At 34.5% G+C, this 127694-nt stretch overlaps 6 protein-coding genes across 7 annotated transcripts; 2 read left to right on the top strand and 4 right to left on the bottom strand.

Annotated features, from left to right (window-relative positions):
• Positions 1–22359: 22359 nt before the first annotated feature.
• On the bottom strand, positions 22360–29309 carry LOC117692422 (uncharacterized). The gene is made up of 10 exons (XM_066077856.1): positions 29229–29309; positions 28948–29049; positions 28689–28787; positions 27897–28024; positions 27432–27477; positions 27100–27150; positions 24488–24694; positions 23661–23811; positions 22870–22880; positions 22360–22548 (listed from the first exon to the last, which is right to left on the bottom strand). The coding sequence occupies exons 1-10, from the start codon at positions 29307–29309 to the stop codon at positions 22360–22362; spliced, it is 1065 nt and encodes a 354-aa protein (XP_065933928.1).
• A 2026-nt stretch (positions 29310–31335) lies between these two features.
• Positions 31336–35683, bottom strand: LOC105343455 (SRR1-like protein). The gene is made up of 8 exons (XM_066077855.1): positions 35544–35683; positions 35302–35342; positions 33684–33772; positions 33376–33477; positions 33111–33209; positions 32616–32767; positions 32145–32190; positions 31336–31657 (listed from the first exon to the last, which is right to left on the bottom strand). The coding sequence occupies exons 1-8, from the start codon at positions 35681–35683 to the stop codon at positions 31475–31477; spliced, it is 852 nt and encodes a 283-aa protein (XP_065933927.1). The 3' UTR covers positions 31336–31474.
• A 16193-nt stretch (positions 35684–51876) lies between these two features.
• On the top strand, positions 51877–57951 carry LOC105343720 (kelch domain-containing protein 4). Its single transcript, XM_011451191.4, has 12 exons — positions 51877–52060; positions 52797–52888; positions 53313–53391; positions 53741–53839; positions 54231–54367; positions 54681–54773; positions 55104–55330; positions 55490–55635; positions 56003–56094; positions 56373–56865; positions 56972–57038; positions 57424–57951. Exons 1-12 carry the CDS (start codon positions 51950–51952, stop codon positions 57639–57641), a joined length of 1854 nt encoding a protein of 617 aa, XP_011449493.4. The 5' UTR covers positions 51877–51949; the 3' UTR covers positions 57642–57951.
• Positions 57546–96780, bottom strand: LOC105343719 (A disintegrin and metalloproteinase with thrombospondin motifs 16). 2 transcript variants are annotated; one of them, XM_020073512.3, is made up of 25 exons: positions 96560–96780; positions 93904–94034; positions 73132–73183; positions 69623–69933; positions 67871–68030; positions 67445–67632; positions 67259–67342; positions 66787–66946; positions 66463–66568; positions 65928–66065; positions 65368–65521; positions 65137–65235; positions 64734–64882; positions 64253–64316; positions 64054–64165; positions 63803–63933; positions 63591–63714; positions 62826–63070; positions 62526–62655; positions 62261–62387; positions 61697–61904; positions 61019–61210; positions 60711–60911; positions 60154–60298; positions 57546–59974 (listed from the first exon to the last, which is right to left on the bottom strand). In XM_020073512.3, exons 3-25 carry the CDS (start codon positions 73169–73171, stop codon positions 59862–59864), a joined length of 3381 nt encoding a protein of 1126 aa, XP_019929071.3. In that variant the 5' UTR covers positions 73172–73183; positions 93904–94034; positions 96560–96780; the 3' UTR covers positions 57546–59861. The 2 variants fall into 2 exon arrangements, with proteins under 2 accessions (XP_019929071.3, XP_011449490.3); XM_011451188.4 differs by lacking the exons at positions 93904–94034; positions 96560–96780 and adding an exon at positions 88500–89322.
• A 4429-nt stretch (positions 96781–101209) lies between these two features.
• Positions 101210–114407, bottom strand: LOC105343718 (RNA cytosine-C(5)-methyltransferase NSUN2). The gene is made up of 21 exons (XM_011451187.4): positions 114246–114407; positions 112597–112650; positions 110830–110924; positions 110643–110744; positions 110436–110541; positions 110274–110345; positions 109974–110058; positions 109642–109775; positions 108301–108431; positions 107798–107928; positions 106848–106921; positions 106420–106544; positions 104800–104906; positions 104568–104703; positions 104190–104288; positions 103922–104057; positions 103717–103797; positions 103155–103293; positions 102987–103026; positions 102542–102669; positions 101210–101896 (listed from the first exon to the last, which is right to left on the bottom strand). Exons 1-21 carry the CDS (start codon positions 114288–114290, stop codon positions 101646–101648), a joined length of 2271 nt encoding a protein of 756 aa, XP_011449489.3. The 5' UTR covers positions 114291–114407; the 3' UTR covers positions 101210–101645.
• A 187-nt stretch (positions 114408–114594) lies between these two features.
• On the top strand, positions 114595–121716 carry LOC105343716 (uncharacterized). Its single transcript, XM_011451185.4, has 8 exons — positions 114595–114730; positions 114845–115472; positions 115621–115791; positions 116047–117186; positions 117733–117930; positions 118112–118184; positions 118851–119053; positions 119227–121716. The coding sequence occupies exons 2-8, from the start codon at positions 114854–114856 to the stop codon at positions 120975–120977; spliced, it is 4155 nt and encodes a 1384-aa protein (XP_011449487.4). The 5' UTR covers positions 114595–114730; positions 114845–114853; the 3' UTR covers positions 120978–121716.
• Positions 121717–127694: the final 5978 nt, after the last annotated feature.

The following is a 127694-nucleotide window of genomic DNA, read 5'->3' as shown; positions in this document are numbered from 1 at the left end:
TTTTACCAAACACCAGAACTTGCACCTTGGTAAATATTTCGGTGAAGTTCGGTGTAAAATTACCTAGATTCTAGTTCACCGGCTACACCTTTTGAAATAATTTAGGTGCAATCGGAGAAATCTTCACTAAAATAATAAAGGGGGGGGGGGGGGTGTTGCTATTTAAATATATTAGCAAACACCCTATAATTTCACCGTCACCGACTGGTGTTTAATATTGTATTGTTTATTAGTCAACAGCTGTACAGCTCATAGACATATACAATTAATATACACATGTTATAATACATATACTGGTCACTTGAAAAAGGCAAGTTTATACATGAAGTTTTCTGATTACAAAAGCATTCTTAATATATTTACCTAAATTGCACATGCAAATCCTTTACATTTTGTGTTGACAATAATAGAATCAATTTAAAGACAGAGGGTTTAATATAATAAAACTTCTTAAGGAATTTTTCTGTTAAGTTACAGTAATAGGGACATTTCAATATAAAATGATATTCATCTTCTATATCTAAAGTACATAGAGGACATAAACGTCTTTGTAATGGAACATTGTTATATCTACCAGTTTCGATGGTAAGACAATGGGATGATAATCTTAATTTACATATAAGTTTCTTATATTGTAAAGGAATTCTTTTTGTTAGATATGACTGCAAGGTACAATGATCAACTAAATATCTATAGATTGTACATTTGGAAGAGGCATTTATGTCAGCTAGTAAAGACTGTTTAAAATTATCAAAAATACGTTGCTTGGCGATCGTTAAAATAATTTCTGGCTTTTCAAAAAATTGGTTTTCCCATAAGTTCATTAGCCCAATACTTGTTAACATGTTCTTGATCTCTGCAGCCCAGTTTTTACATTTGTTTTTACCTAAAGTTTCATTATACATATTAACATAACATGAATTCAAAATGCAATTTCTTGATGATAAAAGTTTCATCCAGTATCTTAAAATACGTATTTTTCTGATACATTGCAGAGGCATTCTGCCCAATTCACAATAAATAACTGCATTAGATGTGCCCCTTTTAACATTAAGTATGTTTTTACAATAATTAAGATGAATTTTTTCTATATCTGGGGCAGAATGAAAGCCCCAGACTTCACAACCGTAGTAAGCAATGCTTCCTACATAAGTGTCAAAAAGGGACAAAAGCGTAGTAAAATTAAGACTCATATTACAACATTTCCTTTTCAGTGCAAAAAGCGCCTTCATACATTGTAATGACAATTGTTTTTGCGTAACATGAAATTTGCCATTGTAATTCAACAAAAGTCCTAGATAACAAAAACTGTTCACTACTTCAATTTGTTCACACTTATAAAACCACACATCTTCTGTTCGCAAAATTCCCCCATTTCTAAAAACCATTATTTTTGTTTTGTTTACATTAACCGTTAACGACCATTTCTCTGTATAATTTTCTGAAGTATTCAACATTGACTGTAAGTCAGCAGCAGACTGAGCAAAAATAACCATGTCGTCTGCGTACATCAGTAAAAATAAGGATAGCTCTTGTAATTCAATTGGAGTATTTCCATTGCTTAAAAATTCCATTTCGCAATCATTGACATAAAGGGAAAAAAGGAGAGGGGAAATTATATCCCCTTGTAAAACCCCAAGATTATTCACAAAAAAATCTGATAACTTACCATCTAATAAAACACAAGACTTAATATTATTATAAAGTGAACGTAAAATCTTCAGAGGTTTACCTCTGATTCCATACATTGAAATTTTATTCCACATTTTAACCCTATCCACTGTGTCAAAGGCACGCTTGAAATCTACGAAGCCGCAATACAATCTACATTTTTTCGAGAGATATTTGTTCACAATTGTTTGTAATGCAAAGATGGCATCAACAGTACTATGAAATGGTCTAAACCCGAACTGTGCGTCTGTAATAACATCATTTCTCTCGGCCCATGACATAAATCTCTTATTCAAAATTGAAGTAAAAAGTTTTGTCATACAACTAATTAAACTAATTCCTCTATAATTGGCAGGATCAGTTGTCCCACCCTTTTTATATATTGGTACAATGAAAGACTCACACAGTATATGTGGAAAATGACCTGTTGTAAACATAGCATTAAAAATTGTGTGTACAAAAGGTACCAAAATATCCTTGAATTCAATGAAATATTCATTAATTATACCATCCAGTCCATGACTTTTACCTGGTTTTAAAGTCTTTATAGCATCTTCAATTTCATTTAAAGATATGTCACTTTCTAATTCTTCAAAAATTACCTCTTTTTCAACTACGACCATGTCATTTCCCACGGCTGTATAATCAATACAAGAAAGGGATTTGAAATGATTGTGTAAATCTACAAGTGAAACATTTACTTTGTTAACTTTTCTCCTACTAAATTTCGAAAAAATACTTTAGGATTAGATTTCCTTATTGTTTCTAATAAATTGCCCTCTTCATTAAGATATTTTCTCTTGATTCTTCGTTCCAATATTTTATATTGCCTTTTACTTGATTTTAATAATTCATGATTTTCTAAAGATTTACTTTTGTTAAAGTCAGCTAGCGCTTTACGATAAATATCATATAATCGCTTACATTCAGCAGTAAACCATGGTCGGTCATGTCTAGGTTCAACATTATCTATTTGTCTACTACTCTTATTGACATGACGAGGACTGGGCACCTTATGAAAGTCAGACATCAGAAAAGACAATTCATTTACAAAAGTTTTGACACCGTTTTCTAACCCTGTATTACTAGATAAATCATTCTGTACTAAACATTCCTCTAATCTATACACATTTTGCTGCAGTGACAATTTACTCTCATTTACTAAATCTTCCTTCCAGCGATATCTTACGTGATCATGACTACTGAATGAATTCCCTTCTGACTGATTCAATGCTATGTTTATACCCGTTCTTAGTTCGATGTGCAATGGTGCGTGATCAGAATAAGTGTTAAAATTACAAACTATGAACTTATAAAAGTAACTAAATATGTCAGGTGTGCTCAATACATAATCAATAACACTACATCTATTGGCACCACAATATGTAAAATCGTTAGCCATATTATCTACATGTCTGCCATTTAGAATTCGTAACCCACTTTCAATACACATCTGAATCAACTTAAGCCCATATGTCTGGACACACACGGTCACTTAATATATCGTCCTCCGTGTAATTACAGATAGGTGATATAAAATCAGAGATGTGTTCATGTACATTATCACATTCAATATAATCATTTAACACCGAGCACCTACTATTCAAGTCTCCGACAATAATTACTTTACCTTTCTCGGAGTATTTAGCAATTTGATTCTCTAATTCATAAAAAATATCACAGTTTATTGCTTGAAAAATGAGGATTTATCCGGCGGAATATAGATACAACATATGTATAAACATTCATTAGACTCTATTACATCACCGTTAATCTTTAGCCAGCAAATTGTGTCGAAAATAACATCAGTTATTGTAATATGTTTCCGAAACTCATCCCTTATACATAAGGCCATCCCACCTCCTTGTTTAGATCTAGAAAGTGATCTTGGTATAAAGTTTACCAGAGATCTCGGTGAAATAGTTGGTGTCACTTGGTAAATCCCTAAGAAAACCCAATTAATTAATTCATTACCAAATATCCACACGCTCGCCTTAATTGTTCCTCCGACATCTTCAAAACCAACAAGACTACAGAAAATTTACCCCCTTTTATACCAGGCCAACCCGCAATGACAGATACAAATGGACAATTAATAGAGATGCTCCTCGCAAACTCCCCCCTCCCAGACAAACCCCTGCTGTGATTCAAGAAGTTGGGCAGCACTGAAAACAATTTAACAACAAACACAAAGCACTATTTACATAGCAATTCACTACTGCAGAAGTCATTTATTAACTTTAAACTACAATATTTCATAATATACAAAAAGTTACAATGTAATTAAATCATATTGATTATGTTCTTAAAATTTATAACACTACACTACTTCAATCTTCAAATTAACGTTTACAATTGGTCAACAACAAAAAACGCAAGAATATACGTAGGCTAAATGAAATTCTATACTTTTTTAAGAAATCAACAAAAGGTACGTGATGAAAATGTTTATTATGGCATTGCAACTGCGCTAGAATCAGCTTTGTAGATTTTGAAAGGACGCAACATTTAAGTTCTCAGTGACGGTTACTCTACACAGGCACTTGTTTCCGCGATGAATATTATTATATATTATAGTATTAAAAACACTATGGGGTCAAGTTCATCGTAGAAACAAGTGCCCGTGTTTTTATAATTGTATACCTATCTATCCAAATAAACCATGTAAAATGAAATAAATGTATATATGTTGAAAATCGATGTTTTCAAGAATATAAATAATATGTATCTACAATGTATATATCGAGAAAACTGCATGAAATATGAAATTGGACATGATCCGACAAGTGGTACGCTAATAAGAAAATGCTACAAAGTTGAAAAAAAAAATATTAAAAAAATTTAATATAAAATAAACACCGTTTCATACAAATTAAAGATATAGACAGGCAGGTAGCATGGGGGGGGGGGGGGGGGCTGCTAATGATTTCTATTCTCTCTTGGTTTTAACAAATTAAAACAATAGTTCAAATACTCCCCCCCCCCCCCCCCAATACACACACACTTTTACGTGCATGATAATTCATGACTGAGCAAGTTCCATACTATACATGCAATTGCTTTTCTGTTGGTATTGAAGATGCAAGGACTGGTTATGAATCCTTATACTAAAAAAATCAATATTAAATTACAGGATACAATCTTTTCTTTGTTCACAGCTACATGTAGAAAGGGGCGGGTTGGGGGAGGGCTATCGCCGTTCTGTGAGGATTCAATCTAAAGGTATAAAGGTAAATCCATGTGTTGTATTGAATGCACGTTCCCTTGTTTGTTTGAAATAAATAAATAATCAAATAAAACATAAAACAGTTTTGGGTTTGGTAGAGATCAATAGATTGGTTCATCTTCCATGTAAGTAGGAGGTCATGAAACCAAAAAAGGGGGAGAGGGAGCTGGTGGGTAGCCTCCGTTTATTGTTTACAGTTGGCAAATATACCTAATCCAAATAAAACCCTTTAAAAGTAATCTCCCACACCTCAACTTTTTATGTAACTTTTTAGTTACTCAGGTGACCTATTGCCATTGGTCTTCGTCCGTCGTTTGTTAACAATTTTACATTTTTAACTTCTTCTTGAATTGTTACGACTTTTGGTGTGAAACATCTCTATGGAAAGAGAAATCTAAATTGTGAAATCCATGGCTCTATCACCCTACGTCTAGCATTGCGCTGACGTAAGTCTATAATTCCTATTTTTATAATTGAAGTATGGCAGTTCTACTGTCATGTTGTAAATTTTGAATTTACCGGGTGGCAGTAAATACAAAATTTACAAGTTGTCATGTTGTAAATTTTGTATTTACTGCCACCCGGTATATTCAAAATTTACAACATGACACTACAAACAAAATTAATAGTTCTAAGAAACTCCTATTCGATAACGCACTATGGTTTACCATGAAAGCACAGAGCAGAGCTCGCTTTATTATTCCGTGTAGTAAAATATGTCAATTGTGGTTGAAAAGACGTATTGCGAATAACTATTAAATCGACCTGTAGAGGAGATGGATTTCCCGGAAAAATCACTTTTGAAAATCAAAGTTTTTTTTGTTATTTTCTATCGTACATATTTCTAAATCATTCGAATTTGCATTTTGAATCTATCATATTTCTCTTGCAATTTTATTATTAATCTTTATATTTGGCTAAAACAGCATTCTCTCAGTAAAATGGCATATTTCTACATGGTTTTTAGCCTAGGTATCCTTCAGGACCGGCATGCCCCTAAAAAGTCTTAGATATTTTGATAAGTTTTGTTCAAAGGAAAAAATTAAGATAGATTTTATTCTAAGGGCACCTCGGCCCTGGGGTTGAATTTTGCAAAAAACGGACAAAAAATTCGGAAACTGATTTCTATCACAGTGGTCTATATTTACATCACTAAGGGTAACTTCTGGATAGATCTGTAGGTTAAACCGCTGGTTATGTAAAACTACTGTCACACCAGTGCTGCGTCCTCACGGCGATCCCGCTGCGTCCTTAAACAGGCACGTAGCATCGGGGGGGGGGGGGGGAGGGGCCTGCCCCCCCCCCCCCCCCGCCACCACTTTTTCTCGCAGCAACTAATTTTTTATAATTTACAAACAAAAAATTGAATTATCAAGATTTTTTGGATGAGTCTGCCCCCCCCCCCCCACTTTCAAAAACGATGCTACGTGCCTGTCAAATAATGTAAAACGCCAGGGTAAACGTAGTAGAGTCTCCTACAGCGCCGTAACAACGCAACGGCATCTTCGTTCGTCGCGAGGGATCGCCTTGAACATTTCAGAACGCCATGCGACGGCGCGCACTTTGAACATGCACAAAGTAGGCGCCCTGACTCGGCGTTCTGATAAACACGCCGTAGAAGTGGAGTGAGGTCACCGTGACAGCGCCGTAAGATCTCCAACAGCGCTAACAACGAGATCTCCATTGGCGCGCTAAAGGAACGTAGTTAATCGCAGTGTGGACGCAGTGATAAGTCAATCGCGCTTGCACAGAGACCTTTCGAGGTCCTTTGGGATCTCACTGCGTCTCTATCGCGATCTCACTGCGCATCCACAGCGTTTGAACAAGTCGTTTTTCATTTTGCTGCGTTCACACAGCGACCCGAAAGAGCTGTTGCTGCGTTCATTGCGCTCATTGACGTTTCTTCTGCGTTTATTAGCGTTTGTACCGCGCTCTAGTGCGTTGTCTTCCAGACCACGAAAACTTGAACAATGGCTGTTGTACAATAGCAAGCGATGTAGTAATTATCAAATTGGATGTGGATGACTATGTAAAAGGTAAAATTTGCTAATATTCCAGGACCTATCAAAGGAAGTATATGGAATTCATGCCATTTGGTTCTGATGTTTTCACATCTTTTCTATGTTTTCTAACAACTAATAACGGATCTTTTTTGTAGACCTGACTACTTGGAGCTTTGTTCAAGTCCGTCACAAATTAATTAGAAGTAGTTACGTTTCAATTACAATGTACCTATTCATCAATTCAATTCAATTCAATTTATTCTCTCAAACCATTATCATACAATGGCGGATCCAGCGCCGGCGCGCCGGGCGCGCGCCCCCCCGTTTGAATTTTTTTTTTTTTTTTTTTTGTGGATGATTTTTTTCTAATCATATAAAGTCATGCTTTACTTTAATATTAAATTCAATTTGTAAAATGAAAAATACAAAGATTTATAATTTGTAGGCATATTCATGTAGAAGTGTTATTTCATTCGATATAGTTTAGTAATTAAAAAAAATAGGAACGGCTCAACTTGTGTACGAGTGAACTTCTTGTGTAAGACTCGGTTTATGTAGTACATAATATTCACAGAATAATTACTCTTCTATTACTTATTTCTGTGTCGAGTGCTACTGTTGAACGAGGAAACTCGGCAATAAAACGTATTAAATCGTCCCAGAGAAGTACTATGGGACAGGACCGGTTAAACGCCCTTACTCTTCTCCAAATTCACAGAGATATTCCCCTAGACTACAAGAAAATTGTCGACATCTTCATTAACAAAAACCCAAGAAGAATGGTGTCTAACAATCCATTTAAATAAAACAGCTATAATTGTGTACGATATTTTGAAGTATTTCTTGTTTTTATTTATTTTAATTATTTACGACCGACAAACTCATTGGTGCAAATTTTCTCCTGGACAATTATGACAAATAACAATATTATTGAGTAAAATTGCAAAAGCCTACAAAATGAACAAAATTTAGTTAAAAGTCTTATCCCAGATACAATGAAATAAATACTTCTTATTTGTAAGAGCTCAATTGAAACTTTCTGCAGCTTTTGTTACTTCAAAATTAAATGTCTCATAACATTTTGGTAACATTTCTAGTGACTAAAATGACGGGAAAATAAGTAAAAATTGGCCCTCCAGACAACATGATTTTGCCTTTCAAAATATCTAGATTTCAGGAGCTTCCGGGGGCTTCGCCCCTTGGACCCCCACCAGGGCTTCGCCCTGGACCCACGGGGACCTTAAGGCGGCCCCAGACCCCCTGCCTTTAACTGCGCCCCCCCGTTTTCAAATTCCTGGATCCGCCACTGGGTACAATAACATATTTACATTAAATTGTGATGTCAAGGGTCTAATAAATTATATATAAATCAAAACAAAACAATTTTTTTTAAATCATTTTTCATAGTTACTAGTTGTAAATTCTTGTTTGTTTCCCATACAATTGTACAAATTAACATTACCTACAAAGAAGTAAAGAACGTCTTGTGCACGCAGTCAGCGCGCAGAACGTTATGAGCGCGCGGTGGATACTCAGCGAGAACGTGGTCAATCGCCAAGTAGAACTGTGTGGAAACGCAGTTACACGTCGTGGGAGCTCCGTAAGAACGCCTCTATCGCCCTCAGGACGCCGTGACATCTCCACTTGTAAAATCTCAAATAAAATTGTACATTTTTTCTAAATTTTCCTTGCGATCCTACGGAGATTCCATGAATTTTTAAACGCCGTGAACAGGCCGTGGGAACGCAACTTGGTGTGACATTTACAGGGCCTTTACACAGGATGTTTTCTGTGCCCTGGTTCAATTCCATCTGTGGTCATACTTTTATCGGTCTGTATAAACACCTTCGTATTTTAATTCATTTTTTATGTAATAGTAAGATGATACGATCTTCATGACGAAGATTTCTCTTCATGTGATCTTACTGTCTTCGAACAGAACCCAAGCAAATCAAATCAAAGATCTGAAGAAAATACAACGGAAACAAATACAGGTAACTGTGATTAACAAGAGGCCCAGGGGCCACATCGCTCACCTGAGCAACAATTGCCTTAATTCTGATCAAATTAGCATTACAGTTTCAAAATATCTTGACAACTAGGTACTGTAGATCTTGCTAAAAAAATTGAAAATCTGCCAATTTTTATCCACCTCTTTCTTTTGGTAAATATCAAGCCCCTTTTGTTGTTGTACCTGTAAGAAGATTTTTCTCTATTCCTATATACCCCCCCCCCCCCATTTTGTGGCCCCACTTTTCTCTAGGGTATCATGGTTTCATCAAACTTATATCTGCATAACCTGTGCTTTCACACTAAGTACTAAGTTTTGGACCGAAAAACTTTCCCAGAATATTTTTAAAGATTTTCTCAATATATTCCTATGTAAAAATTCAAACCGCCATCACGGACCCGCCCTACCACTAGGGACTGTGATTTTAAATTTACAATACCCGAGGATGCCTCTACACAAGTTAAAGCTTTTCTGGCCAAATGGTCTTTAAAAAGAAGATTTTTAAAGATTTTCTCTATATATTCCTATGTAAAAATTCATCCCCCACTGTGGCCTCACCATACCACTGGACTATTATTTTAAAAAACTTGAATCTATACAATTTGGAAATGCTTCCACTCAGATTTGGGTTTTCCTGACCTAATAGTTTTGAGAAGAAGATTTTTTAGAGATTTTCTCTATGTATAAAAATGTATCCCCCATTGTGGCCCCGCCCTACCCCCAGGGACCATGATTTGAACAAACTTGAATCTACATTATCTGAGGATGGTTACCAGCCAATTTGAGCTTTCTTGGTCAAATAGTTTTTTAAAAGAAGATTTTTAAAGATTTTCTCTATATATTCCTATGTAAAACTTGATCCCCCAATTGTTGCCCCACCCTATCCCCGGGGACCATGATTTGAACAAAATTGAATTTACATTATCTGAGGGTGCTTCCTGGCCTAATTGAGCTTTTCTGGCCTAATAGTTTTTGAGAAGAAGATTTTTAAAGATTTTCTCTCTACATAAAAATGTATTCCCCATTGTGGCCCCGCCCTACCCCCAGGGACCATGATTTGAACAAACTTGAATCTACATTATCTGAGGATGGTTACCTGCCAATTTGAGCTTTCTTGGTCAAATAGTTTTTGAGAAGAAGATTTTTAAAGATTTTTTCTATATATTCCTATGTAAAACTTGATCCCCCAATTGTTGCCCCACCCTATCCCCGGGGACCATGATTTGAACAAAATTGAATCTACATTATCTGAGGGTGCTTCCTGGCCTAATTGAGCTTTTCTGGCCTAATAGTTTTTGAGAAGAAGATTTTTAAAGATTTTCTCTCTATATAAAAATGTATCCCCCATTGTGGCCCCTCCCTACCCCCGGGGACCATGATTTGAACAAACTTGAATCTACATTATCTGAGGATGGTTACCTGCCAATTTGAGCTTTCTTGGTCAAATAGTTTTTGAGAAGAAGATTTTTAAAGATTTTCTCTATATATTCCTATGTAAAACTTGATCCCCCAATTGTTGCCCCACCCTACCCCCAGGGACCATGATTTGAACAAACTTGAATCTACAATACCTGAGGATGCTTCCACTCAAATTTGAGCTTTCTTGGTCAAATAGTTTTTTAGAAGAAGATTTTTAAAGATTTTCTCTATACATTCCTATGTAAAACTTGATCCCCCAATTGTGGCCCCACCCTACCCCTGGGGACCATGATTTGAACAAACTTGAATCTACACTATCTGAGGATGCTTCCACTCAAATTTGTGCTTTCCTGGCCCAACAGTTTTTGAGAGGAAGATTTTTTAAGATTTTCTCTATATATTCCTATGTAAAACTTGATCCCCCAATTGTGGCCCCACCCTACCCCCGGGGACCATGATTTGAACAAATTTGAAACTACACTACCTGTGGATGCTCTCATTTTAATTTGAGCTTTTCTGGCCCATTAGGTTATGAGAAGAAGATTTTTAAAGATTTTCTCTATATATTCCTATGTAAAACTTGATCCCCCAATTGTGGCCCCTCCCTACCCCCAGGGACCATGATTTGAACAAACTTAAATCTACACTACCTGAGAATGCCTCCACACAAGTTTTAGCTTTTCAGGCCGAATAGTTTTTCAGAAGAAGATTTTTGAAAAATACCAACAAATTTTCAATAATTCTCAATTATCTCCCCTTTAAAGAGGGCCTGGCCCTTCATTTGAACAAACTTGAATCCCCTTCACCTAGTGGTGCTTTGTACCAAATTTGGTTGAAATCTGCCCAGTGGTTCTTGGGAAGAAGATGAAAATGTGAAAAGTTAACGACGACAACGACGACGACAACGACAACGACAACGACAGACAACGGACAAATTGTGATCAGAAAAGCTCACTTGAGCCTTTGGCTCAGGTGAGCTAAAAACCATCCTGCCACTGGTGGTGCCCCAGGTCTTAGGAAAAACCGCAAATGGCTGAATCTGATAATAAACAAATCATCTATAATAAATCTGTGTTTAGTTGGAAAATATTTGATTGATGCATCAAACTCATTTAAGCATTAAAATAATATATCATGGGTACAGGCTTCTATATCCATGGTAAAAATACAATAACTAAATCATTTTGATAACCAAATGGTTCACACAAAGGTGTTTAATAAGTTGGACAATTACATTTGATTAACACATGTTTTTCAATCAACTTAAGAAACTCGAACTCCAATTCAATACTCTATGTAGCAGTTGCCTGTAATTACGGTCTTACGTCAAATGTCATGACTGTTTTTGGATGAAAATGACGTTAGTTTGGCACATATTTCGAATTTTGTCAGTTTATGTTTTTAAAGAAATTTTTAAGCACGTTCCATTGCACGGTATTTTATTTTTAACTTGTACCTCTTTCTTTCCATGTTGTTCGCTTTATATACATGCTTTATATTAACCAATGAGTTATTCTTCGAAAGGGAATTCTCGATAAAAAGGACTAAACGACAATACATGTATCCAAGATCTTTAAATTGACAATATCTTGGTTAATGAGCTGCAATTTTCATGCTGAATTTTTTTTTAACGAAAAATGTTATTTTCTACTTAGATGACAAAGATATCATGGTTTTTAAAGTTCTGTTAGCCATATTTTATTTGAAAAGCCGTAAAGAAGCCTTAAATGAAGCAAAATTGAATTATTGTCGTCCTGTACAAAATATTCCTTAGAAGAGAAATCTTTCATCTGACGAAAATAAATGATTCTTTCAAACCTTTTTTATCATAAGAGTTTAACTGACATGCAGACTTATCATACTAACAGGTTTTTGCAGCAAAATAAAATTCTAAAAAATACAGCTCATATTGCTTTAACTTACGTCAAAATAAGAACGATTTTGACTGGACCAAAATTGAATCAGTTTGTGTAATATCGGATCAATATTAAAAGATCTAATTCAGTGAATATTTAAGGCCACACCAATTTATTTTCGTGTTTGTCAGAGCCACACTCTCATATTGAAGCAAAACTATACAAATAATATTTCAAATTTTCTGCATCTAGAAAATTCTGTTCTATTCTGCTCTATTTTTTGTATTTTGAATTGTTTTAATTTACAAAGCAGAAAAAGTAAAAAACATATAATCCACCGCATAAAAGTATTCATATGCTGACTGAAAGTTTTGTCTACATAAAATAATAATTAGATTATCTAATCTCTCACCCATTACTACTTTTTACATCAGATGTGTGACAAACAAGAAATTAGATTGTATTTTATTGTTTAAAATACATGCATATACTTGGCAATTAATATACGTTTATATACAGTCATATAAATAGGTTAAAAATGGGAAAATAGGCAAGTTTAATATACATGGAGTATTCTGATAACAAAAGCATTCATGATATATTTACTTAAATTGCACAAATTTTTTACATTTTGTGTTGACAATAGTTGTATTAATTTAAAGACAGAGGGATTAATATAGTAAAACTTCGTAAGTTTTTTTTTTTTTTGGTGTGGCCTACAGTCTAAATCTAAAATCTTTAACACACACATTTTTGATAAAACCAACTCATTCATAATTAAGTCACCTATTTTTCTTATTCTATTGGTACAATCAAGTTGAATTAAACATTAAGTTAAAAAAAATTAATTTGGTTGCAAGTAATTATTTTGTTTTTTGGCAAATGATGTCCAGATTTTTAATCTCTATTGGGAAGAAAGAAACCCAAAATTTTACATGTACGGGTAGTTTTATTGAGTTTGTGTGTCTACATGTTTATTTTTATGATTTTTGTATAAATTCCAAATCATCTTCATCATATGAAGGTGCGGAACAATCTTCCCAGAATTCCACTGGTATTTTTGAAAGTTTGTCTTTCGGAAACACTTGGAGAACTGTGTCATTAAAAACATCCTAATACTGGAAGTTCCCGGGGAAAACCACCTCCTCTTTGAATGTCTGAATCTGAAATAAACAAATCAAACTAATAAATTTGTTTTTATTTGGAATAGTGCATCAAGCCCAATTAATTTGCATAATCAGGTTTCAAATATCTCCAGATACATAAAAAACAGACTTGACATTCAATATTCTTGGAAAAATAGAATAATGTTGGTGCATCAAGCTCACGTACGCATTTATTTATTAAGTTTTTTAAACTTTAAAATTTAATAAACATCGCACTTGACATTCAATACTAGTGTCCCTTGCAAAACAACTATCATAGTAAAAACAATTAACTTACATTCATTACCAAAGGTGCACACCTTTTTAATGTACATGTACTACTAGGAAAACTGAAAGAAAAGATTTTCATATCATTTATCTCTAAAATATGAATCTGAAATAAAGGCAATACATTTGTAATTAAAATATCCCCCCCCCTCCCAACCCAACCCAACCCAAAAGAAATTAAAGAATTAGAAGTAGTTTATATGATCAGAAACAGTTTAGAAGGGTCAATATCATTTGAGACTGAAGTACAGTGAAACGTTGTTATATCGAACTAGACAGGGTTGTTAAAAAAAACTTCAAAAAAGCTGTGTATTCAAGATATTTTCTGCAAAAAATAATAATAAGATTATTTAATCGCTCGTTTATATGCATATAAATGGGTCAAAAATGGGAAAATAGGCCAGTTTTATATGCATGGAGTTTTCCGATAACAAAAGCATTCATGATATATTTACCTATATTGCACAAATCTTTTACATAAATTTGTGTTGACTATAGTTGAATTAATTTAAGACAATGGGATTAATATAGTAAAACTTCATAAGTTAATTTTGTGTGGCATAAAGTCAAAATCTTTAACACACACATTTTTTTATAAAACCAACTCATTTACAATTAAGTGAATTATTTTTCTTATTTTATCGGTACCATCAATTTGAATTAAACATTAAGTTAAAAAAAAATTAATTTGGTTGCATGTAATCATTTTTTTTTGGCCTAATGATGTCCAAATTTTTAATCTCTATTGGGAAAAAAGAAACCCAAAATTTTACATGTACCGGTAGTTTCATTGAGTTTGTGTGTCTACATGTTTATTTTTATGATATGGGTATACATTCCAAATCATCTTCATCATAAGTAGGTGTGGAACAATCTTCCCAGAATTCGACTGCTATTTTCGAAAAGTTGTCTTTCGGAAACACATGGATAACATCCTGATACTGGAAGTTCCCAGGAAAAACCACCTCCTCTGTGAATGTCTGAATCTGAAATAAACAAATCAAACTAATAAATTTGTTTTTATTTGGAATGGTGCATCAAGCCCAATTAATTTGCATAATCAGGTTTCAAATATCTACAGATACATAAAAAACAGACTTGACATTCAATATTCTTGGAAAAATAGAATAATATTGGTGCATCAAGCTCACGTACGCATTTATTTATTAAGTTTTTTAAACTTTAAAATTTAATAAACATCGCACTTGACATTCAATACTAGGGTCTTTTGCAAAACAACTATCATAGTGAATACAAATAACTTACATTCATTACCAAAGGTGCACACTTTTTAATGTACATGTACTACTAGGCAAACTGAAAGAAAAGATTTTCATATCATTTATCTCTAATATGAATGTGAAATAAAGGCAATACATTTGTAATTAAAATACCCCCCCCCCCCCCTCACCCAACCCAAAAGAAATTAAAGAATTATAAGTAGTTCATATGATCAGAAACAGTTTAGAAGGGTCAATATCATTTGAGACTCAAGTACAGTGAAACGTTGTTATCTCGAACTAGACAGGGTTGTTAAAAAAAAAACTTCAAAAAAGCTGTGTATTCAAGATATTGAGGGTAAATTATTTCAAAATTAAGTGGTTAGGACTTACAAATCACTTTGACATATCCACTGTATTTGAGATATCAGGGTTCGAGATTAATCAAAGTTCGACTGTATGTAGAAATTTCCTTATATTTGTAGTATGTTTACAAACTGACTTCTGAACCATGTTTGTGAAGTTGTTTCCTATGATGACAACGTGACACAGTCTATCTGGACTCCAGTTAGCAAACAACAGGTTGTTGTACAGACTTTTCCCACAGTGAGGCATGTAGAACAGTGTTGGCCTCTCGCAGCATCTCTTGGCTTCCTGTTAAGGGAGCAAGTTAGTCCCTTGACATACCCAACAGTTTACAACATGTGAATGTCCTGTACCATGAAACTGGAAATTTAAGGCTTGAATTGTATATCAAAATGAATATATAACACCATTATATTTTACAAGTATTATAAAATTACACTGCATGCGCGGATCCAAAATTCAGATTTATTTAAATTTGCATTATAATATGACCAAAAATATGCTTTGGACTCCCGCCCCCCACCTCCCTTCCGGAAAACTCAAATGACCGTTGGACTCCCCCCCCCCCCCCTCCTGGATCCGCACATGTTCTGGTACATGTGCTCCTTCCTCTTACATAATGTACATTCTTCTGATTGACATACTATTGTTTAACATCATATGGACCTTAAATCTTTAAATAATATATCACTATAGGTAATGTATTAGACCCCTCATAAAAATAAAATGAGCTGCCTTAAGAGAATCAAAGTACTGAAAGAACTGGAAAGTGGTTAGCAAGCTTGTTTGGAATGCATGTAAATGCATGAATCTGCATATAAATTTCATATTAAGAAATAATCTTTTGTAAAAGAGAAAAAAAGGGAACAATTACATTAAAAGAAGATTGAGTTTTAGTAGTCTAAATTCTTCATACATGTCCAAGACCAACTTTGTTGTTGATATCGACGATATCAACAACAAAATGACAATATCGACATCGATATCGAATTTTGAAAAATGCTAGACCAATTATGATGACGATTATGATGTCGATATCGATGATATCGCACACAACTTGATGATATCGACATCGATATCGACACACACTGATGAAGTTGCAAAATCAATTATATTATCGAAACGACGATATCGTACATAAAATGACGATATCGACATCGATATCGACACTAATAAAATTCGAGATGGACTAATTAAGTATAGGTGATAATGTACACAAAATGTACACAAAATGTCTGTACCCTAATCAATAACGATCTCTATAACTGCATTAAAACAAATCAAACAATATCAATAAAAATTACAATATCAACCTCGATATTGGCTTTTATGAATTCCTTTGAATCCATCGGTAATAAAAATTCAATCAATATCAAAAATAATGAGAAGAACGTCCAGATATTGGTATCTAAGGATTGTAAAATGATATACATTGTTAGTACCGTTTTTTTCCGACGATTATTCGGTATTTTTTCTCTGAAGCAGAGCACCCAAATTATCATCTAAATCGACTTCTCTAAGGCTTGAGGTCAGAAAATTGTTAAAAATAGCATTAAAAAACTTGGTTTTAATCATCTTGAGTTGGCTGTGTCGTTGGAAATTAACTTGTTGAATTCATTGTTCATCTCTATTAATTATCGTTTTCACTCAATTGTTAACACTCATACATAATAATAACGATAATGTAAAAAAAAGGGTATATGTCTTTAATCAATTAAAAGTTTTTTTCCGTTCCGTTTTTATAAACACATCGTCACATGGTTCCATAAATCACTAGTGGGAAGATATTGAATCAGTTTAATATCGGATCAATATTAAGAGACCTAATTAAGTGAATATTTAAGGCCACACCAATTTATTTTTGTGTTTGTCAGACCCACACACTCATATTTAAGCAAAACTATACAAATAATAGTTCAAATTTTCTGCATCTGGAAAATTCTGTTCTATTCTGCTCTATTTTTGTATTTTGAATTGTTTTAATTTACAAATCAGAAAAAGTAGAAAACATATATTCCACCCCTTAGAAGTATTCATGCGCTGACTGAAAGTTTTGGCTACAAAAAATAATAATCAGATTATTTAATTGCTCGTTTATATGCATATATATGGGTCAAAAATGGGAAAATAGGCCAGTTTTATATGCATGGAATTTTCTGATAACAAAAGCATTCTTAATATATTTACCTAAATTGCACAAATCTTTTACATAAATTTGTGTTGACTATAGTTGAATTAATTTAAGACTATGGGATTAATATAGTAAAACTTCGTAAGGTTTTTTTTGTGTGGCCTAAAGTCTAAATCTAAAATCTTTAACACACACATTTTTGATAAAACCAACTCATTCACAATTAAGTCAACTATTTTTCTTATTCTATCGGTACAATCAAGTTGAATTAAACATTAAGTTAAATAAAAATTAATTTGGTTGCAGGGAATCATTTTTTTTTTGTTTTTTGGCAAATGATGTCCAGATTTTTAATCTCTATTGGGAAAAAAGAAACCCAAAATTTTACAGGTAGTTTTATTGAGTTTGTGTGTCTACATGTTTATTTTTCAGATTTAGGTTTAATTTCCAAATCATCTTCATCATAAGTAGGTGAGGAACAATCTTCCCAGAATTCCACTGCTTTTTTCGAAAGTTTGTCTTTCGGAAAATCATGGATAACTGTGTCATTAAAAACAACCTGATACTGGAAGTTCCCAGGAAAAACCACCTCCTCTGTGAATGTCTGAATCTGAAATAAACAAATCAAACTAATAAATTTGTTTTTATTTGGAATAGTGCATCAAGCCCAATTAATTTGCATAATCAGGTTTCAAATATCTCCAGATACATAAAAAACAGACTTGACATTCAATATTCTTGGAAAAATAGAATAATGTTGGTGCATCAAGCTCACGTACGCATTTATTTATTAAGTTTTTTAAACTTTAAAATTTAATAAACATCGCACTTGACATTCAATACTAGTGTCCCTTGCAAAACAACTATCATAGTAAAAACAATTAACTTACATTCATTACCAAAGGTGCACACCTTTTTAATGTACATGTACTACTAGGAAAACTGAAAGAAAAGATTTTCATATCATTTATCTCTAAAATATGAATCTGAAATAAAGGCAATACATTTGTAATTAAAATATCCCCCCCCTCCCAACCCAACCCAACCCAAAAGAAATTAAAGAATTAGAAGTAGTTTATATGATCAGAAACAGTTTAGAAGGGTCAATATCATTTGAGACTGAAGTACAGTGAAACGTTGTTATATCGAACTAGACATGGTTGTTAAAAAAAACTTCAAAAAAGCTGTGTATTCAAGATATTTTCTGCAAAAAATAATAATAAGATTATTTAATCGCTCGTTTATATGCATATAAATGGGTCAAAAATGGGAAAATAGGCCAGTTTTATATGCATGGAGTTTTCCGATAACAAAAGCATTCATGATATATTTACCTATATTGCACAAATCTTTTACATAAATTTGTGTTGACTATAGTTGAATTAATTTAAGACAATGGGATTAATATAGTAAAACTTCATAAGTTAATTTTGTGTGGCATAAAGTCAAAATCTTTAACACACACATTTTTTTATAAAACCAACTCATTTACAATTAAGTGAATTATTTTTCTTATTCTATCGGTACCATCAATTTGAATTAAACATTAAGTTAAAAAAAAATTAATTTGGTTGCATGTAATCATTTTTTTTTTTTTTTTTGGCCTAATGATGTCCAAATTTTTAATCTTTATTGGGAAAAAAGAAACCCAAAATTTTACATGTACCGGTAGTTTCATTGAGTTTGTGTGTCTACATGTTTATTTTTATGATATGGGTATACATTCCAAATCATCTTCATCATAAGTAGGTGTGGAACAATCTTCCCAGAATTCGACTGCTATTTTCGAAAAGTTGTCTTTCGGAAACACATGGATAACATCCTGATACTGGAAGTTCCCAGGAAAAACCACCTCCTCTGTGAATGTCTGAATCTGAAATAAACAAATCAAACTAATAAATTTGTTTTTATTTGGAATGGTGCATCAAGCCCAATTAATTTGCATAATCAGGTTTCAAATATCTACAGATACATAAAAAACAGACTTGACATTCAATATTCTTGGAAAAATAGAATAATATTGGTGCATCAAGCTCACGTACGCATTTATTTATTAAGTTTTTTAAACTTTAAAATTTAATAAACATCGCACTTGACATTCAATACTAGGGTCTTTTGCAAAACAACTATCATAGTGAATACAAATAACTTACATTCATTACCAAAGGTGCACACTTTTTAATGTACATGTACTACTAGGCAAACTGAAAGAAAAGATTTTCATATCATTTATCTCTAATATGAATGTGAAATAAAGGCAATACATTTGTAATTAAAATACCCCCCCCCCCCTCACCCAACCCAAAAGAAATTAAAGAATTATAAGTAGTTCATATGATCAGAAACAGTTTAGAAGGGTCAATATCATTTGATACTCAAGTACAGTGAAACGTTGTTATCTCGAACTAGACAGGGTTGTTAAAAAAAAAACTTCAAAAAAGCTGTGTATTCAAGATATTGAGGGTAAATTATTTCAAAATTAAGTGGTTAGGACTTACAAATCACTTTGACATATCCACTGTATTTGAGATATCAGGGTTCGAGATTAATCAAAGTTCGACTGTATGTAGAAATTTCCTTATATTTGTAGTATGTTTACAAACTGACTTCTGAACCATGTTTGTGAAGTTGTTTCCTATGATGACAACGTGACACAGTCTATCTGGACTCCAGTTAGCAAACAACAGGTTGTTGTACAGACTTTTCCCACAGTGAGGCATGTAGAACAGTGTTGGCCTCTCGCAGCATCTCTTGGCTTCCTGTTAAGGGAGCAAGTTAGTCCCTTGACATACCCAACAGTTTACAACATGTGAATGTCCTGTACCATGAAACTGGAAATTTAAGGCTTGAATTGTATATCAAAATGAATATATAACACCATTATATTTTACAAGTATTATAAAATTACACTGCATGCGCGGATCCAAAATTCAGATTTATTTAAATTTGCATTATAATATGACCAAAAATATGCTTTGGACTCCCGCCCCCCACCTCCCTTCCGGAAAACTCAAATGACCGTTGGACTCCCCCCCCCCCCCCTCCTGGATCCGCACATGTTCTGGTACATGTGCTCCTTCCTCTTACATAATGTACATTCTTCTGATTGACATACTATTGTTTAACATCATATGGACCTTAAATCTTTAAATAATATATCACTATAGGTAATGTATTAGACCCCTCATAAAAATAAAATGAGCTGCCTTAAGAGAATCAAAGTACTGAAAGAACTGGAAAGTGGTTAGCAAGCTTGTTTGGAATGCATGTAAATGCATGAATCTGCATATAAATTTCATATTAAGAAATAATCTTTTGTAAAAGAGAAAAAAAGGGAACAATTACATTAAAAGAAGATTGAGTTTTAGTAGTCTAAATTCTTCATACATGTCCAAGACCAACTTTGTTGTTGATATCGACGATATCAACAACAAAATGACAATATCGACATCGATATCGAATTTTGAAAAATGCTAGACCAATTATGATGACGATTATGATGTCGATATCGATGATATCGCACACAACTTGATGATATCGACATCGATATCGACACACACTGATGAAGTTGCAAAATCAATTATATTATCGAAACGACGATATCGTACATAAAATGACGATATCGACATCGATATCGACACTAATAAAATTCGAGATGGACTAATTAAGTATAGGTGATAATGTACACAAAATGTACACAAAATGTCTGTACCCTAATCAATAACGATCTCTATAACTGCATTAAAACAAATCAAACAATATCAATAAAAATTACAATATCAACCTCGATATTGGCTTTTATGAATTCCTTTGAATCCATCGGTAATAAAAATTCAATCAATATCAAAAATAATGAGAAGAACGTCCAGATATTGGTATCTAAGGATTGTAAAATGATATACATTGTTAGTACCGTTTTTTTCCGACGATTATTCGGTATTTTTTCTCTGAAGCAGAGCACCCAAATTATCATCTAAATCGACTTCTCTAAGGCTTGAGGTCAGAAAATTGTTAAAAATAGCATTAAAAAACTTGGTTTTAATCATCTTGAGTTGGCTGTGTCGTTGGAAATTAACTTGTTGAATTCATTGTTCATCTCTATTAATTATCGTTTTCACTCAATTGTTAACACTCATACATAATAATAACGATAATGTAAAAAAAAGGGTATATGTCTTTAATCAATTAAAAGTTTTTTTCCGTTCCGTTTTTATAAACACATCGTCACATGGTTCCATAAATCACTAGTGGGAAGATATTGAATCAGTTTAATATCGGATCAATATTAAGAGACCTAATTAAGTGAATATTTAAGGCCACACCAATTTATTTTTGTGTTTGTCAGACCCACACACTCATATTTAAGCAAAACTATACAAATAATAGTTCAAATTTTCTGCATCTGGAAAATTCTGTTCTATTCTGCTCTATTTTTGTATTTTGAATTGTTTTAATTTACAAATCAGAAAAAGTAGAAAACATATATTCCACCCCTTAGAAGTATTCATGCGCTGACTGAAAGTTTTGGCTACAAAAAATAATAATCAGATTATTTAATTGCTCGTTTATATGCATATATATGGGTCAAAAATGGGAAAATAGGCCAGTTTTATATGCATGGAATTTTCTGATAACAAAAGCATTCTTAATATATTTACCTAAATTGCACAAATCTTTTACATAAATTTGTGTTGACTATAGTTGAATTAATTTAAGACTATGGGATTAATATAGTAAAACTTCGTAAGGTTTTTTTTGTGTGGCCTAAAGTCTAAATCTAAAATCTTTAACACACACATTTTTGATAAAACCAACTCATTCACAATTAAGTCAACTATTTTTCTTATTCTATCGGTACAATCAAGTTGAATTAAACATTAAGTTAAATAAAAATTAATTTGGTTGCAGGGAATCATTTTTTTTTTGTTTTTTGGCAAATGATGTCCAGATTTTTAATCTCTATTGGGAAAAAAGAAACCCAAAATTTTACAGGTAGTTTTATTGAGTTTGTGTGTCTACATGTTTATTTTTCAGATTTAGGTTTAATTTCCAAATCATCTTCATCATAAGTAGGTGAGGAACAATCTTCCCAGAATTCCACTGCTTTTTTCGAAAGTTTGTCTTTCGGAAAATCATGGATAACTGTGTCATTAAAAACAACCTGATACTGGAAGTTCCCAGGAAAAACCACCTCCTCTGTGAATGTCTGAATCTGAAATAAACAAATCAAACTAATAAATTTGTTTTTATTTGGAATAGTGCATCAAGCCCAATTAATTTGCATAATCAGGTTTCAAATATCTCCAGATACATAAAAAACAGACTTGACATTCAATATTCTTGGAAAAATAGAATAATGTTGGTGCATCAAGCTCACGTACGCATTTATTTATTAAGTTTTTTAAACTTTAAAATTTAATAAACATCGCACTTGACATTCAATACTAGTGTCCCTTGCAAAACAACTATCATAGTAAAAACAATTAACTTACATTCATTACCAAAGGTGCACACCTTTTTAATGTACATGTACTACTAGGAAAACTGAAAGAAAAGATTTTCATATCATTTATCTCTAAAATATGAATCTGAAATAAAGGCAATACATTTGTAATTAAAATATCCCCCCCCCCTCCCAACCCAACCCAACCCAAAAGAAATTAAAGAATTAGAAGTAGTTTATATGATCAGAAACAGTTTAGAAGGGTCAATATCATTTGAGACTGAAGTACAGTGAAACGTTGTTATATCGAACTAGACAGGGTTGTTAAAAAAAACTTCAAAAAAGCTGTGTATTCAAGATATTTTCTGCAAAAAATAATAATAAGATTATTTAATCGCTCGTTTATATGCATATAAATGGGTCAAAAATGGGAAAATAGGCCAGTTTTATATGCATGGAGTTTTCCGATAACAAAAGCATTCATGATATATTTACCTATATTGCACAAATCTTTTACATAAATTTGTGTTGACTATAGTTGAATTAATTTAAGACAATGGGATTAATATAGTAAAACTTCATAAGTTAATTTTGTGTGGCATAAAGTCAAAATCTTTAACACACACATTTTTTTATAAAACCAACTCATTTACAATTAAGTGAATTATTTTTCTTATTCTATCGGTACCATCAATTTGAATTAAACATTAAGTTAAAAAAAAATTAATTTGGTTGCATGTAATCATTTTTTTTTTTTTTTGGCCTAATGATGTCCAAATTTTTAATCTCTATTGGGAAAAAAGAAACCCAAAATTTTACATGTACCGGTAGTTTCATTGAGTTTGTGTGTCTACATGTTTATTTTTATGATATGGGTATACATTCCAAATCATCTTCATCATAAGTAGGTGTGGAACAATCTTCCCAGAATTCGACTGCTATTTTCGAAAAGTTGTCTTTCGGAAACACATGGATAACATCCTGATACTGGAAGTTCCCAGGAAAAACCACCTCCTCTGTGAATGTCTGAATCTGAAATAAACAAATCAAACTAATAAATTTGTTTTTATTTGGAATGGTGCATCAAGCCCAATTAATTTGCATAATCAGGTTTCAAATATCTACAGATACATAAAAAACAGACTTGACATTCAATATTCTTGGAAAAATAGAATAATATTGGTGCATCAAGCTCACGTACGCATTTATTTATTAAGTTTTTTAAACTTTAAAATTTAATAAACATCGCACTTGACATTCAATACTAGGGTCTTTTGCAAAACAACTATCATAGTGAATACAAATAACTTACATTCATTACCAAAGGTGCACACTTTTTAATGTACATGTACTACTAGGCAAACTGAAAGAAAAGATTTTCATATCATTTATCTCTAATATGAATGTGAAATAAAGGCAATACATTTGTAATTAAAATACCCCCCCCCTCACCCAACCCAAAAGAAATTAAAGAATTATAAGTAGTTCATATGATCAGAAACAGTTTAGAAGGGTCAATATCATTTGATACTCAAGTACAGTGAAACGTTGTTATCTCGAACTAGACAGGGTTGTTAAAAAAAAAACTTCAAAAAAGCTGTGTATTCAAGATATTGAGGGTAAATTATTTCAAAATTAAGTGGTTAGGACTTACAAATCACTTTGACATATCCACTGTATTTGAGATATCAGGGTTCGAGATTAATCAAAGTTCGACTGTATGTAGAAATTTCCTTATATTTGTAGTATGTTTACAAACTGACTTCTGAACCATGTTTGTGAAGTTGTTTCCTATGATGACAACGTGACACAGTCTATCTGGACTCCAGTTAGCAAACAACAGGTTGTTGTACAGGCTTTTCCCACAGTGAGGCATGTAGAACAGTGTTGGCCTCTCGCAGCATCTCTTGGCTTCCTGTTAAGGGAGCAAGTTAGTCCCTTGACATACCCAACAGTTTACAACATGTGAATGTCCTGTACCATGAAACTGGAAATTTAAGGCTTGAATTGTATATCAAAATGAATATGTAACACCATTATATTTTACAAGTATTATAAAATTACACTGCATGCGCGGATCCAAAATTCAGATTTATTTAAATTTACATTATAATATGACCAAAAATATGCTTTGGACTCCCGCCCCCCCCCCCCCACCTCCCTTCCGGAAAACTCAAATGACCGTTGGACTCCCCCCCCCCCCTCCTGGATCCGCACATGTTCTGGTACATGTGCTCCTTCCTCTTACATAATGTACATTCTTCTGATTGACATACTATTGTTTAACATCATATGGACCTTAAATCTTTAAATAATATATCACTATAGGTAATGTATTAGACCCCTCATAAAAATAAAATGAGCTGCCTTAAGAGAATCAAAGTACTGAAAGAACTGGAAAGTGGTTAGCAAGCTTGTTTGGAATGCATGTAAATGCATGAATCTGCATATAAATTTCATATTAAGAAATAATCTTTTGTAAAAGAGAAAAAAAGGGAACAATTACATTAAAAGAAGATTGAGTTTTAGTAGTCTAAATTCTTCATACATGTCCAAGACCAACTTTGTTGTTGATATCGACGATATCAACAACAAAATGACAATATCGACATCGATATCGAATTTTGAAAAATGCTAGACCAATTATGATGACGATTATGATGTCGATATCGATGATATCGCACACAACTTGATGATATCGACATCGATATCGACACACACTGATGAAGTTGCAAAATCAATTATATTATCGAAACGACGATATCGTACATAAAATGACGATATCGACATCGATATCGACACTAATAAATTTCGAGATGGACTAATTAAGTATAGGTGATAATGTACACAAAATGTACACAAAATGTCTGTACCCTAATCAATAACGATCTCTATAACTGCATTAAAACAAATCAAACAATATCAATAAAAATTACAATATCAACCTCGATATTGGCTTTTATGAATTCCTTTGAATCCATCGGTAATAAAAATTCAATCAATATCAAAAATAATGAGAAGAACGTCCAGATATTGGTATCTAAGGATTGTAAAATGATATACATTGTTAGTACCGTATTTTTCCGACGATTATTCGGTATTTTTTCTCTGAAGCAGAGCACCCAAATTAGCATCTAAATCGACTTCTCTAAGGCTTGAGGTCAGAAAATTGTTAAAAATAGCATTAAAAAACTTGGTTTTAATCATCTTGAGTTGGCTGTGTCGTTGGAAATTAACTTGTTGAATTCATTGTTCATCTCTATTAATTATCGTTTTCACTCAATTGTTAACACTCATACATAATAATAACGATCATGTAAAAAAGGGTATATGTCTTTAATCAATTAAAAGTTTTTTTCCGTTCCGTTTTTATAAACACATCGTCACATGGTTCCATAAATCACTAGTGGGAAGATATTGAATCAGTTTAATATCGGATCAATATTAAGAGACCTAATTAAGTGAATATTTAAGGCCACGCCAATTTATTTTATTGCTTGTCAGACCCACACACTCATATTTAAGCAAAACTATACAAATAATAGTTCAAATTTTCTGCATCTGGAAAATTCTGTTCTATTCTTCTCTATTTTTGTATTTTGAATTATTTTAATTTACAAATCAGAAAAAGTAGAAAACATATATTCCACCCCTTAAAAGTATTCATGCGCTGACTGAAAGTTTTGTCTACAAAAAATAATAATCAGATTATTTAATCGCTCGTTTATATGCATATAAATGGGTCAAAAATGGGAAAATAGGCTAGTTTTATATGCATGGAGTTTTCTGATAACAAAAGCATTCTTAATATGTTTACCTAAATTGCACAAATCTTTTACATAAATTTGTGTTGACTATAGTTGATTTAATTTAAGACTATGGGATGAATATAGTAAAACTTCGTAAGGTTTTTTTTGTGTGGCCTAAAGTCTAAATCTAAAATCTTTAACACACACATTTTTGATAAAACCAACTCATTCAAAATTAAGTCAACTATTTTTCTTATTCTATCGGTACCATCAAGTTGAATTAAACATTAAGTTAAAAAAAAATTAATTTGGTTGCAGGGAATCATTTTTATTTTTTTTTTTGGCAAATGATGTCCAGATTTTTAATCTCTATTGGGAAAAAAGAAACCCAAAATTTTACATGTAGTTTTATTGAGTTTGTGTGTCTACATGTTTATTTTTCAGATTTAGGTATAATTTCCAAATCATCTTCATCATAAGTAGGTGAGGAACAATCTTCCCAGAATTCCACTGCTTTTTTCGAAAGTTTGTCTTTCGGAAAATCATGGATAACTGTGTCATTAAAAACAACCTGATACTGGAAGTTCCCAGGAAAAACCACCTCCTTTGTGAATGTCTGAATCTGAAATAAACAAATCAAACTAATAAAATTTGTTTTTAGTTGTGATGGTGCATCAAGCTCATTTAATTTGCATAATCAGGTTTCAAATATCTACAGATACATACAAAACAGACTTGACATTCAATATTCTTGGAAAAATAGAATAATATTGGTGCATCAAGCTCACGTACGCATTTATTTTTTAAGTTTTTAACTTTTAAAAATTTAATAGACATCACAATTGACATTCAATACTAGTGTCCTTCGCAAAACAACTATCATAGTTAATACAAATAACTTACATTCATTACCAAAGGTGCACACCTTTTAAATGTACTACTGGGCAAACTGAAAGAAAAGATTTTCATATCATTTACCTCTAAAATATGAATCTGAAATAAAGGCAATACATTTGTTATTAAAATACCCCCCACCCCAAACCAACCCAACCTAAAAGAAATAAAATTATTATAAGTAGTTCATATGATCAGAAACAGTTTAGAAGGGTCAATATCATTTGAGACTGAAGTACAGTAAAACTTTGTTATCTCGAACTAGACAGGGCTGTTTAGACAGGGCTGTTAAAAAAACTTCAAAAAAGCTGTGTATTCAAGATATTGAGGGTAAAATACTTCAAAATTAAGTGGTAAGGACTTACAAATCACTTCGACATATCAATTGTATTTGAGATATCAGGGTTCGAGATCAATCAAAGTTCGACTGTATGTAGAAATTTCCTTATATTTGTAGTATGTTTATAAACTGACTTTCCTATGATGACAACGTGACACAGTCTATCAGGACTCCAGTTAGCAAACAGCAGGTTGTTGTACAGGCTTTTCCCACAGTGAGGCATGTAGAACAGTGTCGGCCTCTCGCAGCATCTCTTGGCTTCCTGTTAAGGGAGCAAGTTAGTCCCTTGACATATCCAACAGTTTACAACATGTGAATGTCCTGTACCATGAAACTGGAAATTTAAGGCTTGAATTGTATATCAAAATGAATATATAACACCATTATATTTTACAAGTATTATAAAATTACACTGCATGCACGGATCCAAAATTCAGATTTATTTTAATTTACAAATAAAATGACCAAAAATATGCTTTGGACTCCCACCCCCACCTCGCTTCCGGAAAACTCAAATGACTGTTGGAACCCCCCCCCCCTCCTGGATCCGCGCATGTTCTGGTACATGTGCTCCTTCCTCTTACATAACGTACATTCTTCTGATTGACATACTATTGTTTAACATCACATGGACCTTAAATCTTTATCAAAGCTGGGCACTGAATTGTTCCCATTAACACTAAGTGTATCTCTAAAATAGGCCTCTCGATTCTATCCCCATCTTTTTAAAATGAAAACTTCCATCCGCTCCCCAGTTTTGATATGTCACATGGACTTTCACGCTTACCAGGTCTACGTCCATGCGACGTAACAAATACGGGGAACAGATGGAAGTTCTAATCCTAATTAGATTACATTCTATCCTTGTCTAACTCTCATGAGTCAATGTATTCTAAACATTGACATTAGGTTTACGAGTCCCCTACCTCATTTTCTTTCAAAACTTGAAATCCAAAACTTGTCAATACATCTTTTTCTACAGAAAGGAACTTAGGATCATAGAGCAGTAGACTGTTTGGTGGAACCTACAATACAAAGCTTTTTATTACCAAAGTTTCAAAAATTGAAATGTAAAACAATACCGTCATTTTATGTTTGAGCAGTGAAAAAAAATTATTTATTTGAATCGTCCAGTAATTAAAAACCTCAGACTGACTTCGTTGTTAATAAATTACATGTACGTACCTGTAAGTCATCTCTCACTGCAACAAGCAGTGCTAGCTGATACCTAGCGACCAAGCACTCTGCAAAATTTCCAAGACCGTAAGAGACTATTTCATCTGGAACCTATTTCAAGATAAAATCAAATACCTTGAATTTGCAACTTAATTGCTTCACGCATGTTTATACCTATATTGATTGGGATTAAGTATTAAACATTCTTTAAAATAACACTTGCCTCAAATGAATCATAAATTTGAACTTGTAATACCTATCTGTTCAAACAGTTATCAGTATATACTTACCACATATTGTATTTGATTCTTTGGTTGACTCTCTGTTGTCTCCTCATGATGAATACAAGTAACTTTATTCAAACACTCCATTAAAACTGATTTTTTTAAATAGGCATTAATATTTCAAAAAATTATGTTTCCCTCTTGGCATTGTATGAGACCCTTTCATCAAAATATAATGCATTGCCTTAAGAGAATCAAAGTACTGATAGAACTGGAAAGTGGTTAGCAAGCTTGTTTGGAATGCATGTAATTGCATATACTGCATATAAATTTCATATTAAGAAATAATTTTTTGTAAAGGAAAATAAAGTGTACAATTACATTAAAAGAAGATTGAGTTTTAGTAGTCTAAATTCTTCATACATGTCCAAGACCAACTTTGTTGTTGATATCGACGATATCAAAAACAAAATGACAATATCGACATCGATATCGAATTTTGAAAAATGCTAGACCAATTATGATGACGATTATGATGTCGATATCGATGATATCGCACACAACTTGATGATATCGACATCGATATCGACACACACTGATGAAGTTGCAAAATCAATTATATTATCGAAATCGACGATATCGTATATAAAATGACGATATCGACATCGATATCGACACTAATAAATTTCGAGACAGACTAATTATGTATAGGTAATATTGTACACAAAATGTCGGTACCCTAATCAATAGCGATCTCTATAACTGCATTAAAACAAATTAAACAATATCAATAAAAATTACAATATCAACCTCGATATTGACTCTTATGAATTCCTTTGAATCCATCGGTAATAAAAATTTAATCAATATCAAAAATAATGAGAAGAACGTCCAAATACTGGTATCTAAGGATTGTAAAATGATATACATTGTAAGTACCGTATTTTTTCGACGATTAGTCGGTATTTTTTCTCTGAAGCAGAGCACCCAAATTATCATCTAAATCGACTTCTCTAAGGCTTGAGGTCAGAAAATTGTTAAAAATAGCATTAAAAAAATTGGTTTTAATCATCTTGAGTTGGCTGTGTCGTTGGAAATTAATTTGTTGAATTCATTGTTCATCTTTATTAATTATCGTTTTTGCTCAATTGTTAACACTTATACATAATAATAACGGTAATTTAAAAAAATGGTACATGTCTTTAATCAATTAAAAGTTTTTTTCCGTTCCGTTTTTATAAATACATCGTCACATGGTTCCATATATCACTAGTGGGAAGATAACATGGCGCAGTAAAATTAACACAAAATTTGAATGGAAAAAATTATTGCAGTAAGTCCAGGGAATGTTTTTAATTTTAATTATGTTAAGACGACAACACATGTAACTAAGATCTTTCAATTGACACCATCTTGGTTAAACGTTAACTTACGTCAAAATAACAACGATTTTTACTGGACCAAAATTGAATCAGTTTAATATCGGATCAATATTAAAAGATCTAATTCAGTGAATATTTAAGGCCACACCAATTTATTTTTGTGTTTGTCAGACCAACACACTTTATCCAAATAATATTTCAAATTTTCTGCACCTAGAAAATTCTGTTCTATTCTGCTCTATTTTTTGTATTTTTAATTGTTTTAATTTACAAATCAGAAAGAGTAGAAAACATATAATCCACCGCTTAGAAGTATTCATGACTAAAAGTTTTGTCTACAAAAAGTAATAATTAGATTATCTAATCGCTCACCTATTAGTTCTTTTTACATCAGATGTGTGACAAACAAGAAATTAGATTGTATTTTATTGTTTAAAATACATGCATATACATAGCAATAAATATGCGTTTATATACATATAAATGGGTCAAAATGGGAAAATAGGCAAGTTTTATATACATGGAGTTTTCCGATAACAAAAGCATTCATGATATATTTACCTAAATTGCACAAATCTTTTACGTTTTGGGTTGACAATATTTGAATTAATTTAAAGACAGAGGGATTACATTGTAAAACTTCGTAAGGTTTTTTTCGGTGTGGCCTAAAGTCTAAATCTAAAATCTTTAACACACACATTTTTGATAAAACTAACTCTTTCACAATTAAGTCAACTATTTTTCTTATTCTATTGGTACCATTAAGTTGAATTAAACATTAAGTTAAAAAAAATTAATTTGGTTGCATGTAATCATTTTCATTTTTTTTTTTTTGGCAAATGATGTCCAGATTTTTAATCTCTGTTGGGAAAAAGAAACCCATAATTTTACATGTAGTTTTATTGAGTTTGTGTGTCTACATGTTTATTTTTAAGATTTGGGTATAAATTCCAAATCATCTTCATCATACGTAGGTGTGGAACAATCTTCCCAAAATTCCACTGCTGTTTTTGAAAGGTTGTCTTTCGGAAACACATGGATAACTGTGTCATTAAAAACGTCCTGATACTGGAAGTTCCCAGGAAAAACCACCTCCTCTGTGAATGGCTGAATCTGAAATCAACAAATCAAACTAATAAATTTGTTTTTAGTTGGGATGGTGCATCAAGCTCATTTAATTTGCATAATCAGTCTTTAAATAACTACAGACACATACAAAACAGACTTGACATTCAATATTCTTGGAAAAATAGAATAATATTATTTCATCAAGCTCACGTACACATTTATTTATCAGGTTTTTAAACTTTTAATAAATACTACACTTGACATTCAATACTAGTGTCCTTTGTAAAGCAATTAGATCCATTTTAACAAGACCTTGGACTTTCGTTAAAAATGACACGGTTTCAAGCGAAATATGCACCGATTGTGTAGTCTTAGCTTAAAAGCCAGACAAATCTTGTTGATTTCAAAGTGCCATGGCTGAGTGGCCAGCAATGAAATAGACAGGCCTACGTCACATTGCTGTTTGACACAACTACCCAAAGTCCATGCTCTTGTTAAAATGGTTCTATCATAGTAAATACAATTAACTTACATTCATTACCAAAGGTGCACACCTTTTTAATGTACTACTAGGCAAACTGAAAGAAAAGATTTTCATATCATTTATCTCTAAAATATGAATCTGAAATAAAGGCAATACAATTGTTGCAACGACGTCAAATTTGTAATTAAAATACCCTCCCTCAAAACCCCCCAAAATTAAAGAATTATAAGTAGTTCATATGATCAGAAACAGTTTAGAAGGGTCAATATCATTTGAGACTGAAGTACATGTACAGTGAAACTTTGTTATCTCGAACTAGATAGGGCTGTTTAAAAAACTTTGAGAAAGCTGTGTATTCAAGATATTGAGGGTAAATTTCTTCAAAATTAAGTGGTTGGGACTTACAAATCATCACTTCGACATATCCATTGTAGCTGAGATATCGCAGGGTTCGAGATTAATCAAAGTTCAACTGTACATAGAAATTTCCTTATATTTGTAGATTGTTTAAAAACTGACTTCTGGACCATGTTTGTGAAGCTGTTTCCTATGATGACAACATGACACAGTCTATCAGGACTCCAGTTGGCAAACAGCAGGTTGTTGTACAGGCTTTTCCCACAGTGAGGCATGTAGAACAGTGTTGGCCTCTCGCAGCATCTCTTGGCTTCCTGTTAAGGGAGCAAGTTAGTCCAAGGAAATTACACTCTTGACATGCCCAACAATTTACAACATGTGCATGTCCTGTACCATGAAATTGGAAATTTAAGGCTTGAATTGTATACATTTATCAATATGAATATATAACACGATCATATTTACAATTATCATAAAATTTTACCAATACTCCTTCCTCTTACATAAAGTACATTCTTCAGATTGACCTATTATTGTTTTACATTACATGGACCTTAAATATTTATCAAAGCTGGGCACTGAATTATGCCCATTAACACTTAATGTATCTCTAAAATAGACCTCTCCATTAAAGTTTATGGCTAATGAGTCCCTTACCTCATTTTCTTTCAAAACTTGAAATCCAAAACTTGTCAATACATCTTTTTCTACAGAAAGGAACTTAGGATCATAGAGCAGTACATTGTTTGGTGGAACCTACAATGATCAAAGCTTTTTTAAATTACCAAAGTTTCAGAAATTGAAATGTAAAAACAATACTGTCATTTAATGTTTGAGCAGTGAAAAAAATTGTTTATTTGTATCATATAATAATTTATTAACCTATGACTGACTTTGTTGTTTATGAGCTACATGTACGTACCTGTAAGTCATCTCTCAATGCAACAAGCAGTGCTAGCTGATACCTAGCAATCAAGCACTCTGCAAAATTTCCAAGTCCGTAAGAGACTATTTCATCTGGAACCTAGTTTCAAGATAAAAAAAAAAATCTTCAATTTGATACTTATATAATTGCTTCACACATGTTTATACCTATATTGATAAGGATTAAGTATTTAACATTCTTTAACATAACACTTTCAGCATAGTTAGCATATACATTGTATTGCCTTAAATGAATCATTAATTTGAACTTGTAAATACACATACTTTCCAACAGAATATACATACTACATATTGTATTTGATCCTTTGGCTGACTCTCAGTTGTCTCCTCATGATGAATACAAGGAACTTTATTCAAACACTCTTTTAATTTTGCTGCAATGATAATTATATAAGCAAAATTACATATTCTGAGTAATTGAAACTGATTTTTAAATAAAAATTTATTTTTCAAAAAATTATGTTTCACTCTGGGCATTGTATGAGACCCCTTCATCCAAATAAAATGCATTGCCTTAAGAGAATCAAAGTACTGAAAGAACTGGAAAGTGGTTAGCAAGCTTGTTTGGAATGCATGTATTCGAATATACTGCATATAAATAAAAAAAAAAGTGTACAATTACATTCAATGAAGATCAAGTTTTAGTGTTCTAAATTCTTTGATACATCAGGGTATATCCCTCTAACTATTTTTAGAATCGGTAGGACAACAAAGAAGTGCCTTTAAGCAAAATAGTCCCTATACTTGCAGAGTGTATATACATTTATTGGGACATTTCAAATCAGAATGCTTGACACATGTCAGAAAAGAGGATTTGCAATTTTTAAAACAAGTGTCAAAATTGAATTATCATTTGAAGAAAAGAATTGAAATTGTTTGATGTACACCCTTTCCAAAACTGAGAAATTCCCTACTTTTACTTTCATTTTCAGAGTTTTTCAATACAGACGCATTTTGCCGGAAAACGAATCTGACTTCAAACCACGAAATTTTAACCGGAAAGAGACAATTTGATGAGCTTTCATTCAAGAGGTCCCTCGTTGCTGAACGAAAATTAGGGCCGGAGCTATGAACCATAACGTTAACATTACCGCCTATGGAAAATGCATTAGTGGACTATACCCATCATAGGTAGCACTTTAATGAAGTTTGCGGGTTGTGCAATAGTTTTGGTTACATGACGTAAAGCATTTAGCATACATGTCTACCCCTCAATAAAATTAGTATCACATTCATGATAATACTATAGTCTGTCCCAAGATAATTATATATTTTCGTCACATTTTACGATATCATAGGAAAACAAACATTCCTTTCAATAGTGTCAATTTTAAGTACAATTGAAATTAATGAAAGGGGGAAATTCCAAGATTTCTTCGGTGACACATCATCTGTTAATTCACAGGAACGAAAAGAGTTAACTTTCTCATGGAGATTCATCAGATGGGAAATGTTATTAACATCTTTTCTCCATTCAAAAGTACTCAGTACATCTCGTGCAATTTTTCAACATTATCATTCGGAATACTTTCATGCCATTTGCGATGCAAAATCCCTGTAGACTTTTTCATGTTTTTATTTTCAGCCTTTATTTAAACCTGACATATGCTAGACGGGGCGTTTTAAAATAGAAATCTTGGGAATTTTCATATTTTTGAATGAACATTGCATGAACATCATTTGAACCCTGAGGTAATTATGAATATTGAATAAAATAAGAAAATGCACTGCATAAATATCTTAGAACAGCTAGTGTTTAAGCTTTATAATTAGAAACAAGTGATTGTTCATCACATTTGTGAATTATTAATTTTTCATACCTTGTTTGTATACAAAATAATTTTTTTATTGAAAATATCAAGAATAACCTATATATTGTATGCTATGGTCAGAAATGATATACCTTTAAAATCAGTATAAAAGTCTGTGCAAGTTATTGAGTCTCTGAAAATTGAAAGAAGAACATAATAAAATACAATGTACATAAATGTACTTGAACGTGTACAATCAGCACAATTACTTACACATATATTTCTGACAATTTTTATCTAAAGAATAAAAGATAATACTGTGTGTCAAATATATTAACACGATTAACTCAGTGCAGAGCAAATTCGAAATATAAATAAAGGAAATTCGAGTTACCTAGCGAGGTTTACTTTTCTTCGTAAATTTGTTTCAGAAATATTATCTGAGACCAATGTTGTGTTCACCAAAATATCCGGTGCTCCAGTACTCTTTCTTTTCCCTTTCTTCTTTCGTGAAACAACTTGGAAGCCATTCATACCAAAGTCAAGCTACTCAGCAATAAGCTACCCAGCAATAACGAAATTTGTTTACATTTATCGACTATATAATCTAAATTTTCCGATCCCGATTGAAAAAAGTAATCATATACAGGGCGCCTAGCGCCCAAACTAGGACTTGTGACACCCAGGTGACACCGGATTCTTGGGGGCACGGGTGTCCCCCCGGGATCCCCGGTCCCAAAACGGGCAATATTAACACCGATTTCTGGCGCCAGGGCGCTGAGTAGACCCTATCATACTGCTAAATAGGGAGTCTAAACTGAGCGCCTAGCGCCCAAACTAGGACTTGTGACACCCAGGTGACACCGGATTCTTGGGGGCACGGGTGTCCCCCCGGGATCCCCGGTCCCAAAACGGGCAATATTAACACCGATTTCTGGCGCCAGGGCGCTGAGTAGACCCTATCATACTGCTAAATAGGGAGTCTAAACTGAGCGCCTAGCGCCCAAACTAGGACTTGTGACACCCAGGTGACACCGGATTCTTGGGGGCACGGGTGTCCCCCCGGGATCCCCGGTCCCAAAACGGGCAATATTAACACCGATTTCTGGCGCCAGGGCGCTGAGTAGACCCTATCATACTGCTAAATAGGGAGTCTAAACTGAGCGCCTAGCGCCCAAACTAGGACTTGTGACACCCAGGTGACACCGGATTCTTGGGGGCACGGGTGTCCCCCCGGGATCCCCGGTCCCAAAACGGGCAATATTAACACCGATTTCTGGCGCCAGGGCGCTGAGTAGACCCTATCATACTGCTAAATAGGGAGTCTAAACTGAGCGCCTAGCGCCCAAACTAGGACTTGTGACACCCAGGTGACACCGGATTCTTGGGGGCACGGGTGTCCCCCCGGGATCCCCGGTCCCAAAACGGGCAATATTAACACCGATTTCTGGCGCCAGGGCGCTGAGTAGACCCTATCATACTGCTAAATAGGGAGTCTAAACTGAGCGCCTAGCGCCCAAACTAGGACTTGTGACACCCAGGTGACACCGGATTCTTGGGGGCACGGGTGTCCCCCCGGGATCCCCGGTCCCAAAACGGGCAATATTAACACCGATTTCTGGCGCCAGGGCGCTGAGTAGACCCTATCATACTGCTAAATAGGGAGTCTAAACTGAGCGCCTAGCGCCCAAACTAGGACTTGTGACACCCAGGTGACACCGGATTCTTGGGGGCACGGGTGTCCCCCCGGGATCCCCGGTCCCAAAACGGGCAATATTAACACCGATTTCTGGCGCCAGGGCGCTGAGTAGACCCTATCATACTGCTAAATAGGGAGTCTAAACTGAGCGCCTAGCGCCCAAACTAGGACTTGTGACACCCAGGTGACACCGGATTCTTGGGGGCACGGGTGTCCCCCCGGGATCCCCGGTCCCAAAACGGGCAATATTAACACCGATTTCTGGCGCCAGGGCGCTGAGTAGACCCTATCATACTGCTAAATAGGGAGTCTAAACTGAGCGCCTAGCGCCCAAACTAGGACTTGTGACACCCAGGTGACACCGGATTCTTGGGGGCACGGGTGTCCCCCCGGGATCCCCGGTCCCAAAACGGGCAATATTAACACCGATTTCTGGCGCCAGGGCGCTGAGTAGACCCTATCATACTGCTAAATAGGGAGTCTAAACTGAGCGCCTAGCGCCCAAACTAGGACTTGTGACACCCAGGTGACACCGGATTCTTGGGGGCACGGGTGTCCCCCCGGGATCCCCGGTCCCAAAACGGGCAATATTAACACCGATTTCTGGCGCCAGGGCGCTGAGTAGACCCTATCATACTGCTAAATAGGGAGTCTAAACTGAGCGCCTAGCGCCCAAACTAGGACTTGTGACACCCAGGTGACACCGGATTCTTGGGGGCACGGGTGTCCCCCCGGGATCCCCGGTCCCAAAACGGGCAATATTAACACCGATTTCTGGCGCCAGGGCGCTGAGTAGACCCTATCATACTGCTAAATAGGGAGTCTAAACTGAGCGCCTAGCGCCCAAACTAGGACTTGTGACACCCAGGTGACACCGGATTCTTGGGGGCACGGGTGTCCCCCCGGGATCCCCGGTCCCAAAACGGGCAATATTAACACCGATTTCTGGCGCCAGGGCGCTGAGTAGACCCTATCATACTGCTAAATAGGGAGTCTAAACTGAGCGCCTAGCGCCCAAACTAGGACTTGTGACACCCAGGTGACACCGGATTCTTGGGGGCACGGGTGTCCCCCCGGGATCCCCGGTCCCAAAACGGGCAATATTAACACCGATTTCTGGCGCCAGGGCGCTGAGTAGACCCTATCATACTGCTAAATAGGGAGTCTAAACTGAGCGCCTAGCGCCCAAACTAGGACTTGTGACACCCAGGTGACACCGGATTCTTGGGGGCACGGGTGTCCCCCCGGGATCCCCGGTCCCAAAACGGGCAATATTAACACCGATTTCTGGCGCCAGGGCGCTGAGTAGACCCTATCATACTGCTAAATAGGGAGTCTAAACTGAGCGCCTAGCGCCCAAACTAGGACTTGTGACACCCAGGTGACACCGGATTCTTGGGGGCACGGGTGTCCCCCCGGGATCCCCGGTCCCAAAACGGGCAATATTAACACCGATTTCTGGCGCCAGGGCGCTGAGTAGACCCTATCATACTGCTAAATAGGGAGTCTAAACTGAGCGCCTAGCGCCCAAACTAGGACTTGTGACACCCAGGTGACACCGGATTCTTGGGGGCACGGGTGTCCCCCCGGGATCCCCGGTCCCAAAACGGGCAATATTAACACCGATTTCTGGCGCCAGGGCGCTGAGTAGACCCTATCATACTGCTAAATAGGGAGTCTAAACTGAGCGCCTAGCGCCCAAACTAGGACTTGTGACACCCAGGTGACACCGGATTCTTGGGGGCACGGGTGTCCCCCCGGGATCCCCGGTCCCAAAACGGGCAATATTAACACCGATTTCTGGCGCCAGGGCGCTGAGTAGACCCTATCATACTGCTAAATAGGGAGTCTAAACTGAGCGCCTAGCGCCCAAACTAGGACTTGTGACACCCAGGTGACACCGGATTCTTGGGGGCACGGGTGTCCCCCCGGGATCCCCGGTCCCAAAACGGGCAATATTAACACCGATTTCTGGCGCCAGGGCGCTGAGTAGACCCTATCATACTGCTAAATAGGGAGTCTAAACTGAGCGCCTAGCGCCCAAACTAGGACTTGTGACACCCAGGTGACACCGGATTCTTGGGGGCACGGGTGTCCCCCCGGGATCCCCGGTCCCAAAACGGGCAATATTAACACCGATTTCTGGCGCCAGGGCGCTGAGTAGACCCTATCATACTGCTAAATAGGGAGTCTAAACTGAGCGCCTAGCGCCCAAACTAGGACTTGTGACACCCAGGTGACACCGGATTCTTGGGGGCACGGGTGTCCCCCCGGGATCCCCGGTCCCAAAACGGGCAATATTAACACCGATTTCTGGCGCCAGGGCGCTGAGTAGACCCTATCATACTGCTAAATAGGGAGTCTAAACTGAGCGCCTAGCGCCCAAACTAGGACTTGTGACACCCAGGTGACACCGGATTCTTGGGGGCACGGGTGTCCCCCCGGGATCCCCGGTCCCAAAACGGGCAATATTAACACCGATTTCTGGCGCCAGGGCGCTGAGTAGACCCTATCATACTGCTAAATAGGGAGTCTAAACTGAGCGCCTAGCGCCCAAACTAGGACTTGTGACACCCAGGTGACACCGGATTCTTGGGGGCACGGGTGTCCCCCCGGGATCCCCGGTCCCAAAACGGGCAATATTAACACCGATTTCTGGCGCCAGGGCGCTGAGTAGACCCTATCATACTGCTAAATAGGGAGTCTAAACTGAGCGCCTAGCGCCCAAACTAGGACTTGTGACACCCAGGTGACACCGGATTCTTGGGGGCACGGGTGTCCCCCCGGGATCCCCGGTCCCAAAACGGGCAATATTAACACCGATTTCTGGCGCCAGGGCGCTGAGTAGACCCTATCATACTGCTAAATAGGGAGTCTAAACTAGGCGTGAGATTAATATAGTCCTTCTGATTTGTTACGATAGGTTCATAATTATTTCGTTTTATATTTAATGAAAGATATTTTGATATATAGAATTAATGATATTTTGTGAATTTTGTTATTTGATTGCATAGATTTGTGTTTTTCATTTTAACGGACTATTTTGTTGTCCTACCGATTCTATTTTTAGATCGGGGTTTTCCTGCTTCTGACGGTGATGCATTGCATTTTTAATTGAATGTTTCGTGATCATTTTGGAGACCTTTAATATATATTTTGTTATTTTTTAGATGGTTAAATTTTAATGCACTTATTCATTTTCAAGACAAATATTAATGAATCAAAATAACAAATTAATCGAAAGGTTTTATTTTAATTAAATTAATTTTTCCCAAATAAATAAGTAAAATGGTTTAATTCTATTGTTAATACTGTAAATTGATTTAAATGATACGATTTATTTTAGCGTGTTAAGTAGTGTAATTTTTTTTAGAATTTACTTGCACAGTGGATATCAAAATTTTTCAATCCAAAAGACAAGAATATTATACCCGGGATTTAATTTTAACAGCTTGAATTTCTTTCTTATCTCTGATGACCTGCGTCCATTGAAAATCTTGTTGAGAATTGACCCCAATTACAAAGGTTTGAACTGTCTTTGAACTGGAACTTGTTTTACGTAATAAAAATAAATAAACATATAATTAAAACTCTCAGACACTTTTTCGTGGTTATGTCAAAGGGATGTCTGACATTCTGAAGCACTTAATATAACAATTTCATTGACGAAATTTTTCAAACTCTGAAAACTCTACAAGAAGGGACTGCACATAATACCTACCCTTACGCATGTAATCATCTGTTTGCTTGAGAAAAACTTATTTAATAAATTAAATTGAAGAAAAATTGCATGATCGTCAAACTGTACTACAATTAAGTTGCTTCATGTTTATATTCTTTAATGCATAATTTTTAATTTTTATTTATAGAAAAAACCGGGTATTTTTTCAATCTTGTTCATCATACATGTTTATAGTATATACATGTAACATGTAAACGTTTTATATAGTACTTTAAACTACCAAAAAATACCGATTTATAAGATGAATATTGATAGTTACATGTACTATACATGTAGCATTGTAAAGGAATGAGTGTGCATGAAAGTGTACATGCAGCTTGTTTCAAAACTAATGTATACGAAATCCGTTTATTTTGCTGTAAATTTACTCAGATGAATATCATAATGACAATTTTTAAATATACAGTTTATTGGGTGTAAGAACACAATTCACAATATCAAATACAACAGTTAATTTTGTATTTACACACATCAGAAAAATGTACAATAATTCTGAGAGTTTCCATTCACTGGGTACGTGTTAATATAAAATAAAAATAAAAATAATGAAGTATTGTAAATTTTGTATTTACACACTTGGTCAATTATAAGAAAGGGGATATTCCTTGACAGAATCGTACATTTAGTTCATGTAACCATATAAACCAATAGAAGAATTGTTTTTATTAAGAGGGTTCGATGGTCGTGGCCATTTTTAGACTGTTTTGATCTCCTTTGGAGGAAGAACTCTATATAATATAGGGAAATACTCAAATTTAAAAGGATGCATGCATGAATTTTTCTAAATTATTATTTATAGCTAGTAGATAAATCATATTTTAAAATCTTTGGAAGATCTGAGGGTTATTTTGTTGACCATCTAAAGATATATGTTTAAAAAAATTAAAAATCACTAAACATAGCGAAAAAGAAAGCACTCAACCGTAACTATACCTTAGTTTAAGCACGCTTTGTTTGAATACAAGAATCATTAACTCTGTGTTACCTGAAACAAGTGCCACGTAAAAACATAGGTAATCACAGATTACAAAGCAAAGAGTTGAGACATCACCCTTCTATGAGACCACCTTCATCATATTAAATGAAAATCATACTTTACGATCTTGGATATTCATGGATTCTGTTTTGACACAATATCATATATCATGTGTTAAAAAATTGTATGATAATCAAACGTTCATATGTTAATCAATACAATAATATAAAATTAAATATTGCATCCTATCATATTTACAATATATATCATATAATACAATAAAATACCGAAATAAACAATGATAAGATATGATATTGTAACGTATGATATGATATTGTATTGTGTTATACATTATTGTATTTGATCAAATAATACAATATATATAGGATCTCTCATGATTTGCGATGGTATATGATTTTTATCCAACGAGTTGTGTGTGATAGAAAACACACAACGAGTTGGATAAAAATCATATACCATCGCAAATCATGAGAGATTCTTTTTATCACATGTTTTACCAAGTATTTTGTTAATCCCAACTTTTTCTGTAAAAATTGTGATTGTGAGCCGGACAACGCATTATTTACAACACGTCAACAACGTTACGCATGGAAAAAAAGTTCCTTGAAGTTTAACAAACAGACATTCATTTTCGAACATTCTTTTATGAATTCATGACAAATAACTGAAACAACATTAAATGTTTCAAATTTATATCTCAACGCCCCTCAATTAAAGTAATTATTTACTTTTTCATTCTACGTCAATCAACCGTCTAAACCTACGTAATGATTAACTATGACGTCACGTGGCGTAAGAACACACAGTGGAATATCAACATCCCATGAGTGATATCCACCGTATATTGAGATAAACATGTGATAACATAATATATAATACAATATAGTATTATATTACAATATCATATTACATAATACATAAAAACATTGAACCATATGATACTATATTGTATAATATAGTATGATATTGTATGATACTGTATCATTTTTGATACATAATACGATATTGTATCATATGATGCAATATAATTTGATACAACATTGTAACATATCAAATGATACAATATTATGTGATAAGTAAAATATTATACAATACAATATTATATTATACCTGTTGTATCATATGATACAATAATATATATTACAATATGATATAATACAATTTCATGTGATATGATAATATATCCTATTTATAAACCGATATCATATTAAACAATATCGTATGATACGATATAATATAATATTACAAAATCATACAATACAATTTCATGTGATATAATTCTACATTACAGAAACCAATATCATATTATACAATATCGTATGATACAATATTATAGAATATACAATATTGTATCATAGGATACAATATTATATTTTGTAATATCTTATGTAATAGTATCATGTGATAAAATAACAAATTAATAATACAATATAATATTATACAATATTGCATCATAATATACAATACTAGACATAACAATATCATGATACAATATCATATAATAAAATATCAAAAAAATTGATACAATATCACATCGTATCATATAACTTTTTATAATATAACATATGATACTATATTGTATCATATTAAAAAAATATTGTTTCATATAATATACTATATTATAGGAATCATGTTATATCATTTATCAACAAACAAATCTATCTATTTAGCAGGTTTGAGTGAGGTAGGATATTTCTTTAGCATCTTTGATAATTGAGATCAGGCTTTGCATCTGAAGCAATCTCGTTTCATTTATTATATAGTTAAATCAACTATGCAAGCTATCATCTATAAAACATGTGACCTGTTCAAAAAAACTAAACCTCATCCAGCATCCGAAATCTATGGCTCAGATTCAGCATTCAAGCCTGTCAGGTGCATCAGTATCATAAGACGCATCATCCATGCACATTTGGTGATGTTCGGACCAGAAATAAGTAAGAGATCATCATCAGAGGGCACTACCAATTAAAACCTTAACCTCCTCCAGCATCCGCAACCTATGGCTCAGATTCAGCATCCATGCCTGTCAGGTGCATCTGTATCATAAGACACACCATCCATCCAAGTTTGGTGAAGTTAGGACCTGTAATAACTAAGATATATTTTTTAGCATCCTTGATAATCGAGATCAAGCTCTGCATCTGAAACTACCTCTGCAATTCATTCATATTACAGTTTAATCAACTATGCAAGTTTGAAATAGTACTGTCATCTATTAAACATGTGACCTGTTCCAAAAAACTTAACCTTATCCAGCATCCGAAACCTATGGCTCAGACTCAGCATTCAAGCCTGTCGGGTGCATCAGTATCATAAGACGCACCATTCATGGAAGTCTGGTGAAGTTAGGACAAGTAATAACTTAGATATAATCATCAGAGGGCACCTGTTTCAAAAACTTTAACCAGGTCTTAAAACCTTAACTTCCTCCAGCATCCGAAACCTATAGCTCAGATTCAGCATTCAAGCCTGTCAGGAGCATCAGTATCATAAGACGAACCATCCACGCCAGTTTGATGAAGTTAGGACCAGGAGTAACTAAGATATAATCATTAGAGGGCACCTGCTAAAAATACTTTAACCAGCTCTAAAAACCTACACCTCCTCAAGCATCTGAAAACTATAGCTCAGATTCAGCACTCAAGCCTGCCTGGTGCATCAGTATTATAAGACACACCATCCATACAAGTTTAGTGAAGTTAGGACCTGTAATAACTTAGATTTTGCTATCAAGGGGCACCTGCAACAAAAACTTTAACCTGCTCCAAAAACCTTAACCTCCTCCAGCATCCGAAACCTATAGCTCAGATTCAGCACTCAAGCCTGTCTGGTGCATCAGTATTATAAGACACACCATCCATGCAAGTTTGGTGAAGTACAGACCAGCAGTAACTTAGATATTGGTATCAAAGGGCACCTGCAACAAAAACTTTAACCTGGTCCAACAACCTTAACCTCCTCCAGCATCTGAAATTTAGAACTCAGATTCAGCATCCAAGTCTTTCAAGTCCATAAGTAGGTCCAGATGCATCATCTATGCAAGTTTGGCGAAGATAGGACAAGTAATAGCTTAGATACAGGACCTGCAACAAAAACTTTAACCAGGTCCGGACGCCGACACCGACGCCGAGGGTAAAGCATAAGCTCCCCTTGACTTCGTCTCGGTGAGCTAAAAAATCATGCCCTGCAAAAATTTTGCGTTTGCCTTTCCAGAAAGGGCATCTATAGGAAATTGTACAATTGTGGGAGAAGTGCTGCAAAGTAGATGCAATTAATTCTTTACAAAAAGAACGTGTGCATTGGTGACATTTTATGCAAAAAATGCAGTAGGTAGGTTTATAGATTAGAGAAAAATGTAGATGGGTCAGTTAGACAATTGACAACAATTGCTAGTTCTATAAATGAATAACTGACAATATTCTATCATTCGATCCTGTTCAAGCTGTAGGGCTTTATTTCAGTATCGACACAATGACATAATTACCTAAATTAAGTTCTATGTGTTCCATGATGAGTTGTTCAAGTTTCAGCATATCCTATAAAATCAAAGTACTGAGAGTACTTAAAGACGGGGTCTTGAAAGTTTAAATTTGTAATTGTCCTGTATTTCCTCGAATAAGCTTCCAAAATTTATGAGTTTGAATTAGTTGTTACAATATATGTTAATTCGGGTTTTTTGCAATTGTCTGATACTTTGTCTAAATTTTGCTCAATCCCGGCCTTCATAATTGTAGAAAATTGACACAATGTAATATATTATGTAAAATAAGACCCCAAGGAAATTTTTTAAAAATTACTACTAACCGGGAAAATCAAACAACTATATCAAAGTAGAAAATTTTAATCATTAAAAATCATACTCCGAAAATCAGAGACATACATAACAGAGATTGTCAACTCCGCCATTAGCGTGTAAATGTTACGGGACCAACATTACTTTGAGAACTACAAGTGCAACAGCAATCTTGTATAAGTCATTAAATTTGAACCTGATAGTGAACATGAAACTGTAAATATTTTAAGCATGTTTTATTTATGAAATATTTACAAAAACTCTTTATTTAGTTTTACTTTTTTACAACTTATTGACTTTTCACAAAGTAATGGTAATGCATTACTTTACTCATGTAATGGTAATGTAATGCATTACTTCAAGAATATTAAGTAATGGTAATGGTAATTTAATGCCCTAATTTATGAAGTAATGGTAATGTAATGCATTATTTTACAATGTAATTCACCCCAAGCCTGATTCCAACTAAGCAGGAAAACATGAACATTAACATTTAACTTGGTTCTTCAGTCGATAAGATTGTATATATTATATGATGTATAAGTCTTCCAAAATGTATAATCTATTATAGATTTTGCTTACAATGCATTGTTTAAAATTTAAATTCAGTTTAATCATCTAAGGAGCCAGCGAACGAGAAGGCAAATTCAGACTTGTTTTTATTTTCTTTGTACAAAATTCCTTTAGAGACGAACAGCAGTCATACCGCAAGTAAACTGGAAACCAATGAAACACCTATTTAATTTGTGAAACATCTATGTTTAACCCATCCCGATTTTAACTTCGGCTTGCGCATGAAGTTTGGTAGTATTAAGGTGAAAGATTGTCAAAATAAAATTCACAACTTTTCAAAAATGGCACATTGCGTTTGGGAACTTTAATTTTGATTCCACCATCAACCTCTTCTATTGATCAATGAGCTCGTACACCAACTGAATCGTCAACGGCGCTGTGCATTCAGTTACGTAACTCATTCCACATTTGAACCCGAGCAAGAATATTTGATCAATAAAACTATTTGTTTATATTCTAAATAGAATTTTGTTTATACACAGAGGACTTAAAAAGATTTAATGCATGTTTTATAATACATATTTACTGAAATGCGTAAAAACTTTTTGCACTATTTTCGTACGCGTAGACTCAATTCATGTGTTCTACGCGTGCCTTCCGGTTTGAGACTTCGGCTGACAGTAAACCAATAGACGGGGTCACGTCACCCCGTCTAAAAACCCAATAAATCGACAAAACGAAAATCATTATGTACTGATGAATACAGGTATATGCATCCTGGGGGTGTTATACATTGATTTTAATCTTTACTGGGTTTCCATTAACAATTTTTATAAAAATTGAACCAAAAAGTGAAGGCGAAACCCTCCTATGGGGACAACTACTTTATAGTACCCCCCCCCCCCCCAGGAGAAAAGGCTACTACGGTATATAGCAGGTTTTCCATGATATAGCAGGTTTTCCAGGGGGGGGGGGCTACTATGGGGAGAAACTGCTCTACAACACCGGTTTCAAGAATCAAAATTCCACGCTGCAGGTCTGTTTTCAACGGACTAGGGTCTTTATTCAACACCTTTTGTCTCAATATTTAACGTTGAAAAATAATTATCGGGTCAATTTTGAACTTGTGTCAAAGCTTTTCTTATGCCCCTTTTAACAAATCCTGGATTGTCCCTGACATATTATGTGTTCTTAGTACAAAGTTAAAAAATGCTGGATAATTTAAAAACAAGAAACAAAGAAGATGGGGGGAACAAGATTGCGCAAATGCCTATTTGGTTTTGTCGTAAAAAAAAATTCAAATTATTTTTTTTTCCAACCAAATATAGTAGATGATGTTATATTACAAGTTTACAAAGGCACAATCTCTAACTATATTCAGTTTTGAATATTTTAACAAACGATAAAAAAAATTCTAAAGTTTTGTTGGTACATGTACATGTATCGAACCCACAACCTAAAAACCTTAGCTCTATAATGTTACCTAATGTCTGGTGCTCTAACCACTGAGCCATTTCAATCACAACAAACTTCATTGTTAAATGCTAAATGCAATTTCAACCACGAATTTACGGACTTGTGGTATGTCTTTAAATCGTTCAATTGTCGGGATATAAAATGACATTTTTAAAGTAAAGTGGGTCATCTCTCCACGTTTTTGTTGATTGATTGAAATCGGTTTGATTTCCTTTAAACCTTATATCGACTATATGACAAAAATATGTAGCCTAGATCCACTCTATAAAAGAAAAGGCATTGAAGTTCTAAAAATGACACTTTTTGGAGGTTTTGACACGCATACGCCAGTTTAAATCAACCTATTCTAAATATTTAACACATTTAAAGGTAATAAATCGATGTTGTGGTAAATACATATTGTTTTCAATAATTTATACAAAATTTATGATATTTTATCATATTTTAATTTAAAGTTATATGTGGCGTATTTGGAGTAAAATTTTTGACATGAGTTTTAGTAAAAATATACATCATGTTTCTTATAATTAGACGTTTCACAAACTCTAGGCCCGTAAAACATGTTCTTTCTTAAGTTGTTTGTCTCTAAACTTTGCTACACGTCTGGTGAATATTAATGTGATCGGCCATTTGTAACGCCACTGCGCATGAGTGCGGGAAAACCTAGTATTGAAAACACGATGGAAGAACAGTTTGTTTACAAATTAGAATCACGTTTTTTATGTCTTAAATTAGATAATTCTTATATCAGATGATACCCGAAGCATTATTATTCCGTAATTCATTAATGTAGAACGATATAAATTGCTAATTGTGTTTAATAAAGATGAAACACTATTTTAGCATCAACGACACGGTAAAATGAGTGAATACAGTACCCCCTCTCCTGAGGGATGCATGTACTGAGAGTGTTTATTTATTCTTTATTCAAAAATTTCTCTAAACGAAAATCCACTTGTGGACTGGTTCATAACTTATAAAGTAAAGACATGGAACAGATGGAGCACGTACGAACCTGACTAGCAAAACCCCTACAACATGATAAAAACTTATGTTATTTCGGATTTAATTCCTATTCCATCAATCTACATGGTCTCCGATGACAATCTTCCCTTTGTTCATATCCTTGTTAGTCTGTCTCTTTGTTTTTTCTTGGCCAAATCTGTCAAACTTAACGGTATTACGGGTATACCTATATTTCTCGTCGTCGCCATTGTTGTTGTGATAGACAGAGCGTGGTATCACGTGGTTTATTCAAATGCTGTATTTACATGTATTGTGGACGCGAAAATAGTAAAAAAAATTCTTTTGTTAATTTCTATATCTTTTTAACCTGATTGATATAAACTGCGTAATTTATTGTGAAGATGTATCTTTATATAACATATTGAAATAAATCAATCAATCAAATATTTCTGAGCATGAAAAAATACGCCACATATACCTTTAAAAGTATCTTATTTATCCCAATATAGGCAGTTTACACGCCTTATATACCCATCTTCTTTGACACAAGCGTCAAAAAATTGCCACAAACCAGTTATTCCTCTAATGAACATATATTTGAAATGAAAAATGTCAAGTTTTTGCATTATATGACAATATTCACTCACAGACTTATTGACAAAGATGTGTACATCGATATCAGCATAAACACATCCGTATATCATCATACGTGCATAAAAGATTATATTCCTTTACAGGTTATAGTTTGAAAAAAGTCAACAAGATAAATTTCAGAATTTTAAAACACTACAGAACACATCGAACACCTTTGTTACAAAAATAACTACATACTAAATACGTTTTGTAAAGCAAAATAATTTCCTTTTTAGTTGAATCCCTTTTTTTGGTAATGATTTAATTGGACAGTTAAAAAATACCACCACTTTTACTAAAATATGTTTAACTTTTTCTTATTTTTTTAAATATCTCGTCAAGAAATCAGACGTTACATAGACTGAGAGTTATACAGGGAGTTTTATTTGGTCCCCATTTACAAACACGAAAGACTTTACGCCTGAGAAGAAAGAATTAGTAGATAATTAATATTTTGTGAATGACGTGCATCTGTTTCAAAACTACGTTATGAGCAAAAACTTCCTAAACTGCTTAATAGGGTTGAGCGACAGGTGCCCTGAAATCTCCTGGGGACTAGAAGCCCCTGTACATCCGGTGTCATCTGAGTGATATACGAACTGCTTTGGGTGCTAGGCGCTCTGTTTACACCCTCTATTTGACAATATGATAAGGTCAACTCAGTTTTGTTTTCTTGTTTCTTTGATTTCTTGTTTCTGGCACCAGAAATCGCTGATTATATTGACACTTTTAGGGCCGGGGATCTTAGGGGGACAACCATGCCCCAAGAATCCGGTGTCCTCTGGGTGTCACAAGTCCTAGTTTGGGCGCTAGGCGCTCAGTTTAGACTCCCTATTTAACAGTATGATAGGGTCTACTCAGCGCCCTGGCGCCAGAAATCGGTGTTAATATTGCCCGTTTTGGGACCGGGGATCCCGGGGGGACCCCCGTGCCCCCAAGAATCCGGTGTCCTCTGGGTGTCACATGTCCTAGTTTGGGCGCTAGGCGCTCTGTTTAGACTCTCTATTAAACAGAATGATAGGGTCTACTCAGCGCCCTGGCGCCAGAAATCGGTGTTAATATCGCCCCTTTTTGGGACGGGAATCCCGGGGGACACCCGTGCCCCCAAGAATCCGGTGTCCTCTGGGTGTCACAAGTCCTAGTTTGGGCGCTAGGCGCTCTGTTTAGACTCTCTATTAAACAGAATGATAGGGTCTACTCAGCGCCCTGGCGCCAGAAATCGGTGTTAATATCGCCCCTTTTTGGGACGGGAATCCCGGGGGACACCCGTGCCCCCAAGAATCCGGTGTCCTCTGGGTGTCACAAGTCCTAGTTTGGGCGCTAGGCGCTCTGTTTAGACTCTCTATTAAACAGAATGATAGGGTCTACTCAGCGCCCTGGCGCCAGAGATCGGTGTTAATATTGCCCGTTTTGGGACGGGAATCCCGAGGGGACCCCCGTGCCCCCAAGAATCCGGTGTCCTCTGGGTGTCACAAGTCCTAGTTTGGGCGCTAGGCGCTCTGTTTAGACTCCCTATTTAACAGTATGATAGGGTCTACTCAGCGCCCTGGCGCCAGAAATCGGTGTTAATATCGCCCTTTTCTGAGACAGGAATCCCGGGGGGACCCCCGTGCCCCCAAGAATCCGGTGTCCTCTGGGTGTCACAAGTCCTAGTTTGGGCGCTAGGCGCTCTGTTTAGACTCTCTATTAAACAGAATGATAGGGTCTACTCAGCGCCCTGGCGCCAGAAATCGGTGTTAATATCGCCCCTTTTTGGGACGGGAATCCCGGGGGGACACCCGTGCCCCCAAGAATCCGGTGTCCTCTGGGTGTCACAAGTCCTAGTTTGGGCGCTAGGCGCTCTGTTTAGACTCTATATTAAACAGAATGATAGGGTCTACTCAGCGCCCTGGCGCCAGAAATCGGTGTTAATATCGCCCCTTTTTGGGACGGGAATCCCGGGGGGACACCCGTGCCCCCAAGAATCCGGTGTCCTCTGGGTGTCACAAATCCTAGTTTGGGCGCTAGGCGCTCTGTTTAGACTCTCTATTAAACAGAATGATAGGGTCTACTCAGCGCCCTGGCGCCAGAAATCGGTGTTAATATCGCCCCTTTTTTGGGACGGGAATCCCGGGGGGACACCCGTGCCCCCAAGAATCTGGTGTCCTCTGGGTGTCACAAGTCCTAGTTTGGGCGCTAGGCGCTCTGTTTAGACTCTCTATTAAACAGAATGATAGGGTCTACTCAGCGCCCTGGCGCCAGGAATCGGTGTTAAAATCGCCCCATTTTGGGACGGGAATCCCGGGGGAACACCCGTGCCCCCAAGAATCCGGTGTCCTCTGGGTGTCACAAGTCATAATTTGGGCGCTTGGCGCTCTGTTTAGACTCTCTATTAAACAGAATGATAGGGTCTACTCAGCGCCCAGGCGCCAGAAATCGGTGTTAATATCGCCCCTTTTTGGGACGGGAATCCCGGGGGACACCCGTGCCCCCAAGCATCCGGTGTCACCTGGGTGTCACAAGTCCTAGTTTGGGCGCTAGGCGCTCTGTTTAGACTCTCTATTAAACAGAATGATAGGGTCTACTCAGCGCCCTGGCGCCAGAAATCGGTGTTAATATCGCCCCTTTTTGGGACGGGAATCCCGGGGGGACACCCGTGCCCCCAAGAATCCGGTGTCCTCTGGGTGTCACAAGTCCTAGTTTGGGCGCTAGGCGCCCTGTTTATGATTACTTTTTTCAATCGGGATCGGAAAATTCAGATTATATAGTCGATAAATGTAAACAAATTTCGTTATTGCTGAGTAGCTTATTGCTGAGTAGCTTGACTTTGGTGCCATACATTTTATCTTTGAATCGTGACAGAAATATTATTTCCGGAAAATTAAAGTCTCTAAAGAGTTTTCTTGCAAAGTACTTTATTGTGGTTTTTATAAGCATTGAACAAACCTGGATTTAACGTTGCACATGTTGCATATTGGATTTGTAAATCCAGTCACATCATGGGAAAGAAGAAAGCTGATAAAAAGGGTAAAGGAAAGGAAAAGACAGCTTTAAAAACAGAGAAGAAGGCAGAGAGAAAGGCTAAAAAGGAGTTGGCAAAGAAAGGAGAGGTAACAAGGATTAGTGATTGTCACTATAATTATAAAGAATACTGACTGTAAAGATTCATGGCCGGGTAGTGACTGAGTCTGTTTTTTGCATGTGTCTTTTATAAAATGTTACCGCATTGGTAAAAATTCATTTCTGTAGTTTAGTGTAGATCGAACCACGATAAAAGCAAGTCCATGATTTACATCTAACTTACAAATATATATCGACTCGTCAATAATGTGCAGTTTATGCTATATCTATAACATAGTAACATGCTCTCTTTTGAGAAGTTGACAGGCATAGCCTCTATCCAAGGCTACGTCTGTCCACTTCTTAAAAGAGAATTGGTCTATAACATACCCCCTCATGTTACAGGGAAACTGGCTGGGGCTCCAATCAATATTTACTTAGATCTAATATTCTTGTCAGATATATTTATTGGGAGTCTGTATTTCTCACTCACAATACTGCTGTTGTTTCTGTTCATTATAATAGTTAATATCAGGTTTGTCAATTATCAATGTTATTGATTTCTTTTAGACTTGCCAATCTGTTGATGAAATTTATAAATTGTATAACTTAATTTTTCTATCCCAAATTCATATAAGACTTGTTTTATATTAATGTTACTAGGAAAAAGCATTATTAAGAGCATCTATTTTGCATTTACTTTTATGTGTATTAAATTAATCTGCATATTAAAAAAATCAATAATAAAAAAAAGATTAATAAATAGAAATCTTACTCTTCTTTCAGGATGACATCGAAACATTGATTGCACAATTCCATGCAAAAGACCAAGAAAAGACAAAATATGTTGAGGAAAAGTGTGACCCACCTTCAGAAAGGTATTGTACTGTATATGATAACTGTAAATTTGGACAGTTACTAAAGTTCTATGAGTAATTTCGTTGTCTAAGTTCTATTGTTTATTATGACTTGTATAAGAAATATACTTATACTGTGGATTCCTTAATTTATGGAGTACTTAATGCCGCGATTCAGCCGTTTTCCATCAAATCGCACAAACATAAAATCAAGAATGTCAATTTTTTATCCCAGTTTCATGTGGTTTACATATATCCAAAAAATAAAAGCGAGATTTTAAGCGCTTATCGTGATTTCACTTGGATATTAATTCCTCGCGTAGAAATAGGAATCTACAGTATGTACTTACTATAAAAGTAAATATTTTGTTACCAATGAACAATATACATGTAAATGTATAGATTACATTTATATCTATATGTATAATAATTTTCAAACCTTCAGATCAAACATGACCTTGACCCCTCATCCAGACAAAGAGGAGCTGATTATGTTTGGTGGGGAGTTTCTGACTGGAAGCAAGGTATACTCAACGACCATGCCATGGTTCAAATTATACATTTTTTAAACTATGATTTTTTTTATTTGGTCATTAGTCGTGTCACAAAATTGCTTCAAGTTATCATATTGTATTGATAGGACCTTTGTCCAGAAATATCTTTGAAACTGTGAATCTCACTTTAATCGAATAAAATAGATGCCCAGGAATATAGATGAAACCAAAAGTAGATCACTGGTTTTATTCTGCTTCATTGGTATTATAATTGTTTATAAATTTCAGTAAAAAACAGTTACATCATACATATATAAATTAATACTGGTTTAGTAGAAAATAAGTAGAAAATTAATATATTCATTTTTATTTTATCCAGATGTACATGTACAATGATCTGTTTTTCTACAATATCAAGAAGAATGAGTGGACCAAAGTAACTGCACCCAATGCCCCTCCTCCTAGGAGCTCTCATCAGGTTAGTTATACACAGAATTCCTGTGTATGTATACACCTAGAATTTCCAGATTTTTAAGTTTGAATGTCAGTAATACTTGAAACACTTCTAGCTACTAGGCAATTAATGTCCGAATAATATGGATAGCCAACCATTTTCTTGGAGTGGGATGAGGATAGAGATTATGTCCATTTTGGTAATTTTATCCACATGTGTACATCTCAAATCTGTAGTTTTTCCTTGAATCAAAGATGAGTCCATGCCTGTGCTATGTTCTTAATGACAATCAGACATATGTCTATATTTATTTCCAACCCGCTCTTTTGATTTCTTAGATTTTTAAAATAGAAATTAGCAAACATTTTTCAAACTGTACCAGTATTAAGTCATTAATCAATCTGTGCTGATCCAGGCAGTGGCTCTGAGACAACATGGGGGACAGCTGTGGATATTTGGGGGAGAGTTTGCCAGCCCCACACAGTCTCAGTTCTATCACTACAAGGAGCTCTGGGTCTACCACATCAAGAACAAATACTGGGAGAGAATCAAGTCAGTCTCTACAAGAAGTTAACCGATAAATATGATAAAGTTATCTCTCTTTGAACTGAAAAACAAGCTTGATATCAATTCAGATATTTCTCCTAAACAAAATATATGTGGAATTTATGGAGCAAAAGTTTTCTAGTAATGCTACCTCATTACTAATACTACTATTCAAAAGATTAACATTATTACACTGAGCTATGCAGTAATAGGTTTTGTCAGAATCAAGAAGTGTGTACATTTGATGTGTATCTAACTGGTTGTGTTTACTCTAGATGTCCAAAGTTTAACATAGACTTATATAATGGGAAATGTGTAGTTCTCCAGGTGGTCCATCCAGCAGAAGCGGTCACAGAATGGTCCAGTGTAAGAAACTCCTCATCGTGTTTGGTGGTTTCCATGACAACACCCGGTTAGCAATAGCAATCTCACTGATTTTATCAATTATTCTTTGCTTATAAATTTTACCAAATTTATTGCAATTTTTTTCATTTAATTCTTAAATTCTATAAGACAAAAAAAGGTCAATTAATTCTTGTATGATAAGGTCAAGTCTATTACTTACAGACTTCAAATGATGTTGATTTGCAGCAATTTCAATATGTGACTTTCTGTCTCTGAATTTTTCATTGAGATCCTTTTATTAAGGGTATACTTAGAAAGAAATAAAACCCCCAGAAAATTAAGTGATAACTCAAGAAAGTTTTATAATAGAACTATAATGAATTTCGTTCTCGATCAGAGATTACAAGTACTTCAATGACATCTATGCCTTTAATGTGGAGAACTACACCTGGACCAAGTTAGACGTCAGTGGGACCCCCCCTGCCCCGCGGTCGGGGTGTATCATGGCCGCCATGCCGGACAGTTACAGGGTGACGGTGTACGGGGGATACAGCAAGGAGAAGGTCAAGAGGGACGTAGACAAGGGCACCACTCACGTCGACATGACAACACTGATGCCTGAAGGTGAGGATAAACACAAAATGGTCTTTTTGTACCAATATTTTATAAGTCATCAAGATTATCCTACAGAAAAGTATGTCAGCTCACAAACATGAAATTAATTAATAATCCAAGTATGGAAATAAAGATTTTCCAATTCCAAGTCTTATTCAATTTCTACAGGCAAGGTCAAAGACGACACCATCCCTGCTAAATGGAAATGGGTCAACGCCAAGCAGTCGGGGGCTCGGCCCTCTCCCAGATGTGGATTGTCCTGTGCAGTAGCTCCTGGCAACAGGGCATTCTGTTTTGGTGGTGTGTTTGATGAGGTACTATAATATGTTTTACGCACACAAATGTTTTTGCCACAAAAAATTATTAGGGTTATTTTACCCATTTATGGTTATAAAGGACTTTCGCCCATTTTGAATTCACCCTTCGACAGTTGCGGCTAAAGAGAAGTAACTTGCTGTTTTCAATTAGCCCCAGTTGTATAATAGTCTAATGTCAATGAAGGGAAATTGAACAAAAACAAATTCGGGCAAAATATTTCTCCTATTCAGTACTTTACTTTAGGGTTTGTTAATGTTTATGTGTTTTAATACAAACTAATATGGTATCAAAAATTTTCAATCATTAAATTTACATATACATTGTAGATTACAATAGTATATGTAATTTTGGTTTTCATTGTAGGAAGAAGATGAAGAACAGTTAGAGGGAAAATTTTTCAATGAACTTTATCTATTAGATATGGAGAAAAACAGATGGTATTTAGTGAATTTAAGGTATTGAATTATTTGTTTTCTGCATGACCAGTTTATTTTATCAAAATATTAGATCAACAAAATTACATGTATGTCAGTACAACACTCTACACTTATATGTACATATACTTGTATTACATGTACAGTACATAGATGTGCACTGGTTATTTCTAGGAAGAGACATTCACATAAATGTATTTCTTCACAGCAGATTTTCATTTGATTTGGAGTTAAAGTACAGTAATACATATGCATAATATTTAATGAAATGCACAGCAACCAATGAATATTTTGAATAGAGGCAAGCGAGAATCAACTGAAAAGAAGAAAAGAAGGCGGAAAAAGGAAGATGGAGCAGAAAATGAGGATGGGATGGAAGAGGAAATGGAGGATTTTGAAGATGAAGAAGAAGAAGATGGAGGAGGAGATGAGGCCATGGAAGTTACCACAGAGAAAGTTGGAAACATGAACATTGAAGGAGCAGAAGACACAGAAATGTCAGAGGGAGCCACCAATACCTTGTTCGATGATGGTGTGTTCCAGGTCAAAATAGGACCAGCTCTTGGATCAACCTCTGGAGAAGGGACGGGGGAGGGAGGTCAGGCAGTGCAGGTGTTCCAGCCCCATGCCAGGATGGGCGCTCTGATGGCTGTCAAGAACGGAGTGCTCTTCCTATATGGTGGAATGTTTGAGAGGGGAGATAAACAATTCACATTCAAAGACTTTTACTCATTAGATCTAAACAAAATGGAGGAATGGAATGTTCTGATAGAAAATGATGAGTCAAAACTGGTTGGTGTGATTGACATTTTTTCAGATTTTGTTGTTAAAAAGACACAGAATTTGTGTGTGCTTTAGTTTTGTTTTCACTCCTATGATAATGTCGTTTGTGATTTAGGTATGGGATGACTCTGGTTCTTCGGATGAAGAAATGGAAGCGTGCGGTGGAGAAGATGAGGAAGAGGGTATGTAGAAGTTTTGATAGCACTGTTACAAGTATTTATTGAAATCTGGAACGATGATGGTTTAAAATTAAATTCTATAATTTTACATAAAAAATATCAACGGAGTTATTTTTCAATATTTATCAGTAAACGAGAATATTTAAAAATCATGTGAACAAACAACATGCACTGCAAACAATTATTTGCCAAGATAAGATGAATTGCTGATAGTCTGACAATAGCTGTATTTTTTTCATTGATGTCTAAACCAGATAATTGAACACTGCAGTAAAATTTCAATGAGTTAAAAATACTGCTAATATTTTAATTACAATTTTTAGAAACTGTTTACAGTAGAGAATATACTCAGGTTTATTTTATTTTGTATCACTTTTTTTTTTTCTAGAATCATCGGATGATGATGACGATATTGACGACATCCTGGAAGGTTGTGAAGTGCCAAACAAGAATGATGAAGAAACTATGGAGGAGTATTTCGAAAGGACGAAAGACTTTTGGATTGAACAATCCAAAAAATACTTCGAAAATGAGGAAATGCGAGTTACAACCAGAACTGTTACCAAGTTTGCTAAGGAAATGTGTGCTGAGTATGTGAAGAGGTGAATGGAATTCTGGGAATATCGGGGAAACTTTTGGTGCAATAAAGTACTCTGTTAGCTCTGAGTCTGTTTGTAGACGTAAATTTAGTTTGATGCTGTATGTCATGCTGTACGTTATACATTATAAAAGAATATGGCTGCAAATGTGGGTTGTTTTTTCCTTGATTTTTTTATAAATGCAAAATGACACAAGGAAGGCTTGATTGATTCTTTCATTGTTTATACAAAAGTATGAAAGTTATACAGAATGTGCATAAGCAAACACATACATCCAAATCAGTTATTATTTACAAATAAATGTATTTCAAACAGTATGTACATGTATCAAATTAATGTTGCATGATTAACAATAAATTCAACTGATTTTAATAAACTATTACAAAGCATATACTAGTATAAACAATATTCAATAAATTTTTACAACAAAAAAAACATTTACAATTACATGTAATATTAAAACAAAACATCTCTTTGTTTGGCATAATGACACAGACATCAAAATTAGAAACATGAGGTTCTTAATTTGCTCTCTGGGAAATGTTATTTATTCTAGTTGAAACCCAGTGGGTATAACGATATGAATTTTATTTTTAAAATGTATATATACGGCAAACATTTGTTTAATTAAAAAAAAAATCCAATGTTGAATAGCTACCGTAATTAAAGACATTTTAAATGCTCTTGTACACCATTTCTAGCCACTGTTGTATATGATGAGTGTAACTATACAATAGAGAAACTTGTTAAGTAGGCCCATTCAAAAGCTGTAAATTGTCCATTGATATGAAAAATGTTATGGGCATGCACAAGAGCATTTCACACACTGAAATACATGTATCCTTTGATGTAAAAGATGATGAATAATATTTGTATTATATTATTTAAGATGTACATTGGACATAAAAGGGATACCATTTGAATCTATAAAAGGGGACACAACCTCTGCATACCAACAATTTATGGGACATGTATTTCTTGATTCCCTACTGAATTATATACAGATATCATTACAATTCATATTTTCTCAACAATTTCACATATACACAGAAATATGGTACCCGGTATATATTCCACAGGTAGATCAAAGATTAATATCCAAATTGCATGTACATGTAGGTACACAATTTGACAACAATGCCACTCCCTATTAAAATACAGGTATTTTATTGGGGTGAAAGTAAGAGAAGGAAACTTGAGTAAATGAATTTTAGAAAATATTATCATACTGTATTGAAGATTTGTTATTGCACATATTTTTCAGACCCACATAACAAGTACATTTGTACTGGTAATGAAGTTGGTTGAACATGCAAAGATATTACTTTAAAAAAAAAAAAAGATTTACAAAATGAGATTGTCTATGATTACACAGGGAGTATTTGTCATCAGGTATAATGTAATAAAAAGATGTTAAAAATCCCTGAATTAAAAGTATTGGTTGCATATAAGACCTGCCAAGAATGTACAGTAAAATATTCCACAATGCATTTAGTTAGGCAATATAAACATAGAAAAAATACATCTTGCATAAAGCTTTTGATGTGCAATAAAAGTTTGTTAATAGACATGTTTGTGCATTGATGCATATGAAAAAATTGCAGAAGAAAAAAAACCACAATACAATGTGAACTTTTCTCTACCACAACTTCAGTTAAAAAACAATATGTATGTTTGATAAAAATCAGTACAATGTAAATGGAGGATGGCACCAAAACTATTAAAAATATACATATATATATACATACATGTATGGCACTCCAGCAGAGCTAGATGAGTCCTGAATCAAATGATTTTGTATTCTCAGTACATGTTTTTGTAAAGTTTGTTGAGGGCATTTTAGACCTCTAGGCACAGAGCTCAGTATATAGCCAGAGTTGTACTCTGTCTTGAGAGAATCATCTCCATGAGTCAGAAGAACCATCCAAGAATGCATTCATTCCATCATATCATTCTAAACACCAAAATCATAGTTCAATTCAACTTTCTTTGGAAGCAATGAACTGCTTAGACCATTGAAACGAATGAAGACTGGCACAAGAAACGTCATCAAAATGTAACCAGGTCAATTCAATACCGATTGACACGGTTTTTGGTTTTCCGCAAGTAAATCAATACCTTAGTTTGTCTGGACACTAAAACTAACAGTACCCTATCACAGATCTGTTATGGCTGCTCGTTTTCGTTGTATATACATGTATAGTACATGTTTCAATAGGTGCATTATTTATCTCTTGCTGTTGCAGGACTTGCAACATTTTTTCCCATAGAAGTGATGATTGCATATGTTGTGCTTTGGAACTAGGTAGCACCATTTAAACTTGTCTGTACAATTTGGATCTGAAATTGTAAAAAATCGGAATGTTAACTTTATAATATTGGAAAGTTTTACATGTATATTATAATATTTTGCAATGTAAAAAACAAAGTTCGTGATCAATCTTGTTTGAAAAACCAGTGTAACTCAGACAAATAAAATCCTATTTAGACATTATAGGGAGATCTTCATACATACAGACCTAGTTTCGGACAAGGCTTGCTTAGACAGAGTTTAATAGAGTCAGGTTTCTCTGTATCATTACAATCAGAGGACAACTCCTGTGTGACCTTATCCAAGCAATGGACCAATCGAGTCTGTTCACCCAGGTGACAGGTCACTGAGCACTGAAAGGAAAAGAACTCACATTCAGAGGAAATATAAACATTTAATGTGATGTAAAGCTCTGGTGAATGACAGTTGTTTCCAGCCAATGTTTCAATATCACTATACAAACACTAATACATTGTATGCAAAATAATCATGTAAAATGATTAATATTAAATGAAAACAAAGTACACTGGAAAAGGTTGTTAACTACATGTACTTATGTTTGCATCATACTTTTGTTTCATTTTTTAAAAATTTGGATAAAAGCATCCGAGTTGATGGAGTTTTGAATACATTGTGGTTGTAAGAAAAATAAGAGTCAGCGCAATGGGTATATGCACACATTGATTTTATACTCTTCTATTTCACACAAAATGTTGATGTACACACTTGCAAGACTGTGTAGTATATGATGAGATTTACATGTACCTGTGACCAGGGTGAAACATTCCAGTAAGAGCTGGGTTGTCTAGGACACTCTGCTGTCGTACAGACCTCGGTCAGGGAACTGTTTGGCTTGATGAGATTCCTACATTGGTTGGGGTTCATCATTTTCCAACTCTGTCCATCTCTCCTCTCTCCACATCTGAGAAGACGGTCTCTTGTTCCCATACCACAGCTTACTGAGCACTTAACAACAAATACAGCCAATAAACTTTCATTCCAATTTTCAATATTTTACATGTGTCATTACCACACACATCTGGTATGATGTGTTGTAAATTTTGATTGGTTACCTGTGACCAGGAGGATAGAATCCACTGATGCTCTATAACAGGGGGGCATTTCTTCACTCGACACCCTCTAGTCTTGGCCAGGAGAGGTTTGTGTTGACAGAAGCTGTCTGACAGGATCACCCAGCCTTTCAGTGTCCTACTGCGGCAGGATACCTCCCTAGTCCTAACTCCTTTGCCACATGTTTTAGAACACTGAAAATTTGCGTAAATACTGGTTCCTTGCAGATGTTTAGAGTATGTTCAGTTCAAGCACTGGCATCGTTGGAAACTCACGGTTGATTACACTTTGTTCCCACTCCATCATGATGTAATGGAGAAACAATGAAGTATAATCAACTGAGGTTTTCCAGCAATGAGGTACTGTATACGGGGTTATTTTAGCCCCGTGTAATTTTCACCCTTCTATGCTTGCAAACAGTTTTGCCCTGTATTGTATTTGCCCAGACATAGTTATATTTAAATAGATATAATATGAGACATTAGAATTTGCCCTGTCTTAAATTCGCCCACTGACAATGAAGTCGAAAAGGGCAAAAATAAAACGGGGGCAATATTTCCTGTATACAGTAGTTATAAGTACCTGTATCAAGAATTTTATTCAATGCAACCGTCAGAATATGTAAGAGGAAACAGAGTAATTTATATAATCATTATGCTCTGATTGACAAAGTTGTGTACCTGTGACCACTTTCCCCCAAACCATGCCGGGGGACACTCCTGGGTGTTACAGGGAATCCTCTTCTTTGGTTTGAGCCGTTTGTCACATCGCCGTCTGCTGACTCTTCTGTCCTCTGATTGGCTGACTTTCTGCATGCAGTAGACTTTCCTCTTCTGTATTCCTGCCCCACAGGGTCGAGAGCACCTCTTCCAGGGCTCTGTGTACCATCTACAGGAGAGTTCATGATCAGATGTACTGGTTATACAGAAGGAAATGTTAGCATATTCACTGCACCTTCACTCTATATACTACAGCTGCAGAGCTGTAGCTTCACAGGAAAATTGGGTTGACAGGCCATAGAACTACAGTTTCTTACATACAAAACATCGTCAATTTACTGGTGTGCACAAAAAGATGTGCTATTTTTGCACTTACTAACCTAATTCCCTAATACATGGTGAATATGCTAGCAGAGAATTTTTCAGTTCATAACGCCATGTTCACTGTAAAATGTTGATAATTGCTTGAATATCTATCTCGGAAACTAATTAACATGAGTGGATAAGTCCGACTAAAATCCTCACCTGGGAGCACAGTGATGGATGTTGCACGTTGACACACCTGTCTGAGGTCGCGATCTCGAATCACAGTATCTAGGTGACACTTCCTCTCCATCACCACGGTAACAATGCGCGGAAGATATCCTTTTGCCTGCAAGGAAAACGTACCACATACTTAACCTCTAATTCAGTGTAATTATGAGGATTGTGTCAATTAAGAAGGTAAATGATATTTCATTCGACTACAGTGATGAGTTCTGTCAATGTCAATCATTTAAACCCTACTTGCCTCCTGCACATGGCTGGTCACAATCAGAGAGCTTCGCAGTCCATGTGTAATTGTGGATGACCGGGTAGGTGGATGCTTTGGGCAGAGTATACCTGTAGGATACCCCTGGGTTCACACCTTGCACCAGAATCTGAAAACACACAGAAAATTTTTTATTTTGAAACACCTAATGCATGGAATTTTAACTCAAATTTTCCATTACCACACATGGGTTTTTAGAGTTAGATGTGTCTGCTTTCATTGTCCAATATATACAGGACAGGAGCAGTCCTTTATAAAGTAATGAGTTATAATGCTTACTTCTAGAACAATGTCCTGTGTAGTTGGACCTTCAGCCGTTAGCCTTTCTGGTTCCCGATAGTTACGTTCATAGACAAACTTTGTTCCTGCGATCTCATACACCCCCTCCGACATCATCTGCCAATTTCCGTTGAGGTAGTATTTACCATATATATTTCTGATGGCCAGGTAGTTGGGGGTGATGGCTGCCTCAGAGAAAACCAGTCCACTGGCACCACCTGGGATCACCACCACTGGGAAATAGGCTAGAAAGGAGAAGAAATCAAAGGAATGAAACTGCCTGTGGTTCAATTCAGAAAAATAGAGATGCTCTTGATCTCTATTCCCTTCCTTATAAAATTACCACCATTAAAATTCTTGCTTCTTTTATACAAGAGTTAGTTGTTATCATTGGTTATGTCAAACATTAATCTATTTAGAATACAGGACATTAAATGACCAAGAAAAGATGCATTTTACACTTATAGTATTACCTATATGTATCAATTAATAACAATTAGTATCTTCTTATTTGTATTTGTTCTAATAATAAAGAATTTGTTGATACAACCAATGTCCAAAAAATTATAATAAATCAGCTAGAGTACACTCACTGCAGAAGGTCAATCTGGTCCCTACTAACCATGACAACGACAATTAAATGTCTAGAGGAAGGAGCTAAATTTTGATAATGACAAATTATAAAACTGGACAAAGGTTCAAATCTTGAGATAGTCATATTTTGCACTATCTTAAGAATAAGAAATCTAATCAAATATTTCTTACTATTTCTCCTGGGTTGTTCCTTGAAATGGCCCTCAAACACATTACAGGTGGAGTTGTCTCCCATACACACCCCACACTGGTCTTTAGAGGCAGCGGATCCCACAATGTAGTCGCAACCCACACGCTTAACAAAAAAGATTTGTGTAAATGAAAATTCTTCTTCAACAGTTTTAGGAAATATATTTGTTCAATATCCATGATGAAATCTTTACCTGACATTTTCCATGCACACAGATATCACTGGAGTGATCATTACATGGAGTCCCGTCCTTCACTTCATCAGACAATGCATAGAAAAAGTTATAGCCATCTGCTTGGCAGTATAGCTTGCACTGTTCTTTCACTGCAAAATTAAGTATACCAGGGTAAATGATGAATCATCTAAGGTATTATCATTTTTTTTATTACCAGATATTGGTTGTACAATAGTAATGCAAAATACTTGTGGGATACTTTTACCAACCGTCATGAATTTGTGTGTAGGCGGTCCACCTGTACATCCTGCCCCTGAACGGTATCCTGTTGTAGGCACGGCACTGCTCCTCTCTCGGCTCCCCTATCCTCCTGTGGCACTCCTATAAAAGATAACTCTTTTCCACTAAAGTACTTAAAACAGTTTTACTATAAAGTGACTTGATATACATGTAGTAATTGTTATTTACCTGCAAGTTACACATCTTATGGGCTTCTTTGTCATCCGGACAAACCTTACCACCATACTGTGGTCTGTAAATAATAATACAACATCATTCAAAACAAAATGATCTTTGTGTGCCTGAAGTTGTAAAATCAGAAGATAACTTTATTAGTATACAAACTGTTTAGAGGGAAATATTTGCCCCCATTTTATTTTCGCCCCTTTCACCCTCAATTTCAGCAAGCAAATTTAAGACAAGGCAAATTCCAATGTCTCACATTATTTCTCTTTGAACACAACAGTGTCTGGTGAATTTAAGCCATAGAATTCAAGTGAAGAAGGGGGAAAATAAGCCTATATACAGTAATATTTTCTTCCTCAGCTACTTGTAAAATACACATCAACTTATTTTTTTACTTCCTACCAGTGAAAAACTTCTATTTACATAACTTCATTTAACCTGGGTTTTTTCCCCTCCAAAATTTTCTATGCTCTGTGACAGTTACCTTGGGCTATCACACCGCCTGGAGCGGTGCTTGACCCCACCCCCACAGCTCTGGGAGCAGGAGGACCACTGGCTCCACTCAGACCAACCCCCATCCACAGGTACCGGACCCCGTCTGCCATAGGACTCGCACTTACCCTGCTTACACCACTGTAATGTCAAAATAATCAACATCTAACACCATTTTAACATTTTAATAAGACAATACTACAGCAATGTAATACCAAAATAAGTATTCATTGCAGATTCTAGGCAGTCAACAGGACACTTTTATAAGTGTTTTTGCATAATGTATCATAGTAGTCAGAATTAAGCAGAAGTGGCTGTGTTATGAATTAAATTTTTATCTAACCATTTCAAAATTACATATACATGTGTTTACAGAGGAAGTTATGCCTACCTACCATACCATGACCACATGACGTGCCGTCTGCTGCCGGCAAGAACTTGGTCTCACACATCTGTCCTCCTTTGTAACACCACAGCTTCTGGCAGACTTCTCTCTGAAAAAGAAAAAACAATTTCATATATCCCATGGTCTAATACATGTACATGCACTAATTCAACAATTTTATGTACTTTACTCAGTTCTGTATATAATGTCATTCTTATCAATTCCAAACTCCATTGAATACCTTTCCAAATTCAAAGATACAGAGTCTGGCATGCTGTCCAAACTGCCATTTACACTGAGTGTCCGCATCAAAGATCTGGCCAGGAAGCTTGTCAGGGAATCTAAGGGAGGACACTCGGACTGGTTCGTCAGCCAGGCAGTCCGACTGTAGAGTGCTGTCGTTTTTAAAAGATATGTTTGCAAGGCTTTTTCTTTGCGTATACATTTGCAATATACTATGGAATCATTTTAATTTTTAATGGGGGCCAGTTTTCATGGATTATCAATTTTTAAGAGGCTCACTGTGACATAATTTCAAGGATTCACTTGTACAAGATTTTGTTTCACCAATCCTTGGGGATCTTAATTCGTTGGTGAGTATACCCATGAAATCAGTGGAAATTGAGCCACCACAAATGATACCGATTCCAAAGTATGAAAATCAGTAATAAAGCTATTTTAATTTATTAATCTTTAAAAATGATATGTTATGATGTACTACATGTATTATTGGCATTAACAATTGAATCTTTATCATTTAGCTCATACACGAAGAGGGTGTACTATTTATGATTAGCTTACTTGAAGAATCGGGCCAGGTATTCATTGCTACACCTGGACCAGGTAAAAGTCCCTGTCTTGGAGCTGAGGGTGGGGGACATGATGGTCCCTGAACTCTGGTGGCAGTTGTTGTCTGTACCGTCATGGAACATTCCGAAACTATGTGCAAATAAGAAGTTATTAAATTGAACCTATTTCTGGCTACAAATTCAGTTTCATAAAATGTTTTTGCCCTAAAGAAATTTTGTTCTAAGCTTTAATACATGTATATTTTTTAATATATGATCAATAGTATATCTAAACCATTATAATATCTATGATGAACTTATGAAAAAAAAAGCATTTTTTCTTGCTCGAGTTTAACAGACATGTCTTCTTGCAATGGATTGATGGGTACCGGCTCACATGCTAAAGTAATTACCCCATTGTATAATATTAACGCAAGGGTGTAACTACATGAATTACTATTAGAGTACACTTCAACACAGAAACAAGTGCCTGTGGTTGGATCAATGAAGAACTTTGAGTGAAAGTCCTTTACTCTAGTTCCACTTACTTGTGCCCAATCTCGTGCGCAATGGTGAATGCAGTAGAGAGCCCTGTGTCCTGCGTCACAATACAGCTCCGTAGTCTGTTGCACATACCTTTGATCGGAGCAAAACCTACGGCAAAATTGTTTTTTTTAAATTTTGAAATGAAAAAATGGCACTTCAAATAATTTTAAACAAACACATGTATGGTACTTCCTTTTGAATCTTCGATACAAACTTTTGACTGACTCCCAATAAAAGGTTATGTTTCTTTGAAACATGAGAATTTTCTCTACATAAATATTAATTTATTGAAAATATTCAATTTAATATACATTCTTTTCCCTTACCAAGAGTATCACATGGTGAGTCTCTGTGAGCACAAATGTCAAGGCCGGTCAGTAGAATTGCATGATCATGTTGCCTATGACGACGGCCCCCTATTACAGCCTGCCACTGGCAGAAACTATTCAATGTCTTATCTGCATGATGAGTAATGTGAAGTCCTGGCTACAACAAACAAGAGTGTATGCTTAAAAGAGAATAACAAAGCAACTTTGCCTATATGATCAACATATGTGTATATGTATCATATGTGAATCATATGATTGGATTCATTAGGGAATCATGAAAAAAGGCATCACATGTGAATCATATGGCAAATCATATGATCCAATGATCTTCCACCCACATGTATGAAAATCACATACGACAAAATCGATTATGCCCAATATCAATTTTGAAATTCTTCTTTTTTCTTTATTTTGGCAAATTTTCAGAGAGATTTTATAAAACATGAATGACCCAGTTGATAAATCTTACCTCTTCATTGTCCAGTACAATGAGTCCCACTAATATAATGTTAACTTTATAACTTAAAGAATTGTCCTGAAACAACTGAGATACCTGCAAAACAAAGAGAATCTCTTGGAATGAGAGTACATTTCTTTCCCATTAAATTTATCTGTTTTTTATTAGAAACTCAGAAAATACTAATATCTGACTTACAATATTGAATATGCTGAGTATGTATGTTGTGATGTTTTGTCTTCCATGTTTCCAATATACATATTTATCTACAACGACTAATATCTCCACCGATTTCTCCCGCACACCTCGGGAAATTCGCTTTGCGGAGTGACGTTTCCTCCTTGTGGGATTAAAATATCTGTTGGTATTTTCATGATGTGGATAATCTGTTGAAACATGAAAAAAGAAAATTCATTTTATTGTTCCTCATTCAAATCACCCCCCCCCCCCTCCCTCTCCTCTCTCTCTCTCTCTCTCGGACGCATCCAGACGGAGAGCACAATAGTGAAGGAGGGAGAGAAAGTAAAGAAAATGTAATCTTGTCATTTGCCAAACAGCCCCAATGTGTTTATAAATACACTGGAAGGAATATTACAATAATCACTATTTTGTGTAAATGCTCACATGTTTGGCTATCATAGAAATGAGGAGTATTTTGTGCTATGGTGGAGCGTTTGTACATGATGTGGGCTTGCTGAGATTCTGTGGCTCCCTTCTGTAGTGGCATTGTCTCAGAGTGAGGCTCAATCACATAATCATCATCTGCTGTTCTCAAAATTCCTGTCTGCAAGCAAAATTGGACAAAGTATTTTATAACAAGATTTTCATATGATTAATATCTGTTATTTTTGGCCTCTTTATAGCTAGAATTACAGAAGTCAGCCTATTCCATTTTTTAATTTAGTTTAACAGCATAAAAATGCTCCCTATTTTCATTGACATGTGTACGTCTCTTTTCAAATAACACATGGAATCTTAACAGCTAATGTACAGTGTGTCTGATTTATGAGTTTTCACTGAAATTTAGAAATTACACTTGTAGAACCATTAGGATACTCAACAGTGCCAATTTTCCAAATGCAGGTTATCTCAATGGGGCCATCTCAGATCAAGTTCAAAGGGGTACGCTAATCACCCTTTATCTATTGAAATATCTAACATACTTCAGGTCCCAGTAAGTTTGGGGTGTTTAGGGTGCACTAAAACAGTTTGCAGCTGTAAGGAGCATGTTTATCTACCCACCAACTATCGCTTAAAAAGTGACAACCTTCCACTGACTAAGTTGTTGACCTTTGTTTGGCTGTTTACGAGTAATTTGACAAAGATCATAAATCCCACAAAATTTGGTTTTAACGATGATTGTCATCAAGAAGGAATGTCTTGGGTTCTTAGCATTTTTTGGCCCCTTTAATTTTTTTTCTGTACTTTTTACTGATGACAAATTAAATACGGTAGTGCTCTCGAAAATTTATCTCACAGAGATAAAATGCTCTTAAATGTTTCTTGGCATAAAGTTATGGGAAATATTTGGATTTAAATTTATTTTTGTGGTGAAAGTAAATCATTATTATCATGATTAACAGATATCTTTGATTTTAAAGTTTAAGACTTGTAGGAAAGGCCATGAGCAGGTACTTAGTGAGGGAAAAGCCTTATAAGAAAAACTGGTACCAAGGAAGAAAATTTTTGATAAATATGGCATGGTCAATGGAAACAAATGAAAAATCAATTAATCCACAATACCCAAGATCAATTTAATTCTTCAAACCTCCATGCGGATTCAACAGAAATACTTTGGACTATTGTCATGGTCAAAAGCTATACATGTAACGATACTGATCAAATGTACTGTTCTTAAGCAGTCTCATCCAAAGAAAAATCAAAATCAAAATTGCATTTATGAACCTCTTATAGATCAGAGCATTGTTTGTTTTAGTTTCACAAGTATGCTAGAAATCATATTTCTCAAATGCTACAAACTTTATGCAATATGTATTTCAAAAGAGAAGCTACATCCCTAACCATAACCTTTGACCTGATGACTTGTAAAAGAATCAGAGAAATTGAAACTAGCACAATTAGCAATTAATTCATAATAGTTAAAGCAATAAAATGTCTGACTGCCTTTATTGAATTTAGAGATCAATCTTAATTTAAACAACATTCATTTGGTAAGTAACAATTTAGACTTTCTCTATTCCATTAAGTAAAGGTAATTGTTAACCTGCATAGAAACTTGGGTAATTCATTATTCCACTTGACCAATGTTGCAACTTTACCCAATATTTGCCATAGAGAAAGAATCATTTGTACACAGTTTAAAAAAATTAAATTAAAAATGCTTGAATTAAATCAGTACCTTGCATGGAAACTTACCACACCTCCACACAAGGATAATGCTACCTCGGTGGAGTGAGACAGCAGTCTTCCTTTGAATTCACAGCCACTAGAGTGCTCTTCAGTCTCGTTACTATGGTTACTGTTACCATGACGATAGTACACTTTAAAGCCTGGAGCCAGTATACTTGATGAGGTATGAAGATGGAGACGGAATGTTTGGTTGAAGCCTGTGATGTTGAGATGAAGTTGTTTGGTTGATCTGTGATGTTGAGAGCTGTGAGTACTGTTCCAGTGTGAGAGGAAGCTGCCATTATGGTCAACGATAATGGGAAAGACAAGTTGGTAATCTACAATGGAGGACAAATATCATAACATCTTTACTCTTCATTCACCTCACAGACAATTACTGACACATAAATTTTTCTTGCAATAATTAAGAAAGATGCAATCATCTATAATCAGTTTTTTATCTTGGAAACCTCAATGCATAGAGGATTCAAACCACAAACCTAAGGAGGGTTTTCTTTCCCACTGTGCATTTGAGGAAAGCCCAAAGATAAAGATGTCATGAACTTCAAACAAATTCAGTAGTGATATGCTCAAGATCACCTTTTCATGTCTACAAGTTTAGCTCAAATAGTCTGAGGATGCTGCTCATAAACCACAAAAATGTGACTTAAGTAGCAGAAAAAGGCTTTCTGAATCACATGTAATAAAGATCTCAAGGCAAGGTATTTTTTAAAAGCCTACAGTTTTATTCTAATAAATTCTAAAGTTTGAGTGAAAATATGGTTAGTAATGATCATATGCTTTTGTGTAATCTTTCTGAAGCAAACTTATTTTGTCTCGACCTGCTGGTCGTTAAAGTGCTTTGAAATTTATGTAATCGCTCCCAAATAATACCTTGTGGTTTACTCAAAAACTCAAACAAATTACACATCAAGACATAAACTTTATATTTTAGGTTTCCTCTGCCCCCATTGTCTATGGCAGTATGAGTAAATTCAAAACAACTACAACATATTCTTTGCTGATGGATATTTCAAAACATCATTTTTCACACTGTGAAATCTTCTTTCATGATCTCTGGCCAATTATAAATATTATCAAGGCTAGCATAAACAGGTAGATATGGTATTCATCATCAGCAAGTATTACCTACTGCAGAACTGTCAAAAGTAACACAGATGGGTTGCACCTTGTCTGCTGCGCAAAAACAGTCTATTGTTGAGACTTTGTTTTCTAGAAATTTCTTTTTTTTTTATTTTTTCATTATCCATATAAAATTTACCATAACTTATCATATACATGTTTTATTAAATATTGCTGTTTTGCTTTAATTGATACTGGCTAATTTGTATCTCTGTTCTTTCCAGTATCTAGAATTAAGCCTATTTCTTCACTCATGTCCCCTAAATGATTATGGTATTCAATACTAAGAGAGAGCGCTGACTTTCAGTGCATTTTCAACCCATTCAAACCCAGAGACTTTTAAAAATACAAAAGACAAATTCCAATTCACTACATGCACATTTATCAGCAAGTCTCTGAATCAGATTTATCAATAATCTATTTACATTATTTTAACATAAACATTAATTTTTTGTCTCCTCCTTTTTCACAGAAAAGATATCTATCATGGCCCCGTTATGACCTAATCAATTAAGCTTAATCCCTTAAATATCAGTTTATGTCTCTTCCGCAATACATCTTATCCCTGCCTTTAAAACTCTGCCTGAGAGGGTGAGTAACTGATATATTCTCCAATCCCTTTCCTGCTGGGGAGACTCCAAACAGTAACTTCCATCAAAGCCAAGCCTGCAGTCAGAGTCGCTCTGTACGGTAATGAAGAAGTATCAATGGCTTAACATCTCTGCATAGCCTTCTTCCATGGTAATCCAAGTTTTTCAGGGTAGATTAATGGAGGATAAGTGTTGGATATCACTAAACTTCAACATCTTTTGGACCTGTGACTTATGGATCACCGTTGTGAATGGATTATCCAATTTCACAGTCAGTTGGAAGATCAAACTTTTCTAAAGATCGAGGGAGCTTTTTTGCAGGGGAAAGAAAATCTTAATGGTGTCTTTTTATCCAAGAAAAAATTTGTATTATAAGCCACATATTTCCTCTAGAGATTGTTTGACCAAATTTTGCAGTAGTATCTCATCTGCTTAATATCAACATATCAAAACTTTATTTATATGTATAATGTATAAGCAATATAAAAGTTTTTATGCTAAATTCACTAGGTACTGTTGTTGAAAATAAAATTGACTTTGGCATTCATTACAATTAATTTGTATAGTGCTTAGAAATTTTTCATGGACAAGCAGATTTTTACTACCGTATTTCAACAGCAGCTAGACTATATTGCTATTATTCAAAAATGCAACTGTTCATTACATGATTCTAATATCCTGACCATTAATTATCTTATGTTCTATGTCTATCTTTATTTCATATAGAGTGTATATGAAAAGGGCATGCATTCACTCTTAACCTTGAATCCAGCCAACCTTTTTCTATGAAAAAAGTGAAATATTAATTACAGAGGGACAAACAGCTGGAAAACCTTAAGCTGTGGGACAACCATTAAAATACAAGGATTTTTGGAGATATAACTCATCTCATGTTCTAGAAACACATAACATATATAAAACTGGCATTCCTATTTCATTTTTCTAAAATTAATCCGTTTGTTAGCAACATATCATCATCTGAATCAGACTACCGGTATTCCATTAATCAATTTGAAAAAATTATATTGTTCAAATGAATACATGTAATAACCTCCTTATTTTCTAATTTCTAAGGGGTACTGAAGATTCAAAAGAAGCAAATTAAAGATGACAATAAACATAATAAGATTTCAACTGTATTATCCAAAATTGATTTCAAGGCTGTTTTTAAATGATATTGATCATCAAAATTCAATTTTCCAATTCAAAATGTCAATCAAACTTTACTTTCTTTTATTCTGAAAAGGAAAAATTAATTGTCTTTTTGACATGTTCAAGGATATTATTTTATCTTGGTATAATCTTTACACACTCCGAATGATTTTGACATAAAAATGATTTCAATTTTTAAAGCTAATCCCTTTGATATTAAATGTTCGTGAAGAAAAGAGCTGAAAATTGCAGAATTGGTTTAGACAGTCACAGCCACACAGAATCTTCTGCTTGACCAGACATGCTACATAAGGCGAAACGTTGTGGTGACTTGAGCATAAAGGCTGCTTAATCGAAGTGATGAAAGCGACAAGCCAGTCGGGCGTGATTTACAAAACGATTTACAAATGACACCTGTTATCCGTGTGATCTGGTCTTGTCTTCCTGCATCGAGTTACTGAATGATAGATGGATTTAGATGATTGACATATCTTTTCACATTAAGAGAAAATGAGGAGTTGACAAGAGTTAAGGAATGTCAGACTTCGAGAAAAGAAGAATTAAGGGCTCTGAGATCAATTTTCCATTGTGAAATACAAAAAAAAAAAAAAATTGAGAAAAATAAATTAAGAAGAAAAAAAGCTGTTGTACCTTCACTGACTTTGGCCCCTGAGATTAATGCTACCTTCATAAACGTACATATCTGAAAAAAGAAACACGAGAATGCATTAGTTTTTGCCATACTCCAAAAACTGTAGGGCAACGCATGACTATACAGTTTAAATACAGTTCTTGAACAAGGTGACACAAACGCTAAGAAATCTGGGGACTTTTGATCATAATTTGTCACCATGTCTTAGGAACAATTAGTATAGGCTTGTTTAGTAGACCAATGGATTAACCAACAAATTCCAACATGGCTCCGGTATTTTTTGAAAAGACATTGACTCAGCGCAATTTGTCTATCGATGTTTATACATGACAACCAGTGGTAGTGCACATGCAGCACTATAGAAAAGCATGCATGTTTTACAATTCATTTGGTGCAAACTGGAGGTGCAAAAACTTTGGGGCCATGTCAAAATTAATTCTAAGGCTTTACGCAGAGATAAGGGGGGATGTTTTATGACGGCTCTTTTTTTTCTTAATATGTTATCCGGAGTAATTAGAGGTATCCTGGAATGCGGGATATTGTTTTCCTATCTTTTGTCACATCAAAAGAAAGTTTCCCATAATACCCTGCTGATAAAGTGCTTAGTCGTTCCCCTGTGCTACCAACTTATACCACCCTGAAGCAATAAGGTGATTTGGAAGAAACCAAATGTCAAGTCTATATTTGCAATAAATAGATGCTCAAATTCTCTATCTCCTTCTTAGAGTCTCATTTTCATAACCAGGTTACATGTTTCTTTGTGGGCATATATCATGACTGTTGAGTACCCCTCCCCCAAACTAGAAAAAAAAGAAGAAAAAAAAAAAGAAACCGAACATAAAAATCAAAGGTTTCTTTAATTGAAACAGAAAACTACATCAGTAGATTCCAAGTAGCAATTAAGACAGTCCTGTAGACAATTGAACACTTGACTCAAAATGATGTTCTTTTCCTTTTTCAATCAACGCTGACACCACGCTCTTTGAAAATGAAACAAGGCTTATAATAATCCATTCATAGGCGCAGCAGGAACGGGAGACATTCTATCAGCAATGATGTAACCTTAAACAAGAGATTGATGAAGATCCCTCAAACTCTATACGGTTGTGTCGATATCGGTGAATAATATTGGTCTGTATTCATAGTAAATTATGTGCTTTCTAACTCAAACTTTGGAGGTTCCATATGGGCAATTAAGATTTCTTTATTCAGGGGGTTTACAGTTGAAAAAACATATTGTTTCTAAAAATCTCATTCATTAGATCGATATATCAATGCCTTCAAAGAATCTCGGGATGGTCCTTCATAGTTAATGTCTGGATATTCTGATTTCCGTGCAGGCGTCAGTTCAAATATCAAACAGAGGCAAATCTCTTAATGGAATGGAAGGAGAGCATATTTTCATTCATAATACTCTATCCCTGTTTTAGATTTTAATATTTCCAAGTTTCATGGCTGGTAATGTTGTCAGATGTCACATTAAGCTATGAGCAACTGGGTGGGTATATAAACCACATAGCAACCATAGCATTATGGAGTTATCTGGTATTGGTATAATCGGGCTATATCAATTCAGATAGTATACCCCTTAACTTGATATACTCTGTAGCGAGATTATTTCATATATCTTGGTTGATTTATAGACAAATAATTGTACAATATATTGCAAAATGATACCATATCTCTTCAAAAGAGCTAAAATCTAACCCCATAATTGTAAAAAGATTTATATTATTACTATACTCATATCTCGAAAAAATCACAGCCTAGCAGAGTTTTTATAGTGTAATAGAAGACTCCAAACCCCATAAGCATGAAGATTTACATATATTAGCTACAGAGGAGCATAATAGATATGATGGTATTAAAATACATAGACTGTCAAAAACTTATTATAATCCTCAGTTAGGTAATTGAAGTTCATATTCCAATGAAGTCGCAACATACAGCGATAAGAAGGCTTCATAATCTTGTATATGAACTGTATACATCCGAGAGATACACCAATGCTGATATATCCAAGATCTTCAAAGAACCCTGTATCAGCTAGTACAGATATATGACTTGGAAATGTTCCCTCTTTTAAAAATTTTTAATTAAATTCCTTACAATTTCAAAAAAGGTCATACATCAAATTTTAATATTTGAAATAATAGAATTGTGGACTTCAAAACTTATGCTCTTTTCAGAGGCAATAGTGCCCTGTTCTATTTGCTTTATCCCAGTCGCCCCCCTACACTTAATCTAAGATCATTTCCTAAACATCTGATGTTTCACTTATTAAAGGGTCCCCTCCTCTTCTTTCGCCTATCTGCTGGCTTTTATAGAGCTAGAAGACAGACCAATTGACCTTTATGATTCCAAATGCATAATCTTGTTAAAATGAAAAAACACTTTATCTGGACTGCTCTCCTTTGAAGATCTCATGCTTGTATTTACACAAGATTAAGTCCAACATTCACTTTTCTTCTGTCCATGTCCAAGTGTCATATTTTTTCACTAGCTACTCAGAGCCATGCCTATCTGGGACTGGAATTTGCTTTACTAAAAGGGCGCATAACAGACGTGGGGATTACTTCAGATCTCGCTGGTGTGACCAACAAAAATACCTCAGGAAATATTTTTGACTTCAACAAATCTGTTTCACATCTTCACGATATTCTACATACACACGTCACAGCCCATTTTTCACTGTACAATAACCTATGATCATAACTCATAACTGGCCATATATAAACCTTAATGATTCAAAGTATTAAATTTATGTCCCACTTTCCTCCCCCAAACACATTAAAATGTCACAAAGAATATATAGCGAGCTATTGTTTATATTCACTCTCCATATGAAAAGAGTATAGCCCTCTTTCTTTGCTGGTGTAAAAGGGTCAAGTCGCTTCCTCAGACTATGAATTTAGGGCTTGAGACTGGAAACAATAAATCAAAAGGATGTTAAATATCTCTCACAGATGGATGAAGACCTACAGATTGTTAAACCAGTTCCAAATCTCATTAATACTGAAAATGGGGTTACCGTGGATTTGGTGGGGTTTTTTTTTTCAGGAATCTTGAAAAAACCACATGCTGACCTACAAGGGAGTCATATGATGTAAGAATTATAGGAAAATTGACTAACACAATTAGTGGGCATCTGTTAATATTACAAAACATTCAGTGTTGTACCCATCCTAATACTATTACAAGGTAGTTAGACTAAAAGAGAGGAACATATGATTTGACAATGTGCCCAAATTCAAGGGTCGTGAATTTTGAATAGAAGTCATGTTGAATTATGAGTTAAATATGTCTTGAATATGATATATCCTTTCAGTGAAAATTAAATTGTAATTGAATTTTAGTTAATAATTTTGGAAATTCTGAAGACAGCTATTGCAAGCTTTGTTAAACAACCAAGCCAGCTTTTAAGCTTCCTAATTTTTTTTCTTAAACAGTGAGGCTGGGGACTGACAGCACTATGAGTTTCAATACACATTAATTCCATTATATTTTTTTCTCAAAGGGAACCAACTGTTGATAAGACATACAGCCATAAAATCTGCTGCTGCAGCAACTCCCACCATTCATCAACCACCCAGTCAGCAGCCAGCAGACGGTGCGCCACGGAGTGCCACGTGCCAATGTTTTTGTTTATCTGAAGAATTTATTTAACAACACATCCGAGGTGTCAAAGGAACCAGCCCCCAGGAGCGAGCTTTCACAGCTCAGGGGGACATTAACCCACTGCCTGTGTTTGTTTTAATGGAGGATACATGTTTAAAGAACTCAGTTAAAACAACATTTCTACACCATACTGATAAAATTACTTCTGATACCCTGCCATGTTACACAGACAATTACAAGACTCCCAACCCCCAAATCTGTGGAGGTGCACTTATATACATGCATTTATAAATAACTTATTAATAACAAATCCTCTTTCTTATAGAAATTCCTTTTTATCTTCTTGCATGTAGTTACTGCAACTTCCCTGAAAACAGTTTATGGTCTTTGGTACACCATAACAATTTTAGCTAAGAAATGGGCTTGATTGAGAAAAAAAAATGCACTCCCCCATCTCTGCCCCTTTTTTCTGAGAACAAAATTATATAACTTAAAACTGCTATCTTCCATCTTTCATTCTTTTTGGATATCAAAGTTCAAAGTGCATCACGTATTATTTTAAATTTTGAAAATAGTTACACTTAGCAAGCATCCTCTTTGGAATTGAATTCACCCAAAAAGTTTATCAGTCTATGAAAGGGAGACAATTCACTGAATTAATTCTGCCTTGTGGAATCCAAAGCAATGTTAATGCAAGGCACAGGACACCATCTACAATGTACCAAAATCTGCTCATCTGTAACAGGATATATGTATATATAATAATGCACTATGTCCATAAGGCAGTGTAGTGTGTCTTGTCTTCAATAAGAGTTGAATTAAATAATCTATAAGGCAATACATTTAACATCCAGTTTTTGAACCTTTTGTTGCATAATATATAACCCATATCTACTATGGATTAATTTAAGGTACACTGCAAAGTGCCTTACTTTTTCCTTATATGATATACTTTTGGGGTTTCAGATTTCATACATAAGTTTTCAAATACTTCTGTTAGATCAAATTCATTATCTACTACTTTGAGCTGCATGTATTTGTTATTCAGTTTCAAATACTAGTAATGCATCCACAAGCCAGAATAATGGTGCCTTTCTTTTAGAAGAATCTGAACTTATATCCATACCAGACGGTACATGTACGCTAGTCCAGTCCTCTCCCCTAGCTGACCTCTGGGTTTATCTAGACAGACAAACACAAGGATGAGCTCCTTGATCGCCCGGTATAAATTTTTGTCCCAGAAAGGATTTTTTGCTTAAAATTAATGGCTGTCATCAAAAGAATACAAGCAATGGTATAAGAGCTCCTATATTTTAGCCAAGTAAACATCGTTATTTGACCAAAGAAGTCCATTTTAACTTTGTCCTCAACACGGGTCAAATAGAGTCCACACGAGGGTCAATATTGTGAACTTGGATTTATGAGGTAGTTATAACTCTGAAGGATCCATCATTTGCAATTTTAAAAATAGATTAATATCACTTGCTGCGTATATTCTTTTTCACATGGAATGATGAAATACCAGTATGTACTAAAAGGTTCTGCTAAGATTTAGAGGGAATATTTAATGTTAATTAAAAGGAAAAGAACTGAGATTTGGACAATTTAAATAGAAGTAAAATACAAAAATGGAATACACAATGCAAAGTTGTTCTTCAGGTAGAATTCTTCAAAAACTGCATCAAAACCCAGACCATTTACTGCTGAATTTCCACATATCTACAAACTTAACACTCATAAACTTATTAATTAGTTGAATTAAGACATACGTTTAACTACATTACAGAGATATAGGTATTTTCCTGGAGGTGATTTTATTAGGTTCAATGCTCTCTCTCTCTCTCTCTCTCTCTCTCTCTCTCTCTCTCTGCATGGACAGAGAAAAAAATCAGTAGGGGGGATTCTTCCCCTTCAAAACTTCCAACCAAGTACATCATCAAGTTTTCAATTTTTCACAAAAACTCATCACCATATCTTTTTCATGACACAACTTGAACCTATCATACATATGTAATTGACCACACAAGCAGACGGTGAAGCAGATGTTTCAGACACACATCTATTTTCCTTGTGTCACTGGGGCACTGGGTTCTTTATAATTTTTATCTCTGGGACACTTGTCATATATATTATAATTTTTCCACTGAAGAGGGAATGATGGGCATGCAATTTAATGTCAAAAAACTTCTACACAATAACCTTTCCATACAGTTCTCCGTCTGTGACCCTCAATGCTGAAAATTTTGTACAAGTATATTTAGGTACATATTTTCCATTAAAAAGCCATAATTATACCAAATTTTAAGTTTCTTACTGTTACTTATTCCTCATTTAAACTAATCTATCAATAAAAAAACCCATTCTCCCTTGAAGAAATCAATCTATTACTAACTCAACTTATGACATCCAATGCAGGTCAAGAAAATAAAGTCCCTACCAAGAAAATGCAAAACCTAGATTTTGTTATAAATATAAACTCACAATATTAATGAATTTACATTTCTGATTCATCAGCTTTAATGTGCCACAAAGACTCTTGTACAAGAATTAAACCCAACAATTGAGGGATTAATTAGATTCTGATTCTATTAAAAAGTTTATCTGACAGATCCCTAACAAATTTCACCGATATAATTTTTGTGGATTTGTTGTTGCTTGGAACCATCATCCCCATCTTGCAGTCTAACAAGTGGTCTCCCACTTCACCTGAACACCTTCATGACATCTATCCCACATTAATACATCTGCAGTGACATATGTCATGTTAAGGACGACTCAAGCTCTGAACTACAGGGGATGGAGATTTCCCCCTCATCCCCGCGCTCGCAGTGTAAAATGAACAAAATTACTGAATGACAACCAAAGAGGTTTGTCAAACTGTTAAAGACGCCTTTTCTAAAAGTACACCTTGCTTTGATGAACAGAGAAATTATTTTGTCAACTGCTTAATTAATACTGTATTCATTTCAGAATATTTCTAAAAATTACATCTCATTTATATTAGCTTTTTTCGTAATATAAAAGATGGGAAAATTATTAGCAAAAACAAGAAACCATTGATCAAAATTTTTCAACTGATGGGTCTTGCAAGCAAAAAAAAAATCTGCTGCAATAAGAAAGGTAAAATTTTTGTTGAGAAGTGGGTTTATGTAAATGACAACTTACCAGCAATATGTAAAACTTTGCCATTCATAAATCGGGATTTGATATGTCTATGAATTAAACGTATCTACCCATTGAGAAAAGCTTATCATCAATTTATAGAAGATATTCTCACCCAGGTATCAACGTTCGAGAGACCATCCATGAAATTCAATACCCACGACTACGATTTTAACCCAATTTTCATCAATGAGCAGATCAAATTATTGCACATTAATCATGACGGCTTTCCTTTTTAATTTGAGGTTTTCATATTACTCTCCAACTGAATGAAATATGGCCACCTTTCAATTTTTTGATTAATTTTCTAGAAGGAGGTCAAGTCAGGTAATACCTGCATATCAGATACCTTCTATTGTTACAGTCACCATGTTTTTATATATCTCAAAAAAATTCATCAGTGTTTAATGAAACAAAATAAATGGGCAAATCTGCCTATAAGTGGGTTCCGAAATATCAAGTTTCTAGATTTGAAAGTGATGACAAAAACGCTGTAAAATATTAGAAATTACAGTCCACAATAAATCAGAAACGTGGCTGAATTTAAATACAAACGACAAACACACCTGTGAAATCATTATTTTTTCAACAAATATCTATATGCAAAGTTTAGTGAAAATCACTTAATCGTTTCAGATAAATGTTTTTATAAGTCACAGGTGAACATACTTCATCTCCATATGTTAGACCAACTGAGCTCAATCCACCAAGTTTTACCCATATGTGTTTAAAAGGTTTTTGTCATAAAAATTAATGTTTGAAACCTTATAACTCAGTTTCTCTTAAACCTAATTTGTTAACAAGGGCAATTTACATTTATATATGATAGCAATCCTCCTTAAGTATACACATTCATTATATATCCAAAAATGTGTAACTTATCAATCAAGATTTTTTATGGATCGAGTCTTATAATTTAAACATACAGAAAAAATGAAAACCTGCATTTTTCATCTAGCTGTCTAAGCACTTGTGCAAAAGGTGTTTGCACCATGCAACTCGGTACTAATACCAGTAACTGGAAATGATTTTATCTGCATTTAAGAGTTGGCTTTTATTTACGTGTAAATTATTAAAGGAGATTAAGAGATGTGTTTATACATCAAACATTTACAATAATCAACAGAATCTCACATTAACTTTCATCCGGAAATGTCCACACACCGGCATCAAAAGCCTCTAATAAGAATGGACATGGAGTCCATTAAAACCAAGCCCCTGTGCGAAAAAGACCATAATAATTTCTTGATAGGAACAAAAGAGAATTAGGATAAAGAGACGGTGCCAGGGACCCCTCTCAACCACCCTCACCTGACAGGTATACGACCTAAATGTCATTAAAGTTGTCACCAACAAAAAGACAAACCAAAAGACACTACAATGTGTGGAAAGTCAATGATGGGGAGAACTTCACAGAGAAATACACTTGTTGCAATCATCTCACATGAAAGCCAATTAATTCAAATATGTAAAGGCTCAAAGGAAAAATATGATTCTATGATTTACTGGTATATTAACAAATAGCAAAGCAAGAGAATTTGTAATCATAGAAGATCGGTAGCAAACAGCTTCACAATGACCTGTTTTATGTAAATAATTTATGCAATAATGCCTGTTATGAAGTGAACGTTTGTTATTTAACAGAAAAATGTTAACTTTTATATTTGTTCAGTGAAATCTTTCTGAGGCAAATCAATTCATGTGATGTCTTTGGTTTGTGACAAGCAGAGCAGTGTAAGAGTCAGGGGGTGCAGCCACACACACAAGCTTTAGAGGGAGTGATTTTTCAAAAAGTTCACCAAAAGTTTAGAAGATTTACAAATCAAACAATACCATTTTTATTCTCCCCTGAATTTCACTAAACAATCAAGTTAAATAGGGGATTGAGAATGCACTTGTATTAAAATGCTAATCTTATTAATTTAACATGGTTGAAGTTAATCAAGTAAAAAATATTACTTTGATTTTTGTCCCCTCTGGCTTCTAAAATGACACATTAGCCATATACAATGGTGCCTGCAGTTTTCATTCCATGTCCAAATATATGCGAGTCACAAACTTTTTCAATGGAATTAAGAAATCTTAAACTAAATTTGAAATGACTAGCAGACAGATTTACTTTCAAAACAAAAACTTTACCTATAACTTTAAAATCTCTTAATCCTGGTACTAAATAATCTCATTCAAGATATAATTAGTTTATGAATAGTTGTGGTTGCAATGGAAAAAAATTAAAATTATATGTCAACAAAATGATAAGGTTTAATTGAACTTAATTTTTGCTCTAAAAATGGCGCAAATGTCTGATCCATTATACAAATACATGCATTGTGGGAGCAATGGAGATTGAATGGTATCACAGACAATGATCAAAATTCGACATGGATTTGTCTGGGAAAAAAATTTGAAGTTATTTTACTTTTGAGAACAGTTGAATTGATATCAGTAAAGCTTACTTTCAATTGAAAATATAAATTCATGCATGTAGCTATGGTATCAAAGAGTTAAACTGAAGAGTGTATTTGAAGGATTCTTCTCTAAATTGAAATATTTTAAAGTTTGCTTTTGCAGTGATTGCAGACAAACACTACAAATTATTATCCCCAAAAAATTTCTGAGAATTAGGCACCATTGAAAGCACTCTATTGTATCTGTAAAGAAAATTGTACTCGAAGTTCATCTCAAACAACACCTCATAACAGAAGAATATGCATTGTGCAGACGCACCTTATCAAAGAACACAGCTTTGCAATAATAATCCAACTTCCTGTCTGCAGAAACTAATATTGCACAAAGGCATAATACTGTTTGCATGTAGGTAAACTAATCCAAAGCCCCTTGCACTGCGGGATATTTTATATATATTACATAAAAAATCTGACTTCAAAAAATAATCTGCTAAAAAGCATTTTATTACAACCCCTGCATTAAATTAAAATAATTTGAAATGAATCCCATCTATAAAATATTGTGTGATTTTGTCAAAGCATTAAAAGCCAGTTTTGTGTAACAATGATAAGGGAATGAATGCGTGCCTCCATCTGACAGTTCTGACAGCCGCGGACCACCACTCCCAGACTCGGCCACTGTGGCACATTTTAGCTCACCTTCACAATACTCTGCATGCAATGTATAACCAAATTTTGTCTATAATTACATTTAGCATGCTTATTTTAATCTTTTATTTTGAAGTGCCTCTTGTAATACCAGTATATAAAAAAGAGCAGAAAATTTTTAAAATAAAATTTTTTCTTCAACTTTTTTATTATTTTTTTAAAACAAACCATTACAATTTCCTAATTATTAAAAGCACTCCGAGTAAGTGTACTTTGTTTCCCATGAATATAAACACGGTTTACTTGTTCTCACACTTCATTAGTTATTTTAATTATGACATGTATACAATATTTTGTTCTAATCTAATGAACACACATTGTGAAACTTTATCTTAGATTGAGCTATACAGGCCTCTTGAGCAACACCTGCAGATTGTCAGACAGCTATGATGTTCAGTTAGATAAATTAAATTTTCCCTGTCAACTGCAAAAAATGCTAATTGCATACAATGAGCTCAGTACAATGGAAAAATAATGGTGGCCCCTTTATAGGTTATCTGTGCAACATCTTATTTTTTGTTGTATGCTCTCTTACAAAAAAACCAGTAGAATATGATTGATTATGTGTAAGGCTGAAACATTTTTGTAGACAAAAACCCCTTTAAAGTGCAATAAAAAGTTTTTATTAAGTATCTCAGACACTGCAAACAAGAATGCACGTCGTATAGAGTTTGCATCTGTGGTTGTCACACAAGGGTCGATGCGCATCTCGTTTGTGACAGGGGTCATATATAAATTTGTTGATTATCAGATATACGGAGTTAATTTACAATTACACCAATTGCATTTTAACCATGGCATAAATGCTCTATGGGTGGCAGGTATGTTTAACAAAAAGATAAAAGATGTCTTGAAGAACTTCTTTATTGTGTGAAGTGCTATAGGCCACCCAAAAACACAAGCCTGTTCTGTTTTACAAGATAAATGATCCAGTCTATAAATTTTACAATGTAAAGAAATTTCATTAATTATTTTGACATTTTTGTAAAACTTTTAACTTTTAAGCCAAAAAAAAAACTGAAGTGAACACAAGACCGAACGCACATGAATTTGATTAAAATATACTGCATGACAAAAGTTATCAAAATTGGCGATCATCCTTCCCAACTGAACCTCATTCATTAGAGAGGAAAGTAATCAAATACATTAAACATTAAAATAACCTTTTAAAAAAATATAAAATGCTATCAGAGATACATGTAGCAACCGCTGTGGTATCGTTGGGCCTGAGTTTCAGCACCCAAAGATTGTAAGAAACCTTTAACTCACAGTTACCACTACTTTTCAGACTGCCTTTGTGCAGCATTAGCTAAGCCAACATAAATTTTAAAAAAATCAATTTACCACATAGATTCCATAGATTTGTAATAAAGAACTTTATCTATTTCCTTCAACATTCTTATATTCTTATTTGCAATATCCATTCTTAACTAAAGAGGCCCGCATATGATATCAAATACAAATTTAATTTGTCAAAATAAAAAAAAACCATAGATCACAGTAATTTATAATAGAAATTTGTTTTCATTCCCTAGGATACTTATATAGACAAACCAAAGACATTGACAGTGTAAGTATAGTTAAAAACAATGAAACTCATCAACCAATACCCATTGACTTGTAATTTCTTTAATATATTAAAAACAATCCAATTTTACAGAAAAGACTGGAAATATCTATAACTGATGATAAATACCAGCCATAACAAACCATAACAGTAACTTTAATACATGTAATAAAATTCCTATTCAGCAAAACGATGATGCAAACCAAAGACCTCGTTCAACATGGGAAACTTTTCCTTCAAAGATAAAACAAAGTCTTGAAAATTTACCTCCAACAAATTCCGACAAGTTGCCAAAATTGTGGAGCACTGCACGCAACCTTATTGTTGTCTCCGTCCTTGTAATCAAGGAGATGTAAATAAAGCCTCCCGAAAGACTAAACCACACCAAGGAATTCTCCTATAAAACAATACCACCTGGCCACAACCTCGCTGTGTATTGTTTCACAGACCCCCCTAACCAACGTGTGTGTTTGGACAATGATCTGGTAAAGAAGGGGTCATGATGAAGTGCCAATGAAAGGAAAAGCTCACAAAATTCAAATGCTGACATTTATGGACTACCTACTGCTTTGTTGAGGAAGTTTATTTGAGGCTTGTAGAACTGCATAAGTTTAAGGAACTACAATATAGATTCATGCTGCAAAGCTGCTGCAACCTGCAGCATCAGTCACTTGTTAATTGTGTTATGTGTAAATATGCGGAATTTTTAGCCTCTCGAGATGCCAATTGCTTTGCTCTAATACACTGTAAGAATATCATAAAATATCTGTTATAGCAAAAACTCTTCAGTTTATGTTTCCAATAGTCTGCACTGAAGAATCCCATTCATGCCATGAATTACTGCATTGATGAATTATGCAAGGAAGTGACATATCTTTGTATTTGCATGAAGCTGAGACAAGCAATACAAGTTGCATGTACTATTCATCATGAAACGCAATCCTTTTTTGTGTAATGTTTAACGTGCATATAAATTGCATCTTATGATGACCCTTTATATATTTTGTCAAAAAAATTATATGACCTTCACCCTTTAATGATTTTTTTTTCTCTTTAACCTTGACCTTTGTTAAACATTCCTTTGCCTTAATATGTCAATATATACATCCTAATGATATGTTGTGACAAAATAATGGTTAATCAACAAAATTAAATGATTAACATTAATAAAACCAAATCACTGTGACATCTGTTTTTCATGGTTTACATGTATTAATCCCTATCATAATGAAGTAGTTTTGGTTATATAAATGGATCATGGATATTGGTATGAACAGCTCAGTGGTTGAAGACTTGAAAAGTTCAATTCCTTGTCCAGCCAAACATTTTCATTTCTTTGCTAATACAACTTCAACCATGGATCTCTGACAGAACATTAATAATAAAATATGATACACTTTTTCAGTTGACCTTATGATTTAAGGGTAGATTAGGGATGAATTCAAAGCAGTTAATGCACAAAAAACAGCATTAATGTATCAGATTTTTATTTTGCAATTCTAATTCATAACTAAAGTATAATAATTATTCATTGATATCAAATTGTGCTGTGTGTCTTCAAAAGTTAAGAAAATACAAGTTAAAGTCTATATCTACAGACTGAGTTATAAAAGTAAAATATCACATTCACCTCTCCATTAAATGTCCCTGAATGTGTGATCCCTACTTTGTGTTTTGGATGGTACTTCAGACCCTATGTTATTGACAGACCTGACAGGGCACTGGATTGTGTGTATTGACATTAAGTTTCTCTGGTGGATACTGGTTAGACAGTAGCACTATTGTGTTAATTGTCTCCACATTGAGCTTCTTTGGGGCATGTTTTTACTTTCTCAATGAATGAGTGTTCATGATTACAGTCTGTAGATATGAAAGATATATTCTGACAGAAAAGGTGACGAGGGGACTTTGGTATGTATTTGTAAAATACAATGCAACCAATCCACAATGTAGCCAATTCATACCAACTCACAGCAACCAACCAATTCACTTTGCAACCTATCCATATTGCAAACAATTTAGGCTGCAACTAACCCACACTACAGCTAGAACATACTGCAACACATTCACACAGCAACAAATTCATCCACACTGCAACCAATCCATATTGCACCAAATCCACATTGCAACCAATCCACATTGCACCAAATCCACACTACAACCCATCATTCCACAACCTGAAGCAAATCCACACTAAATCCAAACCACATTACATCCAAATCACACTGCAACCAAACTAAACTGTAACCAATCCACACTTATGATCCAAATCCCCCAAAAACCAATCCACACATCATCCAAACTATTGACACTTTCACCCCCCTCTTTTGGATAAAACCTACACAATAAATCCATAGAGAATTACATCTAATGCCCATCAAGGAGACAATTAAGTTAGTGAACTTCTAATGTATGATTTCTTTGGTTCTTTGGGTCAATAAAACAAGCTTATTCTAAACCACTTCAAATGACAAATCTCCCAAATACTGCATTAAGACACATTTTGGATGGCACCATTCAGACTAGCTACTTTTTTCCATTATAAATCGTCTTTTAATGCAAAATAGCATATAAATATACTACCATGCTACATAATTAAGTTGCCATGCAAGATTATAGTAAAAGCCTTATAAAAATGTATGTAAAGGTTCTAAATTTTCATTCTCTTTAGGTATACAAATTTTTCTTATCATTTCTAAGTATACCAGTAGCTGCAAGTTTGTCAGTTAAAAAGTTGAATAAAATGCACAAGTATGCATGGTATCCAGTTAACAGTGCAATATTAAATGTATATTATCATCATAAAATTTCAAACTTCAAAGGTCAAATGGCATAACCTTTATTGGTATTTCAAAATATGAAACTTAAAACCATTGGTTATTTGCTCAACTCACTACTGGTAGTTTAGTCATGCTTGTAAAACCAGTACCAATTGTACATGCATAATATACTGTTAATAAAAAATATGATGTCCCCAAAAATTGTACAAAAACTTTATATAAATGTTGAAATAAAAAAAAACAACCTAATAAAGTATTTTTATCAAATTGATTTATCATAAATCATTTTTTAAAAATAATTTTAAAAAGTTCATAATTTTTAGCTGGTACCTATACAATCTAATTTTAAAATAAGAATCATGGTCTTAAAAGATGTTTTTTAATAAATTAACACTAAGTTGTAAGTTATTAAAAGATTTCCATAACAAAGGGGTCATCATATTGTCAGAATACATGCAAGATTAAAAAAAGAAAACCAAAAGTTTTAATTCACAGTTACACAAAGTTTCCATAAAGGTTGCAAAGCCAAATTAACATATAAAGGTAAAAAAAAAAAGAACACACAATTGTGAAAACCAATTAACTAAAGTGTAAAGATAATTAAATTCCACAATAAAAAATCTATGGATCAAGGCTATCAAATGGTTGGATTCCAATTAACAACCCGTCGACCTTGACACTGCTATTTACCCTGGAATAATATGTCTATAATATCTTTAGATTTGGAGACCAGGGATCAAAGGATTACCAATATCTCATCTTATCTGGAGGAGAAAGCACACTGTTACACCAATATCTTGCACAAAATTTAATGAACAGATTTAAAACAAACTTGTCACATCTGTGTCACCTTAAACTTTCAAACAGTCCTCTCCGTTTTGGAGACAGAAAATTTTTTCGTACACCGTTGATGCAATACAATTAAATCGTTTTACGGAGTTCTTTGAAACAGACTTGACAAGGTTCACGAAGTCTTGGAAAATCAGGTGGCATATTTTACGAGATACTTAACAACATTACTATCAGATAAAACATGCAACTTTATCTTCTGGCGGTGCATGATAGCTATTGCAATATTTAACACGCAGGCAAAATATAAGGGGAAATAAGAAGAATATACTTACATAGCAGAAACCCCACACACTTGCAATGATCATTGTTTCATTCAAGTCTCATATAATCCATTCATAGGATAAACATTATCTTCAACATCTTCTCTTCACATTTTTCTGATCTGGTTTTTATGATTTCAAGATTCCCCTCTCTTTTTTTCTATCAATCTTTTCTCTCTATTGCAGTTTTTCTTTCGTTTGAAATGCTGAGTTTTTTTGCAAATGTTTCTCGTATCATACCTTGAATTACAATTAATTACTCATGATATGAATGAAATCGTTTTGTCAGTAAGAAGTGTTTGGCTACATTTAATTTCTGGCATACATCTATTTCTCAGAGGGCTCTCACTCTCTCTCTCTTAATGTTTATCATAACCTGCCAGGCAAACTTCAGAATTCTTCATCCATTAAAAAAAATGACAACTTTTTAATCTCTGCAATTCTGAAAACTTTCTTCAAATTTCATGCCCTCTGTCATATTTTGGTATTTGCCAATGCATCTCTTTCACTCTTTTATCACCAAATCATTAAAACAACTGCTCCAAACTCTGTCTAAACATCAATCAAAAATAAGCCTCCTTCAGCAAATGTAAAAACTGCAGCATCACATATACATCTCCTACTATATGAACAAACAAACTATTACAGCACTTCATAAAATGTTTGCTGGATTAAATAATCATGTAAATAATTCCCACTTAAATTTGTCACAATCAAACACCCAAATCAGCAGGTTTAATAAGTCAACAAGAAAAATCAAGAGTTTAAGTAGTCCAAAATGTAACAAATTCATACTATACACCAGAAGTGTGCATTATAGTAAAAGGCCGTCAGCCAATCAGGAATCGGCTAACAACAGGTAGCTTATACCACAGAAATTTGATAACAGTGTCAAAATTATTAAAGGGCCAGAGAAGCTATAACAAAAAATACCTTTGCTCTCTGTGATACTCAGACTATACTAATACACATACCTTGAGGAGTATAGAACTTCATAATACATATATACAAAAACCATGTGCACTCAATTTTGAAAGCTGAGCAGAGCTAGAGAAATGCAGACCTTGCAATTTCCGAGCCATGTTCAATAATTGGGGTGTTACCTTTGAGTTTTACCATTATCTATTTCTCTCCTTAAAAAATATTTTTTTTTATAAGAAAAGACAAGATTTAAACAGTTTTATTATTCTTTTAGGGTAGGAAAATATCTCTCAAGAGAAATTTCTGTCACGACTGAATAATAAAAATTGCTTCACAAATGCAGTTTTCAAATACGAAGCAGAGAGGGATATATGTTGTGTTATTTAAACAGGTTAAAATTTGATGCATTTTAATCCTAATGACATCCAATGCATTCATTGTTATTTACCTCCAAACTTCTCATTGAATAATACACTTTAGTGAGGAATTCATTGCACATTATTGCCCCGTTATTCTGAGTGCCACAATTTACAAAATATTTTTCTGCAATTGTGAGAACCTAATTATGTTAGCAAGAACATGTTCTAAATGGGTTGTTCTCAAAATGTCCGACAGAAATCTCGATGTCCATTGTCACACAACAAGCGATCGGGGAGAGTAGACATATTTTATGTACTAAACTACCTTTCACATGTAGAATATATCATTATGTAAAAACATTTAAAATGTATTTAAAATGTTCTAAAAAAATTTTACTCTGAAAAAAAATCATGCTTATTTGTAATTATTGCAAATACCTATTAATTTACACTAAAAACCAGACAAAGTGTGAAGGTTTTATGTTTCATTAAGATCTATTAATCGTTTGATCATTGGAAGTAACACCCTCTATATAGTTTCATAGATAAAAACTAATTTAAGTGTCATATTTTTTTGATAATAATTTAACTTTTAAAGACAAATCATTTATCTCATCTGCTAAGCAATAAGGTATATATTGTATCTGACAGTAATTCAGACTTGCAATATGGCTGGTTGCACAAATGATCAAGTGTTCTTGAACACGTACATATCGTGATTCAAGTTGGGCAATAATTAGTTAAAAATCAGTCTAAAACAGAAAATCAGTTTATCATTTCATCTCCCATGTTGCACCTGAATTCCTCCACCTTGCAATTACAACGAAGGGTAAAGATCTTTATACCTTTTTTTGGCTAAGTTGTGAGCAGGTGTGTTTCTCTTCTCTCTCTCTTCTCTCTATTTTTCTTGAAGTTCCATCAAAATTCAACCTTCATATCTAGGTAGACCATAATCATTATATAAAAAAAAGTGCAGCGAGAAACAAGATGTGAGTGATTGTAATCGAGCAAACCTAACAAGGACACCTGCAATTTTGATCATGTTCTCGACAACGTTTAATTCCAAGATGCATGCAGGTAGCTTCTATACCGATCGAAAAACCGAAAATTACGGCACATTTAATTTTACCCTGCAGTGATGCTTACATCTAAAGCAACCCAAAATTTCAAGTTAGCTATAGCTTTCCCTTCCCTCTTAACTACCGGTATAATAATCTTTCATGTAATATACTGTACTTTTTTAAAACTGGATGCAACCATAAATTATCCAACATCATTTAAATCATGTATATAATTTTCCTTTCTCTTTTGTATACTGCACAATTTAAAATCCTTTCTGAAGAAAAATTTAGCATTTAATTAAAAAAATATGGAGTAACTCCATTTTCTGGAACATTTTCGTTCAAAATAAACTTTTAAAAAAATGCTGAGTTTATATTTTTGCTATTTTCAAAACAGTTTATTTATTTAGCCCAGTTGTTGTAAGCACATGCTTTCCATATCTGTAGTCATATGAGTTTGATACTGTATGGAACGTTCACAATATCTAAATTTACAAGATTATCTTACACTCTTTTGATGGTCATATGATAAAAAAAAAAAATAAATAATCAGATCTAAACTATTCTGATTTTTTACCAGTATCTTTACATAATTCCCCCCCCCCCCACCCCATTCCAAAATTAGCAAATAAATGTCATTAACATTACAATGACTTTGACCTGAATTCTGGGAGCTGTTGGTTGAGGATAAAGGGGGGGGGGGTTAACTTGAGGGTGAATCACATGTACATATGTACATGCCTTCCGCCAGTTAGTGTTAATTTCTCATATCAATATATCTTAGATCAGTTGTACACGTTCATACATAGTTGGTTCCCGAGTAGAGTGATGTTTTCATCAACTCCTGCTTGTAGATATCAAACCACAGATTATCCCAATAGCTGTATAGCTGAATCTTACACATCAAGAAATAATAGAGACCAATTGGGAGTTATTTATTTTTCTTGGATGTATGTAAATGCTTATGACTTTGATATCTCTAGCATACTAATTAAATCTTGGATTTTGGCAAAGAATTGTACATCATCAAATAAATGTTATATACATCATAAACAGGTTCATGCATTTATGTATGGTACCAGTATATATATGAAAATAACTGCTACCAATTTTCAATTGATATAATTATTAATTACCCGGTAAGCCACAGTTTGAAAACAGAAACTCAATACTGTGTAACCATATATATACTGGTGTACGTAACATTAATTTGAAAAAGTAAAGAAATGCTAACGTTCCCAAAAGAACCACTCTTCATTAACAATAAAACTCAGTCATTGTTGAAGAAAATTGCTTACTAAGGTTTAAATTCTTGCATGAAGGTGGGCAAGGTGCATCAAGTGCATTTAAAACAAGTGGAAAAGTCGTTAGGCTAATTAGGTGTTAACACATCTATTGGCAGTCATTTTGATGGCTCATTAGGGGTAGCATTAGGTAAGAAACACACTTTCTTGTTTCATACTACTAGAAGCATCAATCGGAGAAAATTGTACTGTCCATGGTGCCAAATGTCAGCATGTTTAAGCAAAATCATATACAGGTAATAAGGGTTGTATTAAGTGTGTATGGGACTTCTCAATATTACGACATTCTTCCTATCGAAATAAATATTGAAATAAGATATAATTTCACATTTTTTTTTTTTCTCAAATTTGTAACATGACAGTGTAGCACAAAGATTAAGAGTGTAAACCACAAAAGTTGTAAGTCATGAGTTCGAATACTGCTTGAACTTTAAATAAATTTTACCAAACTTTTTTTTAAAAACAAATTGTAAAATTTTAAAAATATTCTAAAATGGTGAAAGTATTTTGAATATAATGTACTAATATCCACATTAATATTGACAGGTATCACATACCACCTTAATTCTTTGAGATGGAATAAAGGAAACTGTGTTAAACTACTGTAAACCAATTTTTATTCGCATACGCAAAATTTTCGCGATGTTAGCGAGAGCCTTGTCGTCGTGAATATTTCTCGCCGCGAAACAGTCCTTGTTGTACAGTTGTTATAACAACACGGGTATGAATAAGGTTTGGTCACGAACATAGATCGTCGCAAACCAGTTCATCAGTAATTAATCGCGAAATAAAGTTGGTTTACAGTATGTCAGGAGATGATGTAGCATTTCATCCAAAATGACATCATAATTAAGCCATTTCTTGAAAGTGGTTATGGTCTTCTTTATCTGAATATATTGCAACTTGTGTTTTGGGTTAAAAGTTTTATAACTTGAGGTAAAAACCATTTAAAGCAAATTACCAGTAATTCTCATCTCTCTTCAATTTTTATAAAAAATATTCAAAAAGCAAAACAAAATTAAAATGTATACAATGTCTCAAGAGGGGCAAAAAAAAAAAAGCACCAATACCTATTCAAAATGGGCAATTAATTCTATAATTTGGAACTTTAAACCTTTTGCACCGAGATTGAACCAGGTGAGCTACATGTAAACAGCATACATTACCAACTGGAACTAAACACCAATAAACAAGACAGGAGTCTGCAGATCTCCAGTATAGATGGGGTTGGCATGAGAAACTAGATGCATTGTCTTGTGTTCCTTTGATCTCATTAACTAGATCGTGCATTCATTCTCTTGATTTTCGACTCCATTCTGCAAGTCACCGGGGGCTTCATTGATGTGCATTTACTTAGACTTAGCATGTCTATGTTAGTTTGTCCTATCAAGATGAATTTTATCCAAGTCATGACACAGAAACATTTTAATATGAAGAGGATGAGCAGGAAAAATAATAATAATAGTAATGCATTTAACCCCAAAATACAAATTTACACCCAATACCTCTCATGAATTTTTGAAAAAACTTGGTTTATGATGTAACTCAATAAGTCATATGATATGACCAAATAAAATATCAAGTAGTTAACAGATTTTTTTTCTTCTGTCAATTCAGATGGGGTGGCTTATAAACAGAATTACAGTACACACAGCACTCCATGACTGACTTAATACTACAGGGGAAACATAATGTAGCGATGCATGTCTATGAATGAACACAATGGCTGAGTGATTGGGTGCCACGTTTTTACACCTGAAGATAGCTTTACCTTATTAGATGGACATTTATGGGGACGCTGTTGACCTCCTGTGACCTCCGATCTACTTTTTACCTCCTGGATCTCTTAAGAGTGACCCTACATCCACGCCAAGGATCCACACTAAATGAATCTCATGTTACCTGAAAAAAAAATATTCATAAAAATATATTGCTTTTTTCCCACCTCTTTCAATATAGCTTATGGATTTTTCAGTGGACGCCACTGTTGGTCATATGAATTTCCTCCAGACTTCAACCATCTTAAATTTCACCTAAGTGTATGGTCATGCAAATATTGAAAAATTCATAACCCTGTTGTAGAATATTATGACTTGGATTCTATTTAAGATTCCCCTATAACTCAGTTCATAAATTTTTATGCTTACAGCTTATCTGATTATGAAATCGGGAATTTATTTAATTACAATCATTCAGTTTTTAATAATACTCTGTGACCTTCCACAACTACATTCTTCCAACACGACTTCACAATTAAAACTACATACACATAATTATTTTGCACTTCTACATATTTAATGACCTGTCTCTTCCTTAAGTGCCAAATATTTCATGAAAAGATATCGGCAAAAAATGGGTTTAAAGGAATTTAAATAAACAAATACCAGCACTTTGTTATATTTCACTGACCAGTGTAAAATGACGGTCATTCACAACAGCAATTGTTCCTTAATGCATGAAAAACTCTATTCTTACTTCTGTGTTCAAAGTTCATAATATACCATACATGTTAAAGTTTATTTCAAATATTTTTCCAACACCTTTAGGGGAAATATTGACCCAAGTCTAAAAATATTTTTCCCAGGTTCATTCTTTTCCAGGCAATTGAGGTGTTATGATTTAGAATTTAGAATAAAAGACCCTCTTACGGAAATTTATGAAGCAGAAACATTTAAAAATTCCAATTTGCAATCCTGTGTAAGAACGAATTAAAACTTTCTCAGCTTTTTTTTTCTATTCTGGCCACCATTTAATTCTCAAATTTCAAAAAAATATCTCCCCTTGACTTAAATCTTACAATAATCTTGCAGCAAATATTTGAATGCATGCTCCGTCTAAACTGGAGAACATAGGAAAGGGGTATCAGAATAAATGGTCAAGCTTGAGCATAAATCCATTTTACATACACAGAATGCATGCCCAATTTCTTTTTCTTTTATAAAAAAAATTACTGGACTCTGCTAATGTTAATATTCTAAATTAAAGCGAGTTTCTCCCCTATTAACTTTCATGATTTGAAATTACATACTACCACTTACCATAATAAAAAAAAAACCATATGACTTGTCTTTAAGTTATGTTACGAATTTCACTTTCATGCTAGCATGCAATGATGGGTTTTAAGGGGTTTTTGTTCACCAAAACAATTTTTCTCCATTTCAATCAATCAACTTTTGTATCTGGTAAATTGCAGCAAATGCAGTTTAGAAATTATCTGCCAAATTACTTCATTATATTGAAATTCTGCAGAGCCCAGAAAATCCTTATGTTCTGCCATCAGGTGAGCTAAATCAGGTTACCTAGTAATTACTACACGTAATTAGAAACAGCATGTTTTGTAATTAACTCTTCTTCATTTCAAAGCAGAATATAAAAACCCTAAGAAGAGACACCAGCTTTCCAATCAAGGTTTGCATCTCTAACATTAAATTTGCAATTTACAAAGATGAATCACAGAGTTAAGAAGTAAATTGTTTCAATATAAGTGCAATCATTTTGATTTTTGCATTAATTAAGCAGCTTTCATCTGAAAAATTCCAAAAAAAACCCCACCCTGAACCAAAAACCAACGAGAAAAAGTACACAAACTTAATAGTGAAATAATTTCAAATAAAAATAAGAATCTCATTCCATGTTGGATGAAGAGAAGATACTTTGCAATGAACTGTAAATGCAATAATGTTTCAGAACTTCAAAGAATTTCTATAAATTAATATGGAATGAACAGTTCAAATTTTCTCCTTATGAATATCACATATTTGGTAGCAACTATATGCTTTGTGTGCATTTACTATAAAAAAGAGATTTGCATCCAATTATATTTAGTACATGTATACAGGTTTTTCTTGTGGCAGCTATCATAATTACTTTATTGAAAGTTATTCAATTGATGAGAAAAATGAAACGAATGTCATAATTCACTGCCCATTCTATTAAATCAAATTGAAAGTGTTCGGTTGGTGTTACACTATTGAAATTAAAATGATTAAATTATCTTAAGATTGATTTACTCTCTACCCTAAATTTCTACCTAACCCAACTATTTATTGGGCAAGCATTGTTTAAATCTCTATCACAATTCAATTCAGTTAGAAAAAAAGACAGAAAACCCTCCAATCAGTACATCCTCATTGCTTCTAGATGAATTCATAATTTTGTTGTGGAAACTTTGGTGATTTCCAAGGGGAGTTGGCCGTACTCTCGAGCTCAGCGTAATAAGATTACGACAAACACAAAAAACCCTGTAGTTAAAGTATTTTTGACACACGGCTGCTACATTTTCAAGTCATTGACTCACAAAAGCTTGGTTATGTTCCCTATAAGTGAATATGGACCACCTATAACTATTCAATGAGAGCAATTTGCGAAGCATTTCAATGCGAAAATACCTGTTTCAATGCTTATTAGGCCAGATTTGTGAAACTTACAGCATGTAATTTTCTTCAAGTCTGTAAAAGAACTGGGTGGGGTCTGGCGTGGGTTTGGTTGAGGGTGCATGAAGAGAAAAGTCAAACACTTCTAAGTGGTATTCTTGGAGCAATAACGTCACCTACAACAAAAAAATCTAAGAGACAAAATCAAAGCGTGAACCAGTGCAGACTGAACAAGGATGTTTTTGATCTGCAGACACAATGGGACAACATAAGTCAATTATAAAGTCTACGAGATCCTGTCTGGTCACCAAGGGCAAACTGTTGAACTGTTTTTCTCCCCAAAATACAGATTGTATATTCATTTTTGCTATTTTTTTCTTAACAATGCAATTTTAAGGGGTACGTTTTTTCTTTTTCTTTTTTTGTTGTTGTTGATAAATGGAATTTTCTCATCATAAAATATTTAAAATTTTCAGTAAATCTTTCATTTCTTGCTTTGGAATTAAAATTAGGCCCATGGCATGGTGCTAAGGAATGTCGCCTATGTAGCAACTAATTATTCCATACAATTATTCCTTTAGTACTTGTAATTGTATATTAAAAGCCATTAACACAGATATCAAACTCATGTTTTATGCTGGGGTACTATGACCTTGAATTCGAGATACCCTTCAAGTTCTACAAGAAAGAAAAAAAACATATTATTAAAATAGTCTTTCCAAACTATATTTCTAGACAATGTGGCTTCATCCAACACTGACATTTTAAAGGACCTTTCAAAAATCGGATCCATAGCACTCTTGTGGGAGATTCTAAGGAAACTTAAACCATGCAACTTTTCATCAAGAGACACTTGTTATTCCACATATATACTTCTTGTAACAAATGAAATCCAATGAATTGTTATCATTGCGAAATCTAAAAAGCACTGCCCGCAATTAATTCATGAAACCATATAATTTTCAGATTGAGTGTCGCAGAGCAATTTAACCTTTGTATGAGCGATGTGCACATTTTATATGATAATTTACACCCTTTGTTGGGGAGATGTGTTACAATGTCAGCTCTTCTGTCTTATATCTTTATCTCATCGAAATCTGTAATGAAATCCACTCAATACCACCTTTGCCATTGGCACTCCCATCTCTTGAACAAACATACCAAAAGAGTATCACATACTCCATGGGTTTAACAAAAATTTTGGATAAAACTTCAGTCTACATACATGTAATTCTTTTAAATTTAACTATGATTAAATGAAAGATGCTTGACTTTGACACAACAGTACTAGCATCACACAGCAAAATTACATTTTTTCATTAAAAATGAAACTTAACTTTCAATTCACCAGATTTGCTATGAAATGACACACTCTAAGCAATCACTAACAAAATGCAAAAGCACAATTTGTTCTGTAATAAAAAATTTGAACTTCTACATGTACCTAAAAAACCATGATTAAGATGTCTTGAATAAAATAACCCAAAAAACTCTGAATCATAGAAATGAAAACTCATTAAACCACCTGTTTGTGTAACTTTTTTGTCTGCAAGGTTAAAAGTGTTAATCTAGCAGGGTGGCTAATCGTATAATCCTTCACCCAATTTCCTATTACTAGTTACTCGGGTTACGTTTTAACAATAAAAAAGTGATCTAGCTGTTGATGTTTTGAATTACTCATCATCGAGCCTCAATTAAATGGAAGTCTTTGTGGTCAACCAGCTGAGGCCGTAAGCCGAATTTCTAGGCACGGTTTTTATTTTCAAAACATCTACTGCAATAAGATGTCGAGGTAGATGACTGGTATATGTACAAAACTTGCACTTACTGTCGCACGACAGCTTTATCTGTCAGCAATGAACCACAATAGGTGCTCATTTATTGCTTCTTTATGTTATAACTACCACAGACTCAGAAATTGACATTTAAAACCCCTCAACAGATGATGACATAATAGCCACTCAACCCTTTGCTGGTGTTGTCACCTCCTTTCTGGAACCAACAATGAGTCAAGCACATCAGACTTCCTCTCCAGCACTGACAGACCTCCTCGATGTCCAACCGATTCACACTCTGAATCAGATATCACCCGTGACATCAGGAAAGGATTTCCATACACCCAACCATTAATTATCTGACTTACACAATAAAGATGTGTTCATGGTGCCCAAAGTGGAGTTGCTTGTCAAAAATTGTTAAAGAGGACATATTCAGAGTTTTTTTCAGAAAAAATTTGGTGGTGACGATTCTGCATTCAAGAGTTCTGTGAGGAACCATCAAGGTCCCTTATTAGTCTAAAGCAGTTCAAATAGGTCATCACATTCATTCCTACGCGTTTCCCTTCCTGTTTTCTATAAGACTGTAAACTTTATACAATGTATTACTTGTGAGCGTAAGGAAATTAAGTTGCTTATTTATATTTCTATATTGAACAGAAAATAAATTTACCACTTGCAAGGATTTTTTTAACTTATCATTTGCAAAAAATAAATGATGTATATATACACAATACTTAATTTACAGTAATTAATTTCATTTAAATGTACAGTTTTAATTAATTTTTGATACAGAGGCAATACAGCACCAGAATAGCCTACTGACACAAGATATATAGAATAAGATAACATTCTACCTTCACCCAAGTTTCCAAACTAGAACATGTTAAAAAGGTAAATCTGATACAGCTAGGACAACTGTGCAAATGCCAACCTAGCAGATTCAATGGCTGGTGTTTACCCAATTTTGTGAAGTATGCTTGAATTCTTTCTAATCAGTGGTGATGATTTCAGAGAGAGGTATCCATTGTCTATCGAGTAGGGGCTGAAATGATTGCAGAAATCGTCTCAGAGTCTTAAACACAACATGGATGTTGCAATAATGAGCAAATATTGAGTCTTGCAGGGAAACAAGAAAATCACAAAGACTCATAAATCTGTTGTAGAATGGATGTCAAAAAAAGGCTGCCACTCGGGTACAATTCCAAGAGCCTTCTATAAATATTTAACAAGCATACTCCAAACACACTGACAAAAATTGGACCACACAGGACAAAATAACAATAGTCAACAAAATTTATATGCTCCCTCTGTGTGTGAATTTCAGTGCTCATAAATTAATGGAGTGTTGAGCAATTTTCTAACACCTGGTGGGTCCTAAAACTGGGAGGATAGAGTCTTATGTATGTCAAGAGATGCAACATTGACTTCTTATACCAGGTATATAATCTTATCAATAAACTTCCACATTTTCAAAACTCTCCATCTCATTTTACTAATTAACTACATGGTATTTAACAACCTCTTTCCCCATTTTCAGAATAAACTTTATCTTTTATTCAGCAAAATCTTTTTTAGTAACCATGAAGTTGCCCTATATGTATTGCAAATAATCGAAAATAATGTATGAAATTGATTATTGATCCATTGCACCGAGCAGAGCGGTAGAAAATGGAGGCATTGTTAGAAGTTGTCACTCAAACATCCGATCAAATGTTGTTACCAACTCCAGCAAGCTAGCAGTTCACAACATACTTTGGACACAACATTTTGGAAGGTTGTAGGAGTATGCCGTACTCTATACTGCAATGTGATCCCTATCAAATGTCAAAGTATCCCCCCATCTGATCCTCCAGCTCAAGTCTCCCCCTCTTATCCTGTCCCCTTAAACACTCAATAGGTCAATCCCCTGTCAGAAAAAAAGTTGTTGAGGACAGAATTTCGAAATTCCATACTTGGCCATACAAATCAATCTTGGACATGGCATGCAATTACCTATCAATCATCTAGTGCAAAGGAATTCTGTAGTACATCCAAGTGTCTCTTCAAGTTGCTTATAAGAAACTGTTGGATATTCACAAGTTTTAAAAATGCATTGGATGGGATCATTGTGGATTACACACTTCAAACAAAAGAATAAAATATTTTACATTAGCTCGATACAACAAAATTCCATAAATACTTCAAAATGATAAGATAAATTGCTAATTTGAGGACAATTCAATATTTTTAATATTTTGGGATTCAATGCTTGAGGACATTCAGTTGCAACAGTGATGATATAACATTAATACTTTTAAAGTCATTTATCTCCGACCTTGACCATTTAATTAAAAATGTACATATAAAATACTCAAATATAGAATGAAAAATTAACTTTTATAGAGGAAAGATTAAGCAAACAGGTTAGAAAAAAGGGGACAACAGGTTTTTTTTTGTTTTTACAGAAACTTGATCTTTCCAACCCAAAAATTAGCGGATAATATAATAAATATCAGAATAAATTCAGTATATCTTCAGCAATACTGGATGACATCCTTTAGTATTTGTGTACTGAGCCTTACATCATGTGTGAGATTTAGCTGATCTACAGTTTGATATCAAAATTCACAATCTCTATGTATTGGTAACTGACTCTCGCTTCATCCCACAAAATATGCCACCCTTTTAAACTTTCAAATTATGCAACATACACATACAGACAAATTAAGAATTTTGACATGTGACAAAAAACACATAACACAGGTATATATCTACCGGGTATATACAATTTCATTACATTATGATCTGACAAAAGTGAAAAAAACCCAGTTCCTTCAACAAAGAGCACCCAGTATTCGATGACGCCTGGACATCTTGACTTACTAGGAGTGGACTATAGACAGGAAATGATAGCATAAAACACTCCTCACAGATGACAAAAAGAAAATAAACTTGTTTGGAGATTTAATAGAAGGTAATCTTTCAACACATTTTCAAAGACTGCGGCTTGAATATGATCTGAATTGCTTAAGCAAGTGGAAATACTTATCACGACAAATTCATAAATGTGTTAAATGAATCTCATTATTAGAATATCTGTGTGCGATGAAATTTCTTATTGTACATCAACACTTTGGCTGGCTTCTATAGTGTCACCCTGTCATCTGCTGCCTAAATAGACCTCCATCAAGATTGTGATAAAGATATTCCTTCTACATTACAACTTGAAGTGCAAAAAGAAGCATCCTAATTCAATGCATATTCACAGCACTTAAAATTTGATCTGACACCACACATCTTGTTTTTCTTTTTTTAAAAGCTTCTCCTTTCCCGATTTCTTTTCATACAAAGACAGGATCCAAATATCTAGGACTTTCTTTCACTCAAGTGCCACATTCATCTGTTTGTCCATCTGTACATCTATCACCAGTGTCATTGTCACAACCATCCACTACACCATCAACAGTCTCTCCATCATCCTCCTCCATTCTTTCACCCCTTGTCATTTCAGAGTCAACATCTGTTTGATCCACCCCTGTGTTTTCTTCTGGATCCAGTTCTACATTTCCCTCCTCTTCTGTTGTTTTTTCCTTATCTTTCTTCTGTTGTTTCCGTTCCTCCATCTGGATTGCCACTATATAAAAGAATAAGTGTGAACAAATAGCAGTACACAAAAACATGGTGCACTCGAGACAGTTGTAAGAGAGTTTAGACATGACACATACATTAATTTAAGCTTCAGCAGGTCTTGTGAGGAATGAAAATTTATGAACTTTGTGGGTACTTCATACTCTAAAATTCTTTACTTTGCCAAATTTTACATCCTACTTTAACTTGCAATTATAATCATTAAATCACTCTTTGAACATTGTCTATTGATAGATGATCCAGAATTTTATACATCAAATTTAATCTACAAAGTAAAACCTTTTCTCTTTTTCAAGAACATTCTAACATATTCAATATTATGTAGTCAATAACTATAGTCTAAAATATAATATTTATTAGGGGTAAAAAGTTTCTGTCCAGACAGTTTTCTTGAAGAAATTATAAACCAAATAACAAAATGTCAATATTTACTGAAACATTCATAAGTTATGGTGTGAAGAGTGCCAATTAAATCCAGAAATTCAAGCAAAATCAGATAATTCCACTGTATAAAAACTTTGATTTCTATAATTCCACTGTATAAGAACTTTAATCTTTATCAATTTTCAATCACTGAGTCTAGGAAGGATAACTGTGTAAAAAAAAAATTCAAATGAAGTGTTATCCTTACGTTCTTCTGCCAGTTTTTCACTGAAGAGCCTGAGGTAGTGGAATCTGAGTCCGTGGTTGATAAAGGCCCTGAGTGAGGTCTTCCCTCTCCACCCACAGATCACCAGGTCACAGGCCGGCCGACTCCCACTGTAAGAAAGACATTTTCTTTATAGCAGATTTAAAGTTTTCTATCTCTGAAACTTTTTTCATTCAAATTTTTAAGGTTCAAATTTTTTAAGTCAACTTTTCTACAATTCATTAGGATTTCATTCTGTAGATTTGTTTAAGATGATAATGAAATAAATAAAGACAGTGCTCTTAATTCCTTGGGGTTGCAAATTCATAGTTGAGGGGTAACATGAATTCTAATAATTCCTAAGTTTTCATTTCAACATCATGACCATGTCACCATGAACAGATCATGAACACATATTTCATACTAAAATGAATGCATGTATTTTTACCTCTCTGATCCTTTATAAAGAAGAGCTATACTTCCTGTATCTGAAATTAAAACATAACATTACTAATGAACAACAGAACTCCAGTCAAAAGGACTCGGTATCCTTTTTACATTTATCTTGAGGTACTGACAGGAAACACAAAATTCATAACATATCAGCAGGCCCTACCAATGCCTTGGAACTTAGAGATGCCATCAGCTGAGAATTCTTTAAACAGCGGGTTCTCTTTGGTCAAGGCCAGGATAAAGTCCTCCCTGGACAGAACTAAAGCCCTCTTCTGTAGCATACTCTTCATCGTCACTAAACCCTGGATAGAGAGATATATCAATCTAATACATGTACTCAAGGAAGTCAAAGAGAGCATGTAATTCAATATCAATGGCACAGCACATCTGAGAGCCAACATGCTCAATCATGAAATCACAAAATGTGTAAATTGTATCCAATCTTTATAAAAAAAATAATTGTTCCCATGCAATCCTTCTTTTTTCAACAAATGGAAAAGAAACTTACAGTATTAAGAGTTTAAATAAAAACATATCAGCTTTAAATGTACACAGAAAATATATACATTTATTTTGTCAATTTCTGAGCATAAATATTTTAATTACTATAAAATCTCTTTAAAATACTGCTTATTCATATATTTTCCTTAAATATACAGCTCTTCAAACTTTAATATAACCTACCTACATTTACATGTAATACATAACATAAAAGAAAACGTTACCTCTTGAGCAATTCTGTAATCACAGTCTGGTACCAGTGGAGACTTACTTCGCCCAAATATCTTGACGCCCAGGTTGATGAACTGAAAAAAAAGGTAAACCGTTTGCAATTTTTTCATTCTTCACAAAAATAAATTTTCTTCTCTCTTTGTATTCCGAATTCTTTTTTTCTGAACAGTACCTTTCCAGAGACTTCAGATGACTTACTTTGAATCTGTCATTGTTTCTGCGGACTAGATCCCTGATGGCTGAGGACACAAAATAGAGCGTCCTTCTTTGTCCATTCTCTGCTCTGTACATGATCTGATTCCGTGGGAAGTCCTCAGGAATTCCATAAAAATTCCTATCAATTATAAATGTCAATTATATAGATGTCATCATTTGGTATGGTTCTTAAATCATAAGGGAGATCACTCTAACAGTGTGTTTTTGCAAACTTTTCTCTTTGTCATGTAGTCACAAAATGGCATCAAACCTGATAGGTTCCCACATGGGGTCTTTTTCATCCATAAAGATATAAGGATCTTCTTTATAGCCATGCAATCTTCTGGTCACTTGCTTTGATGGCTTGGGGCTGCAAAAGAAAACACTTTTTATTAATCATCAGTTTTAAACTATATTCCAGCGAAGAGTACCAAAGGACAAACAAATTCTACCAAATTCAAGTGTATAAACTGTACTGTTTCACATGTATCTATTCTTTATATGTATTAATCCCACACCAAAATGAAATCACTTTAACACACCAATTCTAACACACAGAACATCTATTACTTTAAAACTCTATCATCTTTTACTTCAATACATGTACCACTCAGAACATCTATTACTCTAAAACTCTAACATGAATTACTTCAAGTCCTCGTCCTCTTCGGCTGGCCTTTTCTTGGTTCCTTCGTCTTCCTTAGTCGTCTGCTCTGATGGGTTACCTTCCTCCATTTTGTTGTCTTTTACTTCCCCTCCATTGGCTTCACTTTTATCCTTTTGTTCTGAATAAAACAAAAACCTATGTAGAACGACTGATATTTATGAAAAAGTGGAAAGATCAAAATCAGATATTTTGACAGGGCATAATTTATATGAACCTGAAAGTTTGGCTTCTTTTTTCTGTTGCCATGGTAATGTTGCCTTCTTCACCAGGACGGCGATAAAGAATCCGCCTGTGTCCTGTTGGTGTGGTAGCACTCTCATGCTGAAATACAGAAAGTCTGTTTTTAGAAATCTTTACTTGAAAAGAGTACTCGCAAAGTATCATAAAACATTTCTCTTGATTTAAAAAATGAAATAATGTCTACGTCGACATATTTCAAAATTTATCAAATTTTTTCCTTATCACTTGTGACTAATCCTAGAACTAAACTGTAGATAAAATGATGATGTCAATGTCCATAATACAAAACAAGTAAAGGATTCATAGCACACAACTGACGTTGTACTAATCAAATCTCATTTCGGAGACATTTAATTAAGACATAAAAATGTCTGTGAATTTTATCATCAAGAGCTTATGCATAAGTCCTCGACAAAAATCATATTCACAAATTAATATTGCACCCTGTACAAATCCTACAGCCATGGTAGGGCTGTAGGATCTACTTGTAGTGCAACTCAAGTCATGTCACATGCCCTTTATACATTGTACACAGAGGACATAAAATATCCCCATTAAAATTAATATTCTGGTACAAGCACCAATGTTCAATACTTCCAATTTTTATTGAAACTTTTCAAAAGAGATTAAATATATTAAGTCATGATAATGTTGTGTTTACTGCCACTTTTACTAGAACTACTGTATTTATTTGCCTAGATGTCTATTTGCCTATGTAACACCTAGACAGGCCAAAGTTGTTAGTGTACCATAAACTGATACTGTATACAGGGTTATTTTCGACCCATGTTATTTTTGCACTTCTTCACTTGCAAACAGTTTCACCCCGTCTTGAATTCGCCCAGACATAGGTTTGTTTAAGCAGGGATAATTTAAGACCTTGGCATTTGCCCAGTCTTAAATTCACCCGCTGAAAATAAGGCTGAAAGGGTGAAAATACAATGGGGGTGAATATTTCCCTGTATACAGTATTTAGCATTTGTTGTTGTAGCCAAAATGTCTTCTAATCAACACCTCAAACACTTGAGCTCTTTGAGCAGTTAGCTTTTTGAAAATATCAATATATACTGCACAATGTATCATAATCAAGTTCTAGCAATTTTGAATTTCTTCTCCTGAGTACTATATGTACTACCTAGAAAAGGCACATCTCAGACCTATCACATTTTAATTTGGTTCTAGCATCCCTTATCTTGCATATCAATTAATGATTCCCATGAACCAAATTGTTGTTAAACACAAGGATTATTATCCATAATAAAGCACTAGTTGATATGTTTGACAAAAAGTGTCTGTGAATTCTTTATCAACAGCTTCAATATAACAAAGCCAAGGATAAGACTCACAATTAATATAGCACCCTGTACAAATCCTAGAACCATGGCAGACTGTAGGATCTACTTGTAGTGCATCTTGATCATACAGGTATGATGATTGGATTTAAAGCAAGTGTAAAATTGAAATGTGTTGAAAAAACAGAGGTTGATAAAAAGGTGTCCATGCTGATACCAATGTTGGTAATGTATTGTGGGGGAAATAAACTTCTGTGCATAGAGAACTAAAACTATACAGAAATGAATAATTTATGCCTTACCATCTGTGAAGGTTTAACTTTTCGCTCTCCTCCTTGCTGGGTGCAAACATGGAGGGCTGGAAGTGGGTGTAGTTTGTGACAGACTCGTAGCTGTCAAAAAACTGACTCCCATCCTTTGTCATCAGCTGTCGAATAAAAGTATGCCTCATGTTAGCAATAAGCAATATATTCTATCAGTGAAGATTCTGTTAGAGAAATTTTCATTAATGTGAGGTATTGATTAATTTCAGGTACAGAACTGAGAGAAGCATCCCACACAGATTTTAATATTTCGCTTTTTCCCCCTGATAGTTGTCAACTACATGAGATTATAACTTTAAGTTCAGCGATTGCGATTCTACATCCTCACAGTTTGCAAGAAAACTTCAGAATCATATAAAACAATGAATCTCTAGAGTAGTTGAGGCTCTGTTATATAGTACATGTACCTTCCAGTAAGACAGACCCGTGGTGTACTTGAGATTCTTGATTTCCTCGCTCACATCCACCAGTTCCACAGTACCTTCAGAAAAAAAAGCAGTGCATGTATAGCAGTAATATACACATAGTTTTAGCTTAAGTCCATTCTGATATTGAACTAAGTTGTGTGTTTAATTAATCCTATGATATGTTTTATATTAATTCTTATTTATTCTTATTTCTATTAATCTTGATAAAAATTAAAAATGTGATTTTGTTTACACCAATGAAATCTAATAACTATCAATTTTTCCTTTTTCATTGGTAACTTAATCCTAGAGTTATATAAAGTAAAAGGATCTATTTTGAGTGCATCAGAATACAAGAAGTAGCAGATGGAAAGATTATCTCAATAATCTCTTTCTCAACTGACTTGAAATTGACATGACATATCTTATTTCAATACATACTAAAATTTTGACTAATTCGGATTGACTAGAAATAGGCATTACATTATGAGCCATTCTCCACAACCCCATCCCCACTTGGACCTGATTTTAACAAAAAATATGTGAGCCAATGCTCACAATTGATACCCTGATGTGATATGAATATACAGAATTAGCAAAGTTGTCATTTAACAGGAAGTTGATGCCTGATTTGTTAATAAATGAATCTCACAATATGGCATGCCTAAACAAATAGTGTATTAATATTTTCAAGCAGTCGTCATTGAACAGGAAAGTGACGTCTGATTAGAACAAAAATGAATCCCATCATAAGGCATGCATAAACAGAGAGTGTGTTAAAATTAAAATTTTAAGCAGCTGCGACCAATAGTTGCCAAGATATCAGTGACAAAAATTTGTCATGAACAGGCAACAGACAGACAGACTGACACACAAGGGTGAAACAGTATTACCCCCCACCCCTTCCTTCAAAGTGGGGGTATAATAACCGCTATGTAACCCTGCCTTACCTTCACACTTCTGTAGCATGCTGGCTATCACCGCCTCATCCTCCACGGGATTCAGGGAACAAGTGGAGTACACGAGGCGCCCTCCAACCTCTAACAGGTCCAGACCTCGCTTCAGGATCTTGGCCTGAATACTACAACGAACATACAGCAGTTGTAAGGGAGTCAAATTTATTTCATTTGTAAAATGATCTTGAAAAATAGATACATGTACTCTATATTTTTCCTTTTAAATCATTATCAGTCATAACACCATAAACAAAACTTTGCTTTATATTTCTGAAACACCATGAGATGAAAAACAACTACAGAATTGAATAGAGCTTCAGTTATGTTTTATATATTCAAGCTACATAAATCGACAAATACCCATCAGTGACCACCCAAGCTTTTAATGGAAGTGAAAAGGGAGGTTACAATTGAAGAGCTAAATAGATGTTGGTCAAAGAGTATTAAAAGCAAGATCCAAACATCCTGAACAGACACAGTAGGAGTAAAACTGTTACCCATGTAAATTGATGCCTTGGTTCGGGGTCCACTTTGACCAGATGTCCTGGTTTTTTCTGAGAGTGCCATCCCCACTGCATGGTACATCACATAAGATGCGGTCATACTTCACAAACTCACGAGGCCCATCCTGAAAGGTTACAAACATTTCTAACCTTTAATAATTCTTTCTCTCACTCTCAAAATGATAATACCAGTAATAAAGACACTTTTTCAAGATCTTGAAATAAATGCATTATTTGTAAGCATGTACATCCATATATTTATAAAATCTAAATAACACAAGTTTAACAAGAATAGAATTCCTGAGTCCCCCGCCGGTCAAGCAGTATACTAGTATCGAGTCCATCGACCAATGCTGATTTTCGAACTTGACCAAAGTATTAGTGGTATAAACATTTGGTATAAATTTAATGAAAATCTGTCAAAATTTGTAGGCATGAGAACGCTTACAAGGTCAATTTTTGGATAAAACGGAGTCATTATTGCGGTCAAAGTACCATAACTCCAACAAAAAGTATCGACCAATGCTGATTTTCGAACTTGACCAAGGTAATAGTGGTATAAACATTTGGTATAAATTTAATGAAAATCTGTCAAAATTTGTAGGCATGAGAACGCTTACAAGGTCAATTTTTGGATAAAACGGAGTCATTATTGCGGTCAAAGTACCATAACTCCAACAAAAAGTATCGACCAATGCTGATTTTCGAACTTGACCAAGGTAATAGTGGTATAAACATTTGGTATAAATTTAATGAAAATCTGTCAAAATTTGTAGGCATGAGAGCGCTTACAAGGTCAATTTTTGGATAAAACAGAGTCATAATTGCGGTCAAAGTCTCATAACTCCAACAAAAAGTATCGACCAATGCTGATTTTCGAACTCGTCCAAGGTAATAGTGGTATATACAATTGGTATAAATTTAGTGAAAATCCGTCAAAATTTGTAGGCATGAGAGCGCTTACAAGGTCAATTTTTGGATAAAACAGAGTCATTATTGCGGTCAAAGTACCATAACTCCAACAAAAAGTATCGACCAATGCTGATTTTCGAACTTGACCAAGGTAATAGTGGTATATACATTTGGTATAAATTTAATGAAAATCCGTCAAAATTTGTAGGCATGAGAGCGCTTACAAAAAAGTGTGACGGACGGACACACGGATGCACAGACGCACGGACACACGGACGCACGGACACACGGACGCACGGACGGACGCCCGGCATTTCTATGTCCCCGCACCGCGTTGCGGCGGGGGACAACAAAAATAGTACATTTACTAAGAGTATGTACATGCATAAGAAAATAATTAATGAGTATCTGATTATACATTACCCCATATCTGAGATTGGGAAGATAGGAGGCATCATGGTTAATGATGGCACAGCAAGGACTGTTTAACCTCTTGACCTGGTGAGTCATCAAGTAACATCTTTTGTTATCAACATCATTTGCAACAACATACCCTTCTAAAAATTCAAACAGAAAATGGAAATATTACCCACATATCAATTTTACAGGAAAGGAAAAAACATTGTATAAATTCTTTGAGAAATGGCATAGTTGTTTCTCATTTAGTGGCAAAATAACAGTCCTAGGTATTCAGCATCCAAAATCAGGATTAATCTTTGTTTTAAACAAAGGAGATCTACAGGTATGTTGTATACCTGGTATCTGGTTGTCAGGTGTGTTGTGAAGGTATTCAATCAGCTGGGCAGTTTTGGAGCCAGGAGCAGCACACATGTCCAACACCTGCAACAATGTAATAAGATTCCCAGAACTGGTGTAAGCACTTAACATCATTATTTTAACCTAGTCATCTAAAACTGGTTTCACTGATCAAAGAATATGAAATGCTCATTAAATACCCCTACAGTGAATGTTAAGAGAAATCCAGCCAATAAAAAAAATTATTTGTTGAGAGCAAAAATGAAAAGGGGGCAAATATTTCCCTGTATAGTACATACCTTGTGGCGTGACTTGACAGCCATTAACATTGGTGGAATCATAGAAACCGCTTCCTGTCTGCTGATACTGCCCTGTCACCATATAATACAAATATGTCATTAAAAGTTATTCAAATGCAAAATTCAGATGCAATTTTTAGCAACAACATGAAAATCTCTTACACTCTCTGTTTCTTGAAGAAGAAAAGTCTTCAATTTTTCAAATCTTGCATCTTTACGAACTTCTTGTCTGGAAGAGTTTAATTGCCATCCTAGTTCATCAGGATACCTGCAAACATTGAACAAGAAATAGGGATTTTTTCCCCGCTATTTTCCCCTGCAATGGATATTACACAAAATGGTTTTTATGACATAGTTTAGATATTTTACCAAGGCAAACAGATCACTTTTGGTTTATCGCTCTCTGACTTCTCTTCTAAAAGTTTGCCAATATATTCCGTCTTCACTAATTTCTTAAGCTCTTCTGTTTCTCTGAAAAGTAAGTTGTAAAATCTTCACTGAGTATATCATGCTGTCTTTCTTTTTCCATATTGCTGCTCTATTGACTGATACTTACCCACCAAAGCTTGTGATCCTGAATGTTATGGGAAGAGGTTCCCTCAAAGCATTCATAAAGGCATCCCATTCCTCTTCTGGTACAAAACCAAGTTCCTATAACACACAACATTTAAGAAAAGGACTATTCATTGTGAAAACAAAAAAAGGTACATGTATGTGAAACACTAATTATGACCTTTTTTTTTACCCATGTGCGATACATGTATAATTGTGAATCAGTTGATGAATAGTGGTTTACTAAGCTTGATTAAATAAACATAATGCAAGACTATATACATTTGATGGCTGACATGTATTCTCATAGAGTCAGTCAAGGAATTCAATTTAGAAGGTTTGAAACTCTAAAAATTCAATATTGTTACAATTTGTAAACAAAAATAATTAAATAACAAAGACATTGTGATTAAAAAAATGTATTAACTTACAGGGACCAACCTAGACCCAAATTTCAGGGAGACTTCACTTCTCCCTCTGGGAAATTTAGGGAGAAGTTTCAGATTTTAGGGAGACTTCTCAAAACGTGTGTTGCATCAACCTTCACAAATCTTTTTGTTAACCAATATCAATTTACTCTTATTCAATTATTAAACTAAACAATGAAACTAATTTAAAAGTAATTGCAATTGTTTGATACTGTGTTTATATACATATATATACATATGATCAAGAATGCAATTTAATGCATGAAAATTGTTCTCATGAAGATTATTTACCAATAAGTACAGTTACTCATATTAATCACAGTTAATATCCACAATGCAAATAACTTTCGCTTCTTTTCTTCCTTCCATATTTTCAGAGCCTCTGGAAAGTCAAAGTGTGCCATGGAAGGACCATCTTCAGAAATTCTCATTAAATCATTTAATGAAATGTTGTTCAAGTTGGTCCTCAGTCTAGATTTAATTCTGTTTTGGGTTGAGAACCCTCTTTCACATGTTGCACTGCGGACTGGTATCACAGTACAACAGTGAATCAGTCTCACAATATTGGGCATGATATCTTCATACTCGGATCCAAGGTGAAAGCACATATCACAGAGGGAAGAAGTTTGATATGATCCAACTACAAGACATTTATACTGTTTGTATTCCAGTGGAGTTTCCTCTGGATTGATTCCATGGATAGCAAAGTGGTTGGCGAGAACAGCAATTTCCTCACTTCCATACTTTGCTAGCTCTCCTTTCTTGGAATATGAATAGGCTGTAGCACTTGCATTTTTTCAATGAAACCATTCTCCTGAAATCTGTTTTCTAAACTTGCAACAATATTATCCAAGTACTTGGGCATGATACTTCTGAGGATGATTTGTTGTTGTTGATAATACCTGATTTGAACCCCATTGTCTTCTTCTTCTTCAAAGTTACACTCTTTATGCTCTTTTTCAAAACCACTGAATCCATCCATGTTAACTTCTATGGCTCCCTGGACAGCTGATTTTCTACTTTCAGTGTCAGGTCTCCTGTACAAAACACTGTCCCAATCTTCAATTATGAACTCATCTAGTTTATCAACATACATTCCCTCTGCCTCTTTGAAATCTAGAAGTGCATCACAGGTGCTTTTAACTATGGGTGTTACTTTACTTAGATCCAAGTCCTTTGTCTGAAAAATTTGACTAAGTTTTCCAAGAAATGGGAGGATGCCCATAAGCATATGTGTGATTGCAATGAAGCTGTACTGCGATACTTCTGCATATATTCCTCTTGCAAAAATAATTAAACAACAAAGACATTGTGATTCAAAAATTGTATTAACTTTTACTTACTTTGTAATATTTCTCAAACAACTTATTCTCTTTCACATGGGCTTTGTATCCTTTCTGAAAATATATGCAAATCACAACAGTGCTAAAAGAAATTTTATCTATAACCTATTGATAGAGGGCAAAGCCCTCTCACAGGCCCAAAGGCTCTTGAGAGCCAAGCTCTCCTTACAGAAAGCATGTGTACCCATATATATGACAAAACACAGAAATTACACTCTATACCTATGAAATTAAAAAACTTTTCAAATATGGGGGAGAAATAATCACTTCACGTGCAGTGACATCACTGGCATCCATGTTGAGTTCTCAAACTTGTACCAACTTCAAGTTTGGCGATAATTGTTTGTGATGTAAAATGAACAATAAATACACCAAGATATTCTTGTTTAAAAGATTAATAAAATGTGTTATTCTTCTGCAACTGGTCAAATTTTTCTACTTATATCTACATGTTCGGATCTTTCCTTCTTTAAAAGAATTTGTTGAGTGATGTAAAAAATATGACGTCATGATGTATACCGTGTGTGCAATATTTAGCGTTATGAATACATAGATAGTCAGATCTAACTGTGCATGTCTTTTATTAATCAATTGTAAATTGATATAAAAAATGTGATTGTGTTTAATGGCAACACCCTCAACACAGTCACAGCAGAAAACATATGAGGTCAATTAATGTTACAATACAGGCGACTGCCAACAAATGCGAGTCAAGTCAGCAAACAGCCGGTCGTGCTCAATTTGTTATATTTTGTCCCAAGAAATCCTTGATTCATATTTTGTTCAATTACTTGATATTCATAAATATTTCAGGGTTCAAGCAATGTTCATTCATGATGTATGAAAAATTTCCAAGATTTCTTCTTAGAAACACCCCTTCTAGCTTATCAGGTTTTAATACATGGCTAAAAATAATTATGCCTACTGGGATTTTAGATAGAAACAATTTGAGACCTATCATGGGCAATGGGAAATGGGTCTGATTATTCATAGACCATTTATGCGATAGAATGACTTAAATGGAGGTTTTACATTGTATTTAATTATCCCAATTTGAATATTATATCTCAAAAGGTCCATAAAGACCCATTTCATGATTTGAGCAACCTTAGAACAGCTATACTGCAGGTGTCATAACAGTATTTCACTGAAGGTTCACGTCAAAACATGGCTGAGCCAAAATAATTCCCGAATTTTTCTTTGAATTCGGGGCGTTTCCGCACGCGACAGGAGCTGATTTTTTTTATGAGCTGAAAAACAATGTGTAAAGAGGTCTAACTATCCCATTTTTGTAATAATGCGAGGTCATTTGAATTTTTGATGAGTGTTGTTTCCGGAGGGGGGTGAAAAGGCCCGGGCTTGATTTTCAAGCACATGTGTAACTTCGAGGTAAACAAAGTCTCACGCCTTGCTGGATGCACGTGTGTATTTTGCTAGAAAATTGTAAATGATGCGTTGTTTAAAAAGATGTCAAGAGGATTTTTCCAGAAGTTCGTTTTGAATTTTTAATCTGTATGTAAAGATGTGCAATTTTGGTAAGAATATATAGTAAAATTTAATACTGTAGTGACACCTGCAGTAGTCATAGAAAATCAAATTTTAGAATTTAGCATTGCATCACAACACACACTTATTACGATATTCTTTACCTCATCTCTCCTGTTTTTATTTGGCCTCGGTCGCCTCCTACCCATTATCTTAACAGAAAGACTTTTCGAGAGGCAATATGTTTGTTAAAATAATTTTTCTTAGTAAGCAATGCATGGATTACATCAATCCACATGGGTTGGTTTTGCAGGAAATGATAAAGTAAAATTCAAACCAAACACAACCACTTTAAATTTTAGTAAAATTCCTTTTTACTCCACATGGTATATATGTTAAAAGCAGCTTTCAACATATCTTTATATATCATATATTGAAACTAAATTATTCATACACTTTTTCTGTTTACAACAAAATAGGACAACATAAAGTTTTTGATGTATTCGGAAATTAAAACTGTATACCGTAATAGTTTTACTTTTATGCACCGAGCTTTATTTCCAGTGTATACCTACATAAAATTTGCTTTACCATCTACTAGGGTAAAACAAAACAACATGTAGATGCTTACAGCAGCTAATTGCTAAAGGTTAGTCATTCAGAAAAATATGATCGAAGACAAAAGTATTCTTTGAAATTAGACTAAAGCAAATTATTTTGTTTGAATAACAATAGCCTGATATTCAGTCATGTTGTTTTTTAGTTACAAAGAATGGATTGCAGATCTTTAGTGTTTGATGTTCACATTTGTGGGGCCTGCAGGAAAGAATACAACGATTATCATGAGTTTACAAAACACAAAGAAACGTGTTCAGTTTTAGAAGAGCTAAGGAAACAGAAATTTCATTCCTTAAACCAATCAGGTACAACAGTCCGAATTCCAACAGAGAGAGAAGATTCAGGAAAATGTCCAAAATCTCCAAATGTGGAAAATGTCTCAGCAAAACATGTGGAAAATCAACCATATCAGAAAAGTGAAGTTTCCTCAAGTGTTGTTCCAACACTGATAACGCCTAAGCATTCTTTCATCACAAATGTTAGTTCTGCAGCATTACCTGAGTATGCAGATAAAACAGTAATACCATCAAACTTTGTGCACCTACTAGGAAACAGTAACAATGAAAATTTACAGCATGTTAGCAGTGATAGTGTTCTTTTAACACAAGTTTACCAAAATCAGAAACATGCATGTACTGGTGCTGATGGTATTGTTGGAAATTCATCACATCCCCAACAAATGTCAAATATTAACATCGGTAATCAACTGCCTACTCCAGTTGGCCATGAATATGCAAGACAGAATATGGAGGAGATTGAAGAAAAACACAGAGGTATGTATTTTACTGGTTTTGGTTTTAATCACCTGGTAATATTTGATTGCATGGATATTATTGCATGGAATATGAGTATAAAGAAGCCTCAGTGTGAAAGTTTGTTTCTTAACATTACTTTATATGTACTTTTGGATCAATTTTACAGCTGTTGAGATGAACAACTCACATCCAGTTTGCCAGATAGTTACAATAAACAATGATAGGTATTTGATCATCACAAACACAGGCCAGGGAGATATATGTATACCCATCAATGCTGAAAATGCTGATGTTCTTAATCTGGTCCAGAGCTTCATGAAGGATTCTTATGATCTTGGTATAATATAAATCTAATTCTTGTTGTATGTTTAAATCAGCTATACTAGTAGTGAAGTAGTTGAAGAAATGTATTTGGATTTTTTTTATTCCTTAAGGTATTATGACAGTTTAGGATTAAGTTGTTCTCTGTAATTGGTATATTTTACCAGCAATTCAAAATTTTCATCTCAGTGTCTCAAACAACATGTATATTGTCAAAAAGAAATATATTTGTAATATAATTTGAATATACTTTGTTTTTTTCTTTGTTTAGCTACAAATTCAAGTCCTCAAAAAGCCTCGTTTGAAATAAAAGAACAATTCACAAATCAGCAACAGAATGCAGTAACAAATGCACATACTAAAACACATATACCCTCAAGCTTGAATAATGGATTAACAACCTCTGAAGCTATACATCCTATAGCTCATCTGGAAAGGTCAATACCAAAACCAGCAATTCAGAATATCTACCCTGGGCAGATGGGAAACAGTACAGGGGGGGTCCAGCATTCATCACAACCAACTCTCCAGATGCAGCTTGACCACAATGCATCATTTTCATTGTTACCTCATTCTCAAGTGATACCTGGTATTCTCTCAGATTCTACCCATAATTCCACTCAGCCTCAACAACACTTATCACAAGAGTCCATGCAGCTTCTTGCTGGTCATTCTAGTCAATCTCTTCCATGTGAAGCAACAGCAGTCGCAATTCCTGTCTCAGACAACGGTGTTAATCCAGCGATAACAACTGCTGACATGACTCCTTTGTCTATCAGTACTGACTCACAAAATCTCTCGAAACTCACAGACATGCAGCTGACGCCAAACACTGTTCTGACTTCATTAGGTAATTTGAGTAAATATGCCAACACAGAAGGTATGGAGAATATTGGAGTTGACAGTTTGGAGAATATTTCGAAAGAAGAAGATGGACAAGGAAATGAGATTACAGGTATTAGTGAAGCCTCTCTTCAGAATTTGGAGGTGAGCAGTGTTGTGTATATGGGAGACAATAGTTACTCCTTGCATTTCAAAACTCACACTGCAAGCAACATAGAATCCAATTTATCCACCGAAAACCTCAGCGGAGAGTCCCAGCAACCTGATTTAAACCAGTTGACCGAGGCCATGCCCAGTGGTCACCAAGGAGTGGAAGGCCAAGTCAGAATTGAGAACCAGATGGTGGGAAGTGAAATCAGTGTGGAGAATCCACCCGTGGAAGGTGGAGCAAGTCTTGTGAATGAGGACGAGGTCCAGGAGAGTCAGGTTGTGGAGCAACTCCACCAGGCGTACCTCCGCACACAGCAACAGAACAAGGAGAAGCAGCTGAGTCAGCAACAGCAACCACAGCAACACAAGACCAAGCTGAAGCAGACGACAAGGAGGTCTCCTAAGAGCAAACAGAGAAGTAAGAGAAGTCTCCTCCTGTTTATTTGGTGTCAAATCAAGTTAAAACTGATAAACTCATGCACTTTGTTTACTTAAGATTCATCAGTATTCATAGACATCAATTTTCATTGATTTTCTAACAACAAAGTGTAATGAAATATAAAGTGGATTATGTTTTAGTCAGCACAGATTATTGGGTTTTTTTCTTACTTTGATTAACATTTGATTTTGGGGATCTGCTCAGCACCAAAAATCCACCTCAGTTGTAACCAAATAAATATCGATGAAACCACAGTACATATTAATACAATGATCAAAAGATAGGTGTTGATATGAAATTAATAAGCAAACTACTACACTTACATATACATGTACTTTTCTTACTAATACAAAGGCAACCCAACATCACATACATATGTAAATATACCTGTAACTTATCTGTACTTTGTACCTATTAAAAAAATCCAGTCCCACAACTCGTAAAAAATGTAAATGAATTTACATTATTTGAAAGAGGATTTGTGGACTAAATGAATTTGACATTACATGTATTTTCTACATTCAGAGAAGAAGTTCCAGTGTACCATCCAAGGCTGCAGCTTTGTGTCTGCCTACATGAAGGATCTGGAGAGACACATGCGAGTTCATACTGGGGAAAGGCCGTACAGTTGTGAATACTGTAACAAAACCTTCAGTCGGATGGACAAGCTCCGCCTACATGTCAGGGGCCACACGGGGGAAAAACCATTTAAATGTGACCTCTGTAAGTAAAAAAAAATAATGCAAAGATGATTTCAAAAAACTTTTTTGATCTTGAACAGACAAGTTGCTAATAACACATTTCAAGAAAACTCATATCTAAGAAACTGCAATTTGTAATCAGTGGTATGTAAATCATTTACTCAGCGCAATGAGTTATTGATAAAGACACTGTAAATTTACAGGTAACTACCGAGCTGTGGACAATGGCAGTATCAAGAAACACATGACTGTACACAGCAACGACAAGCCAATCAAGTATGTTGTAATCTGTGATGCATTAATCCTACAAGTAATTTTCACAATGTAAATTCTTAACATGCTTAAGATATAATGTAATCTTACGTCTTACATGTATCTACACAATGTATTTCATTTTCTAAATTAATTGCATACTATTTATGCCGAGTGTCAAGTGCATTAATATTTTAGGCCAAAAAAGTCAGGTGTTCAAATTCATTGATTTAATATGATATAAAAAATTTGCTTGGCTTTTTCTGCTTAATAGACTTGACTGACAATTATAGCACTAAGCAGACTCTGACTGTAAAGATCATGTTCAACAACTATTCTCTCTCTCTCTCTCTCTCTCTCTCTCTCTCTCTTCCAAAGAATAATTTTGTTTTGAAGTAAATGTACTTAAAGCTATTGTAATCACTTTATTGTATACAAATGTATTTGATTGTTCAACTTCAAATAAAGAAAAAGTTGCATTCTGTATAAGCAGATAAAAAGGTTTGACAAATCCATATATAATACTATCCATATGCAAGTACTGAAGATCTGCCAAGAATGGCAGTCCCAAGTTTAAACATAATTATATAAAATTTTATTTTCCCCTAGATGTCAGAGTTGGTCATATGAAAATTATTCATACAATAAAGTTATGGTGGTACATGTATTAATTTTGTTAAATCTCCACAGATGTCAGACTTGTTCCTATGCCTGTCGCACCACTAGTCAGCTAGTTGTTCACCTGCGTAAGCACACAGGCGATGCTCCGTTTTCTTGTCTCTATTGTGATTCCAAGTTTAAAATCAAGTCGGATATGAAGAGACACATGCGCACACACACAGGAGAGAAACCTTTCAAATGCGAGCAATGTGATTTCAGTTGCTCTGCTAAAAGTAAGTACACATTTGCATTATCTTCCGCAAAGCAAATATTTAAGTATGTTATAAACATTTGATTGTTTATTATTGCATTCAATAGAACATATTATTGCCTTTTCGTGGAAAATTTATCCACAGCTGTATTTGGAGTTTTGATTTTAACATATTCAATATATTTTTTGTTACAGGTAATTTAATTAGCCACTACAATGTTCATCATTCCAGCACAAAGTTCACATGTGACCACTGTGAATTTTCCACCTCATCTAAAAGATCATTTCATGAGCATCAGAAAACTCACTCTACTCCTGATCCAGAGTGCATTTGTAAAGTGTGCCAGTATGTTTGCTCTAGCAAACAGACGCTCAAAACCCACATGTCTAACTCTCACAACTATAAGCTGTATCTCTGCAAGGACTGCAACTTCTGCAGCAAGAGCATGACCAAGGCCAGGCACCATTACAATACATGTGGTTCTGTAAAGAAACCCTCCAGTCATCTTAGAAAATCCAAGAGACATCGGACCCCACGAGACCATGATTCCCAAGGAATGAAATATGAGAAGAATTATGTGTGTGATTTCTGTGATGAGGCTTTTGTGAGAAAGGACTCGCTGACCAGTCATGTGAAACTTCACAGAGAAAGGACTCAGTCGACATTGTCCACAGCGCTGACCGTGCTGGAACTTCAGCAGCCGGTCATAAACAGCACAACAGTGCCCCCTGGAGTTGACCATAATTATGATATGGAAGTGGTTACTATTTCCTCCTCCATGGGCCAAAGAAAAAAGGATCACAATTATGAAACTCTTGATAAGGAGGCAACCTCCTCAAATTCAGAAAGTCATAAAGAGGAGAGTCCTTCTGGAGGCAGGAGAACTCGACGGAGGAGTTCCAGCAGATCCTATAAAAACGATTCTGTTTATGATACGCATTATAAACGCAAGTTGTCAAAGCCTTGCCGAATTCAAACTACAACACTGGAGAATTTTGAAAAGTGCAAACCTTCCACGAGTGCTGCTTTGCGTGAATCGAAAAGTCTAGAGCAGGGTAGGTATGAGCAGTATGACAATAACCCATCAGGAAATCTACCTGTGGAAACACAAACTCAGCAGACCAAAATACTTCCTGAAGTGCTGCCACCTTTAGTGGTTAATGTCAACCAGACTGATCAACAGATTAACTCATCTCAAAATCCTCAGACTGAAATGGCCGTCAATCCTAGCAGTGCTCCACAAACTCACAATCCTAATATTCAAGTTGTTCAGAACATTACAGTGCCTGTCATACAGCTGAACAGTGGGCAATTAGTGGCCATGCAACAGGTTGGGAATTTATCGGACCAGGTGTTTTCTTTGACACCTTTAGCTGTCAATCAGGTGATACCAGGTGCCCCTGATTCTTCAGGTGAAAGTGCTTCAAGTTCTAAGATACATGTAACTCCAGAAAGGCTATTGTCCATGTTTTCTCCGGATACAAACTCTTATATTTCAGTTCTCCAGCAGGCTATATCCTCCCAGCAAAGTCAAATGCCAGGTAACGAAACAGTAACGATGAATCAAAGTTCGCTATCCAATCCCTACACAAACCAAGGATTTCCCACACAAATTAACACTGTTCAGCCCTCAGGGGATTGTGGTATCCCCAATAACCAAACTCTTATCGTCACAGTCACAGATTCACTTCCACCATCCGCCCTGTCGTCTGCTCAGCTGACCTCTAATGCCAGTGCTACAGGATCTTCCTCCACAGATGCAGCTCAGTGTAAACACAAAGCGAAGTCTTCCAAGAGAACCTCTGTCCCCCGCGGACTGGATGACAGTTCTTCGCAGATCGATGTACAGAGTATAGAACTGGATGACACAAGCTATGACTTCAACCTCCAGGACAGTGGTCTGGTTTCCAAAGAGACTATAGGAGGAAGACAGCCTGATTTATAATGTCCCTACCATCATCCAAGTGTTCTAATGATATTGTGCTACCAACATCTATGTATGGATGTTGATATGGATACTTCGTAATCTCTTACACATTACAATTTTCATTTTGATTCCAGTTGTCTTTCTTGCAGTAGAATACTGTTGACATTGGAGTAAAATACTCTCAGTTTAAAACAGTTGTATATGGTGTAAGCACACTATAAGGACCTGCAGCTTCTATATGATTAATTTTTTTTATATTTTTTTTTACATTACTTTAAATGACTGTGTTTTAAAGACATAAATCTTGTCAATCCAAAATCTAAGAAAAATTAATCCAAATTTTCAATGTAAAGATAATGTGTAAAGATGTGGTTATTGCATTTTTATCTTTTTGCTGCATTTATACTTTAATACTGAAAAGTGAATCTATTATAACAGTATGTGTCAACTTGTGTATACCGTAAACATTTCAGGCAGATAATGGTTAGGGATCCATGCAGTTATAAGATATCTTTGCTGTAAAAATGTGATTTGAACAATTGTTTTTGAAGATACATTTGTTTCAAGTTCAGAAAGTTGTTATATTTATGCATTTTGTATGAGTTTTGTTTTTGAAAAGCTGTTCAATGAATTTTGATACCTTGTTTGTTAGAACATACTGTGATACATGTATAGTTGTTTGCAATGTATTTGCAAGATGCTACTTCATATTTAATGTAATAAATACAATTCTGATAAAATATTGTTTATACTTTATGGTTTTTTTAATCTAGTCAATTTGAATGATGATTTACAAATATAATATTTCATAAACATTGATTTGTTTAATAAAAGTCTGAATATTAAGCAATTTTACGGTAAATGAACGTCCTGTGTATGATCTGACAGCATTGATGTATTATTTTTATGGCTTTCGATGAAACTAAGGAACTTATGAATACTTATATGACCTTATATTTCTGATCAATTTTAACAAACGGTCTTAAAATATGTCATAGAATCTTGTAATCTTTTTTTAGGTACCAGTTGTAAATAAGCACTTTGACAAGATTTATTCAAGTTGCAGAAAACCACATCGCTCGTTATTATTATTATGGGGGGGGGGGGGGGGGGGGCACAGCTCATGACAAGACGCCTTGGCGTTTTGTGGTATCCTCCAAGACTTCCCTAAAGGTCAGACATGACCTTTCTTCCATTATTTTCTATTTTCTTTCCTATATTCGCATTGTAAAGATTTCTACGACGTAGTTCCATCATTTTTTTAAGACCTTATAGGGGCATGGTCACGATTTGGGTCAAAAATTATTTTTCCGATTTTAATGTTTACAATGCGTCAGTAAGGCATTTTTAACAGGCAACCAAAATTTGAGTGTCATTCGTTGAGTTTTAAGCAAGGTACAGAGCTTACAATTCTTTGATATGTAAACAGAGCTTTTGTTTACATATTGAACGTTGACATGAAAATTCCAGTTTTAGACCTAAAGTGAATGTGTTAAACGTTAGGAACTGTCTATTTATGCTTAAAATGAATAAGAAGATAGACAAATCAGCTTAAAAAAGATTTTTACTGGTATATTGAACATATGTAAACAAAAAACAGGGCACCAGCCTTGTTTACATCACAAAGAGTTATGAGCCTTGTATCTTGCTTCTAACTCTAGAACTGACTCTCAAATTTTATTTTATCATTAGAAATGCATTCCTTAAGCATTGTAAGTAATAAATTTAGAAAAATAAGAATTTGATCAAAATCGTGACCATGCCCGTTAAGGTACAGTGTCCTCTTACCAAGAGAAACAACTCAAAATGTCTTGAATCTAGCATAAAATTTTCAATAACAATTTAGATTATAACGTGTATTACAAAAGTTATATCATTTGATGGTGCATTGTAAAAACTAAGCTATAAATGCAAAGTAATTTTTGTCCAAATTGAAAATTATACTTCTGTTTAGAAAATACAATTTTTTATTTAAGTTTTGACTTCAATTCCAGTGATTTGCTCTTTTATTGATAACAAACTATCGATTCTCAGATGGCACGAATTATTTTGTTTTCAGCAGCAATATTTCAAACAGTGCTACTGATTGTGCTTATGCAATAAGACTTCCCACATATAAATCCACTTTTTTGTAATGACCCCGAAGTGATCAATAAATCAACTTTTTTAAAAATAGGTTATATACACCCCTCGACTTTCACAGAAAAACAACTTTTCCACATATTGCAAAAAAAATGTGTAATTATTTCAGGACATGAAGGTTTTGTGTTTGAGAAGACAGTTAAAACAAAAATTAATGCGATTTAAAAAATATTGATTGATGTAATTAATATGTACTATATCAAACGGACAAGATGGTCGTGGCCTCTTTTACACTATAATGATCTTCTTCAGGAGAATTTTAAAAGAGTTTTGTAAAAAGATTCTCATTTTAAAGGTAAAATATTTGGGATATTACATATATTATATATCTATTATGATGTAGTTTCTCAGGAAAACTTTGTATAAAATATAATCAATCACTATGTCTCTTTTCCCTTAAAACAAGTGACCATTTATTTCATTTTTGTAAGACATTAAAAGCTAAGTTTAAAACAAAGATAATTTCAATCATTTCGAGTGTTTGAAATTTGTTTTGTCCATAAATTTGACCATTTAAAAACAAAATTCAGCACGATTTAATGAAAAAATTGGTTCTATTTCATTATAATGTATAATTTATTTATTTATCTTTCTATTTTTTAATTAAAGACAATCGCAGAACATTTCGTGGAAAAGAATGGATTTTTTTCCCCGAAGTGCTCCAATCAAAACACATTACAAAATTTTGATTGCTTTTCAACATCAGTGTAACGATGTAGTGGATTTTCTCAAATGTGCTCAGTTATATTTCTTTACATGAACGTTATAATTATATTCATAAATTTATTTTGAAAATTTCTTGACGCCCTTCTTTGGTACCGCCTCTCGGTAAATACCGGCATATGGTATAATATACCTCTTAATGATGGATTGATTATGTAAACTTTGTGACATTCATAGAATTAAAGATGAATTTCATTTCCTTTTAAATATGGTGTTTTGCATGTTTGGTTGCTTATTGGTGTTTTTTATTGTTGTTGTGGAACACTCTCATAAAAGGTACATTCCGTTCCAATATTCCAACCATTATTACCACTTAGGGTGTATTCGATTAAACAACACGAGTAACCTAGAGTTATAGACAGAATTTCTTATTTTGGACAGTAATGTTGAACTCGCACTCCTCACTCGTTTCGGGATTACTTGAATAGCAAAAAGACGGATTATGATTAAAGACGAGACTTAAGTATGAAACTTGTATTTTGTGTTAAAAAAAAAACTAACAGCTTCTGTACAAAATACAAAATACATTCATTTAACTTATTTTCAAGTCAGTTTCAGGTCGAATACCCACAAGATGGACAAATCCTAACTGCGCATAAAACAACGCGCCTATTGTAGAGATGTTAAACTTCCAGCTTTCAAACCCCCTCCCCCCCTCCCTCTCGCAAATTCAAAGTTCAAAACTACTAATTTTTCGGGTTTTTTTTGTCTTAGTTATAGATGGATGATAAAACAATATGAATTTTAACTGTATGCTATGAAATTATAGTTGATTTTAACAGCTATTTTGTGACACTGTGATGTGGGTTCGTAAAATAAAAAAATGAACATGTGGGACAGATTCCAACACAATTATTTATTTAGTAAACCCACAAAATCATCAATTTCATTTTCTTTAATAAATCGATTTTCTTCTAAATGAAGTGTAATTTTTATGAAAAAATAAATAAAACAAAATAAAATAGTTTACATTTTGTTTTGCATGTAAAATTATTTCAATATAAATGAATTAATCCGGGATACATGTCTTATGAACGTAAGTGCAAGTGAACGGATCACTTTGTTTTGTTTCAGCCATACATTTGTCATCTTGTCAGCAGTCGATTTCGATATATGTTGCATCTGCTTAAAATTATTAATATCAGAGCACATGCACTCGCGTGATGATAGAGCGCATCGCTGAAGAGATGCTGGGATCAAACTTGGTTATATTAGACAATGGTGTAGGGCACAACCTCTCAGTCATTAAGCCTTAACTTTACATCAATCTGCCTGAAATTTAATACTTTTTACGACACTGATCCGGATAGATTAAGCAGGTCTGACATTTCTTGTATTATTTTTTCTTTCAAGATCGCCAAGGATGTAAATTCATCACCGCCTCAGTGGTTTTGTCAATTCGACTATGTATGAATATATGTGCTGGGAAAATTGATGAATTTGTCCTCTGTCGTACCTCTCCATTGCTAGATCAGTTTAAGACTGGCAGGGGAATGAAAACCATTTTATTTCTGATGACTATAGCATTCTTTAATTTGCGCCCGTCTGATTTGATTGAGATCAATCAATTTCTAGGAATAATCTCGCTTGTTTTCCTACATCAAATTCAAATCCAGCCATCTTTCAATATTTTTTTCCATTGTAGATCACGTGACATTTCCCAGACTTCTATTTCCTGTTCATGGCGCGAAAACGATTCACGGCACTCTAAGAAAATAGTCCCATAAATGGCCAAGATTCCGTTATTTTATACACATTCAGAATCTGGCCATCATCTTTGCAACATGATAGGGATAGAAGCATGATGAATTATATCATTTCGTGAAAATAATACAAAGGACACAGGGGACATTCCGTATCGGATTTTGCCAGCAGACGACAAACGTCTTATGAAAAATGTCTCCAAAGGCATCCGCGGAATTATTAATGGTGCCAATTCTAGATTGGACGAGCTTTTTTGACGTTCGTCGTCTTCATCTTTTAAAGGAATGTTTTAAGCATTGATCTGATATGTCCAACGCTAATCCACACCAACTGCATTAACATGATTCATGTTCTTTAGAAGTAGTTTTCTCCATTCATTAACTTGTCATTCTTTACATTTGCATTGTATGAAAACGCATTTCGCCCCCTAAGTGCTTAAAAAATATTATCCCTATGAGAAGTATTCCAAGCACAATTTGCTGCCTTATAAAATGTAGATAAAATTGCTTAGGAGGAAATAAGAGCCTAGCGGTTTTAATATAAAACATTGCGCATATTGTCAGCGGTTATTGGAGAAAGATGGTTGAGGTTATTTTCCTTCTACAACGCATAATGATGAATGGTTTCGAGTTTTCGAAAACATTTTTTCCCGATCATTAATGGATAAAACGTTCAACCGAAAATTGATAAGATGACGCTTGTTTTGATGTACAGTGGAAAATATTTATTGCAATATGGACACTGTCCAGCTGAATTTTCTTCAGTACATTGTATTTTGTTTTTCGGCTTGTCTCTGTAAGAACTGAGCCAATTCTATATAGGGTAACGTCTTCACGTCTTTGTTATGTGGGCAGTTCTCTATGTTTCCCTATACTTATAGTCATACAACATTTTGCAAGTTTCACAACATTTCTAATTGTGTGCATATGGTTCGTTTTATTTTTGCCAATATGGCTTTGACCAGAGATTTGTCCGAAAAAGTAGTTTTATGCAATAGGACTTTGACCAAAGATGTGTCCGAGAAAGTAGTCTAAACCAAGTCGGTGATTTGTAAAGCAAAGACACTATATTATATTTTATGACATTTTCCAAAATGTTTTCAAATTCGGGTTCGAGAGCCATTGTCATCTTTACATTTCAAACATTTTGCAGAAATCGGTTATTTAATGTGCCGGCGTGGTACATGTACTTGGTTTCGAAACTATCAAAAGCATTGTTCAAAATCAAAATAAAAACTCGTTCACATTGATTACTGTAATCAACTTACCATTTTTGCAAATACGTTAAACTTTATTCTTATATACAAATCCAATTTTGTTCATATTAATGTAAAATTAGTTTTGTGTTAGGTTTTACTCAAACATATCGTTGATCATTTCTTATAAGTACTATATGTACGGTCCTCAGATTAACTTGTCATTTTAAGTTGCAGCAGACGATATTGATTAAAGAAAGTTGAATTGATTTATTAAAGCTAAAACAAAAAATGTTACGAGCAAAGTGTACCGATATAATTTCTAAAATTTAAATACAACTGCATGAGCAAGTTTCGTTGATTGCGTTGCTGTTTGGTGATGCCATGTTGTTGGTCTGTTCTATAACTGCACCAACGTAACAAACAATACTTGGACGTACGCCAAATTTTAAAGGAATAAAAAAAAACTACCAAAAAATAAACCCCCAACTCGTGGTGCCAGCTACATTTTTCATATATTTAATTAGTCCCTTTCTACCTAATTATCTACCAAAATAAGTATTTCCTTTTTCTTGGTATCCATCTCTCAAACTTTCGGGGCCTATCGACATTTCTCTATATTAATGGACAAGTTCCAAACCCCTTTATTGAAACTTATAATCTAGCGGCCGTGATAAACAGTTCTATTTCATTCTGATGACGCGAAGTTCTACGATGGCGATGCTAAACAGACAAACTCGCGAAATAATCGCTTAAATTGCAATAATCATCGCTATTAACTATTGACGAAATGATAGGCAAACTACATTGCTTTGCTTCAATCATAAGGGGAAAAAAAGAATTATCATAGCTTGGATGAATAATACGGCGCGGTATAATTATGCCTCCCGACAGTGCCTCAATTGGAATTCTTGGATGGGATATCATCATTGTAAATGATTGGCTCCCCCTGACGAGCGAATGGATGGCTT

The sequence above is a fragment of the Magallana gigas genome, chromosome 3 (genome assembly GCF_963853765.1).
Source record: "Magallana gigas chromosome 3, xbMagGiga1.1, whole genome shotgun sequence".
NCBI classification, from domain to species: Eukaryota; Metazoa; Mollusca; class Bivalvia; order Ostreida; family Ostreidae; genus Magallana; species Magallana gigas.
This window is presented reverse-complemented; position numbering and strand designations above follow the sequence as displayed.

Bases quoted from the DNA above. Each gene is read 5' to 3' on its own strand.
- LOC117692422 (XM_066077856.1), bottom strand. From the start codon at position 29,309: ATGGAGTGTTTGAATAAAGTTACTTGTATTCATCATGAGGAGACAACA. The intron at 28,788-28,947 runs GTACGTACATGT...TTTGTATTGTAG, and splicing joins CAGTGAGAGATGACTTACAG to GTTCCACCAAACAGTCTACT. The intron at 27,151-27,431 runs GTAAGTTATTTG...TGTTTATTTCAG, and splicing joins GTGCACCTTTGGTAATGAAT to ATTCAGACATTCACAAAGGA.
- LOC105343455 (XM_066077855.1), bottom strand. From the start codon at position 35,683: ATGAATGGCTTCCAAGTTGTTTCACGAAAGAAGAAAGGGAAAAGAAAG. The intron at 32,191-32,615 runs GTCAGTTTTTAA...CTTTTCTTTCAG, and splicing joins TTCACAAACATGGTCCAGAA to TTTGCCTAGTAGTACATTAA. The intron at 31,658-32,144 runs GTAAGTTAATTG...TGTTGATTTCAG, and splicing joins GTGCACCTTTGGTAATGAAT to ATTCAGCCATTCACAGAGGA.
- LOC105343720 (XM_011451191.4), top strand. From the start codon at position 51,950: ATGGGAAAGAAGAAAGCTGATAAAAAGGGTAAAGGAAAGGAAAAGACA. The intron at 55,331-55,489 runs GTGAGGATAAAC...CAATTTCTACAG, and splicing joins GACAACACTGATGCCTGAAG to GCAAGGTCAAAGACGACACC. The intron at 56,095-56,372 runs GTATTGAATTAT...TATTTTGAATAG, and splicing joins TGGTATTTAGTGAATTTAAG to AGGCAAGCGAGAATCAACTG.
- LOC105343719 (XM_011451188.4), bottom strand. From the start codon at position 88,532: ATGATCATTGCAAGTGTGTGGGGTTTCTGCTAT. The intron at 66,569-66,786 runs GTAAGGGAAAAG...ATTTTGCCGTAG, and splicing joins CTCACCATGTGATACTCTTG to GTTTTGCTCCGATCAAAGGT. The intron at 64,317-64,733 runs GTAACTGTCACA...TATTATTTACAG, and splicing joins AGGCGGTGTGATAGCCCAAG to ACCACAGTATGGTGGTAAGG.
- LOC105343718 (XM_011451187.4), bottom strand. From the start codon at position 114,290: ATGGGTAGGAGGCGACCGAGGCCAAATAAAAACAGGAGAGATGAG. The intron at 110,059-110,273 runs GTATGTACTATA...ACATTGTTGCAG, and splicing joins CTGTCAAGTCACGCCACAAG to GTGTTGGACATGTGTGCTGC. The intron at 103,294-103,716 runs GTAACGTTTTCT...CTCTCTATCCAG, and splicing joins ATTACAGAATTGCTCAAGAG to GGTTTAGTGACGATGAAGAG.
- LOC105343716 (XM_011451185.4), top strand. From the start codon at position 114,854: ATGGATTGCAGATCTTTAGTGTTTGATGTTCACATTTGTGGGGCCTGC. The intron at 118,185-118,850 runs GTATGTTGTAAT...AAATCTCCACAG, and splicing joins AGCAACGACAAGCCAATCAA to ATGTCAGACTTGTTCCTATG. The intron at 119,054-119,226 runs GTAAGTACACAT...TTTTTGTTACAG, and splicing joins TTTCAGTTGCTCTGCTAAAA to GTAATTTAATTAGCCACTAC.